We start from the raw sequence: 110,934 nt of genomic DNA, 5'->3' as shown, positions 1-110,934 counted from the left end.
AAGCCTTTCCTTGTTATGGCGTACCATATCATAGGAACAATTTAGTCGTGGCAATCGCAGGAACATCTCTAATGCATTCTGAGCACTGGATCATGTGATTAACCCACGCTGCTATGCTTTCTACTCACACGACCTCCCCCACATTCCTAGGACCCCCCTCTTATGTTGAGGACCTCCTCCTGCTCCCAAGTTCCACATATGAGAGAAGAAAAGTGACACATTTGAAGGACTGGCTTTTCCCATGTAGAGCGATCTTCTCCAGTGACAACCATGTTCTTGAGAGCCCCACAGTTTCATCCTTCTCTATGGCCGTCCTTCTGTAAGACTGTGGCACTCTTGCCCTTAATTCTGTTTCAGTGTTGTGTTGTCAGGCTGAATATGTAGAGCTATCATTGCAAGGATCCATGTGAGCATATTCTAACCATGAAGTATGGCCTGACTTATGTGAATTTGGTGAAAAGTATTAAGTAGTATTATTAAGCACTTTTACATCTGTGTTCATCATGGAAATAGCCTCTATTTTTCTTCATTTTGTTTTCCTTGTTTTGGCATCAATGAGTTTGGAACTGCTAAATACCTTTCTATTTTGTGGAGTATTGAGGAGCACTGGCATTTGTTTTCAAGAGATTGGAAGGATTCATCAGTAGTTTTGCCTGCTCCTGGGCTTGCCTATGCAGATTCTTTCCTCATAAATATTTCAATCTTGTTCTTTATCATATCTTCTTTGTTGAATTTATATCAAGAAGTTTCTCAATTCCATCCACATTTTCCAGTCCACGAGAAGGACTCTCAGGGTTTTCAAAAACAGATTTCATGGGGATGGGAGGGTTAGCCTGGAGAGACGGCCCAGCAGTTAGGAGCATGTACTCTTCGCGCAGAAGACCTAGGTCTGTCTCGCAGCAATCCCATTACATCTTAACTTCCTCAAGTGCCGCACCTAAAGGATAGTTGCCCTCTTACTTCCTTCCAGGTCATAGAAATAAAATTAATCAAAAAGACTTATATCACTATTTAAAATTATATATGGTACATGTGCGTGTACATGTAGGTGACCTCAAGTGTGTATGTGTGTGTGTGTGCTCGTGTGTGTGTGTGTCTGTGTTTGCCCATGCAATCATCCACGCATGTGTTTGGATGCCCTCGGAGGTCACAGGTATGGGATCTCCTAGAACTGGAGTCAGTGATCCACCTGACCTGTGTGCTGAGAACCAAACACAGGTCCTCTGCCGGAATAGCAAACCTTCTGATTTCCTGAGTCATCTCCCCACCAAGGCACTCTGGGTTTTGGGGGTTTCTGTTGTCTCATCAAATTCTCATTCATATGATTTTATTAGTATCTTCTCTCTCAATGAGCATTCAGCTCAAGTAAGAGGATGATTCTCCTTCCCAATCAGTGGCTCGTAGCTTCTGCGACCCTTTGTTTTATTCTCTCAGTTTCTGGGTACTTCCTTCCCTTCCTGAGCACTGAGGTAGCTGGTTAGGTGGCCTGAAGTATCTGTAACTCTTTTTCTCTTTGGAATGTAGGAATTCATAGTGATAAACATTCTCATTGGTGTGATTTAAACTGTTTAAAGTTCCCGTTTGTTTCAACGAGAACCTGGCGATGGAGCAGGGCAGAGAGACCTTCTACTGTGACGAGGACACATTTGGCAATGTCTATCAAATGATGACAACTCTGGGACGAGGAGCCTTTGCCACAGTCAAACTGGCCTTTCACGTGCCCACTGTCAGCTACGTGGCTGTGAAGATTCTGGCAAATGGGAAGGGGAACTGTGCCCGGAACAACAATGAGGTCGATATAATGAGATCCCTCGTTCATCCGCACATAATCAAGTTCTTTCAGGAGGTGCAGACACGGGAGATGACGTATCTCATAATGGATTACGCCTCAAAGGGGGACCTGTTGCGTCAGATTCGCAAACCGGGAGGCTTACAGGAGTGCGAGGCTCGAAGGCTGTTTGCACAGGTAGTACAGGCAGTGAAGTACTGCCACGACAACTGTATCGTCCACAGGGACATTAAGCCAAATAACATCTTGATCGACGCCTCTGGGAATGCCAAGCTCTGTGATTTTGGCCTGGCAGTCAGAGTTGTCCCTGGGACAAAACTAAAGCCTTTCTGCGGCACTCTGGCCTACTGTGCCCCGGAACTCTTCGGAGTGGAGCCATACGATGGCTATGCCAGCGATGTGTGGAACTTAGGCGTGCTCCTCTACTACATGGTGGCCAGGCACCTTCCATTCCAAGCCAGCTCTTCTAGGGGCTTGAAGCAGCAAATTTTGGCTGCAAACTTCAGCGTTCCTCATCATGTCCCACTTGATATTTTCAATGTCATCGTGGAAATCTTCATGATCAGCCCCAACAGGAGGCCCACCATCAGTCAGATCCTGAGGCGCCCCATGATCAGGGACAGCCAGGCACGGGCATCCATCCAGAGTCTCCCAGGCACCCCGAGCCCTAGCATTGTCGGCACCATGGCAGGCATGGGGTACCAACGTGAAGAAATGATTGAGTGTCCAGAAGACCAAAAATTTAATCAGGTGATGGCCACATACCTGAGTCTGCAACACCAGGCACCCAGGGGAGACTGCGGCCATCACCGGGTGAAACCCACAAAACCCATGGAGCCAGGCCTTGTCCTCAACCTGGCCGATCTTCACACCTTTTCTGGGACTCTGAGGAGAGCTGCTGAGCCTACTCCCCTAACCTTCATCATGCCATCTGAGCCCCAGGAGAAAGAAGATGAGAATTCCAGGCAGGGTGGCAGAAGGCATAGCGTGCCTGCCGCCCTGTGCTGCCAGCCTAGGAGGATCCACCTTGCCCACCTGTCCCACCTGCGCTGTCCTGTGGCTGATTTCCTCATGAGCAGTAGCCTGGACAGCAGCAAGAGTTTCTCGCAGTCAAAGATCGGGTTGTGTGGGAGCCTGAGGGCAAGTGCCCAGCCATCATGTTCTCTTTACCACCCTCTTGGGACAGACCACAATGAGGCTGCAAACGACACAGAGAAACTCTGGAGCTTGCTGGGGACGGCTCTGCGTGTAACCCCCAAAGGCTCCTCCCTTGGGTCACTGCAAGAAGAAGTGACCACCTTACAGGAAGAGGCCATCAGCCATGGTCAGCCCCAGGATGCCGGCACAGCTTCCTCCCGACACCAGAGGCGTCACCGCTGGAAGAGGCTCAAGAAAACCATTGTCAATGCTTTCCGACACCTATGTTGCTGCCTGCCTCCTGCAGAGAGAAATCATGCCTCCCATGGGAACCAGGCTCCACACTCAGCAGATTCTAGAGGCACCCACAGAACCAGGTGAGCACCTTTCTCACTTCATCTGATTTGTACTTTTCCTCCTGTCCTTTGTGATAAATGATGCCTGTGTCCACTCATAGCACACTGTGAGCGTAACAACCTGTCACTTCAGAAAGACCAGGTGTCCCCTGAAATGTGACCTCAGGCTTGTTGAGCAACAGGGGGAGAGAAGAGATGCTGAGCCAAGCAGGGATAGGTGGGTGCAAGGACAAAGGAGGCAAAGATTCCTTGGAGGACCAGTCGGGCACTTGGGCGCTGAGGGCAGTGCACTAAGTCTTGTGTGTTTTGAAGTCACTAAGAGTCTCCTTCCTGTGCCTTTCTCTTTGAAGCCCGGAAGAGGTCAAGCCCCAGCTCCGTGGCTTCTGAGCCACGGGTTGGGGATGGGTCTGGATGAGATTCAGACAGCCCCTTTGGGGACCCATGTTAGATGCCCAGGACACCATCTGGCCACAGGCCCCTCCTGCAGAGGAAGAGCTGTCCACCCCAGAGAACATCTATCTCTCCAGGTACAATCCCAGGCAGGAAGGGTAGGCTTCCCACAGGGTCTAGCTCAGTGTCTAGGGCTGAGGTGCAAAGGTGCCCTAGGCTGTCTTGTGGAACAATAGCGCCTTGCCCTCTCCCCCTGCCTGTGGAAACATCAGAAGTGGTGCTCTGGGTAGTGTCTGTCCTTTGCCCCCTGTTTCTTGGCAGAGAACACAGTCTTCTCCATGGGGTGAGACTTCTCTCCCCCAAGGAGAGTATTCCTAGTCAGCCTGCCCTAAGTTGGGTTGCCACGTTGAGAATGTGTCCTGCAAGCAGCCCAGTAGGACCGACTCCTCTAAAGGAAGGCTCCTGCAAGAACCTTTAGAGGGAATCCCCACAAGTCATCCCAGCAAGTTCCATTGCTTGAGTCCTCAGACCCAAAGCTTGGGAAAATCTGAGCTGGGGAGTGAGTGACCCCAGGGCAGCAGAGTCCCCCTCTCCACCAATTCTGCCTTCCAGCTACTCACCTCCTGCCTCTGCCTGCTTGCTCCTTCAAGGCCACCATTCTCACCAATGACCACTGGCTCCTGCATTTACACCATGTGCCACACCCTGAGGGACTGGTAGGTGTCAGCTTAGAGTGAACCCCGAAAACTTAATGAGGGGTCAGCAGCCTGCTGTGCCTCCTGCCTCCAGCCTGCCTGAGTCTGCCTGAGTCTTCACTGGCCAGTGAAATTCTTTAAGTAGGCTTCTGTTTTTCTCAGCCTTGTAAAGGTAAGCAGGCTTTTCCACTTCATTTGGAGGTTGGGGGGTGGGGGGTGTGCTTCCTGAAAGCTGCCTCATCCATGCCACAGTCACATTGGTAAAATCTCATCTGGTGTTTTTTCTGCCTAGACCTTGTCAACCTATGACAGCAAGAGACCCAGAGAAGACTGCGACTGGTGTGGTGGTCCATCACTCCAGCTGTCTTCCTAATTAGAACCATCCTGGGTATCTTCTATATTCCAGAATGTGTCCCGAGCATTCGGCGCAGGTGGTGGTGACGGCGGGTATCGCGGCCTGTGGTGCCACTCTGTTCTCCGGCCCCGAGTCCCCAATTTTATGGCGATGTCTCCAGACACGGATCCCCCCATTTCTCCTTGGAGGAGCTGCCATTTCCAGATACAGAAGTGGGGCTTATTCGAGCCCCTCCAGACCTTGCCCCACAGTGGTGAGTGGTCACTCCCACCCTTTCTGCTTGGAGTATCCCGCCCTCACACACACACACCCTGGAAACTGAACCCACCCCACACTGTGAACCTAGAACTGTAGACAGCCTTTTTTACATCCCGGAGAACCAGCCCCATTCTGTCTAGCCCAGGCTGGTTTCTTAAGTTCGAGCATCGTCTAGCCTCAGTTTCTTGTGTTCTGGAACTACAAGTCGGTTTCACATATTCTTTTGTTTTAGGGAATCTTTTTTTATTTGTTTGTATTTAAACTCAGATCTTTCTGCTTCTACCTCCCAAGTGCAGCTACCGAGCCCAATTTCATACAATGCTGGTGATCAAATCCAGGGCCCATTCATACTAGGCACCAGCTCCATATCTGAGCCTTGTCCCTTGCCTGCATGCCTTAAATTTTACTTAGCCATTAATGATGGGGATTAGATTTCATCTCAGCACTCAGGAGACTGAGGCAGGAAGATGATAGGCTTCGCGGCCAGCATGAGATAGGAAGTACCAAGCTAGCCTCACACACAGAGGGTCTGTCTCAAGAAACAGCAAGCAGCCGGGTGGAGCCGGGTCATGATGGTGCAGCACTTGGGAGGCAAAGGCTGGTGGATCTCTGAGTTCCCTGCCAGCCTGGTCTACAGAGTGAGTTCCAGGACAGCCAGGGCTACACAGAGAAACCCAGTCTCAAACACCAAAAATTTAAAAATGAAGCAAGCAATCCAGGAACGGTGGGACATGTCTGATTGAAGTAGCTGGGAGGTGATGCATGCTGATCAGGAGTTCTTGGCCTCACACAAACCCCACACAACATAAGTTAGTTAGTTGAAACAAAACTCAGGGCTTTAGCACCCTAGCCTAGAAAAGCTGCTTCTAGCCCCGGCCTCCCGCTTTGCAAAGGATCTAGCCAGCCTCTGCCTTCTCCCTTTCTTTCCTCAGCCTCAATGGGTGGCGTGTGCCTCTCTATGGCTCAAAGACTGTTAAGGGCAAACTGGATGGCAGGAGGTGACAATGCCGAGTTCTTACCGACAGCCCTCAGGCTGGAGAAGCCACATTGCTGGCATCGTCAACAGAGGTGGGAGGAAGACTCACTTGCCTTTTGTAGAGTTCTTCAACCCCGTCCTTGTCTCTTCCCTTTCAGTGCTGACTGTTTGTACCTTGTACTCATGGTCGTCTTTTTTCTTTGCGAAAGCATATGACTCTTAAACCCCACAGTGGCATATCTATTGGTTCCTTCTAATGAAGAATCCTTTCTTTATCTCTCCTCTTGTTTTGACTCCGGTTTACTGTATGTAGTCCCGGCTGCCAAGGACTGTCGATCCTCCTGCCCTCAGCCAACTGAGTGTAGGTAGTATAGGTATGTAACTTGTCTTAGGGGGTTTCTGAAGTTTTACTTTTAAAATCATCTATGTAGGGGTGGATATCCTTGATCTTTTAATCGTTCTGTCTCCGCGTACAAATGTAGGGATTACAGGAATTCCACACCAAGCCTGGTTTGTTTGGTTCTGGAAACCAAACCCAAGTTTCTGCATGGTGGGCAAGAGCTACCCCAACTGAGTCACACCTGGAGCTCAGGCAGGCTAGCTTCAGACTAGGTATTTCTCTCATTTAGTGAGAATACCTCATGATGGAACTGCAGATCTTACCCATTGACCCTGATTTTTCTCTTGCTTTCTTTCTCTCTCTCTCTTTTCTTTTAGCCTTTCTAGATGACCTGTTTTTCTGACTGAGAGGCTTTAGAAGTTGCACATACAAGGGGGGTAGCTGGACGCCACTCTTCTTCTGAAGCTAGTGAGCGGAGTTCTGGGTGGGAGGGAGGAAGAGGAGGCTGTCCCAGTCCCGTGTCATCTCAGAGTCCCCAGACTCTCCCCTGTGTATCCAGGCAGCGTTGAAGGTGTGTTCTGACCAGAAGCCCTCGAGACACCCACAGGTAACTCCCTAGGCACCTCCGTGCAACAAAATGCAAGTCACCAGCCCTAACCAGCCCATGTCCCAACCTCAGACTGATGAAACTAGGAAGATGGATCCTCACCCCCACTGCTTGAAGGTTTAGTCACCTCACCCCTTGGGGCAATCTCCTATCCCTTGCATTTAGACAGTTCTAGGGATTTTGTGGATTTGTCTTAAAACTAGATGCTAGAGTTAGGGTGAAGGTGTATGCCTATAATCCCAGCACTCTGAGGCTTAGACTAGAGACTAGCCATAAATTCAAGGCCAGCCAGGCCTCCATGAGGAACAGTAGTCTAGGCTCTGGTGGCTCTCTCTCTAAAATACAGAAAGTGAACGACAGGACTAATGCTCAGTGTGCCTAGCATCCACACTGGCTATGGGCCTGGCTTCTTTAGCATAAAATAAAACCAGGTGGAGCATGCCACGAATCCCCGTATTGGGGGGCAGACACAAGAGGATCAGAGAGTCAAGGCCATCTTCCAACACAGAAGGTTGGAGGCCAGTCTAGGAGGAATGCCACTCTATTTTAAAAACAAACCGCACCTATCCCCAAATCTTAATGCCCCAATCTGAGAAAACAGTGACATATCAGCCCATTCTAACCACATATTCCTCGTGAATCAAAAGATCTTTCTGACAGAGAGAAGAAAATCAAGCATCCAGATGTGCAGGGCTATATCAAGTGACTCACATCTGGAATTGGCCTGAGCCAATTGAGTTCATCCTTGTGCACAGCACTGAGGAGCTGTTGGGTAAGAACTCCCTGCTGGCCCTGTGGGAGGCACTGACAGGAAGGTTTGGGGACCATGGAGACCCCCACCTGTGCCAATAAGAAAGGCAGGAAGGCTGCTGGCCCTGCCACCCCTCAGAAACTCTGATGTTCTGCTGCCCCCTTGTGGCACTTCTGTACCAGTTTCGTGTTAGTGAGCCTGGTTTCCTGGGGTCCCTGCTTCAATTCCTGCCACAAACTAGGGTGACTTGGTGTCCTCAGAGATGGGGGAGGGAGGCTTCCACTGCTCTGTACCCATCTGACGTGATTTTATCCTTCTTTACTTCATTCCATTTCTACAGTATCCTAATAAAAGAAGAAAATAGCTTTCATAGATTTCTGCCCAGGTGATGTCCTTGAAGAAACTTCGTAAACCACATTGCTGGTTCTTCCTGGCCCCGCTGTCCATAATGAGAAACGATTGGCACTAAGCAAGAATGTGAAATCGATTCCCTGGGTGAGATTCAGAAGCACAAGAAGCCTGACAGTGACTATCTGTACTGTGTATAGTTACCATGTTTGGTATGGGTTCATGTGCAGAGTCCAAGGAGAAGGAACGGCAGGCTTGCTGAAGCTGGCCACCCCGGCACCTGGAGATGGAGACAGGTGAATCTCCGTTTTTGTTCTGTTGTTTTTTTTTTTTTTCTTTTGTAGACAGGGTTTCTCTGTTTGTCCCTTCCTCTCTAGACCAGGCTGGCCTTGAACTCACAGAGATCTGCCCGCTTCTGACTCCTGAATGCCAAGATTGTAGGTGTGTGCCACCTTTTGAGGCAGATGCATCTCCACCACAGTGGCCTTGAGAAAGCCTGTGTTAAAACACAAGGTGCCCAGCACCCATGAATTGACATTTGACACCGAACACCTGTGCTCCACACACATACCTTAAGCTGCAAGTGTGTGTGTACGGACACCGCTACACATACACAGTGTAAGCATAGTGTGTGAGTGCATCTGCACACACTTAAGTCAAAATAGTGTAAGGGAGCACAAGGCCAGCCTGGGGTGCTGTGGACCTTTAGTCCCAGCACTCGGGAGGCAGAGGCAGGCAGATCTCTGTGACGTCAGCTTGATCTACAACTGCAGAACTTGCTGTCCCAGGAATCCTGGGCTACCCACAGAAGCCGGTCTATAAAGAAACAAACAAGTAGAAGGGAAAAGAGGAAGCAGCACAGAGTTAGTTGAAGAAGCAGGTAGAAGACCTGACCTCCTCTGCAGGAGCATCCTGCCGGCCAGACCTAGGAGAATGAGACAGGATGCTGCTGCTGAGAACACTGGGTGGTCCTCTCTGGTGCTAGATGGTTGGCAGTGCCCAGCAAGCCAAGCCCCGAGGAATCTTCTTACTGTTAAGTAGAATTTAGTTGGTGGGCTGACAAGGTGATCCCAGCTTTGTTAGCACTGTGGGTCTAGATGTCTCAACTCTCTGCAGCACGGGACTACACGCCTCTCAGAAGCCAAGGCCCTGCACTAGGGAGAAAAGAAGGCCACCTTGATCGATTCTACTGGTGCTAACCCCTGATCTTCCCCAATCATGACAGTATATGTTTTCTTTTTTTTTTTTTGTTAGTTTTTTTATTTATTTTTTATTTTTATTTTATTTTTTATTTTTTTTTGGTTTTTCGAGACAGGGTTTCTCTGTGGTTTTGGAGCCTGTCCTGGAACTAGCTCTGTAGACCAGGCTGGTCTCGAACTCACAGAGATCCACCTGCCTCTGCCTCCCAAGTGCTGGGATTAAAGGCGTGCACCACCAACGCCCGGCGACAGTATATGTTTTCTATGTTGGAAATAAAATGTCATTGTTAAATGAGCTAGCTTTTGGTTGTTTTGATACAGAGCCTGTTGTCTGAGAAATCAGATCTCCATCACACACAGGAAGTAGAGAGGAGAGTTATCTGTAAGTAGAGAGGGCAAGGCTTTAAGTTCTCTAAGCCCACCCACAGTGACATACTTCCCCTAACAGGCTCCTGTGCTACAAGTTCCAGAATCTCCACAAACTGCACCACCAACTGGGGACCAAGCACTTACATTCATGAATTTAGAGAAGACATTTCTCTTTCAAACTACCATGCCCACTGAGCTAATTCACAGGCCCCAGGGTAATCTTTAGTTCTAAGACACCCTTCGCTACAAAATTAAGTCTCAAAAAAATATCCAAAAGGAGGGCGGGGCATTTGGTTGCATCCCTTTAATCCCAGCATTCAGGAGGCAGTAGCAGATAGCTCTATGTGAGTGCCAGGTCTACATAGTGAGACTCAGTCTCTAAATAAATAAATAAATAAATCTGACAGTTACCGTCTATAAATTGAAAAGAGAGAGATTTTTGCCAAGTGAGTTGGTGTGCGCTCTAGTCCTTGTACTTGGGAAGTGGAGGGAGGGAGATTTATTGGACGTTATCCTTGGCTAATTTGCAAGCTCAACAAGTCTAAAATTTGTGAGATTTTTCAGTCTCCACATAAAAGAAAGAGCCGGGTGGGGGTGATGCACATCTTTAATCCCAGCACTGGAGAGGCAGAGGCAGGTGGATCTCTGTGATTTGGAGAGGAGGTCTAGGAAGAAAGACCTTTTCATGCCTTTCCTGATGATCCCTTGGACTCTCAGAGCAACAGGAAAGCACTAGCCAGGTGTACGTGCCTATAACCCCAGCTCCGTGGAGCCCAAGCAGGAGGATCACAAACTCAATGGCAGCCTAAGAGCCCATCTCAAATCAAAAGCCGGAGGTGGAATTCAACAGCAGATTGCTTGTCTTGTTTGCCCTCAGGCCTGGGTTTGAGCCCCAGCAGAGCAGAAACTACGGATAATAGCGGCTTTTGGCCCATTGGGCTGATAAACTGCTCTGCAGACAATATTCCTGTCATGAAGAACCATGTCTATAATGTATATTTGAATGTTTCAGGGAATATAAAATAAGTGATTAGAAATGTAAATGTTTAGGGAAATGTAAATGACTTTTGTACATACAGGGTTCTCCTCCTCCTCCTTCTCCTCCTCCTCCCTCTTCTGCTACCCCTTCTCCTCCTCCTCCTCTTCCTCCTCTTCTTCTTCGGGGTATTTTAAGATAAGGTTTCTCTGTAGCTTTGGAGCCTGTCCTGGAACTAGCTGTTGTAGACCAGGCTGGTCTTGAACTCACAGAGATCCACCTGCTTCATCCTCCCGAGTGCTGGGAATAAAGACGTGCACCACCAACACCCGGCCATACAGGGCTTCTTTATTCTGCCTTTCAGTTTTTTTATTCCTTTATTTTTTTATTTTTTTTTCCTTTGGTTTTGGTTTTGTTTTCTGTTTTTTGGAATTTCATGTTGTCAAGGCTGGCCTTGAACTCACTATGGAATGAGGCTGGTCTTGATTTTCTTGCATGCATTTCCTCAGTATTTTGAGTTCAGACATGTGGCAGCAGCCTAGCTTGTGTGTATGTGTGTGTGCACGGGTGGTCATGCGTGTGTGAAAGTGAGGGAATCTTTTGGGTGTCTTCTTCTTCTCTCCCCAGCTTACATTTTGAGACAAGGACTCTCACTGAACCTGGAGTTCACAGACTGGCTAGGCTGCCAGCGAGGAGCTTCAAGGATCCGCCTGTCCCCACTGTCCCCAGCTTTTACATGGTGGAAGGAATCTGAACTCCAGTCTTCACGCTTACACAGCAGGCATTTTACTGACTGAGGCTTCTCCCTCGCCCCTCTTTCCAACCTTTGCAAAGTCTGAAGTTGCTTCTAAATAAGAAAGTGTTTTAAAACTGAACTGTTTAACTGGGCGGTGGTGGTACAAGGACTTGGGAGGCAGGCCGAGGCAGGCAGATTTCTGTGAGTTCAAGGCCAACCTGGTCTACAGAGTGAGTCCTAACTGCTTCCATCACTTCTTCGATACCATGTCTTAGAAAAGCAAAAATACGTAAATAGATAAAATAAAATTTAAAAAGCTCCAAATTTAGACCAACCTAGAGAGCGGCACACTGCCTCTTGAGTGGTAGGATTGCACACATGTGCTACCACATCCGGCTTTATACAGAAATTTTGAAGGGCTCAGTGGGGGAAGGCGCTTGCTACCAAGCCTGATGAGTTCAGTCCCCTAGACCTCCGATGTGGGGTGAGAACAGACTCCCTCGGGTTGTCCTCTGGCTTCCACATATGCTCCATGCCACGAATATTCACTCATAAATAAATAAGCACATAATAAAATGACGATAAAAGAAAACAGTACCAAGCTGGGCATGGCGACACATAGCTTTAATCCTGGCACTTAGACATGATCCTTACACTACTTAGACCTTGAACTTCTGATTCTTCTAAGTTGAAGGAGAAGGATCAGAACTCTCAGGTCAACCTTGGCTCAACATTTCCCAGTTGGAGGCTAGCCTGGGTTATAGGAGACATGGTCGTAAGTAATAAACAAGTGGACCTAGAACCCATGTGATGCCCTTATGCCTGTAGTCTCTCCAGCTGGGAGACGACAGAAGGATCATAAATTCAAAGCCAGCCCAAGTTCCAGGCCAGCCTGGACTGTATAGTAAGATTCTGAATCCACAAAACAAAACAACAAGGATTATTTGAATATGTCAGCACATGCCTTTAATCTCAGCACTCAGAAGCAAGAGATCTTTGTGCGTTCAAGATCAGTGTATATATGGAGTTTCAGGACTACAGAAAGACCCTGTCTCAAAGCAATGACAAAAAACAAAATCAAGGATTGATTGAGGGAAGAAAAGGGAGAAGGAGGTAAAGACATCACACACTAGTTGAGTACATGTTCACACACATGAACACACATGTACACACACATGACCACGCACTTACACAACATGACCACGCATGTACACACACATGACCACACATGTACACACATACATAAACACACACACACACAAGCTTGGGTGGTGGCACATGCCTATCCTTGATTTCTTCCCAAGGTCCTGCACATATGATCTCCCCACTGCAAAAATAAATAAAAAGTAAATAAAAGAAAAGATTTTAAGTAGGGACAGTTAAATGCACTATGGGATCCCCTACATTATGGAATAATATGTATCTGGAAAGATGAATCAAAATTTCTAAGCCAGGCTTGGTGGCACATGCCTGTAACTCCAACACTAGAGAGGCAGAGACAGGAAGATCAGAAGTTCAAGGTCATCCTCAGTTAAATATTGAATTTGAGGCCATTTTGGGCTTCAAGAAACCTTCTCTCAAAAACGAATAAAACCTTGCAGTAATAGCCCCAGTTATTAAGTAGACACACCTGGGAACACAGAACCTCAAAGAGTTTCCTCCACCAGATTGGCCTGCAGACATGACTACAGGGTGTGTTCTTAATTGTTAACTCCTGCAGGGGAGCCTAGTCTCATTATGGTGGAGAATGTGATCCTGGGACAGGTGGTTTTGTGGTACAAGGAAGGCAGAAAGGCAGAGAGACAAAGCCAGTAAGCAGACTTCATCCCTGGTCTCTGCCTCAGTTCCTGCCTCCAGCTTTGAACCTCAGCTTTCCTCATTGATGGATGGTGATGTGTAGTAGAAAACAAACCCCAGTCTCCCCGACTTGGTATCAGTCATGGCGTTTATCACAGCAGTGGAAACCTAACTAGGAAAGACCCAGAATGAGACTAGACCTCTCAGCCATTTCAGTCCCTTGAGGGAGCCTCCCATTGACTATCACAATAAAGACCAGGATTTCCTGAGGGTCTAATTCTCTACAGTGGTACAACCACCCGAGAAGATTCCAGACAGGGCTTGTTAAGATTAACCCCTTCTGGTCCTGACTGAGGCCACTCTACCTTGAGACCAAAGCAGGCTTGTTCCCAGCCATCCATCCCAGAAGGCTGTCCACGTCAGCCCTGACAGATGAGCAGGGTCAGAGCACTGACCAGAGTCAAAGGTCACCTCCTCGAGCAGATTTAGAGCTGGGAGTGGCTCTAACAGATGAGATAACTCAAATGGACTTAACAGACATCTAAAGAAAATTCCATCCAAACAGAAAAGAAAATACGTTCTTCTCAGCACCTCATGGAAGCTTCTCAAAAATTGAGCACATACTAGGTAACAAAGCAAACCTCAACAGATACAAAAAATTTGACATACCCCATGTATCTTATCGGATCTCCATGGCTTAAAATTAGAATTCAACAGCAATGCTAATTCTAGAGCCCACAAACACATGGAAATTAAACAATGCTCACCAGCCCCAGGACTCCTTGCCTGCCAAGTTACTGGATGAAAGCAGGCTATGTAGATTCAGGTAGGGGTTCAGGGAGATGCAGTAGTCCTTTGGGGGCTCCTCCAACAGTGACACCCCAGGGGTCGTTGGCAGGGACACATTGTCCTTCAGGAGGCCTCAGAGCCCCACAGAGACTGGGTGTATAGTGAGCTGGGTTGCTGGGGGATGCAGACTCATGGGCTCCCAGTAACCCCAGAAGGGCCCAGCAGTGGTGGTAGTAAGGGTTATGGCTTCCTTCCCTCAGCGGGTTGCAGTTCCAGAGCCAGCACCACCACCTGCAGACAGCTCCCCAAAAAGGGAATTGACAGGTTGGGCCCCATCCTGGAGGGTACCCAAAGGGGAGTATCCCAGGATCCCAGGTTTCTTCTGGATCTGGGGGTGCAGGGCTAACAGGAGCAGTGCAGTGGACAGGGCAGGTCTGTTCAGCCGTGGCATGGAGGAGGCGCACCCAAAAGGCTCTGCTGGCCACTGGCACTTCATGCATCAGAGGATTGAGCAGCAGCTAGAGGGAGGTAGATGGGCCCAGATTGTCCAACAGCTGCAGGATATTTGGCTCAGGCGGGAGTCCCTTGCCCCGATTGAGAGTCTTTGCCTGGGTAGCAATTTCTGCTGCCAGCATGCTGCGGGCAGGAGAACCTGGAGCAAGGACACATGAAGGTGACTGCCACCCAGGGCCAGGCCGTCTGCCCGCTGTTGTGCAGCCTCTGCTGTCTCTGCTGTCTCATCCTCCAGTACTGCAAAGCCCTTCAGCTGCCCACCCTGGCCACACGGCAGCTGACAGAAGGTGGACATATAGACCGCGGACAGTGCCTGGCGCAGGGCATCCACATCATTGAAGCCAGGTGGCAGGTGGTCCACACAGAGGCACCGGGAGTGCAACAAGGCAGGGGGCAGCTGCCCAGCATCTGTGCAATGCACGTACAGTGTGCGAGGGCCCCAGTGGCTTGCCCAGCAAATCAAACTTGGCCCTGGCAGCCGAGTCTTTATTCATGTACTCTGCAAAGCCATAGCCCTAAACGTGGCCTGTGCGCTCGCTGTACACTACGAAGCAGCGCTCCAGGCCGCCAAAGGGCCACACCAGCTCCTCACACTGCCTGGGTCAGGCTGGGCGACAGCTTGGCAACACAAAACAGAGCCTCTGCAGTCTGCAGCAGAACTGACAGCTCCCGATCTCTAAGACGGCTCTGGTGAAAGGCCTGTCCCCATTCAGCAGGGTCACGAAAGCTGTGCCTTTTGATTTGTCCACCAACAGTCCTTGAGTTCATAGTCGCTCAGAGATCGCGATCGCGTACCTCCTGGTTGGTCAAGAGCCCCGGAAAACCCGGATCAGTGTCATGGCGGCGGTTACAACAGAACCAGCACTCAGTAAGTTCCAGGCGCTTCCGGATCTCTTCCGGATTAAAGGACAGCAGCTCCTGTTCAGGTGCTCATCGATATGCGGTCCACAAAGTTTCCCCTTTGACCTTCGTCTCCAGGTTGAGTGGCAGCCAGTGAGTGAAGAACTTTAAATCTTTGAAGAAAGAAATTGAAAGCCGGGCGATGGTGGCGCATGCCTTTAATCCCAACATTCGGGAGGCAGAGGCAGGTGGATCTCTGTGAGTTTGAGACCAGCCTGGTCTACAGAGCTAGTTCCAGGACAGGCTCCAAAGCCACAGGGAAACCCTGTCTCGAAAAACCGAAGACACAAGAAGATGGAAAGATGTCCCATGATCTTGGGTAGACAGGTTAACGTACAAAAATGGCAATCGTACCAAAAGTAATCTACAGATTCAAAGCAATGTCTATCAAATTACCAGCAAAATTCTTCACAGACCTCAAAAGAACAATACTCAACCTCATATGGAAAAGTAAAAAATCCAGGATAACCAAAAGAATCCTGTACAATAAAGGAACTTCTGAAGGCCTCACAATCCCTGACTTCAAATTCTACTACAGAGCTACAATACTGAAAACAGCTTGGTATTGGCATAAGAACACACAGGAGGACCAATGGAAGTGAATCAAAGACATGGATATCAATCCACACACCTACAAACACCTGATTTTTGAAAAGAAATAAAATAGAAAATAGAAAAAAGAGAGCATATTCAACAAGTGGTGCTGGCAAAACTGAATATCAATATGTAGAGGAATGAAAATAGATATAACGTCTTACACCTGTCAGAATGGCCAAGATCCAAACACCGAATATTCTGGAGTGGGTATATGGTGGGGTAAAGGGAACACTCCTGCATTGCCGGTGGGAGTGCAAGCTGATACAGCCACTTTGAGCATCAGTATGGTGATTTCTCCAAAAATTAGGAAACAACCTTCCTCAAGAACCAGCAATACCACTTTTGGGATATATATATATCTCCAAAGGATGATCAATCATACCACAAGGGCATGTGCTTAACTATGTTCATAACAGTATTGTTTGCCATAGCCAGAACCTGGAAACAACCTAAATGACCCTCGACTGAAAAATGGATAAAGAAAATGTGGTACATTTACACAATGGAGTACTACACAGCAGAAAAAATATTGACATCTTGAAATTTGTAGGCAAAAGGATGAATGCAGAAAGCATCAAAACCCAGCTGATCATTCATAACCCTGAGAACCTAGACAACAGAGAGGACTCTAAGAGTGACACACATGGATCTAATGGACATGGCAAGTAGGAAAAGACAACTCCTGAGTAAATTGTGAGCATGGGGTCATGGGAGAGGGTAGAGGGAACGGGGAGGTTGGGAGGGGAGGGGAGAAAATTATATCTCACTTAAAACGATAAATGCTTTAAAAACGTAGAGCTGGGAGTGGATAGCTGATCTTGAGGTTCGGTCTTGGGTTCGACTGGCAGGACAAGCAGGCAGTGGAGACCTTTGGAGAAGTTGGGGTGTGACTCTGAGGGACTGGAGGTCAGACGGTGACAACAATGAGAGCCTTAGCCGTAGGAGATGGCTCAACGCAGTGGCAATGGCTGGTATTTCTGAGGCACAAGTTCTTAAAGGCCTGGATCTAGGACAGCACCAACTGTACCAGGTTTAGAATCCACACGGACAGAGACACAAACCAGAACTAAAATCATCTAAGGGGCCATGAGAGCTAAAGGAGTCTAAACACACTCAGAAAAGCTACTTGGGAGTTGCCCTAGCACCGAGGTCTGCTCTGAATTTTTCATTTGCATTCTCAACTACTTTGGTGTTTATTTGGTTTATTTTGAGAGGATTTTCCCTTCTACTTTCCCTAAAATGTTGGCCCAGAACATCAGGTTTCATTAAAGAAACCACATGTGCCTCCTCCTTCAGGGGTGCGGATTCCAGGACCACTGATGGAGTTTTTTCCTCTTATCACTTTGAACATATCAACCCACTGCCCACTGGGGGTCCTAGTTTTCATCTGATGTGGAATTGGATGAAGAGTTTATGGAGAAAATGTGACAAAATCTATTCCTCTCAGTCCCGTAGAAGTTAGTCACTTGCCCTGGTGTGTCCTGGGAAACAGAGCATTGCCACAGCATCCCAGAGTCAGTCAGAGGCTACCATGTTACTCTGATCAATCTGAGTCTACTAAAAAAGGAACTGCTTTGAGGATGGATGTGATGGGTTCCATGAGCCAAAAGTCATGACAGCATGTTAGGGTCTGTGAGAAGTGGACCATGCTCCCCATCCACTAATAGATGGGTGTCAGTGTGTGCCAGTTGGATTTTGTCAATTTGACACATGCTGGAGTAATCTGAGGAAGAAGGAACTTCACTATGTAATAGGTAAGTCTATGGGGAATTTCAATCAGTGACTGATGTCCCTGAGCTGGAGGTCATGGCTGTATATATAAAATAAGCTGACTTAGAGAGTCAAGGAGAACAAGTCAGTAAGTGGCTTTACTACATGGTTTCTGCTTTGGTTCCTGCCTCGAGGTTCTGGTCTTGACTTCCTGCCCTGACTTCTACTCATGGTAGCTTCTGATAGGAAAGTGAAAGGGAAGTAAACCTTCCTTCCTCAAGTTGTTTTTGGCCATGATGTTTCTTTAGAGGAGGAGAAAGCAAGTACATGTACCCGCCCAGCAGGTCCAGTTATTCCAGGGTCAGAAGAGGCGCTACCTGAAAGAACATGGGCAAGAGAGAGGAACGAGGCCAAGCAACATTCTCTTGTCAAAGCCTCTGTTTATTAGCGTAATGGCAGCGGCTTATATAGCCCCCAGATGTGGAACCTGGGTTGGGGTGGGGGCTTTGCCGGGGCCGCAAAGGTAAGCGGAAACATTCTTTTTGTAACTCCGCTTAACAACCAGTTGTCAAGGTAGTTGGGATGTGGGGGCTCTCTACAAACATTCTTAGGACAATGGTCCCTACTATCAGGATAGCTGGGATGTGAGGCAGGTTCCATTAGCAAACAGCTCTCAAGGTGGTGTGGCTTTCTGCAAACATTGTTAGGACAATGGTACCTGCTATCATCTTTGGAAAAATGGATCCTGAGAAATCCCTCTTCCTTGTATAAGGCAGGCAGCTATTAAGGGGAGGGCACCAGGTCAGAGTCTAACCACGTCATCAGACCTAAAGGACTGGGACAAGGAGAGACCCTCCTCTCGAGTGGTGGAGCATTTTTTCCTCTCCTGGGTACAGAGGGGTGTCTCATGGGTAGCATTAGTTCCTTGGAGCTCCTCAAATAAGCAGGTCTTTGACCACAGGGTCCCTGTCTTAGGCTATGTGGAGGGCAATCCTCGTTCACCTGACATCATGCCATGTTGAGCCGGCCTGTATGGCCTCTGTATAATGTGCTGTTCAGGGGAGGGCTCCACAATAATCCCATCGTTGGGCCTCTGCATGAATCATTAATGAACAGACTGCGAGATATCTCATATAGATTGAGTAAAGGTATAATTTGGACATCAATGACTCGATCTCCGGACCAGAAGAAAGGGCACCTTCCAAACCCAATACACACCTTTTAGTCTGGCCTATGGTATATACTCCTTCCTAAGTACCTACTCCAACATAAAATTACGAGTGCTGCCTGCCAAAAATTAGGGCAGTGTAAAGGGATCAAAATCTAAAATTCTTAACATATGCATTAAACCCAAACTTTTTACAGTGTGTGTCAAACATTTCCCAACATCTATAAGCAGTTACAAATATCATTAGGTCAATTCCAGTAGGAGCACAATGACAGACATTGTTGTTAAACACCACCAGTTCCAGTCTCTGAGCAACAGTTAAAACCCCAATCTTCCCCCTTCTACTTGAAGAGGGGTTAATATTTTAATCAAAATGAGTTCTGTGTCCCAAAGATTAAAACAGTCAGATGTTTAGTCTGCATCTTAGCTCCAAAAAAAACAGAATTTAAACTGCAGAAAATTGTAGTCTCCATGGTCAGGTCATCTCAGCAGGGCATCTGTGTCTGCTCCCAGGTTTGGAAGCAGCTCAGCATTTGTGCTTCAGGGCAGGTGGGGTTCCTGGGTGAGGGGAGCTGGATTCAGCTACCTGAAGCACATCTTGGCAATTATCTCAAGCTTTGTTTGGACTCTCTGGATGCAGAATGACACCCTGTAGAGAGGTGTAGTGGATCCTGTTATCAGGCACTCCTCTCCATGGGGGCAGGGAAGGACTGGATCAAGGATTCCCTTCCAACTCATATCTGGAACACCTTTATGGTGTGTTTGCAGCTACGACATCATCGGGGCCAGCTTTTATTTTCTTTCTGTGAAAAAAAGCCATAAACATATCCTCGACCCCAAATATATATAGGTCAGGTCTTTTCGAAATTCATTGCAGAGGCTTTTTTACCTTGCCTTAGTAAAGGTCAGCTTGGTGTCATCATGTCAGAACTGTTTGCATCAGGATCTGTTTGCAACTTATATATGTTGCTTTCAAGGAGCCTTGGTACGCTCCATAATTTCTTTTTATTATTAACCATATATGCAGTTCTTCCATTGGAAGAGCCATTTGTAAAATTTAGTATAAAATCTTTTAAGGGATTTGTAGCTACAACATTAGCAAAATACAGTTGTGTGAATTGTAGCAATGATCATCTGGGAAAAGATTATTGTTCTGGCCTTTAATTGAGCAAGCAAAATTGTCCAGGAATCCATCTTATAATTTTCAAGGAATTTATTGTTTAGTATAAGAAACATTGATCATAGTCAATATTCTTTCAAAGCATCTACCAGATTTTTCTCTGCCCTTTTGTGCCAGACAGGCTACTGTTCTAAATTAAGAGTTTAATATCTTAACTGGCAAAACTCGGAAGGTTGAGCCATAAAAAGCATTTTGCCTTTTCTTAAAATTGTTGTAGAATAAGTTTTACATTTACTACACACACTTGCCATAGGTGTAATATACTGTACTTGTTGATTATTGTATACTTTACCTGTGATTTATACTGTACTTGTTGAGTACCTGTTAGGCAGCATTTATAAGCTCTCTACTGGAAACAGGCTCATTGTTTTTTGTAAGAATTTTACCTAGTGGCTCAAGGTCTACCATAAAAATAATATAACCAGGGCTTTAACCATTGAATATCTAATTAAAAGTTTATAAGCTATCCTCCTCTTCAGTTGTAAGTCTGACTGCAGATAGGAAAATGGGAAATGGAAGCATTTTAACTAATGATTTGGGCCTCAATAGACATCAACATGTAGAAGAATAAAAATAGATCCACATCCATCTCCGTGTATAAAATTCAAGTTTAAATGAGTCAACGGCCTCAACATATAAAAGTTACATTGAACCTCACAGAGAAAAAATTAGAAGTACACTTTGCCACATCTCAAACACAGCCTCAGTGGCACAAACACCGAGAGAAATAATAAATTAGATCTCCTGAATTGAGAAACTTCTGTATAACAAGACTATAGAGTGGGAAAAGATCTTTACTTATCATAAACCCACTCCAAAAGCATATGAAGAACTCAGGAAATTACTTATCAAAAATTAATCCAATAAAAATGTATGTTTCAGACCTAAACTGAAAACTCTCAACAGACGAACTTAAAAATGACTGAGAGACACTGAAATAATGCTCAAACATAAAATCCTTTACCCATCAGAGAAATGCAAATCAAAACTCTGAGATTTCATCTGATCCTTGTAAAAATGACCAAGGTTAAAAATTACTACTAACAGTTTATACTTAAGAAAATGTGGGTAAAGAAAAAACTCCATTGCTGGAAGTGCAAATTGGCACAGCCACTTTTGGATCATACATAGTATTGAAAGACCTAGATAAATCCAGACCCCCGCCTCAGCAGGAAGAGAAGAATCAAAAATCCAGCACCAGCCAGCTCAGCGACTGTGTTTCAGGAACTAGCTGAAGACAAAGCCAGACCGCAATCCCTACAACAATCCCAAGAAACAGGGAATCTCCCCCTTGCGACCATCACCATACTGTTCTAGGAACTAGCTGATCAGGACCCTGGGAGTGGTCCTGAGAGGCAGGGAGTTGCCCCCTTGTGACCATCACTGGATTTTTGGAACTTTCCATGAATTCTCTAAATTACTGGGCCACGGCTTCTTCCCTCAAAAACTCCTTCTCCCGGTCACTCGGGGTCGAACTCCTCCCCTGCGTGGGCCATGAGACTGGGCCCCAGTGTACCGGCCCCCATCCCATCCCATCAACCAAAGCCCAGTGTGACCACAGCAAGGACGGTCTCCCATGAGTCATTGGGGGTCCTGCCATCCCGAGACCTGACTGAGAGTCTCCCCAGCACTGGGAGGCCCTCATTATGGCTATTTATTTTTAATAGGCCAATATCTACTTTAAAACGCAGCAATAATCCTTTTGGGCCTAAATACAAAAGTTGTTCAACCATACCATAAGGACATGTGCTCAGCTGTCGACCGCCTTGACGGGTTACTCTGTCTAGGGTCTGTAACCCGCCTGGCTGGTGAGTTATTCCAGGGTCACGGAGAGGTACCACCTGAAAGACATGGCCTGATAAGAGGAATGGGGCTAAGCATATTTGTCGAAGCCTCCGTTTATTAGAGTCATGGTTACAGCTTATATAGCCCCTGGATGAGGAGCTTGGGGGGCTAGGGCACAGGATCTTGCCACGTGGTCCACGCCAGTCACATAGGCCAAGCGGTTACGATCTGTCAGGTCACGATTCCTTGGTCAGGAAGTCACAAGTTGACCCACCTACTTCTCTAGATAGTTTGGAATGTGAGGTGGGTTCTGCTAACAAATAGCTCTCTATTAACAGTTAATTTGGGTGTGGGATAGGCTTTGTCAATAAGACTATTCTCAATACAATTGAGAAGTAGAGCTCTCTGCAAAACTCCTCACGTCGGTGCTTCCTATAATAATTTGGGGGGACATGGCTCCTGACACTCAGCTATGCTTACAGTAGAATTACTTTATCATAGCCAGAATCTGAAAACAACACAAATGTATCTCTTTCACACCAGGATAAATGAGACTTCGTCCTTCTAAATAGCCATGAATACGACAAAATATCTTGGAGTAACTCTAAGCAAGTAGGAGTGAAGCTTGGGTCCTGTTATCTCTGCTTGTGAAGGGGGAAATGTTTTTTATTTTTAACCATTGTCACTTGTTAGAGCATAACTCTGGCCCTCGATAAATTTAGTAAGAGGCCTGAGTCTCAGCAGTCCACCCTGAAGCAACACCTGGCAGCAGGAAAGGACCACAAGCTGAGAAACTCGACTCCCACCCAAGAGCGGACCATACAAATGGAAAATTTTGTATGATAAGAACTTCAGCTCTTTCAAGAAAAATAAATTTAGACTTTAGAAACTAAAAAGATCTCCTATTTTTTGGGGAAAGTAGAAGAAACACAGCAAAAATGACAATCTCACTGAAAGCAATCTACAGATTCAGTGTAAATGTCCATTAAAATTATAGCAACATTCCTCACAAAACTCACCTACAGATTTAATGTAAAAGTTCATTAAAATTATAGCAAAATTTCTCATAGAACTCAAAAGAACAATCCTCAACTTTATAAGAAATAAATAAAAACTCAGGATATCCTAAACAATGTTAAAATCCTCTGAATGTATTACAATCTTTGATTTGAAAACGTTCCTAAAGAACCACAGTACTGAAATTAATCTACCTTGGATATAAATTTATACGCCTACAAACTAAAGACTTTTGACCAAGAATCAAAATTATAAAATGGATAAGAAGCATATTTAACCTCCTTTTACTGTCCTGAAGCTGTAGTTTTCTGAGTCTAGTTCCCTTTATAGCAAACCAGCCTGGCAGCTTTTGCTCTCTATGGCAGGGGCTTAAGACATAGGCTCTCTAGGCCTGGCAACCAGCCTGCTTGGCAGATGTAGTTGTGTGGATTGTACCCTTACTTCTCACATCTCGAGGGACTCCTTTTTGAGTCCACAAGCAAACACATCCTGTTTACCGAATGCCTGCCCCATGTCTGGGGGTGAATTTCTGGCCCTGTCAACACCAACCAAGGGCATTTTTTATCAATAAAATAAAAAGTCGACTAAATCTTTCTTTTTAGCTCTTACTCCTCTCTCTCTGAGTGACTATTTAAATTCTTGTATGAATTTCTCTTCCTTTGAAATTGACTGTCCCATGTCTATTGGGCGACAGTGAACCTGCGCCTGCCTCGTCCTGCAGATCTGTCCAAGTCCTACAGCCGGCAGAACCTTCTTTTCTTTCTTGTTGTCGTCCAAGGACTGCGCTTCCGTCCAACAGTCGGCCGTTCTTCAGGTCCCTGTTCGGGCACCACTGTACCCGCGCCACAGGTCCAGTTATTCCAGGGTCTGAAGAGATGCTACCTGGAAGAACATGGGGGAGAGAGAGAGGAACGAGGCCAAGCAAAATTCTCTTGTCAAAGCCTCCGTTTATTAGAGTAATGGCAGTGGATTATATAGCCCCTGGATGAAGAACCTGGGTTGGGGTGGGGGTCTTTGCCGAAGTAGCAAAATTCACTATTCAGCACACCTGGTAAGTGGAAATATTCTTTTTGTGACTCCGCTTAATAACCAGCTCTCAAGGTAGTTGGGATGTGGCGGCTCTCTACATGTATTCTTAGGACAATTGTCCCTGCTATCAAGATATTTGGGATGTGAGGTAGGTTCTGTTAGCAAACAGCTCTCAAGGTAGTGGGGCTTTCTACAAATATTCTTAGGACAATGGTCCCTGATATCATCTTTGGGAAAATGGCTCCTGACAAGTATACAGTGTCCATACCCGGTGAAGGACAACATCCAGAGCCTATTATAATTCACATGATTCCACCTACTGTGATTATTAAAGTGGAAAGGGTTTCTATTAGGGTTTGGATGTGTAATCCCAAAGGAAGGGTCCTGTGTTTGGACTCTGATCCCTAGCATGTGGCCATGTTTCAAAGTTGGGGAAAACCAGGTAAATAAACTCTGAAGGAAAAGGTAGGTCATGGGGTGTTGTAGAATATTATTTTAAGGTGTGTGACTTCTGTTTAGGTTGTACTTGTTGAACTCTGTGAAGCTGTGATGCTGTGCCTGTCTAACACCTGGTGGGCTAATGAAAATTTTAATGGCCAAACACAAGGCAGGAGAAAGGATAGGTTGGTCAGTCACACAGAGAGTATAAATGGAAGGAGAAATCATAGAGAAAGGAACAGAGAAAGAGCAAGAGAACAAGGAGAGGAGGATGCTAGGGGAAGCGATCCAGTTATCCAGCCACTGAGAAAGAATCAAAGTAAGATACATAGAGATTAAAAAAAATGTACAAAGCCTAGAGCCAAAGTCAAAGGTAGACAGGATAATTCAAAGATAAGAAAAACCGGAAAGGAACAAGCCAACCTAAGGCTAGGCCTTGTAAGTAAGAAGCTACTGTGTATAATTTAATTGGGAGCTGGGTGACAGGTCCCCCAAAGAACAAAAGAATGAAAAGAACAGACAGACACAATGAACAAAAAAGGTAGATATAGTGAATGCTAACTGGGTGTAACCAGCCTCCTCAGGCCCCTACGTTCCAACTGACCAGGGCAGCCTTCCTGTACTTAGGGACAGAATGTGAAGAAAACCAGTGATCTAAGCCAAGCTGTCATTGGTCCATTTCTTGCTCTGACCTCACAATGACAGAACCCTGTTGCCTAACTGCTCTTGCTGAGGCTGCCTCCTCTCCTTACAGTTCAGAGGCTGATCTTCAGTTGAAACAGTGATTTAGATAGAAGTGAGCTGGTCGCACTTGGTGGATATTCATGAACTGTTGAATCTGAACACAGTGAGTTTCCGTCTAAGGTCACAGATTTGGGGTTTAGAGGTTTGGGTTTACAGGATTGAAAATAACCCTTTCTTCCTTTCTTTCTTCCTCGTCTGGGGTGTAATTTGTGGCAATTTTTATTATCTGCATCAATTAGATGTTTACTCTATTTTAATCTTTAGTTTTAATATTTTCTCTGGGTTCATTCCTTCGTTCACTTTGAACATATCAACCCACTGCCCACTGGGGGTCCTAGTTTTCTGTCTGGTGGGGAATTGGATGAAGAGTTTATGGAGAAAATGTGACAAAGTCTATTCCTCTCAGCCCGTAGATAGAAGTTAGTCACTTGCCCTGATGTGTCCTGGGAAACAGAGCATTGCCACAGCATCCCAGAGTCAGTCAGAGGCTACCATGTTACTCTGATCAATCTGAGTCTACTAAAAAAGGAACTGCTTTGAGGATGGATGTGATGGGCTCCATGAGCCGAAAGTCATGACAGCATGTTAGGGTCTGTGAGAAGTGGACCATGCTCCCCACCCATTAATAGATGGGTGTCAGTGTGTGCCAGTTGGATTTTGTCAATTTGACACACGCTGGAGTAATCTGAGGAAGAAGGAACTTAACTATGTAATAGGTAAGTCTATGGGGAATTTCAATCAGTGACTGATGTCCCTGGGCTGGAGGTCATGGCTGTATATATAAAATAAGCTGGCTTAGAGAGTCAAGGAGAGCAAGTCAGTAAGTGGCTTTACTACATGGTATCTGCTTTGGTTCCTGCCTCGAGGTTCTGGTCTTGACTTCCTGCCCTGACTTCTACTCATGGTAGCTTCTGATAGGAAAGTGAAAGGGAAGTAAACCTTCCTTCCTCAAGTTGTTTTTGGCCATGATGTTTCTTCACAGGAAGAGAAAGCAAGTACATGTACCCGCCCAGCAGGTCCAGTTATTCCAGGGTCTGACGAGGCGCTACCTGAAAGAACATGGGCGAGAGAGAGGAATGAGGCCAAGCAACATTCTCTTGTCAAAGTCTCCGTTTATTAGTGTAATGGCAGCGGATTATATAGCCACTGGATGAGGAACCTGGGTTCGTGTGGGGGCTTTTCTGGGGAAACAAAGGTCACTAGTCAGCACACATCTGGTAAGCAGAAACATTCTTATTGTGGGTCCGCTTAACAAACAGCTCTCAAGGTAGTTGGGATATGGAGCAGGTTCCGTTGGCAAACAGCTCTCAAGGTAGTGGGGCTTTCTGCAAACATTCTTAGGACAATGGTCCCTGCTATCATCTTTGGGAAAATGGCTCCTCACAAATCCCCCTTTCTTGTATTATGCAGGCAGCTATTAAGTGGAGGGCACCAGGTCAGAGTCTAACCACGTCATCAGACCTAAAGGACTGGGACAAGGAGAGACCCTCCTCTCGAGTGGTGGAGCATTTTTTCCTCTCCTGGGTACAGAGGGGTGTCTCATGGGTAGCATTAGTTCCTTGGAGCTCCTCAAATAAGCAGGTCTTTGACCGCAGGGTCCCTGTCTTAGGCTATGTGGAGGGCAATCCTCGTTCACCTGACATCATGCCATGTTGAGCCAGCCTGTACAGCCTCTGTATGATGTGATGTTCAGGGGAGGGCTCCACAATATTCCCGTTGGCCTCTGTATGTATCATTAATGAAAAACTGTGAGGAGCTCCTCAAATAAAAGGTATCTCGTATAGGTTGAGTAAAGGTATAATTTGGACACCAATGACTTGATCTTCGGACCAGAAGAAAGGCACTTTCCAAACCCAGTATACACCTTTTAGTCTGGCCTATGGTATATACTCCTTCCTAAGTACCTACTCCAACATAAAATTACGAGTGCTGCCTGCCAAAAATTAGGGCAGTGTAAAGGGATCAAAATCTAAAATTCTTAACATATGCATTAAACCCAAACTTTTTACAGTGTGTGTCAAACATTTCCCAACATCTATAAGCAGTTACAAATATTAGGTGACGGGCGGCGGAGACACCGGCGTGCAGGCAGGCACAGGCAGGCCCAGGCGGCAGAGACACCGGCGCGCAGATAGGCGCAGGCAGGCACAGGCGGCAGAGACACCGGCGTGCAGGCAGGCACAGGCAGTGGAGACAACAGCGCGGGGGGGAGGGGGGGAGGGGACACCAGCAAGCAGACCCGGCGGGGGTGGGATAGTCCAAGCATGAAATAGTGAAGCCCACGCTGAGAGCAGATCGCCCCACTACAATTAAATCAAACCCATTAGATAGCATCGATAGGAGGAGATGGGCAGATGCCAAAGCAAGAATTCACCCAACAATCTGAAAAACAACATGAAAACACCAGAACTCAATGATCTTACAACACAAGCACTTGAACACCCTAACACAGAAGAAGAGGAAAAAATAGACTTTATGAAAGCAATAGAGTCCCTTAAACAACATGTAAAAAACGTCCTCATAGAAATGGATGAAAAGTATAATAAAAAGTTTGAAGAAATGAGCAAATACGTAAATGATACCCTGGGAAACCAAGAAAAAACGATCAAACAGGTAATAGAAGCAGTTCAAGAATTGAAAACTGAAATGGAAGCAAGGAAGAAAACACAAACTGAGGACCAGCTGGATATGGAAAATCTAGGTCAACGAGCAGAGACTACAGAAACAAGCATAATCAATAGAATACAAGAGATAGAAGAAAGAATCTCAGATTCTGAAGACACCATAGAGAAAATAAATGCACTGATCAAAGAAAACAGCAAAACCAACAAATTCTCATCACAAAACATTCAGGAGATATGGGACACAATAAAAAGACCAAACATAAGAATAATGGGGATAGAAGAAGGAGAAGAGTCACAGCCCAAAGGCCCAGAAAATATTTTTAACAAAATTATGGAAGAAAACTTTCCCAACATAAAGAAAGATATTCCTTTGAATATCCAAGAAGCATACAGAACACCAAATAGACTGGATCAAAAAAAACCATTCCCTAGCCATATAATAATCAAAACACAAAATATACAGATTAAAGAAAGAATATTAAGAGCTGCAAAGGAAAAAGGCCAAGTAACCTATAAAGGTAAACCGATCAGACTTACACCTGACTTCTCTATGGAAACCATGAGAGCCAGAAGGTCCTGGATAGAGGTACTGCAGCAACTAAGAGACCATGGATGCAAACCCAAACTACTATACCCAGCCAAGCTATCGTTCATTATCAATGGAGAAAACAAGACACTCCAGGATAAGAACAAATTTAAACAATACGTAGCCACAAATCCAGCCCTACAGAAAGTAATAGAAGGAAAATCACAACCCAACGAATTCAACATTGCCAACACTGCCTACAATAACTCAGGCATCTAGCGACCCTTCAACAGCACAACTCAAAGAAGGGAGACACACAAACTCTACTACCAAAAGCAATAGGAATAACCGGAGTAAACAACCACTGGTCGTTAATATCACTTAATATTAATGGTCTCAATTCACCTATAAAAAGGCACAGGCTAAGAGATTGGATATGAAAACAGGATCCAACATTCTGCTGTTTGCAAGAAACACATCTCAACCATAAAGACAGGCATCTACTCAGAGTAAAGGGTTGGGAAAAGGTTTTTCAAGCAAATGGTCCTAAGAAAAAAGCAGGTGTGGCCATATTAATTTCTAACAAAACTAACTTCAAACTAAAATTAATCAGAAGAGATCGAGATGAATACTTTATATTCATAACAGGAACAATTCAACAGTTTGAAGTCTCAATCCTGATTATCTACACCCCTAATATAAAAGCACCCACTTATGAAAAAGAAATATTACTAAAACTCAAGGCAGACATCAGACCACACACACTAGTAGTAGGAGACTTCAACACACCTCTCTCACCAATGGACAGGTCAATCAGACAGAAACCTAATAGAGAATTAAGAGAATTGTTGGAGGTCATGAAGCAAATGGACTTAACAGACATCTATAGAACACTCCACCCAAATAGGAAAGAATACACCTTCTTCTCTGCAGCTCATGGAACCTTCTCGAAAATTGACCACATACTCGGAAACAAAGGAAACCTCCACAGATACAAAAAAATATCAGTGTCCACCTGTGTCTTATCAGATCACCATGGATTAAAGTTAGAAGGCAACAACAATGCTGCCCCCAGAAAGCTGACAAACTCATGGAAACTGAACAGTCAACTACTGAACCACACCTGGGTCAAGGAAGAAATTAAGAAAGAAATTAAAGTCTTCCATGATTTTAATGAAAACAAAGAGACAACATACTCAAACCTATGAGACACGATGAAAGCAGTGCTAAGAGGAAAGTTCATAGCACTAAGTGCCCACTTAAAGAAAATGGAGAAAGCATACATTGGGGACTTAACAGCACACCTGAGAGCCCTAGGAAAAAAAGAAGCAGACGCGCCCAGGAGGAGTAGAAGACTGGAAATAATCAAACTGAGGGCAGAAATCAACAAAATAGAAACACAGAAAACAGTCCAAAGAATCAATGAAACAAAAAGTTGGTTCTTGGAGAAAATCAACAAGATCGACAAACCCCTATTCAAACTAATTAAACAACAGAGAGAGAACACTCAAATAAATTAGATCAGAAATGAAAAGGGGGACATAACCACAGACACAGAGGAAATTCAGAGAATCATTAGATCTTACTACAAAAGCCTGTATGCCACAAAACTGGAAAATGCAAAAGAAATGGACATTTTTTTAGATAAGTACCATATACCAAAGCTAAACCAAGACCAGGTGAACGACCTAAATAGACCTGTTAGTTGCGAAGAATTAGAAACTGTTATCAAAAATCTCCCCTCCAAAAAAAGCCCAGGACTGATTTAAACAGAGAATTCTCAACAGAAGAAGTTCAAATGGCCAAAAGACACTTAAGGTCATGCTCAACTTCCTTAGCGGTCAGAGAAATGCAAATCAAAACAACTTTGAGATATCATCTTACACCTGTCAGAATGGCTAAAATAAAAAACACCAAGGATAGCCTTTGCTGGAGAGGTTGTGGAGAAAGGAGTACTCTCATCCATTGCTGGTGGGAATGCAAACTTGTGCAACCACTTTGGAAATCAGTGTGGTGGTTTCTCAGGAAATTTGGGATCAACCTACCCCTGGACCCAGCAATACCACTCTTGGGAATATACCCAAGAGATGCCCTATCATATGACAAAAGCATTTGTTCAACTATGTTCATAGCAGCATTATTTGTAATAGGCAGAACCTGGAAGCAACCTAGATGTCCTTCAATGGAAGAATGGATGAAGAAAGTGTGGGATATATATACATTAGAGTACTACTCTGCGGTAAAAAACAATGACTTCTCGAATTTTGCATGCAAATGGATGGAAATAGAAAATACTATCCTGAGTGAGGTAACCCAGACCCAAAAAGAAGATCATGGGATGTACTCACTCATAATTGGTTTCTAGCCGTGGATAGGGGCCACTGAGTCTATAATTTGTGATCCTAAAGAACCTAAATAAGAGGGTGAGCCCAAGGAAAAACATATAGTTATCCTCCTGGCTATGGGAAGTAGACAAGATTGCCGGGCAAAAAATTGGAATCTTGGGGGTGGGGTGGGATGGGGGTAAGGGGAGATGGGGAGAGAAAAGTGTGAAGGAGAGGATGTGGGGAACTTGGGGAAATGGGATGATTGGAGATAAAGGAAGGTTGGATAGGTGAGCAGGGAAGCACATATCTTAGTTAAGGGAGCCACCTAAGGGTTGGCAAGAGACTTGAACCTGGAGTGGCTAACTGGTGCCAGGGCAATGTCCCAAATTATTTCCTTGGGCAGCTGAGGATAGGGAACCTGAAATGACCCTATCCTATAGCCATACTGATGAATATCGTGCATATCACCATAGAACCTTCATCTAGTGATGGATGGAGATAGAGACAGAGGCCCACACTGGAGCACCGGACTGAGCTCCCAAGGTCCTAATGAGGAACAGAAAGAGGGAGAACATGAGCAAGGAAGGCAGGACCACGAGGGGTGCACCCACCCACTGAGACAGTGGGTCTGATCTATTGAGAGCTCACCAAGGCCAGCTGGACTGTGACTGAAAAAGCATGGGATAAAACCGGACTCTCTGAACACGGCGGACAATGAGAGCTGATGAGAGGCCAAGGACAATGGCATGGGGTTTTGATCCTACTTCATGTTCTGGCTTTATGGGAGCCTAGACAGTTTGGATGTTCACCTTTCTAGACCTGGATGGAGTGGGGAGGACCTTGGACTTTCCACAGGGCAGGGAACCCTGACTGCTCTTGGGTCTGGAGAGGGAGGAGAAGAGGAGTGGGGGGAGGGGGAGAGGGTGGGAGGAGGGGGAGGGAAATGGGAGGTGGGGAGGAGGCAGAAAATTTTTTTTCAATAAAAAAAAAAAGCCCAGGACCAGATGGTTTCAATGCAGAATTCTACCAGAACTTCCAAGAAGAGCTAATACCTATACTCCTTAATATATTCCACAATATAGAAACAGAAGAGTCATTGCCAAACTCCTTTTATGAAGCTACAGTTACCCTAATACCAAAACCACACAAAGACCCAACCAAGAAAGAGAATTACAGGCCTATATCACTCATGAACATCGATGCAAAAATTCTCAATAAAATACTGGCAAACCAAAACCAAAAACATATTAGAAAAATTATCCATTATGATCAAGTAGACTTCATCCCAGAGATGCAGGGCTGGTTCAACATACGCAAATCTATCAATGTAATCCATCATATAAATAAACTGAAAGAAAAAAACCATATGATCATTTCATTAGATGCTGAAAAAGCATTCGACAAAATTCAACACCCCTTTATGATAAAGGTCTTGGAGAGATTAGGGATACAAGGGTCATACCTAAATATAATAAAAGCTATTTACAGCAAGCCGATAGCTAACATTAAATTAAACGGAGAAAAACTCAAAGCCATCCCACTAAAATCAGGAACATGACAAGGCTGTCCACTCTCTCCATACCTCTTCAATATAGTGCTTGAAGTTCTAGCAATAGCAATAAGACAATATAAGGGGATCAAGTGGATTCGTATTGGAAAGGAAGAAGTTAAGCTTTTGTTATTTGCAGATGATATGATAGTACACATAAGTGACCCCAAAAACTCTACCAAAGAATTCCTACAGCTGATAAACACCTTTGGTAATGTGGCAGGATACAAGATCAACTCCAAAAAATCAGTTGCCTTCCTATACACTAAGGATAAGGAAGCAGAGAGGGAAATCAGAGAAGCATCACCTTTCACGATAGCCACAAATAGCATAAAATATCTTGGGGTAACTCTGACCAAGGAAGTGAAGGATCTATTTGACAAGAACTTTAAGTCTTTGAAGAAAGAAATTGAAGAGGATACCAGAAAATGGAAGGATCTCCCTTGCTCTTGGATTGGGAGGATCAACATAATAAAAATGGCAATTCTACGAAAAGCAATCTATAGATTCAATGCAATCCCCATCAAAATCCCATCAAAATTCTTCACAGATCTGGAGAAGACAATAATCAACTTTATATGGAAAAACAAAAAACCCAGGATAGCCAAAACAATCTTATACAATAAAGGATCTTCTGGAGGCATTACCATCCCTGACTTCAAACTCTATTACAGAGCTACAGTATTGAAAACAGCTTGGTATTGGCATAAAAACAGAGAAGTCAACCAGTGGAATTGATAGAAGACCCTGACTTTAGCCCACAAACCTATGAACACCTGATTTTCAATAAAGGAGCTAAAAGTATACAATGGAAAAAAGAGAGCATCTTCAACAAATTGTGCTGGCAAAACTGGATGTCAATCTGTGGAAGAATGAAAATAGATCCATATCTATCACCATGCATGAAACTCAAGTTCAAATGGATTAAAGACCTCAATATCAGTCCGAACACACTGAACCTGATAGAAGAGAAAGTGGGAAGTACTCTACAACACATGGGCACAGGAGACCATTTCCTACATATAACCCCAGCAGCACAGACACTAAGGGCATCATTGAATAAATGGGACCTCCTGAGACTGAGAAGCTTCTGTAAAGCAAAGGACACTGTCACTAAGACAGAAAGGCAACCCACTGACTGGGAGAAGATCTTCACCAACCCCGCAACTGACAAAGGTCTGATCTCCAAAATATATAAAGAACTCAAGAAACTAGACCGTAAAAGGCTAATCAATCCAATTATAAAATGGGGCACTGAGCTGAACAGAGAATTCTCAACAGAAGAAGTTCAAATGGCCAAAAGACACTTAAGATCATGCTCAACTTCCTTAGCGATCAGGGAAATGCAAATCAAGACAACATTAAGATACCATCTTACACCTGTCAGAATGGCTAAAATAAAAAACACCAATGATAGCCTCTGCTGGAGAGGTTGTGGAGAAAGGCGTACACTCTTCCATTGCTGGTGGGAATGCAAACATGTACAACCACTTTGGAAAGCAGTATGGGGGTTTCTCAGGAAATTCGGGATTAAGCTACCCCTGGACCCAGCAATACCACTCTTGGGAATATACCCAAGAGATGCCCTATCATACAACAAGAGTATATGCTCAACTATGTTCATAGCAGCATTGTTTGTAATAGTCAGAAACTGGAAACAACCTAGATGCCCTTCAATGGAAGAATGGATGAAGAAAGTATGGAATATATACATATTAGAGTACTACTCAGCAGTAAAAAACAATGACTTCTTGAATTTTGCATACAAATGGATGGAAATAGAAAACACTATCCTGAGTGAGGTAAGCCAAACCCAAAAAGAGGAACATGGGACGTACTCACTCATATTTGGTTTCTAGCCATAAATAAAGGACATTGAGCCTATAATTCGTGATCCTAGAAATACTAAATAAGAAGGTGAACCCAAAGAAAAACATATAAGCATCCTCCTGAATATTAACCTTCATCAGGTGATGAAAGGAGACAGAGACCCACATTGGAGCACCAGAATGAAATCTCAAGGTCCAAATCAGGAGCAGAAGGAGAGAGAGTACGAGCAAGGAACTCAGGACTGTGAGGGGTGCACCCACACACTGAGACAATGGGGATGTTCTATCAGGAACTCACCAAGGCCAGGTGGCCTGAGTCTGAATAAGCATGGGATAAAACCGGACTCGCGGAACATAGTGGATAATGAGGACTACTGAGCACTCAAGAACAATGGCAATGGGTTTTTGATCCCACTACACGTACTGGCTTTGTGGGAGATTAGGCAGTTTGGATGCTCACCTTACTAGACCTGGATGGAGGTCGGTGGTCCTTGACTTCTGACAGGACAGGGAACCCTGATTGCTCTTTGGGGTGATGAGGGAGGGAGACTTGATCCGGGGAGGGGGAAAGAAATGGGAGGCGGTGGCAGGGAAGAGGCAGAAATCTTTAAGAAATCAATCAATCAATAAATAAAATAAAATAAAAAAACACCAAATATCATTAGGTCAATTCCAGTAAGAGCACAATGACAGACATTGTTGTTAAACACCACCAGTTCCAGTCTCTGAGCAACAGTTAAAACCCCAATCTTCCCCCTTCTACTTGAAGAGGGGTTAATATTTTAATCCAAATGAGTTCTGTGTCTCAAAGATTAAAACAGTCAGATGTTTAGTCTGCATCTTAGCTCCAAAACAAACAGAATTTAAACTGCAGAAAATTGTAGTCTCCATGGTCAGGTCATCTCAGCAGGGCATCTGTGTCTGCTCCCAGGTTTGGAAGCAGCTCAGCATTTGTGCTTCAGGGCAGGTGGGGTTCCTGGGTGAGGGGAGCTGGATTCAGCTACCTGAAGCACATCTTGGCAATTATCTCAAGCTTTGTTTGGACTCTCTGGATGCAGAATGACACCCTGTAGAGAGGTGTAGTGGATCCTGTTATCAGGCACTCCTCTCCATTGAGGCAGGGAAGGACTGGATCAAGAAATCCCTTCCAACTCATTTCTGGAACTCTTTTATGGTGTGTTTGCAGCTACGACATCATCGGGGCCAGCTTTTATTTTCTTTCTGTGAAAAAAAAGCCATAAGCATATCCTCGACCCCAAATATATATATAGGTCAGGTCTTTTCAAAATTCATTGCAGAGGCTTTTTTACCTTGCCTTAGTAAAGGTCAGCTTGGCGTCATCATGTCAGACCTGTTTGCATCAGGATCTGTTTGCAACTTATATATGTTGCTTTCAAGGAGCCTTGGTACGCTCCATAATTTCTTTTTATTATTAACCATATATGCAGTTCTTCCATTGGAAGAGCCATTTGTAAAATTTAGTATAAAATCTTTTAAGGGATTTGTAGCTACAACATTAGCAAAATACAGTTGTGTGAATTGTAGCAATGATCATATGGGAAAAGATTATTGTTCTGGCCTTTAATTGAGCAAGCACAATTGTCCAGGAATCCATCTTAAAATTATCAATGAATTTATTGTTTAGTATAAGAAACATTGATCATAGTCAATATTCTTTCAAAGCATCTTCCAGATTTTTCTCTGCCCTTTTGTACCAGACAGGCTACTGTTCTAAATTAAGAGTATAATATCTTAACTCTCAAAACTGGGAAGGTTGAGCCATAAAAAGCATTTTGCCTTTTCATAAAACAGTTGTAGAATAAGTTTTACATTTAATACACACACTTGCCATAGCTGTAATATACTGTACTTGTTGATTATTGTATACTTTACCTGTGATTTATACTGTACTTGTTGAGTACCGGTTAGGCAGCTTTTATAAGCACTCTACTGGAAACAGGCTCATTGTTTTTTGTAAGAATTTTACCTCGTGGCTCAAGGTCTACCATAAAAATAATATAACCAGGGCTTTAACCATTGAATATCTAATTAAAAGTTTATAAGCTATCCTCCTCTTCAGTTGTAAGTCTGCCTGCAGATAGGAAAATGGGGAAAGGAAGCATTTTAACTAATGATTTGGGCCTCAATAGACATCAACATGTAGAAGAATAAAAATAGATCCACATCCATCTCCGTGTATAAAATTCAAGTTTAAATGAGTCAAAGGCCTCAACACATAAAAGTTACATTGAACCTCACAGAGAAAAAATTAGAAGTACACTTTGCCACATCTCAAACACAGCCTCAGTGGCACAAACACCGAGAGAAATAATAAATTAGATCTCCTGAATTGAGAAACTTCTGTATAACAAGACTATAGAGTGGGAAAAGATCTTTACTTATCATAAACCCACTCCAAAAGCATATGAAGAACTCAGGAAATTACTTATCAAAAATTAATCCAATAAAAATATATGTTACAGACCTAAACTGAAAACTCTCAACAGACGAACTTAAAAATGACTGAGAGACACTGAAAAAATGCTCAAACATAAAATCCTTTACCCATCAGAGAAATGCAAATCAAAACTCTGAGATTTCATCTGATCCTTGTAAAAATGACCAAGGTTAAAAATTACTACTAACAGTTTATACTTAAGAAAATGTGGGTAAAGAAAAAACTCCATTGCTGGAAGTGCAAATTGGCACAGCCACTTTTGGATCATTCATAGTATTGAAAGACCTAGATAAATCCAGACCCCCCCCCCCAGCAGGAAGAGAAGAATCAAAAATCCAGCACTAGCCAGCTCAACGACTGTGTTTCAGGAACTAGCTGAAGACAAAGCCAGACCGCAATCCCTAGAACAATCCCGAGAAACAGGGAGTCTCCCCCTTGTGAACATCACCATACTGTTCTAGGAACTAGCTGATCAGGACCCTGGGAGTGGTCCTGAGAGGCAGGGAGTTGCCCCCTTGTGACCATCACTGGATTTTTGGAACTTTCTATGACTTCTCTGGATTACCGGGCCGCGGCTTCTTCCCTCAAAAACTCCTTCTCCCAGTCACTCGGGGTCAAACTCCTCCCCTGCATGGGCCACGAGACTGGGCCCAAGTGTAGCGGCCCCCAACCATCCCATCAACCAAAGCCCAGTGTGACCACAGCAAGGATGGTCTCCCGTGAGTCACTGGGGGTCCTGCCATCCCGAGACCTGACTGAGAGTCTCCCCAGCACTGGGGGGCCCTCATTATGGCTATTTATTTTTAATAGGCCAATATCTACCTTAAAACTCAGCAATACCCCTTTTGGGCCTAAATACAAAAGTTGTTCAACCATACAATAAGGACATGTGCTCAGCTGTCGACCGCCTTGATGGGTTACTCTGTCTAGGGTCTGTAACCCGCCTGGCTGGACAGTTATTCCAGGGTCACGGAGAGGTACCACCTGAAAGACATGGCCTGATAAGAGGAATGGGGCTAAGCATATTTGTCGAAGCCTCCGTTTATTAGAGTCATGGTTACAGCTTATATAGCACCTGGATGAAGAGCTTGGGGGGCTAGGGCACAGGATCTTGCCACGTGGTCCACGCTGGTCTAGGACAAGAGGTTACGATCGGTCAGGTCATGATTCCTTGGTCAGGAAGTCACAAGTTGACCCACCTAGTTCTCTAGATAGTTTGGAATGTGAGGCGGGTTCCGCTAACAGATAGCTCTCTATTAACAGTTAATTTGGGTGTGGGATAGGCTTTGTCAATAAGACTATTCTCAATACAATTGACAAGTAGAGCTCTCTGCAAAACTCCTCACGTCGGTGCTTCCTATAATAATTTGGGGGGACATGGCTCCTGACACTCAGCTATGCTTACAGTAGAATTACTTTATCATAGCCAGAATCTGAAAATAACCCAAATCTATCTCTTTTACACCAGGATAAATGAGACATTGTCCTTCTAAATAGCCATGAATACGACAAAATATCTTGGAGTAACTCTAAGCAAGTAGGACTGAAGTTTGGGTCCTGTTATCTCTGCTTGTGATGGGGGAAATGATTTTGATTTTTAACCATTGTCACTTGTTAGAGCATAACTCTGGCCCTCGATAAATTTAGTAAGAGGCCTGAGTCTCAGCAGTCCACCCTGAAGCAACACCTGGCAGCAGGAAAGGACCACAAGCTGAGACAACTCGACTCCCACCCAAGAGTGGACCATACAAATGGAAAATTTTGTATGATAAGAACTTCAACTCTTTTAAGAAAAGGAAATTTAGACTTTAGAAACTAAAATGATCTCCTATTTTTTGGGGAAAGTAGAAGAAACACAGCAAAAATGACAATCTCACTGAAAGCAATCTACAGATTCAGTGTAAATGTCCATTAAAATTATAGCAACATTCTTCAAAGAACTCACCTACAGATTTAATGTAAAAGTTCATTAAAATTATAGCAAAATTTCTCATAGAACTCAAAAGAACAATCCTCAACTTTATAAGAAATAAATAAAAACTCAGGATATCCTAAACAATGTTAAAATCCTCTGAATGTATTACAATCTTTGATTTGAAAACGTTCCTAAAGAACCACAGTACTGAAATTAATCTACCTTGGATATAAATTTATACGCCTACAAACTAAAGACTTTTGACCAAGAAGCAAAATTATAAAATGGATAAGAAGCATATTTAACCTCCTTTACTGTCCTGAAGCTGTAGTTTTCTGAGTCTAGTTCCCTTTATAGCAAACCAGCCTGGGAGCTTTGGCTCTCTATGGCAGGGGCTTAAGACATAGGCTCTCTAGGCCTGGCAGCCAGCCTGCTTGGCAGACGTAGTTCTGTGGATTGTACCCTTACTTCTCACATCTCGAGGGACTCCTTTTTGAGTCCACAAGCAAACACATCCTGTTTACCGAATGCCTGCCCCATGTCTGGGGGTGAATTTCTGGCCCTGTCAACACCAACCAAGGGCATTTTTTATCAATAAAATAAAAAGAAGTCTACTAAATCTTTCTTTTTAGCTCTTACTCCTCTCTCTCTGAGTGACTATTTAAATTCTTGTATGAATTTCTCTTCCTTTGAAATTGACTGTCCCATGTCTATTGGGTGATGGTGAACCTGCGCCTGCCTCGTCCTGCAGATCTGTCCGAGTCCTGCAGCCGGCAGAACCTTCTTTTCTTTCTTGTTGTCGTCCCAGGACTGCGCTTCCGTCCAACAGTTGGCCGTTCTTCAGGTCCCTGTTCGGGCGCCACTGTACCCGCACCACAAGTCCAGTTATTCCAGGGTCTGAAGAGGTGCTACCTGAAAGAACATGGGGGAGAGAGAGAGAAACGACGCCAAGCAAAATTCTCTTGTCAAAGCCTCCGGTTATAAGTGTAATGGCAGTGGCTTATATAGCCCCTGGATGAGGAACCTGGGTTGGGGTGGGTGTCTTTGCCAAAGTAGCAAAATTCACTATTCAGCATACCTGGTAAGTGGAAATATTCTTTTTGTGACTCCGCTTAATAACCAGCTCTCAAGGTAGTTGGGATGTGGGGGCTCTCTACAAATATTCTTAGGACAATGGTCCCTGCTATCAAGATATTTGGGATGTGAGGCAGGTTCCATTAGCAAACAGCTCTCAAGGTAGTGGGGCTTTCTACAATTATTCTTAGGACAATGGTGCCTGATATCATCTTTGGGAAAATGGCTCCTGACAAGTATACAGTGTCCATACCCTGTGATGGACAACATCCAGAGCCTGTTATAATTCACATGATTCCATATACTGTGATTATTAAAGTGGAAAGGGTTTCTATTAGGGTTTGGAGGTGTAATCCCAAAGGAAGGATCCTGTGTTTGGACTCTGATCCCTAGCATGTGGCCATGTTTCAAAGTTGGGGAAAGCCTGGTAATTAAACCCAGAAGGAAAAGGTAGGTTGTTGTAATAGGAGCGGCAGGGCTGCGTCCCCGCCGCCACCCGGCCGCCTGCATGGCTAGCTTATGCCCCGAAATAATTACACGGAAACTGTATTCTTTTAAACACTGCCCGGCCCATTAGTTCCAGCCTCTTATTGGCTAGCTCTTACATATTGATCTAACCCATTTCTAATATTCTGTGTAGTACCACGAGCTGGCTTACCAGGAAAGATCTTAACCTGTGTCTGTCTGGAGTGGGAGAATCATGGCGACTCCTCACTCGGCTTCTTTCTCCCAGCATTCTGTTCTGTTTACTCCGCCTACCTAATTTTCTGTCCTATTAAAGGGCCAAGGCAGTCTCTTTATTTAACCAATGAAATCAACACAAAACAGAAGACTCTCCCACATCAGTAGGTCATGGGGTGTTGTAGAATATTATTTTAAGGTGTGTGACTTCTGTTTAGGTTGTACTTGTTGAACTCTGTGAAGCTGTGATGCTGTGCCTGTCTAACACCTGGTGAGCTAATGAAAATTTTAATGGCCAAAAATAAGGCAGGAGAAAGGATAGGTTGGTCAGTCACACAGAGAGTATAAATGGAAGGAGAAATCATAGAGAAAGGAACAGAGAAAGAGCAAGAGAACAAGGAGAGGAGGATGCTTGGGAAACTTATCCAGTTACCCAGCCACTGAGAAAGAATCAAAGTAAGATACATAGAGATTAAAAAAAATGTAAAAAGCCTAGAGCCAGAGTCAAAGGTGGACAGGACAATTCAAAGATAAGAAAAACTGGAAAGGAACAAGCCAAGCTAAGGCTAGGCATTGTAAGTAAGAAGCTACTGTGTATAATTTAATTGGGAGCTGGGTGACAGGTCCCCCAAAGAACAAAAGAATGAAAAGAACAGACACAATGAACAAAAAAGGTAGATATAGTGAATGCTAACTGGGTGTAACCAGCCTCCTCAGGCCCCTACGTTCCAACTGACCATGGCAGCCTTCCTGTACTTAGGGACAGAATGTGAAGAAAACCGGTGATCTAAGCCAAGCCGTTATTGGTCCATTTCTTGCTCTGACCTCACAATGACAGAACCCTGTTGCCTAACTGCTCTGGCTGAGGCTACCTCCTCTCCTTACAGTTCAGAGGCTGATCTTCAGTTGAAACAGTGATTTAGATAGAAGTGAGCTGGTCGCACTTGGTGGATATTCATGAACTGTTGAATCTGAACACAGTGAGTTTCATTCTAAGGTCACAGATTTGGGGTTTAGAGGTTGGGTTTCCATGTTTAAAAATAACCCTTTCTTTGTTTCTTTCTTTCTTTTTTTTCTTTCTTTCTTTCTTCCTTTCTTCCTCGGTCTGGGGTATAATTTGGGGCAACTTTTATTATCTGCATCAGTTAGATGTTTACTATATTTTAATCTTTAGTTTTAATATTTTCTCTGGGTTCATTCCTTTGTTCACCATTTTCAAACATCTGTTTACATTGACTCTACAACATGAGTATTCACACAGTGACATTTACCTACACGCATGGAAAGCTGTGACCACATTCCCCTGATCTCACTGCCTCCTGCCCACCCTTTCCAAGTCCCTTGGTGTTCTCACTTATTAACTCAGTCAGGTACTTTCCGAGTCCACGACAAGTCATGTGGACTCCTGTCCAGAGGACTGACAGGCACACTGGATGGTGTCCTAAGGAAGGGCACCAATGGATGTCTGCCTGTGCTCTAGCTTAAAGCTTCCTCCAAAGTGGTTATCTTAGGGTCTTACTGGCAGTTCAAAGTCAGGGATGGAGGGGGCCAGAGGTAAGAGGTAGATACCATTTTGTGATGCTAGTGATGGAACAGGGCAGCTGAAAAGGATTCAAGAACTGAAAAAGTGAAAGTATAAAAAGAAGCTGTTCTTTGAGGAAGAGAGGAAGTTTCCTTGGTGGGACATAGCACACCAGGTCCCTCCATCATCTTCTGTCCTTCTGTGTGCCTGAAACTGGCTCTTTGTGGGATGTTTTCATTTTATATCAGGGGGGAGGGCGATTGCAGTACTAAAGCTCGTGTGTTATCAGACACAGGGGTGGGGGCAAAAAGCATTTGGAAGCAAAGGATCAGTTCTGTTTGCCAGAGACCTCAAGGATCACATTCTAGAACAAAAATACCTAGTGATGGGATGTTCTGCCCAGCACTCCAGAGACCCACCCCAAATACCTGTCCTTTTGGAAGAAACAAGGGGACTTTTGTTGACAAGGACTGTCTTTATCTGATTATCACAAGCCAGGGCTAGAGGAAAGCTCTTTCATCTCATCTTTTATTTTTCCAGACAGGGATCCTCTCAGTGTGGCTCTTTCTGTTATGGAATTTGGTTTGTAGACCAGGCTGGCCTTGACCTCACAGAGAGCTGCTAGCCAGTAACTAAGTGTGTAATGTGTGCACATGCGATGCCTTAGGGGTGTTAACGTTCTATTGAGAGAACGAACATACTGCTTGAAATCTCGTTAACTTCCATTCAGTTTCTTTGGCTTATGCCCCATAGCTGGTTCTTGGCAGGTCCTGTGAGGTCCTTTTAAAGGGTAAATCTGTTGACTACTTAGGCGAGGTGAAGGCAGCATAGCTTCAAGAACACAAAAAGGCTGAGCGCTGCCCTCCGCCTCAGGTGTTGATGTCACACTCATGGACACACTTGTGTCCATGCTCTGTGTCTCACAGGCAAGGTTACTTTTGAAATACTGGGAACCTCATTCATGTGCAAGACAAAAGCAGTCCTTGCTCTTCTGTTTGTTTTTGCTTTTTGATTTGGTGAGAGAGGGTCTCTTGTAGCACAGGCTGGCCTCAAGACCACTGTGTAGCCAAAGATGACCTGAACTGCTGGTCCTCCTGCCTCAACTTTCCTAGCTTTAGTGGTGCATGCCTTTAATCTCATAAATCGGTAGGCAGAGGCAGCTGAACCTCTGTGACTTTGAGGCCAGCCTGGTCTACAGAGCGAGTTCCAGGACAGTCATGATTGTTTAAACAGGGAATCCCGTCCTGACAAACCAATAAAAAAAGCCAAGAGCTCACCTTTATGAGTCTTTTCTTGTTTTTCTGTCAGTTTCATGGCCTAACCTGAATCTACCTGTATTTTAATTACTATTTTTCCCCAGGACCCGACAGTCAACACCTTACCACACAGGCTAAGGCTTAGTGGGATTTCTGGTCCCACTGGTACCAGCTTGGCCACAGTCACCAAACGTAAGTTTTAACTAAGCCTCTTTAGTTCTATTTACCAATAAAGACTTGAGAGTCAGATGTTGGGGTGATAACCTGTTAGCTCAGCGAGGCCAAGAAGCAACCAATCTACTTTCCTATTTGGACAGAGACCCAGCAAGAGAAGCATCTCTTCACTCATCCCAAACTAAAAAGACCTCGAATTGCTAAGTGCCTTCCTACACCTTCCTGCATCCCTCTCTACCTACATTGCTGGCTACTTTGTTCTCCCTTCGCTAATTCTTATCAACTAGTTGCTCACTCCACTCCCTGAGTTTCTTTGTTTTTCTTTTCTTTTCTTATTTCAGCTTGTTGAGACAGATGGAAAGGCACGCCTTGCAGAGTGAGGTTGGATATTTATTTAGTGGTTATGGAGGGAAGGGGAATGAGGAGAAGAGCAGAGAGGCAGAGAGAGACAGAAACAGAAGGGGAAGAGGAGTAGTGGGGAGAATGGAGCAAGGCAGAAGCTGCCTCTTCGGGAGGAGAGATGGAAAAAGCCACATTCCCCTATCCTCACTGCCTCCTTCCCACCCCTTCCAAGTCCCTTCATGTTCTCATTTTTTCACTCAGCCTTCCTGTATTGGTGACAGAATGGGAAGAAAACCAGTGAGCTGTGAAAAGCCACCATTTGTCCTTTTCTTGCTCTGACCTCACAATGACAGACCCCTGTGCCCTCACAGCTCTGGCTGAGGCTGCCTCCTCTCCTTACAGTGCAAGCAGGTTCATGAGGTGGAAATGGTTGGAGCTCTGTGCTGGTGAAAGAGACTGCTTGGACTTTCAAGAGCTGCTGGACTCCAACATAGTGAGTTTCCCTCCAGCTTTGTTGCCTTTGATTGTTGTTGTTGTTTTCTATGTATTTATTCATTTTCTGACTTGATTTATGAGCTTACTTTTTCGTGGGTTTTTTTTTTGTTTTTTGGTTTTTTTTTTACTCTGTTTATTTTCTGGATGTATGGGAGGAGAATTCAAGACAGAAATTCTCTGTGTAGCTCTGGCTTTCCTGGAACTCATCTTTAGATATTGCTGCCCTCAAACTAAAAGATTACCTGCTTTGCCTTCTGAGTGTTGGGATTAAGGGCATGTGCCACCACAGCCCGGTAGATTTTATTTTTAAATTGTGCTTCTTGGGGCATAATTTTTAATATTATTATTTTATGTGTATGAGTATTTTGTTTTCATGTCTGTGTGTGTACCATGAGCCTCACACCTGTGGAGGTCACAAGAAGAAGACAGATTAGCTAGAACTCGAGTAACAATTCATTGTGAGCACCATGTGTGTTGGGCCTCGAACCAGGGTTCTCTGAAAGAGCAGGCAGTGCTGTGAAACACTAGCCCATCTCTCCAGAACCTCTGTCTTTAGTTTTCCTTCTTCATTACTTTTGTTATGTGTTCCTTGGTCCATCTCTCTTTTCTCATTTCAAGCCTTTCCTTGTTATGGCGTACCATATCATAGGAACAATTTAGTCCTGGCAATTGCAGGGACATCTCTAATGCATTCTAAGCACTGGATCATGTGATTAACCCACGCTGCTATGCCTTCTTCTCACACGACCTCCTCCACATTCCTAGGACCCCCTCTTATGTTGAGGACCTCCTCCTGCTCCCACGTTCCACATATGAGAGAAGAAAAGTGACACATTTGACGGACTGGCTTTTCCCATGTAGAGCGATCTTCTCCAGTGACAACCATGTTCTTGAGAGCCCCACAGTTTCATCCTTCTCTATGTCTATCCTTCTATATGACTGTGGCATTCTTGCCCTTAATTCTGTTTAAATATTGTGTTGTCAGGCTGAATACGTAGAGCTATCATTGTGATCCGTGTGAGCATATTTTAACCATGAAGTATGACCTGACTTATGTGAATTTGGTGAAAAGTATTAAGTATATTATTAAGCACTTTTACATCTGTGTTCATCATGGAAATAGCCTCTATTTTTCTTCATTGTGTTTTCCTGGTTTTGGGATGAATGAGTTTGGAACTGCTAAGTTTCTTTCTGTTTTGTGGAGTATTGAGGAGCACTGGCATTTGTTTTCAAGAGATTGGAAGGATTCACCAGTAGTTTTGCCTGCTCCTGGGCTTGCCTATGCGGATTCTTTCCTCATAAATATTTCAATCTTGTTCTTTATCATATCTTCTTTGTTGAATTTATATCAAGAAGTTTCTCAATTCCATCAACATTTTCCAGTCCATGAGAAGGACTCTCAGGGTTTTCAAAAACAGATTTCATGGGGATGGGTGGGTTAGCCTGGAGAGAAGGCCCAGCCATTAGGAGCATGTACTCTTCGTGCAGAAGACTAGGTCTGTCTCGCAGCAATCCCATGACATCATAACTTCCTCAAGTGCCGCACCTAGGGGATCTGTTGCCCTCTTATGTCCTTCTAGGTCATAGAAATAAAATTAATCAAAAATACTTATATCACTATTTAAAATTATATATGGTACATGTGAGTGTACATGTAGGTGACCTCAAGTGAGTGTGTGTCTGTGTGTCTGTGCGTGTGCTTGTGTGTCTGTGTGCGCCCTTGCGATCATCCACGCATGTGTTTGGATGCCCTCGGAGGTCACAGGTATGGGATCTCCTAGAACTGGAGTCAGTGATCCACCTGACCTGTGTCCTGAGAACCAAACACAGGTCCTCTGCCGGAATAGCAAACCTTCTGATCTCCTGAGTCATCTCCCCACAAGACACTCTGGGTTTTGGGGGTTTCTGTTGTCTCATCAACTTCTCATACTTAGGATTTTGTTAGTATCTTCTCTCTCAATGAGCGTTCAGTTCAAGTAAGAGCATGATTCTCCTTCCCAACCAGTGGCTTGTAGCATCTCGACCCTTTGTTTTATCTCTCAGTTTTTGGGTGAATCCGGCCTACCTGATCTGTGTTATGTTCTGCTGTCCATTGCTTTGGAAGGTACTTCCTTCCCTTCCTGAGCACTACTTAGCTGGCTAGGTTGCCTGAAGTATCTGTAACTCTTTTATCTTTGGAATGTAGGAATTCATAGTGATAAACATTCTCATTGGTGTGATTTAAACTGTTTGTTAAAAGGTCCCGTTGTGTTTCAACGAGAACCTGGCGATGGAGCAGGGCAGAGAGACCTTCTACTGTGACGAGGACACATTTGGCAATGTCTATCAAATGATGACAACTCTGGGACGAGGAGCCTTTGCCACAGTCAAACTGGCCTTTCACGTGCCCACTGTCAGCTACGTGGCTGTGAAGATTCTGGCAAATGGGAAGGGGAACTGTGCCCGGAACAACAATGAGGTCGATATAATGAGATCCCTCGTTCATCCGCACATAATCAAGTTCTTTCAGGAGGTGCAGACACGGGAGATGACGTATCTCATAATGGATTACGCCTCAAAGGGGGACCTGTTGCGTCAGATTCGCAAACCGGGAGGCTTACAGGAGTGCGAGGCTCGAAGGCTGTTTGCACAGGTAGTACAGGCAGTGAAGTACTGCCACGACAACTGTATCGTCCACAGGGACATTAAAGCGAATAACATCTTGATCGACGCCTCTGGGAATGCCAAGCTCTGTGATTTTGGCCTGGCAGTCAGAGTTGTCCCTGGGACAAAACTAAAGCCTTTCTGCGGCACTCTGGCCTACTGTGCCCCGGAACTCTTCGGAGTGGAGCCATAACGATGGCTATGCCAGCGATGTGTGAAACTTAGGCGTGCTCCTCTACTACATGGTGGCCAGGCACCTTCCATTCCAAGTGAGCTCTTTTAGGGGCTTGAAGCAGCAAATTTTGGCTGCAAATTTCAGCGTTCCTCATCATGTCCCACTTGATATTTTCAACGTCATCGTGGAAATCTTCATGATCAGCCCCAACAGGAGGCCCACCATCAGTCAGATCCTGAGGCGCCCCATGATCAGGGACAGCCAGGCACGGGCATCCATCCAGAGTCTCCCAGGCACCCCGAGCCCTAGCATTGTCGGCACCATGGCAGGCATGGGGTACCAACGTGAAGAAATGATTGAGTGTCCAGAAGACCAAAAATTTAATCAGGTGATGGCCACATTCCTGAGTCTGCAACACCAGGCACCCAGGGGAGACTGCTGCCATCACCGGGTGAAACCCACAAAACCCATGGAGCCAGGCCTTGTCCTCAGCCTGGCGGATCTTCACACCTTTTCTGGGACCCTCAGGAGAGCTGCTGAGCCTACTCCCCCAACCTTCATCGTGCCATCTGAGCCCCAGGAGAAAGAAGATGAGAATTCCAGGCAGGGTGGCAGAAAGCATAGCGTGCCCGCCACCCTGTGCTGACAGCCTAGGAGGATCCACCTTGTCCACCTTATCCACCTGTGCTGTCCTGTGGCTGATTCCCTCATGAGCAGCAGCCTGGACAGCAGCAAGAGTTTCTCACAGTCGAAGATCGGGTTGTGTGGTAGCCTGACAGCGAGTGCCAGCCATCCTGCTCTCTGTACCACCCTCTTGGAGCAGACCACAGTGAGGCTGCAAATAACGCAGAGAAACTCTGGAGCTCGCTGGGGACGGCTCTGCGTGTAACCCCCAAAGGCTCCTCCCTTGGGGAAACACTGCAGGAAGGACACACAAGATAGGAAGAGGCCATCAGCCATGGTCAGCCCCAGGATGCTGGGCCACCTTTCTCCCAAAACCAGAGCCGTCACCGCTGGAAAAGGGTCAAGAAAACCATTGTCAATTGCTTCCGACACCTATGTTGCTGCCTGCCTCCTGCAGAGAGAAACCATGGCTCCCATGAGAACCAGGCTCCACAGTCAGGGGATCCTAGAGCCACCCACAGAACCAGGTGAGCACCTTCTCACTTCATCTGATTTGTACTTTTCCTCCTGTTCTTTGTGACAAATGATGCCTGTGTCCACTCATAGCACACTGTGAGCGTAACAACCTGTCACTTCAGAAAGACCAGGGCTTCTTCCTCCTCCTCCTCCTCCTCCTCCTCCTCCTCCTCCTCCTCCTCCTCCTCCTCTTCGTCTTCTTCTTCTCCTTCTTCTTCTTCTTCTTCTTTTCTTCTTCTTCTTTGGTATTTTGAGAGAAGGTTTCTCTGTAGCTTTGGTGGCGGTCCTGGAACTAGCTCTTGTAGACCCTGCTGGTCTTGAACTCACAGAGATCTGCCTGCTTCTGCCTCCTGAATGCTGGGATTAATGGCGTGCGCCTCTAACACCAGACCATACAGGGCTTCTTTTTTCTGCCTTTCAGTTTTTTTATTCCTTTCTCTTTTTTTCTTTTTCTTTCTTTTTTTTTTTTGTTTGTTTTTTTGGTTTTGGTTTTGTTTTCTGGTTTTTGGATTTTCATGTTGTCAAGACTGGCCTTGAACTCACTATAGAATGAGGCTGGTCTTGGTTTTCTTGCATCCATTTCCTCAGTATTTTGAGTTCAGACATGTGGCAGCAGCCTAGCTTGTGTTTATGTGTGTGTGTACGGGTGGTCATGCATGTGTGAAAGTGAGGGAATCTTTGGGGTGTCTTCCTCTTCTCTCCCCAGCTTACATTTTGAGACAATGACTCTCACTGAACCTGGCGCTCACAGACTGGCTAGGCTGCCGGCGAGGAGCTTCAGGGATCCGCCTGTCCCCACTGTCCCCAGCTTTTACATGGTGGAAGGAATCTGAACTCCAGTCTTCATGCTTACACAGCAGGCATTTTACTGACTGAGGCTTCTCCCTCGCCCCTCTTTCCAGCCTTTGCAAAGTCTGAAGTTGCTTCTAAATAAGAAAGTGTTTTAAAACTGAACTGTATAACTGGGCGGTGGTGGTACAAGGACTTGGGAGGCAGGCCGAGGCAGGCAGATTTCTGTGAGTTCAAGGCCAGCCTGGTCTACAGAGTGAGTCCTAACTGCTTCCATCGCTACTTAGATACCATGTCTTTAAAAAGCAAAAATACGTAGATAGATAAAATAAAATAAAAAAGCTCCAAATTTAGACCACACTAGATAGTGGCCCACTGCCTCTTGAGTGGTAGGATTGCACGATTGTGCTACCACACCCGGCTTTATACAGAAACTTTGAAGGGCTCAGTGGGGGAAGGCGCTTGCTACCAAGCCTAATGAGTTCAGTCCCTTAGACCTCCATTGTGGGGGGTGAGAACAGACTCCCTCGGGTTGTCCTCTGGCTTCCACATATACTCCATGCCACGAATATTCACTCATAAATAAATAAGCACATAATAAAATGACGATAAAAGAAAACAGTACCAAGCTGGGCATGGCGACACATAGCTTTAATCCCGGCACTTAGACATGATCCTTACACTACTTAGACCTTGAACTTCTGATTCTTCTAAGTTGAAGGAGAAGGATCAGAACTCTCAGGTCAACCTTGGCTCAACATTTCCCAGTTGGAGGCTAGCCTGGGTTATAGGAGACATGGTCGTAAGTAATAAACAAGTGGACTTAGAACCCATGTGATGGTCTTATGCCTGTAGTCTCTCCAGCTGGGAGACGACAGAAGGATCATAAATGCAAAGCCAGCCCAAGTTCCAGGCCAGCCTGGACTCTATAGTAAGATCCTGGCTCTACAAAACAAAACAACAAGGATTAGTTGAATATGGCAGCACATGCCCTTAATCCCAGTACTCAGAAGCAAGACATCTTTGTGGGTTCAAGATCAGTGTATACATATGGAGTTTCAGGACTACAGAGAGACCCTGTCTTAAACAATGACAAAAAACAAAATCAAGGATTGATTGATGGAAGAAAAAGGAGAAGGAGGTAAAGACATCACACACTAGTTGAGTACATGTACACACACGACCACACATGTACACACACATGACCACACATGTACATACACACATACACACACACAAGCTGGGCTGGTGGCACATGCCTATCCTTGAGTTCTCCCCAAGGTACTTCACATATGATCTCCCCACTGCAAAAATAGATAAGTAAATAAAAGAGAAGATTTAAAGTAAGGACAGTTAAATGCACCATGGGATCCCCTACATTATGGAATAATATGTATCTGGAAAGATGAATAAAAATTTCTAAGCCAGGCTTGGTGGCACATGCCTGTAACTCCAACACTAGAGAGGCTGAGACAGGAAGATCAGAAGTTCAAGGTCACCCCCTCCCCGCTCCGGCCAAGATGTCTGACATGGAGGATGGTTTCATGTGCGATGAGGAGGAGGACTACGACCTAGAGTTCTCCGAAGATAGTAACTCTGAGCCCAATGTGGATTTGGAAAATCAGTACTATAATTCCAAAGCATTGAAGGAAGATGATCCAAAAGCAGCACTGAGCAGCTTTCAAAAGGTTTTGGGACTCAAAGATGGATTTACTGCAGGAATTTTATGAAGCAACACTGGAAGCTTTGAAAGATGCTAAGAATGATAGACTGTGGTTTAAGACAAACACAAAGCTTGGAAAATTATATTTAGAACGAGAAGAATATGGAAAGCTTCAGAAAATTTTACGCCAGTTACATCAGTCTTGTCAGACTGATGGTGGAGAAGATGACCTGAAAAAAGGTACCCAGTTATTAGAAATCTATGCTTTGGAGATTCAAATGTACACAGCACAGAAGAACAACAAAAAGCTACAAGCACTCTATGAGCAATCACTTCACATCAAGTCTGCTATCCCGCACCCACTCTTCATGGGTGTCATCAGAGAATGTGGTGGTAAAATGCACTTGAGAAAAGGTGAATTTGAAAAGGCGCACACTGATTTTTTTTGAAGCTTTCAAGAATTATGATGAATCAGGAAGCCCCAGACGAACCACTTGTTTAAAATATTTGGTCTTAGCGAATAAATCCATTTGACTCACAGGAGGCCAAACCATATAAAAATGATCCAGAAATTCTAGCAATGACAAATTTAGTAAGTGCCTATCAGAATAATGACATCACTGAATTTGAAAAGATTCTGAAAACAAATCACAGCAACATCATGGATGATCCATTCATAAGAGAACACATTGAAGATCTTTTACGAAACATCAGAACACAAGTGTTCATAAAGTTAATTAAGCCTTACACAAGAATACATATTCCTTTTATTTCTAAGGAGTTAAACATAGACGTCGCTGATGTGGAAAGCCTGCTGGCGCAGTGCATACTGGATAACACTATTCATGGCCGAATTGATCAAGTCAACCAGCTCCTTGAACTGGATCATCAGAAGAGGGGTGGTGCCCGATATACTGCACTAGATAAATGGACCAACCAACTAAATTCTCTGAACCAGGCTGTGGTCAGTAAACTGGCTTAACGGAGAGCAAGCTTTGCAGGCGTGCTTAAGGCATCAGTGCAGAGATGTGATCCTTAAGGACTGGAAAGGCAGAACTCCTGTGGGTTGGTGTGTCCTCAAAGTGGTTGGAGTTAAGGCAGAAGTGCTTTTTTGATCAACTGGTTTGTGTTTTGCTGCTGCATTTATCCCAAGAAAAACAGCTTTAATCTCCAAAAGAAAACCAAAACACCATGGGATTTATGCTGTTTTGACATCTTGCCCTAAACATACAACACCGTAGTAATCTGTCATGGGCAACATGACCAGAACGAAGATTTTTGTCATGATTTTAAACACACTGACACGCTACTGTTGGTTAAATTTAAACATGTTGTTCCTGCAGAAATTCTCTCACAAATAACCTGCAATAACTTGAAATTCATACCCTTTTGAACACTTCCTTTTCTCATGTATAAATGAAAACGTTTGCTGCATTTTGCAAAATGTCAATTCTCCAAAAACGTGTCCGTCTATTTCTGTCCTTGCAGCTCGTAACGGTTAGATGACCCGTCCTCGCTGTGGCAACACTGTCACATAGGGTTCAAGCAGCAGAATAAACAGTGCAGCTCAGAAAGTGGAGCTTGGTTCTTGATGTGTTTTTATTACATTTGGGGTTGCTCTTTTGTGTAGTACCTTAGAAATTTCAGATTATTTTATCTTCAGTTAAGATTTAAAAGCCTGAGAGCAAATAAGTTGTTTTCAAGTTTTTAGAAATAGTGTTTAAGGATAAAGTAAGAACTACTTTCTAACAGAGCCCTTGCATAGCACTTATTTTGACAGTGATACTTTAAAGGATTAAGATTTCTTTTTTTAAGAATGGTCTTCTTTTAAAAAGAGTACATAGTAACTCTCAGAATGTCACTTTAAACAAATGTGCCAGAACATAGACAGCGAAGTGAATGTTACCTGCATAGTGGCCATGCTAGAAGGTTATTTTCTAATGTCAGCCACCAACCATTGCATTTGCTCTTTGAGAATTGCAAAGTTAATTTAATGCGCTACTAACTTTTTGTTTGTACCTTGTTCGAAAGAGTATTAACAAACTTGTCTGTGTTCACCCTTATTTGGCACCAAATACCAGCAAAAAAAAAAAAATGTAAATTTAAATAATACAGAAAGTATGCAGATGGCTTTGAAAGCAATCCCAAAATAATTTTCAAGTATTGTGTGCAGTGGCAGTATAGTTAACAGTGAACTTTGGCCTTCCATTGTGGTAGAACTCGGCTCATTTGAATGTATACAGTTTGGGATGTACTTGTTCCTTTGCTTTTCTTTTTTCTTTTTAAGCTCACATCATATAGTGTCAAAAGAAGGAGCTAAGATTAACGCATTGTCCTTGGTTTTCCTACTGCTCATCACTATGTGAACAGTGAGTGGCAGTACAGAGGAAGGCTGTGTGACTGAAGAGTGGCAACCAAGAATTTTGATCATTAAATCAGATTTTATAAGCAGTTAGAAAAAGCATGGACTTAAAACAAGGCATGCTTATTTGGTTTTGTCAAAATTTTACGAAAATATGTGATATATATTTATACTAAAACTATATAATCCTTAGATTTAGGAAACCAGTCAGTTAATGTCTAGCAGAATAAAGCAGTATTAAATACAGATATAAGGTGGAAATTGTAGAAAACCTTGAAAGAAGACGAAAGACAACATGTCAATGGTAGGGAATAAAAAGTTAAAGATAAAAAAAAAAGAAGTTCAAGGTCATCCTCAGTTAAATATTGAATTTGAGGCCATTTTGAGCTTCAAGAAACCTTCTCTCAAAAACGAATAAAACCTTGCAGTAATAGCCCCAGTTATTTAGTAGACAAACCTGGGAACACAGAACCTCAAAGAGTTTCCTCCACCAGATTGGCCTGCAGACATGACTGCAGGGTGTGTTCTTAATTGTTAACTCCTGCAGGGGAGCCTAGTCTCATTATGGTGGAGAATGTGATCCTGGGACAGGTGGTTTTGTGGTACAAGGAAGGCAGAAAGGCAGAGAGACAAAGCCAGTAACCAGCCTTCATCCCTGGTCTCTGCCTCAGTTCCTGCATCCAGCTTTGAACCTCAGCTTTCCTCATTGATGGATGGTGATGTGTAGTAGAAAACAAACCCCAGTCTCCCCGAGTTGGTATCAGTCATGGCGTTTATCACAGCAGTGGAAACCTAACTAGGAAAGACCCAGAATGAGACTAGACCTCTCAGCCATTTCAGTCCCTTGGGGGAGCCTCCCATTGACTATCACAATAAAGACCAGGATTTCCTGAGGGTCTAATTCTCTACAGTGGTGCAACCACCCTAGAAGATTCCAGCCAGGGCTTGTTAAGATTAACCCCTTCTGGTCCTGACTGAGGTCACTCTACCTTGAGACCAAAGCAGGCTTGTTCCCAGCCATCCATCCCAGAAGGCTGTCCACGTCAGCCCTGACAGATGAGCAGGGTCAGAGCACTGACAAGAGTCAAAGGTCACCTCCTAGAGCAGATCTAGAGCTGGGAGTGACTCTAACAGACGAGATAACTCAAATGGACTTAACAGACATCTATAGAACATTCCATCCAAACAGAAAAGAAAATACCTTCTTCTCAGCACCTCATGGAACCTTCTCAAAAATTGAGCACAGCCGGGCGGTGGTGGCGCACGCCTTTAATCCCAGCACTCGGGAGGCAGAGGCAGGCGGATCTCTGTGAGTTCGAGACCAGCCTGGTCTACAAGAGCTAGTTCCAGGACAGGCTCCAAAACCACAGAGAAACCCTGTCTCGAAAAACCAAAAAAAAAAAAAAAAAAAAAAAAAAATTGAGCACATACTAGGTAACAAAGCAAACCTCAACAGATACAAAAAATTTGACATACCTCATGCATCTTATCAGATCTCCATGGCTTAAAATTAGAATTCAACAGCAATGCTAATTCCAGAAAGCCCACAAACACATAGAAATTAAACAATGCTCACCGAATCACCAATGGTTCGGGTTAAGAAATAAAGAAATAAAAGACTTCTTAAAATTCAATGAAATTGACCATATAACATACCCAAGTTTATGGTACACAATGAAAGCAATGTTAAGAGGAAAGTTCATAGCACTAAATGCCTACATAAAGTGTAGAACTCTAAAATAACTCTGAGGCCATTTCTGAGGCCTTAGTGCTTTCCCCCCTCCTCTGGGAGCCAGGAGTCTAACAATTACCCACACACATACTGACATGTTGGAAACTTTCCATCTCCCTGAGTCTTTGTGAATGTTCTCCATATAGACCTCAGTTACTGAAACTGGGGCAAGATAACCCTTAAGATGTTGACTCAGTTCCTGATATTTTGACTCAGTCCCTGGGAAGGGGTCAAAGTAACCCTCAAATGTTCCCTCTTACCTCACCTGATCTGGCAACTGCCCTCCAGCCCTGCCTCAGACCAATTATTGTTAATAGCCCTTTGAATAAGCCAATCCCAATAGTTGGAAAACAACCCCCAAGTTTCCCCCCTTGTTTCTGTGGCTTTTTGCTTTAAGAGTAGCCTGTACCAGACATTGGGGGTCCTTGGCTTGAATGCTGGAGGACCCTGTCGCGACAGAATTAAAATTCTCATGCTTTTACATCAACTGCAACTCTAAATCTTCCCCAGAGAATGAAAAGATAAAGGCAGTACAGAAAAAAAAATGAATTGACAGTTTATCAGTCAACATATTAATCTTTTTTGAGACAGGGTCTTCTAGACAGCCCTGGCTGTCCTGAAACTCACTCTGTAGACCAGGCTAGCCTCTGCTTCCCTTGTGCTGGTATTAAAGGCATGTGACAATGCCTGGCATCTCACCAGTTTATTAGTAATTTGATTTCTCCAGCATTTCCTCCCACTTAAACCAGTTTGGGTGATGGACTACAGTACTTGGGACTGGAGAGATGGCTCCATGGTAAAGAACACTTGCAGAGGACCTGGTTTGTTTCCTGGCATCCATGCGGAGGCTCACAACCATCCATGACTCCAGTTCCCCTGGGTCCAGTGCCCTCTTCTGACCTCCGCAGACACCGGGGATACAACGTGGTACACAGGTACAGCAAAACACTCGTGCACAAAGAATATTTTTTAAAAACACTAATACTTCATATTATGCCCTAGATCTTGTGTGTCGAATGCCATACTAGCACATACATGTATTCACAATTGCTATATTTCAATGAAAAGATAAAAAAGCATATTTAAGAAGAAAATAAAATGCTCCACTAATTAAAAAACCTGAATCTTGCCAGGTGATGGTGGTGCACACCTTTAACCCAGCACTCAGGAGGCAGAGGCAGGTGGATTTCTGTGAGTTCAAGGCCAGCCTGGTCTACAGAGTGAGTTCCAGGACAGGCTCCAAAGCTACAGAGAAATCCTGTCTCGAGAAACCAAAAAACAAAAATAAAAAACAAAAAACAAAACCTTGAATCTTTAGAAAACACTGTAGTGCATAACTCTCATGTTTTGATTCCTAAGCTGCACTTAAAAATTCTTTTTCTGGTAGGAAGACCAGCATCATTCCGCTCCTCAGATGTGCCTGAGGAGTGCGGCTGTTGCCAGAGTGATCCAGGAGCCGCCACAGGCTCAGCGCTAACACATCTACAGTTTACATGGTGCTCTTGGCACCAGCTCCTCTCTCTCCTCCTCCTCTAGTGCACTAGTGAGAGCCAACAATGGCATACAAGCCTTTAATCCCAGCACTCGGGAAGCGGAGGCAGGCAGATCTCTGAATTCAAGGCCAGCCTGGTCTACAAAGCAAGTTCCAGGACAACTAGGGCTACATAGAGAAACTCTGTCTTGAAAATAAACAAAATACCAGTAAGAGATAGCAACTGGATTTAGGTTCAAGTGTTGGTCCTCTCACCCCCTGCACCCACAAAGCTGGGTAAAGTGTTGAAGAATCTCTTGACAGTTGGCCCTAAATGCTGAGATAAGTAGCTTAGGTTCAATTTTATGGCAGATGGGTGGGTAGCTTCATAACCTGAGTGCAGGAGCAGTTAAGTAAAATTGTTCTGCGAGAGCCTTGGCAATGGTGCGTGTGTGCGAGCCAAATGACCTGCATCCCAGGCCCCACAAGGTGGCAGGACAGAGCCAGTTCTGGAGTGCTGTCCCCTGACCTCCACAAGCTCCGCAGCAGCTGTGGGCCCTGCATAGGCGCAGGAAAGTAAAAGCCATGGGTTTCAGGCCAGCCAGGGCGGCTTCAAAATGATAACAAAGGAAATAATTCAATGAAACTGTTCCCGGAACTGGCGTGTGGGGCACTGGTGTGAGCTGACCGAGCATTTTCAGGCTTAAGAGGCTGGCTTGGGTCAGAGACTGGGGTGACCACACTTGTTTGTATCCCAAGGGGCTGTTCTCCTTGCCTGTCGTAGGTAAAAACCGAATGTCTGCTGCCCCATGGCCTGCCCAGCTGTTCAATAGCAGTTGTTAAAATGGAGTCCACTTTAAATTATCAAGGAAAGCTTTACATAATCACTGGGTCTTTCCGCCCCGGGTCTGGTGTCATCTGATGCTTTGTTTTCCTCTCCTCTCTCACATGACCCCTCTAGGAGAGGCCAGCCCAGCAACCATACTGTCCCTGCAGAGCCCTGATCTGCCGCTCTCTGCAGTGGGGAGTGGGCAGGCTGCCGTGGCCACCTTTGCCCTCCCCCTTGGCTCCCAGCACACGGACATGTGTCATCTGCCTTCCAGTCACAGAGCAAATGGCCCCATGTTATATTTCACATGCCAGCTTTGGGGGATCCTGGCTTTAGCTCCTCTAGCAAATAATACAAATAGGCTGCTGTCAGGGCTCGGGCCAGGCAGCAGCTGGTCGTTTCTCGTCCTGGGCCAGGTGCTGCTGGATTCCTGCTTCTGCCTCTGTACAGGAGTGCACAGCTCACTGCATACTCCCCAAGGAGCTCTGCCGGCCCCATTGTCCTCCCACGGAGTGTCTGTGGGCTGAACTTATTGTCATGCTATGTTAGTATCTTCAGTTAGCATTTCTATTGCTACAACCAAAAACCACGACAGGAAGCAAGCTGGGGGGGGAAAGGGTTGATTTGCCTTATACTTTCACATTGCTGTTCGTCACCGAAGGAAGAGAGGGCAGGAACTCAAGCAAGGTAGGGACCAGGCCCTGGAAGAGAGCTGCTTACTGACCTGCTCCCCAGGGCTTGCTCAGCCTTCTTTCTTATAGAACCTAGAACCACCAACCCAGGGATGACACCACCCACATGGCTGGACCCTCCTCCATTGGTCACTAATTGAGAAAATGCCTAACAGCTGGATCTCAAGAAGGCATTTCCTCAACTGAGGCTCCTTCCTCTCTGACTCTAGATTGGGTCAAGTTGACACACGAAACTGGCCAGTACAATGTGTTTGTTGTGACTGGAGGTTTTAGGGCAAAAGTCCTGGGTCCAGGAACCCACCCGAACCTCCGAATTGGCCTATTTGAAGAGTGGTGAAGAACAGAAGGATGTCACTGTGTGCACATCACAAGTACAGATAAAGGGGTCCAGTGACCTCGGGTCCACTTTCCAGTGGACAGACATGATGTAAACAGAGGAGGAATGGGACTGGAGAGGTGGCTCAGTGTGCTGGGCGGTGGTGGCACACGCCTTTAATCTCAGCACTCAGGAGGCAGAAGCAGGCGGATCTTTGTAAGTTCGAGGCCAGCCTGGTCTATAAAGAGAATTCCAGGACAGCTAAGGCTGTTACAGAGAAACTTTGTCTCAAAAAAACTCAAAAATTAGCTGCTCTCCCAGAGGACCCAGGTTTGGTTCCCGGCACACATATGGTGTTCACAACCTTCTGTAACTTCAATTCCAGGGTCCTGGCACCATCTCCTGGGCTCCTTGGGAATCATACATGCTTAACGCCCATGCACATAAATTAATAAGAAAATAAAGAATAGGGGCAGGGAAGTAGAGGTGGTCAAGGTGAAGTTCAGTGGAGCCTTGTGTCTGATTCTGCATAGAGATAGTGCCTCTTACTGCCTGGGCAGCAGGGGTGCCCCTTACTGCCTTCGGTGGTGGTGGGGGTTTCTATGGGAGCTTACTCCTGCTCCAAGAAATAGCCTGACACCAGAGACAGTTGCTCTCCTCTGGCCCAAGAGGCTCTGCTGCTCCTGTCATCCAAGTTGACTGCAGGTCACGCGCGAGCTGAAGGTGTAGTGGTGTCTGGACCAGGGATGATGTAGAGAGGTCATGACATAGGCGGTTTCCAACTTAACAGCAGAATATGGGCTAAAGGGATAGAGTGGGACAGATATTTATGTGTGCCTTCAAGTCAGGGAAATCATGAAACTGTTAAAGTCGCTGTGTGGTATACAGAAAAGGCTTTTCAGTTCTCAGGAAGGAAAGAGTATTGATATGTATGTATCCCACACCAGCTTCAAAGCTGCCATTCTTCTGCCTCTGCTTCCTGAGCACTGCTGTGGTTATAAGCATGCTCCCAAGCCTGGCCACAGGCACCTTAAGATGGAAATCTCTATTGTTGACTGTTAGAGGCGTGGGATGAAGGGGTCTGTCCACAGAGGGGACAGACAACAGTGCCACATGCTTGAGGACTGGGAAGGTGCAGCCTTACAGACTTGTGGGGCTTTTGTTTGTTTTAGGCAGAGTCTTGCTCCCCACCCAGCCTAGCTTTAAATGTCTGCTGCAGCCTGAACTGGCCTCAGACTGGCCGTCACTCCTCGGCCTCCCGAGTTCTACCATCTCAGGACTGTGCCACCTTACTGGGTTGTTTTGTTGTTTACTTTGCTTCTAGGAATGCTGCATTTTTGACTAGTAATCTTTGGGGTTTATATGCACATCCCAGTATAATTCTTCATGTTCTCAAATATTTTCCTTTAGAAGAAAAATACTATTTTGCTTAGTCACTGTTGTTGTTATTTTTAAACTGATTGAGGAATGGGTGCAGTGACCTGCCTCGGTCTTGGCTCTTGGTCACCACGACCTCTGCCTGTTCTCTGGCACAGGGTGGAGAGAGTGCTCCACAGTTCATTAGGGAATTCCTATGATTCTTCAGTGCAGCCTGAGTGGGGTTTTAAAGGCTGAGTTGAAGTGAATAGGCCTCTCTTGCTGTTGTTGATATTAGCGTCCACGACACACTGCGCTGTCCGTTGCTCAAACTGACAAACAGGAGTTTAATTTCAGTTAAGTACTGTGCTTTTCAAAGCCACACTATGAGGAAGGGCTGGATCTGGGGCAAGAATACAAAAGGAACAGTTATACAATATTTGCTCCCCCTTTCAACTCGGAGGACACAGAACATTCGAGAACTGGGAATAAATATCAGACATTTGAATGTTTGCAGGGCTGTGAATCCAAAACTGCCCACCCTTCAGGCTCTGGCGCCTTGCCCAGCTCGACTGTTTTGTTTTGAGCCTCACTATGCAGCCCTAGCTGACCATATTGCTTCTGCCCGAGTGCTGGGATTACAGGTGGTGCCACTATACCGAGATGACCTCACTTTCTTAGTTCCCTATGTGTGGGCATGCATCTGTTGTGTAGAGGTCAGAGGACAACTTCTGGGAGTTGGCTCTTTCCTTCCACTACGGGCAAAGGGGACTGACTCTTGTCAGGCTCGGCAGCGAGTACCTTTGCCCACTGGGACTCCTTGCCTGGTTTACCTTCACTTTCTTGAGCATGAGTTTCTTCTGTCATTCAACTGTAGCCCACGCTTCACATGCCCCTGTTCTCTGGAATTCGGCTGAAGAATTCCTGCTCACCCCTGGGGAGATGGGATAGCATTCTCTGGCATCTGTATATTGTCTCATTCACTAGGCTTAGGGTTCAACACCAGCACCACAAGAAATAGCAAGGGGTATGTGCGTGGGCGTGAGTGCTGGGAAGGATGAGGTAGACCAGGGATCTCACACCCAGATGGTTACAGCAAGAAGATCAAGAGTTCTGGGCCAGCCTGTACTACATTGTAAGACCCTGTCTCAAACAAGACCTCAGCATGTATGAAATGTATCATTACTTCATTGTTTTGTTTTTGTTTTTCTTTCAAGAAAGGAAAACTTAATGTAGACTCGGCTGGCCTCAAATACAGAGATCTGCTTCCCAAGCGCTGGGATTAAATGTGTGCACCACCCACGTGGCCTTTTCTTTCTTTCTTTCTTTCTTTCTCTCTCTCTCTCTCTCTCTCTCTCTCTCTCTCTCTCTCTCTTTCTTTTTTTTTGGTTTTTTTTTTTTTTTTTTTTTTTTTTTGGTTTTTCGAGACAGGGTTTCTCTGTAGCTTTGGAACCTGTCCTGGAACTAGCTCTTACAGACCAGGCTGACCTTGAACTCACAGAGATCCGTCTGCCTCTGTCTCCTGAGTGCTGGGATTAAAGGCGTGCGCCATCACCTCCTGGCATCATTCTTTTTTTTAAATTTTTTATTACCTTATAAATAATACCAATCAAAATTAGCACTTCCCTCCAGAGTTTTTTCATTCTTTCGTTCTCTTTTTAATATTTGCTTCATGTTAATATTTTACATGGCCTGCAGTTCTGACAGGGTCTCCACAGATGTCCTTGAGGAGCACTGAACATTAAAACACTAGGTAAATACAATATAAATAGACCAAATAGAAGTGAATGCTGAAGCATATTTTCAAAATTTCCAACAATTTAAGAATGTATCAGAATTAATGACATGAAGAAAAAAATGTTTAAAATTTTTTTTTGTTTTTTTTTGTTTTTTTGGTTTTTCGAGACAGGGTTTCTCTGTGGCTTTGGAGCCTGTCCTGGAACTAGCTCTTGTAGACCAGGCTGGTCTCGAACTCACAGAGATCCGCCTGCCTCTGCCTCTGAAATTTTTTTTAAGTTAAAAACTTTCCTGGTGTTCTGAAGAGAGGGGACGACAAGGATGTCTCCAGGGCTCTGAGGAGAGGGGACGATGAGGTCACACCAGGGCTCTGAAAAGAGGAGATGTTGGACTCTAGCGTCCAAACACCGAGGAGGAGTCGCCCCCAGAGACTACCTCATACACCACAGCCGATGCAAAAGCATGAGGGTTTTATTAATTCTGTCATGACAGGGTCCCCCAGCATTCGGGAAGCTGAGGGACCTTGAATAGCTGGTACAGTCTACTTTTAAAGGGGCCACAGAAGCAAGGGGGGTTGTTCTTTGACTATTTTGATTGGTTTATTCTTAAGGGCTATTACCAATAATTGACTGGAGAGCTGTTGCAAGATCAGGTGAGGTAAGAGGTCATTTTGACCCCGTTTCCCAGGGGACCAAATCAAAACATACGTATACGGGTAATTGTTCAGGAACTGAGTACATGCGAGTGTAGCTGTTAGGTCCTTGGTTCCCAGGGGAGGAGGGGAAGCACTATGGCACAGAGGCTGAGAGGATTCAGAATTGTCAAAATGGCTTCAAGATTGTCTTAAAGTCTTACAGGGACAATGAGGTCACACCAGGGCTCTGAGGAGAGAAGATGCAGACATCTCCAGGGTCCGGAAGAGACAAGACAATGAGGACATCACCAAAGGAAATGTCTGGCCTGATCTTGCTGTCTGGTCTCCACATGGTGGCACCTGAATCTTGTTCTCCAGGACATGAAGTATCTTTCGCTGTGCTGGACCTGCTTTCAAGATATCTAAGAACATTACTTTATCAACATGTCAGGTCAACATTCAGGGCTCCATCAAATCTGAGGGAAGCAGTGATGGAGGACACAATCTGGCTAATAAGGTTAAGGTTGGTGTAGGTGGGGGGCTCAATGTCGAGGTTTCTACGACAGATGTCATAGATGGCCTCGTTGTCCACCATGAAGGCACAATCAGAGTGTTCCAGGGTGGTGTGGGTGGTGAGGATGGAGTTGTAGGGCTCAACCACAGCGGTGGAAACCTGGGGGGGGGGGGCTGGGTAGATGGAGAACTCCAGCTTGGACTTCTTTCCGTAATCAACAGAGAGCCTCTCCACCATCAGGGAGGTGAACCCAGAGTCAGTTCCCCCGCCTAAGCTGTGGAAGACCAAGAAGCCCTGAAGCCCTGTGCACTGGTCGGCCTGTAAGACAAAAGGAAAGATAATTGAATTGGCTGGCACACTCAACACCAAAACCCTCTCACTGCATCTTAAACGTATCCATCTATGGTATTTACCAGCTTGCGAATTCTGTCCAAGACAAGGTCGATGATCTCCTTGCCAATGGTGTAGTGGCCACGGGCATAGTTATTGGCAGCATCTTCCTTGCCTGTGATGAGCTGCTCAGGGTGGAAGAGCTGGCAGTAGGTACCAGTGCGAACTTCATCAATAACTGTGGGTTCCAGGTCTACGAACACTTCATAGATGACAGGATGCCCCTGGAAGGGAGACATCTTGATAACATACATGAGGTGTCTGAAGAAGTCGCTCCAGAAAACATCAGTACCAAAGCGAATTGATAGTAGGACTCTTCTTCAAGCAACACCATGCCAAGCCACCTGTGGAGTCTCCATGGTCTCTCACATAAAATGTGGCACAAGCTTCAAGGAAGAGTGCCCACAGAGGTGTCTCGCTGAAGATGGTATTGAAGGAGTCATCTCTTCCCCCAATGGTCTTGTCACTGGATGCCATGTTCTAGAATTCCCAGCAGGCATTGCCCATCTGGACACCAGCCTGGCCAATGTGGATGGAGATGCACTCATGCATGGTTGCTGCTTTTCGCTGCTTCCTGGAGGATGGTAGAGGCGAGGAGGAGGTGTTGCTTCTTACAGCACAATTCTTAGGTGGTTGATGTAAGAGAACCTGCAGTCCAATTTTCTTTTCAGAAGTTTGTTTTGGACCAGATTGTGTTGCTATGGAACAGTTCAGCTGGAGCACTGGGACCAACGGGACAGGGTCTCAGGAATAGGTGAATAAGGAGTCGCCGAATGCCAGACATAAGACTCAAAGGAATCGCATCTGAATGTATCTTTATTAGGCATGAGACTCATCCTTTATACAGAAAAGATGCTTAATAGCATGTGTTTTTTTCATGTGGTACAGATTATTCCTAGAATCATATCAGATACATGAGAATAGATTTCCATCAGACATATGTCCCCGGTATGAGTCTGCAGTTAGTTATGCTAGACATGGGTTGACATTAGTTTCGATATAAATCTTTAACTAGGCTATGAGTTCATGGCATTTTGAGCTTAGGGAAAGTGGTTGTGGTTAACAGTTACACAGTCTACAGTCTTATATATGAAGCTGAAGGCCCCGTCCGTTCACATACCCTGTCTGTTTTTCTCTGAGATGACTTCCTTTGAGCAGTGTTGTTTCTAATCATTTCAGTGCTTCAATCTTTCTGAAGCTGACTGACAAAAGGTGATAAAGTCATCTCTTCCAGATTCTAGTTTTTCACTGGAGGAGGTCAGTACAGGAATTTAAGCAGGGCAGGAACCAAGAGTCAGGAGCTGATACAGAAACCATGGAAGAGTGTTGCTAATGACTTGCTCCCTATACCTTGTTCAGCCTGCTTGCTTTCTTGTTTATCTATCTATCTATCTATCTATCTATCTATCTATCTATCTATCTATCTATCTATCTATCTATCTATATCTATCATCTATCTATCCATCCATCCACTCCAGTTCGCCCTCCCTTCTCTCCTGCTCTCCCCACCTGCCACCCACCTCACATCTGCTCTTCAGAGATGGTAAGGTCTCCCATGGGAAGTCAAATCTGTCCCATCACCTTTTTGAGGCAGGATCAAGGTTTTCCCCCTGTCTCTCACAGTGCCCAGGCTGAGCAAGGTATCTCTCCATAGAAAATGATATCCACAAAGTCAGTTCATACATTAGGGTTGGATCCTGTTTCTAATGCCAGTGGCCTCACTTACTTCCCATCTGTAAGGGGTTATAAGTTGTATAGGGTTAGGGTAGAATATAAAGTTTAGACTCAGGAATCTTTTTTTGGGAAAAAAGGGGGAATGGGTGGTATGGGATAATAGATTAATGTATCTACTTGTGAATTATTCATTATAGACAATTTACATTGGTATAGATTCTTTGTGTAGTGATACATATGTAAAATTATCTTTGTATTCCTGTCTCAGACCATTTGTATATTATATAAATTATTTACATTTGTAATAAATTAAATTATATTTGTAATATTGTATGTTACTTATATTTACATTTGTGTACATATTGTAAAGTTATTTTGTTATCCTGTGTGTTCCTACCTCTGGGGAGATGGGATAGCATTCTCTGGCATCTCTGTATTGTCTTAGAGGTGGCTTAGAGGTCCACAGCTTATTCAAGAGTAGAGCACACAGTAGGTACTCAGTATTCTTACTCAGTTAAGTAAGAAATAAGCCAGGAGTATAGCTCAATCAAGAGTGTTTGCCTCATTGACAAGCCTGGGTTCAACACCAGCACCACAAGAAATAGCAAGGGTGTGTGCTTAAGATATTTTGTATATTGGTGTGATTTAGGATATTTTTATCATATTGCACTATACATTTCTACATCTGATAAAGATATTTTTATATTGATACAATTTTGAGGTCATTGTCCTTTTGCTCACATCTGCTTAAAGACTGTTATATGAAGCTTTAGTCTTTCATATTTACATGTTAATAGTCACCCATGTTTGTTATACTAGTACTGTTAGGGTCTTGATGTATGAGATGTACTCTGCATAGACAGGTAATCTTCAAACACTTCAAAGACCTGTAGAACATGGCACTTAAATAACTCAGGATTGTGTTAATATTAGACATGGTTGCTCCTGGCAGCACAGATTTATTTTTGAGAATGTTGAACATCAAAGATACTCCACTTGGAGCTTATTTTCTATGCCACTTATTGGAAAAACTGGCCTTTGGGCAAAGAACTGCTCTTGCCTCAACTGCTGACAATATGTGCACTGTTCAAACTGGAAAAAACAGGATACAATGTTGTAAAAGGAGTGGCAGGCCACTTCCCACCCAGCTCCCTGCTGCCTGGCTAGCTTATACCTGAAATAATTACACAGAAACTGTATTCATTTAAACACTACCTAGCCCATTAGTTCTAACCTCTTATTGGCTAATTCTTACATATTAGTTTAACCCATCTCCATTAATGTGTATTGCCACTTGACTGTGGCTTACCAGCATGAGTCTAACCAGCATCCATCTTGGAGAGGAGAGCCATGGCATTTGCCACACTGCCTTCTTCCTCCCAGAATTCTGTTCTGTCTTCCCTGCCTACCTGAGTATGACCTATCAACTAGGCCAAGGCAGTCTCTTTATTTAACCAATGAAAGTAACACCTAGACAGAAGACCCCCCCTACACCAATACAAGCAAAAGCAACTGCTGAACTTTGCCAAGACAGGGTAGAACAGTCTTTCAAATCTTGCTGCTTTTAAGTATCTGTCAGATACTCTAGGCCTCAGTGAAAAGCTGGTTGCCCCAACATTGTAAATGAGACTTTGGGTGACTGCCCAGGCAGCCAGTCAGTTGTTTCTATCATTTTTTCTGGGCCTTTTGGAAGTTGCTTGCTTGTCTTTCCTGCTTACTCAGGTAACATTATTTTCCTCTTCGAGTCTTTGATGGGATTGAAAACTAGACAGTCATGGCTAATATCCTCTCATAACATAGCTAAGGCATTTTAGGTACAAGACTTAGACTCCAGGATACGACAACTATTGAAATCTGTTATTTGCTAATTACCTTAGATTGGACATTTAGCATGTGTTTCTTGCCTGATGTTTATGATGGTTGTAGTTCTATTTTTGTGTATGTTTTTGCCTTTTCTTTTTCCTGAATATTACTTGATCTTTGTTCTTATTGGATATAGTTTTTTTTTATTGAAAAAAAATTTTCCGCCTCCTCCCCACCTCCCATTTCCCTCCCCCTCCTCCCGCCCCTCTCCCCCTCCCCCCACTCCTCTTCTCCTCCCTCTCCAGTCCCAGGAACAGTCAGGGTTCCCTGCCCTGTGGAAAGTCCAAGGTCCTCCCCCCTCCATCCAGGTCTAGGAAGGTGAACATCCAAACTGTCTAGGCTCCCACAAAGCCAGAACATGAAGTAGGATCAACCTCTCGTCAGCTCTCATTGTCCGCCATGTTCAGAGAGTCCGGTTTTATCCCATGCTTTTTCAGTCACAGACCAGCTGGCCTTGGTGAGCTCCCAATAGATCGGCCCCACTGTCTCAGTGGGTTGGATATAGTTTTGTATTAGGTTTAGAACCCTCTTATTTAGACAAAAGGGGGAGGTGTTTGGGGAATTCATTCCACTAATATGTTTTGGGGTGCTGGCCCATTAGGGTGTTGCCTGAGGTACTACATGTAGACTGATAAGCCCAGTCAGGAAGCATGCTCACTCTCTTGTGTGGTAGTTGGAAATCTGATCACAGCTTCCTACATCCTTAGAGTAGAAGACCACGCTAGCTCTCTACCTTTATTGTGTGAGTGTTCCCAAATAAATATTTATCCTTTATTCCAGTCTATTGTGACTTCCTTACTTACACCTACAATAGGGGTTGAAAATTCTACCTTCATCATCCTACCGTCCCAGAGGAGGCTCAGAATTAAACTGAAGTGACACAGGAAAGTATAATTCAGGCTTTATTTGAAATGGAAGGAGCCTACATATATGTCGACCAGGGCTAGATGTGGCTCAGTGTGCAAGAGTGGGGAACCAAGTTTTCACTTCTAGCATCCGTGTAATGCATCAGGCATGGCTGTGGGCACATGTTAGCCACGGAACTGAGCGGAAGTATGGAAGCATCAGAGACTTGCAGCCTGGGTTCTATGTGGTTGTGAGTCACCCCATATGGGTTCTGGGACCTAAATGCAGGTCCTCTGTTAGAGCAGCCAGTGCCCTTAACTGCTGACCCATCTCTCCAGCCCTGTTCATAGTGGCTTTCAATGTGTTTTCTTCGATGAAGGAGAAAATCTGTAATATGCAGACATGGGTGTCAGGATTCTGCAGTCTGGGGGCTTCAGGAACCACCTCTGCCACAGCTGGCAGCTGCAATAAACTTCTGTGTTAATTTCTCTACCCTTAGCTTCTATAGCAGGAGTGGGGCTGTTGGCCATGCCATTCAGACAAGGACTTAGCTAGTCCTCTGCACTGGGTTGTTAACCTTCTGTGGTAGTTTGAACATAATTGGCCCCCATAATCTCATAGGGGGTGGAACTATTAGGTGTGGCTTTATTGGAATGGGTATGGCCTTGTGGGAGGAAGTGGGTCACTGTGGGATGTGGACTTCAAGGAGAATGTGGTAGTTTAAATGTAATTGCCCCTCGTACTCTCATAGGGAGCGACACTATTAGGTGTGACTTTGTTGAAGTGGGTATGGCCTTATTGGAAGAAGTGTGCCACTTGAGGCTTTGAGGTTTGCTATGCTTAGGATACTGCCCAGTATCTCAGTTGACTTCCTGTTGCCTGCAAGATATAGGACTCTCAGCTCCTTCTCCAGCACCCTGTCTGCTGCACACTGCCATGATCACTGTCATGATGATAATGGACTGAACCTCTGAAACTAAGCAAACCACTCCAATTAAATGTTTTCCTTATAAGAGTTGCCATGGTCACCATGTCTCTTCACAGCCCTGGAAACCCTGCGACACCTTCCAATGCGATGCAAGTACACCTGTGCCTTGGCAAACGTCCCAGAACTGAAGAGGGAGCTATCCAGGTCCTGACAACAATGCTGATTTATGTGGGAGAGGCGGAGCCATGAGCTGCCTTTCTTCGAGCTCTGCTTTCACAAATGGGATCCCTGCACTGAAGCTTTTCAAAACTCATCCAGGGTGGCTGTGGGGGCACATGGCTTTGATTGACACTCAGGCGGCAGAGGCAGATGGATCCTTGAGTCTGAGACCGGCCAGTGATCCATAGTGAGACCCTGTATTGAAACCCCCAACACACAATTCTTCTAGGACAGGGACCTGGTTCAATGGTATAGCCTTGTCTAGCATGCCCACAGCCCTTGGTTCAGTCCCTACTACGACACCACAACCAAAAACAAGCAACCACATGCCCACACCTGTTGTATGGAGCGGCGGGCTGCGTCCCGCCACCCGGCTAGCTTTACACCCGAAATAATTACACGGAAACTGTATTCTTTTAAACACTGCCTGGCCCATTAGTTCCAGCCTCTTATTGGCTAGTTTTTACATATTGATCTAACCCATTTCTAATATTCTATGTAGTACCACAAGTTGGCTTACCAGGAAAGATCTTAACCTGCGTCTGTCTGGAGTGGGAGAATCATGGAGACTCACTGACTCGCCTTCTTTCTCCCAGCATTCTGTTCTGTTTATTCCACCCACCTAAGGGTTGGCCTATCAAATGGGCCTAGGCAGTTTCTTTATTAATTAACCAATGAAAGCAACAGATTAGAAAAAAATCACTCCCACATCACACACCAAAATGGCTGAAGGCTAGCTGTGTGTGGTCATTTGAATGCTAAATGTCCCCACAGGCTCGTGGGCCTGAGCACTTGGTCCCCAGCCAGTGGGCTGCTTTGGAAGACTGTGAAACCTTTAGTAGCCTTGCTGAAGAAAGTGAATCACTTGAATTTTTATGGTCTGGTCCCAGTTCTCTCCACTCTCAGGTTCCTGACTGTGATACAATGCTGCCTATGCTCCTGCCTATGCTCCTGCCTATGCTCCTATGCTCCTGCCTATGCTGCCTATGCTCCTGCCAGGATGCCTTCCCCCTCCCAGAAGGACTAGGCCCCTCCCCCTCACCCCTCAGTCACCTCTGGGCTGATCTGACCCCAGCATCAAGGACCATCCCTTGTATGTTGTGCCTCATACCTGGATGCAGAAAAACACATCTGTGCGTTCAAATGCCTTCCTTGTCTAAGGTGACGTTTCCTTCTCAGACGCTAAGACACAAATGAAGACAAGTCAGCCAAGTATAGACTATTTCCATTTCTTAAAGGAATATGAATTTATTGATTTGATGTTCAAAATAGGACTTCTGCGTCTCAGAAAATATATTTGTTTACATACATACAAACTGTAGCCGAGACCCTCGAGTGGCCCACCCAGACTCATTCTCAGTGCATACACAATGATGTCTGTGCTTTCCTTCCAGGACCAGAGGGCTTTTTCCTCCACCCCCCCACCCCCAAGATTTTCTTGTGTCTCTCTGGCTGTCCTAGAACTCACTCTGTGGACCAGGCTGGCCCAGAGCTCAGAGATCTACTGAAATCTGCCTCTTAGGTGCTAGGATTAAAGGCGTGCACCACCTCACCCAGTTCAGTGCCAGGGGAATTTGGTCAGAAGAATTCCCCAGACCCTGCCCACTACATTTAGGGGTGGCATTTAGAGTCCCCCGCACAGTGTGCCCATTTTCCCTAATGCAGGGGCCACCCTTTCGCTGCCTAGAGTCTCTTATGTTCAACAAAACACGTACTGGATAATAAGCCCCAGAATGCCAGTGCCCGGGTGCAGTCCTGCGGTGACGCTGGAGCATCGGTGCGTTGCACGCATAAAAACCGTGTGGTGCAGCAGGATTTGGTGAAACACTGAACCAAAAGACAGAAAACTGCTGGCCTGAGCAGACAGGGCAGCAAAAGCCAGAGCAGAGACACCAGGGTAGCAAGTGGGTTCAGATTTCATTTTCTGGGGGGGAAGATTTTCTGTTAGTCAGACATGGATTTTCAGTTAGCTGGAGTTGACTTGTTTGGTTTGCCAGCTGTCGGTTGCCTTATTATCAAAGGCTTAGAGACCATTGGTGGCTTTTAAGGGGGTTCAAAGCTACTTTGATTTGTTTTTTTTTGTTTGTTTGTTTTTTTGTTTTGTTTTGTTTTTTTTGTTTTTGTTTTTGTTTTTTTGGTTTTTTCGAGGCAGGGTTTCTCTGTAGCTTTGGATCCTGTCCTGGAACTCCCTTTGTAGACCAGGCTGGCCTCGAACTCACAGAGTTGATTTGGTTTTGAGAGAGAATGTAGAAATGGTTAAACAGAATAAAGTGGACTTCGCCTCCCCCAGGTGGAAGTTTGCATCTAAACTGAAGCCTTGAGCCCTGGCAGTGATTCGGCCTTGTGCCCCTCCCACTATTTCACAGCGTACCCATAGATGTGGGGTCGCACCAAAACCCAGGACAGTGGAGCCTGGATGTGCTGCAGCTTGAGCTTCGAGAAGCTGGCCTGCTCCAGAGTCTTCCAGCTCTCTCTCGTTAGGTTGCATCCATCAAACAGAAGGAGCCAGGTAGGATCCAGAACCTGCTGCCAGAAGTAATTCCAGGTGGACCGCTCATCCGCCACGTGCTCCATGAAGTAGAAAGCACCTCCCTGAGAAAGAATACACACAGACACACACACACAGACACATACACACACACACATTTTAAAGATACTGGTTCTGGGAAAACAGCTTTACAAGATTTGTGAAGCATCAAATTTCAGTGCCTGAGGCCAACTTTGAAAATTCACAGGTAAATTATAATGGAGTTAGGTAATGGGTAATGTAGTTTGAATTTCAGTCACATTTTATACAGCACTAGCTGGACAAGATAGCCCATGCCTGGAGTCTCCACACAAGAGAGGCTAAGGCGGGATGATCTGAAGTGATAGGCCAGCCTAGCTGGCCCAGTCACAGTGGGACCACATCTTCAGGCCTGGAACAGGCAATTTTTCCCAACACTACGTCTGTACCACACGTTGTTTATAATCTTTATTTTACTTCGTATCTGTTAGGCTTTTCCCAGTTTTTCACTGTAACCAGCATTAATGTCTACCAATCTTGAGAGCACTTGTAATTTCCAAACAGCTACATTGTTTACAAGCGGGGCTGAGTCCATGGTGGGTGCCTTTTAAAACACCTTGGTAGAAGTTTTCAAATTGCCCTTTGGGAAAACTGACTCACCTTTACACAGGAGCTAGCATGCCCGTGAAGGGTGTGCCTTAGGGTTTCCACTGCTACAAAGACATCCCTGCCTGCTTCTCCCATCTCCCCTCAGCCTGGCACCGCACACAGGAAGGGGCCTCCTCCTGCAGCACCTAGAAGACACTGTTTGTACTGGCCGACCTTGATCATCCTGCCTCTGCGGGCCCTGGGGCTGGGGCTGTAGGTGTGAGTTATGGCATCTAGCTAATATCACTTTGTAATAAAGTGACGGCTCCTTAAGAGAAAAAAGCAGTTGTTTCCATGAGCAAGCAAGGATGGATATCAACAGGCAGACCTAAAAGGAACCCAAGTACACAAGCTTTCTAGTAAAAAGATTTTCTGTCTACTAAGAACCTTAAAGATAAGTGTATTTTTACATGAGTGTTCATGTGTTAGTGCTCATGTGTAGGGCTTTGTGTGGAGGTCAGAGGATAACTTCCGGTATATGGCTTCTCAGGGGCAGTCCCCACTTTTGACCCAGAATCTCACTGGCTGGATTTCACCACCTTGGCTAGGCTAACTGGCCAGTGGCCTCAGAGAGCTGCCAGTTTCTGACTCCCCTGTTCTAGAATTGGTGTGTGGGCTCATGAATGTGTGCATACACACGTGTGTGGACAACAACAGTCGTTAAACTCAGGCAGTCTTTCTCCAAAAGGAGAGTCTACACAAGGAAACTTGCCAGGCTTCTCTTATCTTTGTATCTGTCGTTGCCCTTTCACAATCTTGCGTTTTTACTGCTGTGCTTTGGAGCTCAGGGTTCTGACTGCTCTCTCATGTTTGCTACACAAATGCTTCATGAATGCATTAACACCAAGTCCCTCTTTTATTTTTTGGATTTTTCGAGACAGGGTTTCTCCGTAGCTTTTGGTTCCTGTCCTGGAACTAGCTCTTGTAGACCAGGCTGGCCTCGAACTCCCAGAGATCTGCCTGCCTCTGCCTCCCGAGTGCTGAGATTAAAGGCGTGCGCCACCACCTCCGGCTAAGTCCCTCTTTTTGTTTAAAATTTTCATTACATTAATTTAGTCTGAGTGTGAAAACACAAGTGCGTGTAAGTGTGTGCACACGTGTGTTCTCTCCTCCCACCACGTGGACCTCAGGGCAGCAGACTTGACCGCAGTGCCTTTGCTGGCTGCGCTCTCTTACTGGTCACCTCCCCCTCTTCTGTCTTTTTGTTGTTGTTATTCCTTGACTTTCGGAACAGCCTCACAGCATCACCCAGGTTGGTCTCGAGCTCACTCCACAGCAAACTCATTCTGGCACTAGCTGGTCTTGAACTCCCAGCCCTCCTGCCTTGAGCAGGCACTACAGGTGTGTTCCACCACATCTGACTTCTACTCCTATCCTTAAAAACAAAACAAAACAAAAAATCTTTCAATTCATTAGCAAAATGTTCCCAGGCACTGACTGTAAGTGCTGGAAACACAGGAGCTGCCGAAGGAGAGTAGGAGCCTACCTATAGGTGCTGTGTAGACTGGACTGCGTTATTCCATTCATAATGCAAACGACAGCCAGGGCGCGGCATTTCATCCTTGGGTTTTACTCAGCCAGGGATGGTAAGTGATATCGCCTTTAGGGGAGAAACTGCACTTAAAAACAAAACAAAACAAAAAATCTTTCAATTCATTAGCAAAATGTTCCCAGGCACTGACTGTAAGTGCTGGAAACACAGGAGCTGCCGAAGGAGAGTAGGAGCCTACCTACAGGTGCTGTGTAGACTGGACTGCGTTATTCCATTCATAATGCAAACGACAGCCAGGGCGCGGCATTTCATCCTTGGGTTTTACTCAGCCAGGGATGGTAAGTGATATCGCCTTTAGGGGAGAAACTGCACTTTGATTTTTCACCTGCAGCCCACGTAGGGCATGGACATGCTACCTAAGCAGCCCTGTGCGTTTCCGAGGGAGGAAAGAAACGCATCTCCCTTTTGCTGGCCTTTGTCAAGCTACTCTGGTCCTGGCCACCCAAAGGCAGAGTTCCAGATAGATTTCAGTTTAGAGATGTAGTTACCCCAAATTATACAGACAAGTTCAGGAGAAGCATATGTTTAAGAATAGAAAACCAAATTTCCTAGTAAAAATGAAAAACCAAATATGTCATTTCCTCAGGCTAAGGCAGGAGACAGGAAGGCAAAGCAGCGATGGGCTTTGCTATGTCTGTGAATAGTCCCGGAGCTTGGCAGGGCGGGGCGGAGCAAACTCTGCACGGGTGTTGAGATTTGGAAATCTGAGCAGGCATGCAGCTGAAAACACTCGGGACACATGAGACTATTGGGGAGGATATATATGTGGAAGGAGAACTGAGGGAGAGCCTCAGTGTGGACAGCAAAGGGGAAGAAATGCCGAAATCTGGAAGATGACAGTGATATTCTCACTGAAGAGCTGGACCTGGGCAGGGTGTAGTGGTGCATGTCTTTAATCCAGTACTTGGGAGGCAGAGCTCTGTGAGTTCACAGCCAGCCTGGTCTACTTACAGAGTTTCAGGCCAGCCTGGTCTAACTACAGAGTTTCAGGCCAGCCTGGTCTAACTACAGAGTTTCAGGCCAGCCTGGTCTAACTACAGAGTTTCAGGCCAGCCTGGTCTAACTACAGAGTTTCAGGCCAGCCTGGTCTAACTACAGAGTTTCAGGCCAGCCTGGTCTAACTACAGAGTTTCAGGCCAGCCTGGCACAGTCCAGTGAGAATGAGACCCGGATTCACAAGCATCGCTGTGTAACTTGGGTGCATTTCTTCAAGCTCTTTTCTGAAAGGATGAGCAGAAGTACCTGCTTCAGAGGGTTATCGTTAGGGTAAACTGAGGCTGTCATGATGATCTGGGCTCGATTAAGCAACCACAGACGCTAAGGAAGACAACCGAGGCTATGTCTGGTGTGTGTCAGGTGTGGTTACCTGCTAGTTTGATCGCTGCGCACCTGTCCTTGTGCCAGAGAGACTATGCTGAGCCCTCAGCCTCCCGGACACTGACTTTCGCCGGGTTTATGTGTGTGCCACCACACCCAGCCAACTTTTTAATAGCTACAGCGTTCCTGACTGTGTGACAATCTCCCATCCACAGACAGGTTTCCTCCCGTTTCCACTAATGCCAATGCTCCGTTAATGACTATCCTTGTGATGGACAGGTTTTGCACATGTGTATCTGTAGATAAATTTCTAGTAGATAAAACTGCTGTATGAGGGACCCTTCCCAGATTCACCCCAGTACCTAGACTATGTCTCAGACAGTGTCACGATTAAAAATGGCCTCTAGGTCTTTCTCATACAATGACTACTTTAATTTGTGTTCCTGATCTTGCCCAGTTGCTTATCTTGTTTGTTTTGTTTTTAACTCTGATCAGTTTTAAGAAACAAACCCATTGTCCTTAGTGACTTGCCAATTGTTGTTTGGTTTGGGGTTTTTGAGACGGAGTTTCAATGTATAGCCTTGGCTGGCCTGGGCTTCACTGTGTAGACCAGGCTGGCCTCAAACTCATACAGATCAGCCTGTCTCTGCCTCCTCAGTGTTGGCACTTGTAATGTTTTTTAATTGGGGGGCATGAACCCTTCAGCTGTTCTGGGAGCTGCTGTTACCGACATTTGAGCTGTCCTGCAGGTCGTTTTCCACCACTCTTTTTCTTAAAAAAAAAAAAATCCTTCCCTGATTTTTTTTTTAAGTGTACCTTTTAGATTAGAATACACCTGAAATTGACAGGACCACCCTTGGGGTTATGGTTAGGGTTAGTCCTCATCTGTCACTCACCGGCCTCAGCACTCGGCACACCTCGCGCAGAATCTTCTCCTGGTTCTTCACCGAGCATAGCACGAGGGTGCAGACCACCACGTCCATGGAGCCATCAGCCACCTGGCTCATGTTCTCCCCAGCGGCCACCACAAAGCGCTCGAACTGCAGCTGCCGGTTCTCTGAGACGCTCTTGAACAGGAACTTCTCGAAGCTTGGATTAGGGTCGACACAGGTCACCCTGCACCCGGGGGGATAGAACTTAAAGTTGGCCCCCGTGCCGCAGCCCACCTCCAGCAGCGACAGCTTCCCCGAGGGGCCCGCGAACTCCTGCAGGTTGCTGAAAAGCTCCTTCTTTTTGCCCGCCATCTGCTCGTTGTATGTCACCGTGAACCGCGACAGAAAGTAGGGAAACCACTTTTTGCATATCCAGTTCCACATGCCTAAAAGGTTCAGCAGATACATGGGAAACGCCAGGATGCCGACAACCAGCCGGAGGACGAGGATGGCGAGCGACATCGCGGCGAATGGAGGAGAAAGGGCCACAGCCCGGAGCAGTCCTCTGGAGGAGGAGCAGGGCGCAGGCTCCGGGCCGCGTTCCAGAGCCAACCAGGAAGGGAGGTGGCGCCGCCGAGCAGAAAAACAAAACCCAAGATTAACCTCCCCACCCCACCCAGGAGATGAGGCCAAAGTCGGCACAGCTGCGTGCGCAGCGGCCCAGGGCTGTCCCTCGTGGTTCCTCAGGAGAGTTGCAGCCAGAACTCCGATCTGGTCCTGCCTGGCCTTGCTTGGGTCTAGAGGCGGGGGCAAGGTTCCTGCTGCGGTTTGTTATAAGCAAGGCCCTTTCACCTCACCCACCCAGCCAGTCAGTAAATCCGTCCTGAGGAGAGTCTCCGCGTGGATTAGAGCCCCCACGGGATGTTTGACTGAGATCCCTCTATCATAATTTAGTCTCCTCCTTTCTCCTCTCCCCACTGCACCCCCACCCAGGTCCTTTTTTTTCTCTTTTTCTTTTAAATAAAGGAAGTGAAAGGGCTCTCCGCCTAGCCTCAGTCAACAATTTCCCAAGTTCCTTTCTCAACAGAGGCTTTCATAGGTTAATAATTAATCAGAGGGATTTCTGCTAAGTCACTGTTTGACCCGCCTATGGTTTAAAGTGCAATTGTCATTCTTCACCTTCATTACACTTGGCTATTATGTAAGAGCCTATGGGGTAAACTAGTGCTCAGGATAGTCACATCTATAAACCCACCAGTTTATAGCTGCAAGAATCTGTCTTGATGGGAGTGTTGTGAGGTTTTTGCCAAAAGCAGGGTCTCTCTCCTTAGACCAAGCTGGCCTTGAATTCTTGATCCTGCTTTGACCTCTCAAGTGTTGAGATCACAGACCTCAGTCACAAAAGCCTTGCTGCACGGACTTCTTGGATTATTTATTAAATCATTTGCTTCTGTTTCTTCTGAGTGCTCGAACAGGTCTTAATGGAATTAAGTGAATTATCAAAGCGATTCTAAGTGAAACACGGAGCTTTTGATGTGTGAATGGCAATAGAATCATAGGCACAACCGGAAGAATTGAGACACTAATATATTCACGCAGTTCTGCAAGTCTGATCAAGAAGTCACTCCACCGGTTTCCAGATGAAATGGAGTGAGACAGCCATAGCATCTGACAACTGGCAGGACAGTGTCGGCATCAGAGGAGGGAACAACGCACATTCTAAAGCACAAGAGTGCTGGGGACCAGCGGAGCTGTGTTCTCGTTTGGATCTTCCTTTAATTGATGGTGGAGGTGGACGGTACAAAGGGTTGAGCCCAGAGCCTCATGTATGACGGGCAACTACTCTATCACCGATCACTGATCCTAACCCAGGGAGGGGTGTGTGGGGGTGATTTAAAGTCCACTCACACTTATATACCCTACACTTACGCAATTATAGCAGCAGCACACACCTTAATCCCAGCAGTGAGGAAGCAAAGGCAGGCAGAGGTGAGACCAGCCTGACTTACACAGTGACACAGGAAACTCCCCCATCCCAACTGTAGAATAGAGGCCTGTCTCAAAAACAAAAAAGAATCAAACAAAAGTATCCTAACAACCATTCCATGAGTGTGTGTGTGAGCACATGTGTGTGCATATGTGTGTGCTAGAGCATATGCAGTTTTTTTTTTCATTTTAAAATTTTATTTATTTATTTGGTTTTTCAAGACAGGGTTTCTCTGTTTAGCTCTTTCTGTCTTGGAATTTACTCTATAGACCAGACTGGCCTGAAATTCAGAGATCCTCCTGCCTCTGCTCCCCGACCCCAAAAGTGCTGGGATTAAAGGCATATGCCACCCCCACTGCCCAGATTTTTATTTTAATTGTGTGTTCATGTGTGTGCACATGTCAATCAACCATGTAGAAGGACAAGTATCAACAGCGGGTTCCCATCCACCTTGCCGAGGGAGGGTCCCTCGTTTCTACAGCTGTGCTGAGCACCCCAGGCCAGGGCCTACTGGCTTCTAGTAATTCTGTCATTGCTTCTGGGCCACTGTAGGAGTGCTGGAATTGTGGGTGTGCAGCACCCATTTACCTGGCCACTGGGTGTACTGCTAGTGCTTTTATGAGCTGGCCAGGCACACTTTTTTTGCACTTTTTAAAAAACTATAGATAGTTGTGAGCCATGTGGCTGTTGGTAATTGAACTCAAGACCTATGGAAAAGCAGCCGGTGCTCTTAACCACTGAGCCATCTCTCCCCAGATGTTTTTGTTTCTGAAAGCAGGTGATGGATTCAGGGCCATTTTATTGCTTCCCTGTCATACCCTACATCAGTTTATCTCATCACTTGTTGGCATATGACTGGATTATTTCCAGTTTGGAACTATGAAAAATTAAGCTATTATGAGGCTGGGTCTGGTGGTGCTGCCTTTAATCCCAGCAGAGACAGAGGCAGGGGGATGGCCAGTCTGTTCTACACAGTGAGCCTCATGCCAGTCAAGGAAACACAGTGGGAGAGCCTGTCTAAAACAACAAAAACCCCTTTTCTACCATTGCATGTGTATGTTTGTGTGTGCGCGCATTTGTTGGGGGATGCGAACCCAGACCCTGAACTTCCTGTAAACAACTTGTTATGCTTGCAGCTGCTCTAAGCAAAACAACTTGTTTCCCTGTGTTTTCAGCTACTTTGAGCACAAGACCCTTAGGAGTTCCTGATGGCAAGGGAGTGGTTTCTGGTGGGTTTGGCTGGGGCGTGGCTATCAGTTAAGGGTCCATATATAAGCGGCTCTGGTACACAATAAAGGATGAGCCGTGACTCTGTCTGTGTGTCTTTGTGTGTTTAAATCTCCAGGTCCTTGCCCGGCTCATGAATGGTCTCATGGTGTAGGTGCCACACTGCAGGCATAGCACATATAGCACATGTCCTAGTACGGATGGTGCATGCGCTTGCTTTTGAGTGCACACCAACACACACCACAACTGTCTTAGTTTCTATTGTTGTGATAAACACCACGAGCAAAGCAACTTATGAAGAAAGCATTTAATTGGTTTTCAGTTCCAGAGGGGTAGAGTCCTTGGTGGCTGAATAGCAGCCTGGTGAGAATGAAAGTGTCATGGTGGCAGGAATAGCCGGGAACTCACATCTCAAACTGTGAGCAGGAGACAGAAAGACCCTTAAATGACATGCATGTTTTGAAACCTCAGGGCCCACCCCTAGTGACATACTTCCTTCAGTGAGACCACACCTCTCCCCCTAGTCTGGTCTCACTATGTAGCCCTGACTGTCTTGAAATTTAGTAGATCAGGCTGTTCTGGAACTTGCTGAGATCTGCCTACTTCTGCCTCCTGAGTGCTGGGATTAAAGGTGTAAGGCCACACCTTCTAACCCTCCCTAAACAGACAACCAGTGGGGACCAAGTATTCAAATACCCAAGACAGTGCATGTGTGAAGGACAGGGGACAACTTTTGGAAGTTAGGTCTCTGGCTCTCAGTTAGGACTGGCAGCAATGCCATCTTGCTGCCCCATCCCCAGTTGTGTTGATTCGGTTTTGAGACAGGGTCTCATGTAGCCTAGCTGATCTCCAGCCTCATTATGGAGCTAAGGTTGAGCTTGGACCCCTCCTGCCACCACCCCCTGAGTGCCAGGTTTGCACTCTGTCAAGGGACGACAGTGGGTGTCAAACCCAGGTGAGCTAAAGATTTTTAGATAGACTTTAGCAAGGGAGCGGATGTGGAGGGGAGCTGATTTGCAGAAAAAGGCTCAGGAAAAGAACAAGATAAGTCCAAGGAGAGCCAAATTTAAGCGCCTTAGTGATTCCCTTTTATGCAATTGGGGTAGACTGAGCACCACCTCTCAAGGGTTGCTAAGAAACTTGGTTGTTGTTTTCCTTCCTTTTCCTCTCTTTTGTAGTTGGCTCCAGAACTTTCATGGAAAGGATTGTAACTCGTCTTACTTTTTAGTACTGTGGTAAGACACTATGACCAGAAAGAATTTACAGTTCTGGAGGGTAAGTCCGTTATCATGGAATGACACTGGAGAAGCAGCTGAGATGGGTCCAGTCTCCACAAACACAAAGGGTGGGAGAGAGAGAGAGAGAGAGAGAGAGAGAGAGAGAGAGAGAGAGAGAGAGAGAATGCACCAGCTAACTGGTAATGGTGTGGAATTTTGAAACCTCAAAGCCCATCCACAGTGACACACCTCCTCCAACAAGGTCACATCTCCTAGTCTCTGGAGGCCATTCCGTTCTCAACTGGGTGGTGCTGAGACACACCTTTAATCCCAGCACTTGGGAGGCAGGCAGATCTCTGTGTGTTCAAGGCCAGCCTGGTCTACAAGGCTACACAGAGAAACCCTGTCTCAAAAAACCGCAGGAGGAGCTAGAGATGTTGGTTTTGTTTTTGCGTGTTTGTTTGTTTTTGAGAGGTGGGGTGGGAAAGAAGTCTAATGTTGTAGCCCCCTGGCTGTCCTGGAACTCACTTGGTCGAGCAGGCTGGCCTCAAACATACAGAGATCCACCACTGCCTCCCATTGCTGGGATCAAAGGTGTGTGCCACCACAACTGACTGGTAGCTAAATCTTAAAAAGCCAATGAGTAAATAAAACCATGAGTCACAAGAGCTATACAAAGGGCTTAAGGCAAAGGCTGTTTTTTTTTCTTTCTTTCTTTCTTTCTTTCTTTCTTTCTTTCTTTCTTTCTTTCTTTTTTTTCTTTCTGAAAATAAATTCTCCTGTGAGAGCCCTAAAAATTGCAGTTTGATAGCTGGGGAAGGGAAAGTCATCTATGCTCAGGACTTAGGCATGATTCATTGCTATTTTATACTATTCTTTTAATTTACATTTTTATTTCTATGTATGTATTTGTGTGACTGTTATATAATGCATATGTGTGTGCCCAAGGAATCCAGAAGAGGGTATCAGATCATCCCAGGCTGGAATGACAGGTGGCTGTGAGCCATCTAATGTGGAAGTTGGCACTCTCCTTCCACTGTGGGAAAGGGGACTGGACGGGGTTGTCCAGCAAGTACTGAGCCCACTGAGCCCTCCCACCAGCTCCTATCTCACTTTTTTTTTTTTTTTTTTTTTTTTTTGATTTTTCAAGACAAGGTTTCTGTATAGCCTTGGCTGCCCTGGAACTAGCTCTGTAGACCAGGATGGACTTGAACTCGACCAGGATGGACTTGAACTCACAGAGATCCACCTACCTCTGCCTCCCAAGTGCTGGGATTGAAGGTGTGCGTTACCATTACCCGGCTCCCACCTTACTTTCTGAGACAGGGTTTCTCACTAGCCTTGGCCATATAGGCCAGGATTGTGGCTGGTGAAGACCAAGGACCTGTCTGTGTCCACCTCTTGAGTGTTGGGGTTTGCAAGTACATCTATAGCCAGTTTTCTTCTTTTAATGTGGTTTTGGGGGATTAAACTCAGGTCCTCCTGTGTCAAGGCAAGCACCTTCCCATCTGAGCTATCTTGCTAGCCCCTGTCTCCAGATAGCTTTCTCTTTTTTTTTTTTTTTTTTTTTTTTTTTTTTGGAGACAGGGTTTCTCTGTAGCTTTGGTGCCTGTCCTGGAACTAGCTCTTGTAGACCAGGCTGGCCTCGAACTCACAGAGATCCACCTGCCTCTGCCTCCCGAGTGCTGGGATTAAAGGCGTGCGCCACCACCGCCCGGCTCAGATAGCTTTCTCTTAAGTTCACAGGGAGGCCAAAGGGGGATTAGCGCCTCCACGTGTGTACATGTTCCCAGGGAGGCCAGAGAAGGCATTGGATCCTCCACATGTGTGCATGTTCCCATGGAGGTCAGAGGGGCGTTAGATCCTCCATCAGCTGAGCTGTCTCCATAGCTCCTCTCAATACTTTTTTTAAGTTCTTGTTTTGAAGTTTTTTTATACTTGTGTATGTGCATGCCCATGGAGACAGAAGGAGGTGTTGGGTCTCTAGGATTGGAGTTGCAGGCAACTGTGAGCTGCCTGGTGTGGGTGCTTGGATTAAACTACACTTTCTTGAGGGCTGAGCCATCTCTCCTGCTCTTCAAGATCTTAGTCAGGGTTTCTATTGCTGTGAAGAGACACCATGACCACAGCAGCTCTTACAAAGGAACACGTTTAACTGGGGCTGCTTACAGTTCAGAGGCTTAGTGCACTATCTTCATGGAGGTGCAGGCAGACATGGGGCTGGAGAAGGAGCAGAGACCTCTACATTTATATCCACAGGTAGTAGGAAGTGAACTCTGTCCCGCATTGGGTGTATCTTGAGCATATACGAGACCTCAAAGCCACCCCCACAGTGACACACACCCTCCAACAAAGCCACACCTCCTAATAGTGACAGTCAGTCCACATGGGAGCAATCTTCTTTCAAACCACAGTTGGCTCACGAATATGTCACTTAATCTCCAGATCTGGGGGAAGTATCTGGGTTTCTTTCCAGTGCTGTATTCTGGTTCAGTTATTGTAGGAAATCTGCTTGACATTCATCTTCATGATGCTGTAGATTTGTGTGTGATATACCATGTAGTAGGGGCCCTATGGAGTTGGAAAAAAAAAAAAACCTGTGTGTCTGTTATATGTATATCACTTCCTTTTACTTTGTGGTGCTCTTCAGGTTCCCTGCTCACCTTTGAGCTGTGCCATATCCATTGTTAAGACTGAGATGTTTAAGTCCTTATTCTAGGGCTTAAATTCTAGGAGGTGTAGTGACAGGGCACTCGCCTGGGTCTTTAGCACTGCCCACAAAAGTAATAACAGCAGAAACAACCCCTCGCCTTCCAGCTGTTAGCATGTGCTTTGGCTAGTCGATTCTAGGAGCATAAATGCTTATATTTCTTTATCATTAAATAAGGACTATGTCACCTGTGACAGGTTTTTACTTCTGTGAAGAGATGCCATAACCAGGGCAACTCTGATAAAAGAAAGTATTTAATTGGGGCAGGTTTACAGTTGAGAGGTTTAGTCTGTTGGCATCATGCATGGTGGCATGAAGGCAGACATGGAGCTGGAGGAGCCTAGAGTCTATGTTTGGAACAGCAGGCAGCAAGAAGAGAGAGAACCAATGGGCCTGACTTGAACATCTGAAACCTCAAAGCCCACCCCCAAGTGACACACTTCCTCCAATAAGGCCACACCTACTCTAACAAGGCCATACATCCTAATCCTTTGAAATAACACCACTCCCTGTGAGCCTATGGGGACGTTTTCATTCAAACTGCCACAGTTAGTTATTGTTGCTTTATAATGTTTAAGATTTATTTTTAATTGTAGTGTGTGTGTGTGTGTGTGTGTGTGTGTGTGTGCACATGAGTAAAGCTGCCCGAGAGGCGAGAGGTACCAGATCCACGTGGAGCTGGAATTGCAGGTGGTTGTGAGCCACCTAACAGGAGTGTTGGGAACGTGATTTGGGTCCTGTGCAAGAGCGGTCTGTGCTCTTTACCATGTAACCATCTTTCCAGCCCACTGCTGCCCTTCTGTGGGCTGTTTTCTGTCTTCCTGAGTGATTTGACATACTCACTCTGGCAGGAGACTCTCTGGAAAGGTGTGTGCCCCTCTCTCTAGCTGTTCAAACAATGGGCCCCACGGAGTTGCAGTTTCTCGTGTTAGACAGGGCAAGGTTGAAACTGTGGTGCCATCAGGGGACGATCTTATCTCCCACAGAGACTGCACGCAGTGCTGTCAACTGCGTGGCCATTGGTGGCAGGGCCACATCTTGATAGAGACTACTAAGTTACATATGCCTCTTGCTGTTTATTTAAACTCAGACCTGACATCAGGACCCTAAAGATGGATTTAGGTATCTTGGACATTTTGTTTGTTTGTTTTCTTGGTTTTTCAAGATAGGTTTTTTTCTGTAGTTTTTGGGGCCTTCCCTGGAACTCACTCTGTAGACCAGGCTGGCCTTGGACTCACAGAGATCTGCCTGCCTCTGCCTCCCAAGTACAGGGATTAAGGGCATGCCCTGCCACCACCCCCCGGCTGTAAGATTACATTTCATTTGGGGTGTGTGTATGGGCACGAATGTCAGGGTGTGTGGGTAGAGGTCAGAGGTCAACTGTGGGAGTCTGTAGTCTCCTTCCCCTTGTGGGTCCCAGGGACTATAGTCAAGTTGTCACAGTCTTAGCAGCAAGCACATTTACCTGCTGGGCCATCTCACTGACTCTCTGCTATAAGATTTTTGTTAGTAAAACCATGATGTGCAGCTAGGTGGTGGTGGCACACGCCTTTAATCCCAGCACTTGGGAGGTAGAGGCAGGTGGATCTCTGTGAGTTCGAGGTTAGCCTGGTCTACAGTGTTAGGTTCAGTACAACCAGACCTACACAGAGAAACCCTGTCTCAAAAAATTAACCAACCAACCAAACAAACAAACAAGAACCCTATGGTGTACTCATGAAGCATTTTATAGCTATAAATTGTAACAACACTTTTGTATACAAAAATCACTATATTTTTAATCCTGTCCTCTACTCATATGTTAGGGCATTAATATGATGATTTTTATCTTTAAGAAATGCCTGGTGTAATGGCTCATGCCCAGTGATCCCAGGAAGGCTGAGCAGGAGGATCAGTCCAAGGCCAGCCTGGGCTATATAAGGCCCTGTCTCAACAATGACAACACATTGTAATGCATTATTGTAGGTAATTAGCCCTAGTTGTTTGCTTAAGATAGATTTGTCTTATATTCCCAATCCTCCTGCCTCAGCCTCTCAAGTGCTGGGATTATAGACATGGGCCGCCATGGCCAACTGCAGTAATTTTATAGCAATTGAAATTGGTTCATATGTGACCGCTGTGAAATTACATGATCCTGAATGTGTCTATGTACTTACCTTTTCCAGTGGGTTTATGTTGGGAGCCGTGCAGCCTAGTCTTGGATCAGCAATGGGCTTCCATGGGCTCCCATGGAATCGGAGTCTCTCTTGGCAAGGACCAAAATTCGTGCAGCTTGCATGCTCTTTTCTCCCTCATTGTATTTGTGATTCTTTGGACAGTTCTTAGTTTTACTCTGTCAGTCACATGTGCAATAGCTGTAATTTTCCCTGGATGTTCTGTTCTTTCTCGAAAATTTTTCCCATAAGATTCAAGAGGGCGCTAATGTTTCTCAAATCTCTTATCTGGAATCACTAACTACAACTCCCAATCCTGGGAACTTTTCTGACTCAGTGGAGATCATCAGGAGCCGTGAGAAAACACTTGGAACACTGGCCTTGTCCCACAGGTCTGCAAAGGAGAGCAAGGACACAGACACATAGAGGGGAAAGGCCTCAGGAATACACAGTGCCAACTGTAGAGAGGAATTTCCCTGGGCACCCAACATAGAATTGTTGGTAGGGTCTGATACGCTCCAAGATGAAAAACTACAATGCAAAATGTGGGCTACATAGGCCCATCTGTACCACACGCAGGAGCTTGCAGTGTGGGGCGGGGAAAGCGTGCCTTACCAAAGTCTGCCTTTTACAGAAAGATGCACACATGGGACCCTCTTGTAGAAAAGGGAGCCATATAAAAGCATAACTTGCAGACATGAAAGAATTGTCTGCGTTTGAATATTGCTGTCCTTAAAGCATTGTGATCATGTCTATATTACCTTTTTAGCTTCATAACCACAAGTAGCTGCCAGCTGACATAAAGTGTTGCGGGAGCAGGATGTGTCCGGCTCGATATTTAGTTAAGCCTGAAAAAATGCTGAACTCCATGTCTAGAATAAGGTTATGCAGGGGTGGGAAGGTGTATTTGAGGAAGCAGAAAGGGGAACAATGGGGCTTTTCATAATGATCATTGTGTATTCCTTAAATTACGATGTATCCCCTAAAATCAAAAATAGAAGCCAATAATAAAACTGTTCTTGTTACCCTGGTTAAAAAACAAAACAAAACTCTGCTTAAGTATAAATAAAGATGCCCGGAGCTATTTGGGGTCACTTGAGTTTTCCTTGCGCGGCTGCCCCTTCCCTGCCTCAGTACCTGAACCCCAGCCAAGGCTGGAGCCCGGCAAGTTTATCATCCATGTAATTTGTATAACAGTCACTCTTTCCTAAGCTTGACTGCTTAGAGCGTGTCTCTAAGGCAAGGACAGCCGTGAACTCAGCTTGTGTTCATTCAGAAAGGTCCACATTTTGTCTTGGTTTCTTTTTTTTTTTTTCTCTTCTCCTTTCCCCCCACCTTTCCTCTCCCCTCCCCTCCTCCTCTTGGGTTCTCTCCCCCCACCCTACCCTCCCTCTCCCCTCCCCTCCCAGGGCCACACATGCTGAGTAAGCAGTTCCCACTGACCAGCTCTCCAGCCCTGTTGTTCTGAAGCTCAGCTTTGCAGGGTCTAGGGATCTTGTTTCTGTTGCTGTTATGGCTTAGTTTTCTTTTTTCAAGATTTTTAAAACGCTCCATTCTTTCCTTCCCTTCAAGATGGCTGCTGAGGAACATGCTGATAGTCGAACAGAGACTTTTTCCCCTTGTAGCTCTTGGAACTTTTTCTTTGACTTCAGACAAATTATGTCTTGGTGTCCTTTGGGTTCAACTTTTTGGGGACCTATGGGCTTCATGAACTGGACAGCCATTTTACTTCCCAAGTTTGGGAAGTGCTTAGTTATTTGTTTAATAGCCTATTTACAGGCGCGTGCGCGCAAATGGCCGCATGTGCATGTAGAAGGGGAGTCTAAGAACATGATGTTAGAATGAGGGAATAAAAGTAAAGTTTGGATGGATAATTGTGGTACTATTTTTTATACCTATTGTATAATTGGAAGCTTTCAGAATAGCTGGCATAGGCCGGGCGGTGGTGGCGCATGCCTTTAATCCCAGCATTCGGGAGGCAGAGGCAGGCCTCTGTGAGTTCGAGGCCAGCCTGGTCTACAAGAGCTAGTTCCAGGACAGGCACCAAAGCTACAGAGAAACCCTGTCTCAAAAGACCAAAAAAAAAAAAAAAAAGAATAGAATAGCTGGCATAAAAATTAAATGAAAAGATAGGATTTCGTGGTAGCCATCTTAGGACTATAGAAGTTTTTCTTTCTATTGTTATGTACTTTACAAATACTTAGCTACACACAGTGGCTCACACCTATAATCCTTGCACTCAGGAGGCTGAGGCAGGAGAATCTCAAATTTGAGGCTAGCCTGGGCTACATAGTGAAGCCTCATCTCAAAATACATACAGAAATGATTTTAAGATGTTTGCACCTCGTGACTACATAGCCTTAGCCTGTCTGCTTCTGGTTGTCATGACCGAGCTACTTGACTTAACCTGCCTCTCATCGTCACTGCCTCAGCCCAGGCCCAGAAACAGCAGAGCCAAGTGACTGCCATGAACTCCCTGCCACCACACCCAAACTGAAAAGGAAGTCAAATAAAATTTAACTTAAAATGCGTTTTGATTAGTTTAACAAAAGATTTTTCAGTTGTGTTATGAACTGTTTATTGGCATTTATACACATAAAGTACATAGTGAACTGAATAATTTATACAAACTCTAAGAGAGTATTCCAAATACAGAATTACGATTAAACAACAAAACAATCAGGCTCTAAGGAGGCACGTGATTTGGTGCCAAAATTCACAACTGTGTATCTGTCACAGTCCTTTGTGGCACTGCTCAAGAAACAATGCTGACGTGAGAACACTACAGTGAGCACGGAAGAACAACTCCTTGTGTAGAACACAGCAGGGACAGACTGACAGTCTGCAGTGTTTCTTTATGTCACTCCTAGAAGGATGACAGGGCCTAAAGCCACGAGGATCTGGCCCAGCCCCACGTCTGCCTGGAACACTCGCATAGTACTGCCCCGTGAGAAATGCTCTGTGAGCCACTGCTGGAAGAAGACGGGGCCACTGTAGACCCCGGGGAAATGTCTCCGGCCACAGCCATGGCCATAACTGGTGATGCCCATCACAAAGTATCTCCTGTATTCCGGTAAATAGCACATGAGTGGGCCACCGCTGTCACCCTGTAGAAATCCAAGGTGGTTTTGTCATTTCTTATGCTGAGACAACTCAGTTACACTACACTTGTTTCTGTGAATATCCTGCTCATTACACTCCGGGATAGCATGGGGTTTCGGGGTTTCTCGTTTTCTTTCGGGCAGTAGCTCGCTACACTTCATACAATAATGAAGGGCAGGGAGCCGGTGCTTTGCTGAGACAGCCCCAGGGCACACACATCTCTAAGGTGCCCCTCACATATTAACACAATGCTCTAATGTTCAACTTACACAAGAGGGGTGCCTCACTGGAGGATCAAGTCATCTGCATGGTTGTGGATGAAATTGTTTGGATTTTAAAGCATAGTTCTCAGGAGAAATATAATTTAGAAAGTATACAAAAGACTGAAAAAACCACTGTCTTTAGAATGTTTACTTTGCTTTACCATTGTGTGGGAAAGGCCCCTTTTCAAAAGTGAGACACTTGTGTGCTGTTAGCTACCTAGAGAAGCACACACTGTTGTCCACAGGGATGGCATGTCCTCAAGAGCTGAGATCGGCTACTGCAAGATGGGAGTCAGTGTTGCTGTGACCAACCAGACCTTCAGTGTTTAGACAAAACCACCAGGGGACCCAAAAGTGCTTGTGGTAACTGCTAGTCCTCAAAGCAGGGAGGATGCGGAGGTCAGTATTTCAGCGCCTACAGGGGAAGGACTGGTTCTGAGTGTTGACAGTTCTTTATACTCGCAGGCATTGAGTGATTATTGAAATCATTGTTTTTGATGATTTGTTAGGGAATGCAATTCATTTAAACCAACTGTTTCATTGTTTCATTCACAGAGATTTTTAAGGAAAAGAACAGAGGAAACAGGAAGCTGAGACGACTGAACTGGGACTGGATAAGAGAATGTGAGAGCGGAACATCGCTGTGCACAGCCAGGGCTGGTGGCGCGGCAGCAGTAACGAGCATAAGAAGCCAAGCACGTGTCTCTCGGGGCACAGTGTGCACTCAGCACTTGAGAGGTTCAGTTTCCAAGACGAAAAGAGAAAAGATCGGGAAAGAAAAGATAAGAAGGAAATCAGATTTTGTAAAAATTGGAAACTTATGCTTCAAATAATATCCTTCACAGACACAAATAGCTGGGTGTAGGGGTTGCACGCCTCTAACCCCAGCACTCAGAAGGCAGAAGCAGACAGATCTGTATGAGTTCTAGGCCAGCCAAAGCTACACAGTGGAATCCTCCTTAATAAAACAAGACAGTAACAACAAACGAGAAATATAGATCAGGGGTAGAACAGGGTTTAACATCCCCAGTGTAAAATAACAATGACCAGACATATGTACGGAGGTCAGAGGTCAATGTCAGGGGTGTTCTTCAAATATCATTGCAAGTGTGTAGATGTCAGAGGGCAACCTCAGCTCAGTCTTCCCTCCCCCTGGCCTAAGGCAGGGTCTCTTGTTGTACTACTGTTTACAAGGCCTGCAGGCTTCTGGGGACTCCCCTGTCTGTTTCCCATCTCCTTGAAGGAGCACTGGGTTTACATGCCTGTAACATGTCCTGCTATTTTTGTGGGTTCTGAGACCCTGACCTCGCATCTTTCTGCTCTCACAGCAAGCACTTCGCTGAGCCGTGTCTCCAGCCCGACACACGGTTCTTCAGTGACACGGAAAGTCCCAGAGCTGAACCTGAGGGGACGCTCACCTCTAAAATCCCACTCACTCATATACTGTAAATGGCCATGTGGGTGCTTCTGGGTGACAATAAAAAAGCAAGAAAAAGAAGGCTGGGAGAGGAGGCTCAGTGGTCAAGAGCACTGGCTGCTCTTACAGAGGAACAGGGTTCAATTCCCAGCACCCCTATGGCAGCTCACAACTGTCTGTAACTCCAGTTCCAGGGAATCTGATGCTATCTTCTGGCCTCCTCAGGCTCTAGGCACTACAAACACAAACAGAAAACTTCAGGCAAGACACTGAAACACATAAAATAAGACAAGAGTTTAAACCAGGGAGGAGAAGAGGAGCAGGAGGAGGGCGGAGTCAAGGGGGTGTGGCCTGCACTTGAAACTGATAGAAATAAGAACCAGGAAATCCCATCCAAGGTTTGGATTGTTGGAGGAGGGAGAAAAGAGAGGAATTTTTCCATTAGCCTAAAGGTTAAGAGCTCTGTTCAGGTCCCCCTGGCTTTAGAAGAGCCCTCAGAGGGTATCTGGTCTTACCCTGCATGTGTCAAAGGTCCCATTCTCATGACCAGCACAGAACGAGGTGCTAGGGATCACTCCTCCGTAGCTCCTCTCAGAATTACAGACCTCTCGAGAAATGAAGTGCACTTTCGCTTCTTGTAGGATGTTTGTACCATTGCCTGCCAGCAGAAGAATGAGCAGAACTCTTTATGTCTTAATAATTGCAGGCATTTTTACTGTGATTCAAATGTCCAAGGGTGGTAACTCACACGCGTAATTTTTGCACTCTGGAGACTGAGGCAGGAAGCTTGCTACTGGGTCAAGGTTAGCCTGGGCCACAGAGTGAGACACAGACTCAAACACTAAGAATGAACAGCAGCCAGTGGTGTGTAGCTCACTTGGTGGAGAGCTTGCCAAGCCCGCATAGGGCCCTGGGTTTGGTTCCCAGCACTGCATAAGCCATGAGTGGTGGTGATACACGCCTGCGATTCCAGCACAAAGGAGGGAGAAGCAGGATCATAAGTTCAAGGCCATCCTCAGCTAGTGAGTTTTAGGCTTGCCTGGGCTACATGAGATTTTGTCTTAAAAAAACAAGACGTGTGAAAAATTGAAGTACGAGTGTTTAATGAGGCCTTACTGGTTTCCTTAGTAAAGGAACGGATTGAATGGCCACATTAAATGCTATCTTTGTATTATCGAATCAAGGTCTGTTTTCCCTAATAACCCGGGTGCTCATAATCACTCGCTCGTCTGCTTTGTTTATGGTTTGCCCATTCGAAGCCTTTCACTATATAAGTGGAGCTGTAGACTATACTGCATTTTCTGTCTGGCTTATTTCATTTAGAATAATGTTGACTTATGTGCCAGGATTCTATCCCTTTGTGTAGTTTAATAACTCTACATTACTTGAAATTACTGAAAAATAAGAAGTTTGGAGAGATGGCTCAGGGTTAAGAGCACTTACTGCTCTCTCAGAGGCCCCAAGTTTTATTCCCACACCCATCTTAGGTGGCTCCCAATCTCCTGTAATGCCAGCTCCAGGGGATTTGAGACTTTCTTTTGTTCTCCTGGGGCACTGCTAACACACACACACACACACACAATTAAAATAATAAAACAAATAGATTCTGGGCACAGTGGTACATACTTTAATCCTGGTACTTAGAAGGCAGAGGCAGGCAGACCTCTGTAAGTTCCAAGCTAACCTGGTCTACGTGGTAGGTTCCAGAACACTAGGGCTATGTAGAGAGACCCTGTCTCCAAACAAAATAAAAATAAAAATAACAAAAAGCTGGGCATGGTGGTGCATGCCCTTTAAAAAAAGTAAATAACATACTTTAATCCCAGCATTTGGGAGGCAGAGGCAGGCAGATCTGAGTTCAAGGCCAGTCTGATTTACAGACTATATTGTGAGACTATCTCAAAACCAAAATAAAATCAATGACTGTCCTGTGTTTGGTTTACTCAGTCATGAGCTGGTAAGCCTCTGTGGTGTCTCCCATCTTCCTGCTATTCTGAAATCACTATGTTTACCGACAGGTTCTTGTGTGGGCATGCACATTCATTTTTAGGGTACATCTTGAAGTTGGATCACTTTTTGAGGAACTCCCAAACTGTATTCCAAAGCAACCTCCCCATTTTCTAGTCCCAGCGGGAATGCAGCAGGACTCCGATTGCTTCCGCTCCTCTCTGGTGCGTATTTTCCAACATTTCCCTATCAATCCATGTGTGTCATTGAATTCACTTTTGCTTACATTTTTTGTAGTGCTAGGGAGCTAGGCCAGGCCTGACTCATACTAAGGACAGGCCCTCTCACTGAGATACATTCCCAGCTCCCAAGTTTTAAAATTGAATTCTCTTCATTTTTGCGAGTACTGAAACATATTTTGTGTGTATATACATACATACATACATATATATATATATACATATATACATACATACATACATACATATATATATCTTATACCTGGTCATTTCATTAAACTCTGTTGATTCCAAAGGTTTTATTTTTATGTGTACGGATTTTTGTTTGCACGTATATATGTATACCATGTGTATGCACTACCTAAGGAGGCCAGAAGAGAATTATAGTTACAGTTGTGGGCCACCATGTGGACACTGGGAACCAAATCCAGGCCCTCTGGAAGGACAGCCAGTGATCTTAAACACTGAGCCATCTCTCCAGCACTGTTTTTTTATTTCATCAAAAGCATGCTCAAGGAGAATTTTACTAGCATTTAAGAGGAAAATCATAAGCCGGGCGGTGGTGGCACACGCCTTTAATCCCAGCACTCGGGAGGCAGAGGCAGGCGGATCTCTGTGAGTTCGAGACCAGCCTGGTCTACAAGAGCTAGTTCCAGGACAGGCTCCAAAACTACAGAGAAACCCTGTCTCGAAAAAAAAAAAAAATTTATTTCTTATGTATACAATATTCTGTCTGCGTGTATGTCTGCAGGCCAGAAGAGGGCACCAGACCTCATTACAGATGGTTGTGAGCCACCACGTGGTTGCTGAGAATTGAACTCAGGACTTCTGGAAGAGCATGCAATGCTCTTAACTGCTGAGCCATCTCTCCACTCCAAGTTCAATCTTATATAGCTGAGGATGACCTGGAACTTCTGATCCTCTTGCCTCCAATCACATGGGCTCTGGGATCACACATGTTGGCTGCTGTCTCCATGAAGTCTCAGTTCTTGACACCCGTGCTCTCTGTGCTGGGTTTATCAATGTGACACACACCTGACCCACCTGGGAAGAGCTCCCAGTTAAAGAGCTCCCTGTAGCAGGCTGGCCTGTGGCAAGACTGGATGTTTTCTTGATTAGTGATTGATGTGGGAGGGCCTGCCCACTGTGGATGGTGCCACCTTTTGGCACTGGCCCTGAGTGGAATAAGAAAGCAAACTGAAGTAGATATGGTGGCACACACCTTTAATCTCAGCATTTAGGAGGCAGATGCAGGTGGATTTCTGTGAGTTCAAAGCCAGCCTGACCTACATAGAGAGCTCCAGGACAACCAGAGCTCTGTAGAAAGACTCTGCCTCAAACAAACAAACAAAGAAAAAAAAAAATCAAGCAAACAAGAAAGCAGGTTCGGGAAGCCAAGGGCACAAGTCAGCGTGCAGTCTTCCTTCATGGTTGCCGCCTGCCTGACTTCAGCTCATAGCAGACTGTGATGAGGATATGTAAACCAAATAAGCCCTTCCCTGTCCCCACACTGCTTTGATCGTGGGGCTTAGCACAGCATTGGAAACTGAACTAGGACAACCTTAAACTACCGGCCTGTCAAACAGAATGGTGGAAGCAGGACATGAGGGAGCAGGAGCCTGAGACACATACGTGCTGTGTCTCCACAAGCATGCTGCTTTAACAAAGACAGGACTTTCCTGTTCTCCGCCAAGGAGAAGAGTTGGTGACTCCATGGGTGAGACGACCCCATGCAGCCTCCTGCTTAATCCTGCACAGGGCATTAAGTGAAAAGGGAACTATCAGTCCCAGGGAGTCCTGATGGAGGAAGGTCATTGGTTAAATAATAAAGAAACTGCCTAAGCCCATTTGATAGGCAACCCTTAGGTGGGTGGAGTAAACAGAGAGAATGCTGGGAGAAAGAAGCCGAGTAAGGAGTCGCCATGATTCTCCCACTCCAAACAGACGCAGGTTAAGATCTTTCCTGGTAAGCCAGCTCGTGGTACTACACAGAATATTAGAAATGGGTTAGATCAATATGTAAGAGCTAGCCAATAAGAGGCCGGAACTAATGGGCCAGGCAGTGATTAAAAGAATACAGTTTCCGTGTAATTATTTCGGGTAAAGCTAGCCGGGTGGCGGTGGGAAGCAGCCCCGCCGCTCCTATTACAACAGAGTGGCACCCAACGTGCTAATGAACTCCACGTAAAACCTGAGAGGGCTTAAAAAGGACACAGAGAGAATTTAAGACAGCTTTTTGCTGTTTGTGGGTTGCTTGCTGCAAAGAAATTGTCCTGACTCAGCAACAGGAAAAAACTGGCTGTTTTAAAATGCCGGCTTTCTGGGCTGTGCCGCCATTGCGATCTCTGTCTGGCTCCTGCGGGAGACAGAGCTTTTGAATGGAACATTTGGAGTAAAGTGCTACGATTTGTTTGATGGCAACTAGACTCACTATGTGCCTAAAAGGAAGTCATTTTGTGCTGTGGCTCAGAGGCACAAACAGCTCCACCACGCTACTGGTGCAATGTGCAAGGATCAGAGGCACGAGCGGCTCCGCCATGTTGGACTGGGCGGGGCAAGCAGGCAGTACCTGTTTTTGACCTAGGAATGTCACAGCTTAGATTCTTAAGTGCTTAGCGATTTAAAAGCACAAAACAAAGTGCTCCTGGATAGTAAAAAAATTACAGATTCACAATAGAACTGATTCAGACACTGTTAGATGAATGTATGTAGGCTTGAGAGAGAGAAAAAAATATATATAAAGAATAGAGTTAATGTCTTAAAAAAAAGGGTAAAGTCTTTAAAGAGACAGAGTACAGATAGTTATAGATTAAAAGAAATAAAGAAAAATAAGCCACGTAAAAATGGAAAATTCACAGAGAGTCTGGATTCTTTGTATTATTGTGTTTTCTTTAAAATTTTTGACTGTAAAGGAGCTAAGTACAGAGAGACATTTCATTATATGGGCTGCCAAGCTAAACCAGAATGGATACAAGGGTATTATGATTTCAGAATATGGGTCTAAGGATATGATGCTTTGGAGAGGGTCTTCTTTTGTTTTCACAGAGGATGCGACTCTGTGGATTGCATCTATCCCAATGTGGTATGATAGACCACGCCCTCCTGAAAGGTTGCTGTGAACACCTTCAGAAAATTACTTCACTCAACTGCCGACTGAGATGACCCTGACACACAGGTTACACCATGAGAGATCTGAATACAGCGCCCCCATTCAGCAGGAAGCAGTTTGGAGAGAAAAAACTGCGCCCATGTTCCCAAATATGGTTTATAAATGTTCTTTTACATTTAAAGGGGGATATGATATAGATATGAATAATTTGCATTGGTGTGGATTTTAAGGTCAATTTTGTTATATGTATATGCATATTTCTAATCTTGATTAAGGTATTGTGATTGTATAGTTCATTTAAAAATGTAATGTATATAGGTTGTTAATGGATAATCATCGATAATTGTCAAGCTTTTAGTCATGTTAGTTAGATTTTCTAGATGTGCATAGATATATTTCAGCTAGATAGGCATTCTTCATATCTTTCAAAGACTGCAGAATATGGCATTTAAATGTTTTAATAACTTAGGGCTTTTCATGACAATGAGACACGTCTGCTCCTGGCAGCACCAATCTACTTCAAGAGGAAGATGGGCATTGAAGAGGCTCCTTATGGAGTTTGATAGCCATTTGGGCATGAAACTGCTCATGCCTGGACTGTTGCATAAACTGGACACAAAGAACCCGCACAAAGAGGACTGCTGAACTTGCGTAAAGGTGAGATGGTCTTTTGGGGTTCCTGACTCATGAAAGAGTCTGCGAGACATTCTGCAGGACACAGCAAAAAGTGACTGAACTGTCTTTGGAATTTCCTGCTTGATGAAAATGTCTGCTGGATACTATGGGCCTGTAGGCCGAAGATGGATGCCCCAACGGTACAAAAGAACTTTGGGTGACTGTCCAGGCAGCAAGATGTCTCTGTCATTTCTAGAGTTTGAAGTTTCTTATTTCTTGTTTACTTAGGTAGTATTATATCCTTCTGGAGTCTTTGATGGAGTTGAAGAATGGTTAGTTATAGTTATAGTTTTCCTTAGTTATAAGATAAAATAGATATAAGTATTGTAACTGTAATTCTTGCTTTATAACTGTTTTGTTATATGTAATTTTACTATGTTAAAGTGAAAGCCTTTTTTGTTTAAACAGAAAAAAGGGGAAATGATGGAGGAAGGTCATTGGTTAAATAATAAAGAAACTGCCTAAGCCCATTTGATAGGCAACCCTTAGGTGGGTGGAGTAAACAGAGAGAATGCTGGGAGAAAGAAGCCGAGTAAGGAGTCGCCATGATTCTCCCACTCCAAACAGACGCAGGTTAAGATCTTTCCTGGTAAGCCAGCTCGTGGTACTACACAGAATATTAGAAATGGGTTAGATCAATATGTAAGAGCTAGCCAATAAGAGGCCGGAACTAATGGGCCAGGCAGTGATTAAAAGAATACAGTTTCCGTGTAATTATTTCGGGGCATAAGCTAGCCATGTGGGCGGCCGGGTGCCGGGGACGCAGCCCAGCCGTTCCTATTACAACAGAGTCCCAGTTTCGGATTCAGGGGAGCATTTCTGTCATAGTTCTCTCATCAACTCTGAGTCCTGGGCTGCAGAAACGCCGACTCTCACCCTAACGTCTGCAATTAGTTCAAGTATCTTTGGTGTTTATGACCAGGCTCCTCTATATTTCTATTTATGCAGGAAATTTCTCTCTCCATAAGGAATAAAAAAGTGAAAATTTTCTTTTTCATGGATTATAAAACTCAGTTTTTTAGCTTTTGGGTAAAAAGGTAAAAATAAAGGAATAAACACATAAAATGGGGCAAGAATAAAACTTAATGCTGGACTGCTTCCTAAGTGCGTGCAAAGCACTAAATTTGATCCCTAGCACAGTCAACTACTCAATCACCTGAAAGAAATATACAAACGGATATCAATACATAAGCGGATTCCCTCCCTCTGCCAATAACCAGGAAAGTGTGTATGTATCAACCGAGTTCAGACTATAATTACCTTCTTCTTTGGTTCTTCCCCAGCCACTTATAAAACACTCTGTGTTTTGGTCCAGTTTTTGGAAAACACCAAAAGGTAGGCAAATAGGCCGAATATAGTCATTATACCTCACAGCTTTCCTTAGACGGAACAGCGCGATATCATTTACAAAAGTTTCCAGAATGAAGTCTGGTCGGATGATGATTGCTACTACTTGAATATTCTTGATGTGGGAGCGGCGCCGGGAGAGGTCATTGGTTCCAATCACTGCTCTCCACTTGAGAGGGTCACTGAAAGAAAGCAGATGTTCTTATTACGGACAGGCTCACTGCAACTCTTTCCCTTGATTTTCCACTAGATTGGGGTTCTTTATATTGGCCTGATAACTAAGTTTTAAGTGTTTTTCCATGTGACTTAAGTATAAAATAAAAGCACAAATGTCACAATGCAACACAGGGGAGAAAGCTGAGCGGGATCAGAACACAAGAACTCCGTGGCTGACCAGGGAGGGCAGTGTCTCTTACTAGCAGACAGATGCCTGGATTACTCAACATACGGTTTTGAGACAGCAAGCTGTTTGGAAAGAAAACAAAATCCCTGAAACAGCACAAACCACCAAAGTAAACTCTAAATGGATTAAAAACTTAAAACTCTATTAAGTCAAGAGTTGCTGTCAAAAAAAAAAAAAAAGAAGAATTGCTGTCTTCACAGGCAGGTGACAGAGCTGGGATTTGCCTTCAAATAACTGTACAGCAAGGCGAGGAGTTCAGCTCTGCAGAGTTCAGGCTCAGTACACATAAGGTACAGGTGGGAGGGGCACGAGAGGGCACAGGAGTGAATACATGATATATATGTATGAAAATATCATTAAGTTATGTATAATTAATACATGCATGCCAATAAAAATCATTAAAAGGTAAGTTTAAAACATAAACTGTGGGGGCTGGAGAGATGGCTCAGTGGTTAAGAGCACTGGCTGCTCTTCCAGAGGCCCCGAGTTCAATTCCCAGCAACCACATGGTGGCTCACAACCATCTGTAATGAGACCTGGTGCCTTCCTTGCCAGCAGTACATTGGATGCTTAATAAATAAATAAATCTTTAAAAAAAAAAAACTTGAACTGTGTGATAAGCACATGGAAAAAAACATTTCCTCTGCTTTTATACTTTCTTAAAGATTTATTTTTATTTTATGTGTTATGGGTGTTTTGCCTGTATATATGTTTGTACACCACATATGTGCCCAATGCCCAAGAATGCCAGAAGAAGCTGGGCAGTGGCAGTGCACGCCTTCAATCCCAGCCCTTGGGAGGCAGAGGCAGGCAGATCTCTGAGTTCAAGGGCAGCACGGGTCTACAGAGGGAGTTCCAGGACAGCCAGGGCTACCCAGGCGGCAGAGGCACCTGAGCGCAGGCGGGCCCAGGCGGCAGAGGCACCGGCAGGCAGGCAGGCCCAGGCGGATGCGGGATAGTACAAGCATGAAACAGTGAAGCCCACACTGAGAGCAGATCGCCCCACTACAATTAAATCAAACCCATTAGATAGCATCGATAAGAGGAGATGGGCAGATGCCAAGGCAAGAATTCACCCAACAATCTGAAAAACAACATGAAAACACCAGAACCCAATGATCTTACAAGGACTTGAACACCCTAACACAGAAGAAGAAGAAAAAACTGACTTTATGAAAGCAATAGAGTCCCTTAAACAACATGTAAAAAACGCCCTCATAGAGATGGATGAGAAGTATAACAAAAAGTTTGAAGAAATTAGTAAATCAGTGAATGATACCCTGGGAAACCAAGAAAAAACGATCAAACAGGTAATGGAAACAGTCCAAGAATTGAAAAATGAAATAGAAGCAAGGAAGAAAACACAAACTGAGGACCAGCTGGATATGGAAAATCTAGGTCAACGAGCAGAGACTACAGAAACAAGCATAATCAATACAATACAAGAGATAGAAGAAAGAATCTCAGATTCTGAAGACACCATAGAGAAAATAAACGGACTGATCAAAGAAAACAGCAAAACCAACAAATTCTCATCACAAAACATTCAGGAAATATGGGACACAATAAAAAGACCAAACCTAAGAATAATAGGGATAGAAGAAGGAGAAGAGGCACAGCTCAAAGATCCAGAAAATATTTTTAACAAAATTATGGAAGAAAACTTTCCCAACATAAAGAAAGATATTCCTTTGAATATTCAAGAAGCATACAGAACACCAAACAGACTGGATAAAAAAAAAAACATCCCCTCGCCATATAATAATCAAAACACAAAATATACAGATTAAAGAAAGAATATTAAGAGCTGCAAAGGAAAAAGGCCAAGTAACTTATAAAGGTAAACCAATCAGACTTACACCTGACTACTCTATGGAAACCATGAGAGCCAGAAGGTCCTGGATAGAGGTACTACAGAAACTAAGAGACCATGGATGTAAACCCAAACTACTATACCCAGCCAAGCTATCGTTCACTATCAATGGAGAAAACAAGACATTCCAGGATAAGAAACAATTTAAACTATGCGTAGCCACAAATCCAGCCCTACAGAAAGTAATAGAAGGAAAATCACAACCCAAGGAATCCGACATTGCCAACATTGCCTACAATAACTCAGGCATCTAGCGACCCTTCAACAGCACAACTCAAAGAAGGGAGACACACTCTTCTACCAAAAGCAATAAGAATAGCCAGAGTAAACAACCACTGGTCATTAATATCACTTAATATTAATGGTCTCAATTCACCTATAAAAAGTAACAGGCTAAGAGATTGGATACGAAAACAGGATCCAACATTCTGCTGTTTGCAAGAAACACATCTCAACCACAAAGACAGGCATCTACTCAGAGTAAAGGGTTGGGAAAAGGTTTTTCAAGCAAATGGTCCTAAGAAAAAAGCAGGTGTGGCCATACTAATTTCTAACAAAACTGACTTCAAACTAAAATCAATCAGAAGAGATCGAGATGGACACTTTATACTCATAACAGGAACAATTCAGCAGGATGAAGTCTCAATCCTGAATATCTACGCCCCTAATATAAAAGCACCCACTTATGTAAAAGAAATATTGCTAAAACTCAAGGCAGACATCAAATCACACACACTAGTAGTAGGAGACTTCAACACACCTCTCTCACCAATGGACAGGTCAATCAGACAGAAAACTAATAGAGAATTAAGAGAATTGTTGGAGGTAATGAAGCAAATGGACTTAACAGACATCTATAGAACACTCCACCCAAATAGGAAAGAATACACCTTCTTCTCTGGAGCTCATGGAACCTTCTTGAAAATTGACCACATACTCAGAAACAAAGGAAACCTCCACAGATACAAAAAAAAAATCAGTGTCCACCTGTGTCTTATCAGATCACCATGGATTAAAGTTAGAAGGCACCAACAATGCTACCCCCAGAAAGCCGACAAACTCATGGAAACTGAACAGTCAACTACTGAACCACACCTGGGTCAAGGAAGAAATTAAGAAAGAAATTAAAGTCTTCCTTGAATTTAATGAAAATAAAGAGACAACATACTCAAACCTATGGGACACGATGAAAGCAGTGCTAAGAGGAAAGATCATAGCACTAAGTGCCCACTTAAAGAAAATGGAGAAAGCGTACATTGGGGACTTAACAGCACACCTGAAAGCTCTAGAAAAAAAAGAAGCAGACGCGCCCAGGAGGAGTAGAAGACTGGAAATAATCAAACTGAGGGCAGAAATCAACAAAATAGAAACACAGAAAACAGTCCAAAGAATCAATGAAACAAAAAGTTGGTTCTTGGAGAAAATCAACAAGATCGACAAACCCCTATTCAAACGAATTAAACAACAGAGAGAGAACACGCAAATAAATAAGATCAGAAATGAAAAGGGGGACATAACCACAGATACAGAGGAAATTCAGAGAATCATTAGCTCTTACTACAAAAGTCTCTATGCCACAAAACTGGAAAATGCAAAAGAAATGGACACTCTTTTAGATAAGTACCATATACCAAACCTAAACCAAGACCAGGTGAACGATCTAAATAGACCTGTTAGTTGCGAAGAATTAGAAACAATTATCAAAAATCTCCCTTCCAAAAAAAAGCCCAGGACCAGATGGTTTCAATGCAGAATTCTACCAGAACTTCCAAGAAGAGCTAATACCTATATTCCTTAATGTATTTCACAATATAGAAACAGAAGAGTCATTGCCAAATTCCTTTTATGAAGCTACAGTTACCCTGATACCAAAACCACACAAAGACCCAACCAAGAAAGAGAATTACAGGCCTATATCACTCATGAACATCGACGCAAAAATTCTCAATAAAATACTGGCAAACCGAATCCAAGAACACATTAGAAAAATTATCCATTATGATCAAGTAGGCTTCATCCCAGAGATGCAGGGCTGGTTCAACATACGCAAATCTATCAATGTAATCCACCATATAAATAAACTGAAAGAAAAAAACCATATGATCATTTCATTAGATGCTGAAAAAGCATTCGACAAAATTCAACACCCCTTTATGATAAAGGTCTTGGAGAGATTAGGGATACAAGGGTCATACCTAAATATAATAAAAGCTATTTACAGCAAGCCGACAGCTAACATTAAATTAAACGGAGAAAAACTCAAAGTCATCCCACTAAAATCAGGAACACGACATACCTCTTCAATATAGTGCTTGAAGTTCTAGCAATAGCAATAAGACAACATAAGGGGATCAAGGGGATTCATATTGGAAAGGAAGAAGTTAAGCTTTCGTTATTTGCAGATGATATGATAGTATACATAAGCGACCCCAAAAACTCTACCAAAGAACTCCTACAGCTGATAAACACCTTTGGTAATGTGCCAGGTTACAAAATCAACTCCAAAAAATCAGTTGCCTTCCTATACACTAAGGATAAGGAAGCAGAGAGGGAAATCAGAGAAGCATCACCTTTCACGATAGCCACAAATAGCATAAAATATCTTGGGGTAACTCTGACCAAGGAAGTGAAAGATCTATTTGACAAGAACTTTAAGTCTTTGAAGAAAGAAATTGAAGAGGACACCAGAAAATGGAAGGATCTCCCTTGCTCTCGGATTGGGAGGATCAACATAGTAAAAATGGCAATTCTACCAAAAGCAATCTATAGATTCAATGCAATCCCCATCAAAATCCCATCAAAATTCTTCACAGATCTGGAGAAGACAATAGTCAACTTTATATGGAAAAACAAAAAACCCAGGATAGCCAAAACAATCTTATACAATAAAGGATCGTCTGGAGGCATTACCATCCCTGACTTCAAACTCTATTACAGAGCTACAGTATTGAAAACAGCTTGGTATTGGCATAAAAACAGAGAAGTCAACCAATGGAATCGAATAGAAGACCCTGACTTTAGCCCACAAACCTACGAACACCTGATTTTCGATAAAGGAGCTAAAAGTATACAATGGAAAAAAGAGAGCAACTTCAACAAATTGTGCTGGCAAAACTGGATGTCAATCTGTAGAAGAATGAAAGTAGATCCATATCTATCAGCATGCACAAAACTCAAGTCCAAATGGATTAAAGACCTCAATATCAGTCTGAACACACTGAACCTGATAGAAGAGAAAGTGGGAAGTACTCTACAACACATGGGCACAGGAGACCACTTCCTACATATAACCCCAGCAGCACAGACACTAAGGGCATCATTGAATAAATGGGACCTCCTGAGACTGAGACGCTTCTGTAAAGCAAAGGACACTGCCACTAAGACAGAAAGGCAACCCACTGACTGGGAAAAGATCTTCACCAACCCCGCAACTGACAAAGGTCTGATCTCCAAAATATATAAAAAACTCAAGAAACTAGACCGTAAAAGGTTAATCAATCCAATTATAAAATGGGGCACTGAGCTGAACAGAGAATTCTCAACAGAAGTAGTTCAAATGGCCAAAAGACACTTAAGATCATGCTCAACTTCCTTAGCGATCAGGGAAATGCAAATCAAGACAACATTAAGATACCATCTTACACCTGTCAGAATGGCTAAAATAAAAAACACCAATGATAGCCTCTGCTGGAGAGGTTGTGGAGAAAGGGGTACACTCATCCATTGCTGGTGGGAATGCAAACTTGTGCAACCACTTTGGAAAGCAGTGTGGCGGTTTCTCAGGAAAGTCGGGATCAACCTACCCCTGGACCCAGCAATACCACTCTTGGGAATATACCCAAGAGATGCCCTATCATACAACAAAAGTATATGCTCAACTATGTTCATAGCAGCATTGTTTGTAATAGCCAGAACCTGGAAACAACCTAGATACCCTTCAATGGAAGAATGGATGAAAAAAGTATGGAATATATACATATTAGAGTACTACTCAGCAGTAAAAAACAATGACTTCTTGAATTTTGCATACAAATGGACGGAAATTGAAAACACTATCCTGAGTAAGTTAAGCCAGACCCAAAAGAGGAACATGGGATGTACTCACTCATATTTGGTTTCTAGCCATAAATAAAGGACATTGAGACTATAATTCGTGATCCTAGAGAAGCTAAATAAGAAGGTGAACTCAAAGAAAAACATATAAGCATCCTCCTGAATATTAACCTTCATCAGGCGATGAAAGAAGACAGAGACAGAGACCCACATTGGAGCACTGGACTGAAGTCTCACAATCCAAAGGAGGAGCAGAAGGAGAGAGAGCATGAGCAAGGAACTCAGGACTGCGAGGGGTGCACCCACACACTGAGACAATGGGGATGATCTATCGGGAACTCACCAAGGCCAGCTGGCCGGGGTCTGAAAAAGCATGGGACAAAACCGGACTCGCTGAACATAGCGGACAATGAGGACTACTGAGAACTCATGAACAATGGCAATGGGTTTTTGATCCTATTGCACGTACTGGCTTTGTGGGAGCCTAGGTAGTTTGGATGCTCACCTTACTAGACCTGGATGGAGGTGGGTGGTCCTTGGACCTCCCACAGGGCAGGGAACCCTGATTGCTCTTTGGGCTGACGAGGGAGGAAGACTTGATTGGGGGAGGGGGAGGGAAATGGGAGGCGGTGGCGGGGAAGAGGCAGAAATCTTTAAGAAATAAATAAATTAATAAATTAATTAATTTTTTAAAAAAGCCAAAAGAGGAAATAAGATTCCCTGAATGGGGAATTAGAGTGGTTGTAGGTTGTATTGTTGTTAGGGGCCGGGTGGGCGCTAGGAAAGAGCAGACAATGATTTTAACCACCGAGCCATTTCTTGAACCCCTAATTTTTAAAAATATACCAATACTAGAATAAAGCATTTGGATTTTAGCATTAGAATTGAGAAAATTAAACCAAAAAGAAAACAGGTGAATACACAGCACTGCCATAAGAAAAGTTTTGTTTATTAGTTAATTGTCTCACTACAGGGATAAAATACTCCAATTAAAGCAGCATAGTGGAGAAGGCTTGCCCCTGCTCACAGTCCTAGGGTACAGTCCATCATGGCAGGACGGCAGGGAGGCGGGGCTTCAGGTAGCCACACACTGTATCAGGAAGCAGAGGGCGATAAACACTAGTGCCTAGCTCCTCTTCTCCTTTTGATTCAGTCTAAGAAAGGAATGGTGCCTCCTTCAGTTAGGGAGGGTACCACCTAAACTAATCTATTGTGGATAATTTCTGACACGAATGCCCAGAGGCTAAGTATAAAAGAAAATAATTAGATAAATGAGAAATGAGAGAAAAGAAAACTAAATCCTAATGGTCTGATGTGGAATAATCCTCTGTACACTGTAAATATATATTACTCTCATTAGTTAATAAAGAAGCTAATTGGCCTATAGCAAGGCAGGATAAAGTTAGGCAGGACAATCAACCTGAGGGTACTGGAATGAAGAGGGGTGGAGAGAGGGAGTCGCCGCCGGGAGATGCAGAGAGAGCAAGATGGGCATGCCACACTGAGAAAGGTACCAAGCCACGTGATAAAGATGGGCATGTCACACTGAGAAAGGGTACCAGGCCACATGATAAAGCATAGATAAGAAATACGGGTTGATTTAAGAATTAGCTAGTAACAAATCTGAGCTATTGGCTGAGCATTTGTAATTAATATTGAGTCGCCGTGTTGGTTATTTGAGAAACAGCCGCAGCACAAGATAACTCTGCCTACAATGGTCATTTCTGCCAGGGTGAAAGCTGACATCACAGGAAAAGCTGTGGTTCTGCCCTGTGATAGACACCGAAGCCATCCAACCACACATGGCTGGAGACTGTGGCTCAGAACTGGAACACTCACCTGGCATGTGTAAGCCTTAGATTCAGCCCCAGTATCAGAAAACAGCGACCCTCTGCCTTCTGCTAGAAGTACCCATCTATTTGCTTGTACAAGGAAACGTGATTTACCCACTTTGTCCTCCAGGGGTCCTGATCCAATGCATGACCCAAACCCCTTATCCACAGTTCTGTCTGACAAAGGACAGCTCACTAAACCCGAGTGTTGGCCTCCTTTTGTACAGCAACTGCAACTCCACCGCCAGCAGAGGCCAGGCCAGAGCCGCAGCCCGAGGAAATAAATTTTGTTCCCACAGGCATCGACTCTTTCAAAGCTACTAAGAGCATTTATCTAAATCTCCGTCCTGCTAAAGAACTCACAATTCAAAGGTTGAGGTAGAATTCTGCTTCCCAAAGAGGCTGAAGAGCAAGCAGCTGACCTAGCTCACTGTGTCCTTGCCTCTCCAAGGTTCTTATCCCTCCTTATAAACCCCTCTCCACCTGGTTCCTCCCTACAACTTCCTGTCAGCTAGTTGCTGACCCAGCCTCCGGACTGCAGGTATATTTTATTTAATCAACTCATCTTTGCATCATTAAACAAATGTTCCAGAGCATAAACAAAAGTAGCACACCTTCAAATAACATTCTGCAACACTGGGGAGTATTGCTTCATCTAAAACGAAGAGCTAGGCAGTGCCAATCAGATAATTCATTATACAAGTTGATAAGAAAGCTACCTAGCAATAGGAACTAAAACTGAAAGATTAGTACGTAGAATGAAGGGTTCTAAAGGATCATGGAAAGCTGGTTTTATGAGGAATTTAGCAGAAAGAGGAAAAGGGCAGAAAAAAATAAAACAGCAGCACTGTTGTCCACACACACACACACACACACGCACGCACACGCACGCACGCGCGCGCACACACACACACACACACCTGCCAGCTCACTAGTGTCTTGGAAGAGATGCTGCTGAGCTAGGGAGATGGCTCAGGGGCTAAGAGCTAGGGAGATGGCTCAGGGGCTAAGAGCTCTTGCAGGGGACCCGGGATCTGCTTCCAGCATCCTCATGCTGGCTCACAACCGTCTATAATCCCAGTTCCAGGGGAACTCATGCCCTCTCTGGCCTCCTTGGGCACCAGGGACACACAGTACAAAAAAGTACATATACACAAAACATTCATAGGCATAAAAATAGTTTTAGGAAAAGAAAAGAGGCACTTTCACGGAAAGTCTGTCATAATTGTCCTATTCCAGAGGGTCACTGGATTGGGCATGGAATTAGCCTTTAAACTATGTTTGGGTCACAGAAATCATAGGAAAACAGAATTTTATGACTTGGTGCAAATGAGGCCCAAGAATCTCTTGCAGAGTTCAAATAATAAAAGGTTAAGTCTGACCTGTCTTGTTTCTATGCAAGTCATGAACAGAGTATGCTTTACAGATACACATATATAATTGTATGTATGGTTTTACAGGACCACAGCAACAGTCATTTAATTGTGTATTTTCCATTTACATATGGTTACTTTCATGCTAAGTAATGTAACAAACTATATGGCCTGCAAACCCTATGAGGTACCCATGGAAAAAGTTGCCAGTGTGTGACTTAGTCATTTCTTATGAGTTCGAGGCCAGCCTGGTCTACAGAGCCAGACAGACTCCAAAGCTACACAGAGAAACCCTGTCTCGAAAAGCAAAAAACAAACAGCAACAACGAAAAGAATTCATCTCAGCAAATGTACTGTCATCTATATAATTCTATATAACTACGGGTAGACATGATAGTCCACCATTTCAGACTGTCCCTAGGAGAGAACGGGAGTGGTGTTCGGGATACATACCTAGCCTCTTTAGTGCAGTGGGCGGCTGTGAGGACCCACCTTTCTCTCACCAAGGCACCACCACATATATGCACAAGAAAATCGCCGTCCTGAACCTGCAGGCTGACTAACCACGGCCAGGCGCCAGTAGTAGCTCGTGTACCTCCTATGATCCGAGACCCTTCCAGTGCACCCCTAAGTGGTGCTATTCCACAACCTAAAAACAAAGCAATACATTAATTGGAGTAAACACCCACATTTTGTGTTATTTCCTAACGTGAATACATTAACACAATCCTTTTTCTCTTTAGACACTGATAAAGCAAGCCAACTCCGAGGCAAGCTAAACTTTCCAATGGCAAATGCATTAAGACAAGCACACCATACTTGACTACTTTAGTAACACAGACAAGTTTCTCTGGCCCAGCTCTTTCCTTTGTGGGACAGTGACTGAGAGAGCGCCTCAGATCCCTCAGCACTGCAGCGTTGCCTTGGTTTCTCTGTGTAGCCCTGGTGGTCTTGGAACCTTGTAGAGCAGTGGTGGTACACGCTTGTGATCCCGTTCAATAGGATCAGACAGGAAAAAACCTGTCTCAACAGTGAGCGTGTGTGTGTGTGTGTGTGTGTATGTATGTATGTGTGAGTACGTGAAGCTTCAGGCTTAGTGGCTGGGGATGCGTAGCTCAGTGGTAAGCGTGTGTAGGTCGCACGTCTATAAATAAGTCCCTGGCTCAATCTCTGACATAAAACAAAAGTTGTGATTGATTAAGAGACACAAGCTATGCATTTCTTGCCATTTAACCGGTTGAACAATTCTCAGCTGCGTTCTGAACAGGCCACCCAACAGCCCTTTGGGCCAGGAACACGCAGACATTTGTTTCCGCGCTGGCAACACCACCGAGGGTCTGGGAGCAGCTGAGCTCTGGCTCTGGGGTGAGGCGGTGAGGACCGTGGGCGAGCCTCCGCCCGTGACCAGATACTGCCCTTCGTGAAGGGCTCTTCCTCTTCCGGGGCCCCGGCCTCCGGCCCTGGCTTGCTGGCCTCTTCCTGCGCCGGGGTGGGGCCATCCCTGTCGGGCGTGTGGAGCTTGGAGAGCACGAGGACGCCGCCCAGGCACAGCAGCGCGGCCCTCAGCGCCCACGGCCCCATGGCGCCCGCAGGCCCCAAGATGGCGGCGGCGCCCGACGCCCGCGCGCGCGGTGCCTGCCGGTCATTGCCCCACACGGGCTAGGCCGCCCGGGCCCTGCCGCCAACCGGAGGACGTCGTGGACTTCCGGAGTGCTGCCGGCGCCTGAAGGAAGCTGGCGAAGGAGCCGCCGAGCAGAGCATGTGGGGTTGACTCGGAGACGGTAAAGCCCGGGGCGGGTGCGCAGCCATCGCGGCTTGGAAGCAGTTTGCCGCCAGCACCTCAGCAGAGGCCGGCAGAGGCGCGGGAGGAAGGGAGGCCTCCCCACGGTGAAGTCCCTCCGCCGCGGCCCAGACCACAGCTGTGGCGGACACCGCGGGGGTGGCTGGGCGGCCGAAGGCCCTGGCAGGTCCACCAGACCTGGAAGACAGACAAGCGGTCTTCCTCAGCACAGCCACTCGCACTCCACGGCCCGGAGCACTCCCACTCACGGCCTGTGGAGCACTCCCACTCACGGCCGGAGCACTCCCACTCACGGCCGGAGCACTCCCACTCACGCCCTGTGGAGCACTCCCACTCATGCCCAGGAGAACTCACGCTCCATGGGGCCTACACATGGTCACACGCTTCATACAGCCACAGATGCCCACAATAAGTCGAAAAAAACTTTGATGTGAAGATTGCCTACATATAAATAATATTCGAATATTTAAAATAAAAACATTAAAATGGCAGTGAATCATGCTTACAGCCTAAGCATATATGACCTTTTTGTGTTTCCCAACTACAAACCTAGAAGTTCCTAGGAATCTCAAAAAGAAACCCATTTACAGTAAAAGACATGTCTTAACCCTATTGTGCAGTCCTTGTGGTCAATGGTTTATGTTTTTTTTTTTTTTAAGATTTATTCATTTTCATTTTGTGTGTATATATAAGTAGACCTGGACTTATGGATGGCCATGAGCCACCATGTGGGTGCTGGGAACTGAACCTAGATCTTCCAGAGAGCAGTCAGTGACCTGAGCCATCTCTCCAGCCCCATGCTTATCTTTAAAAAAAGAAAGAAAATGACTTTTTATTTTGTGTGTGCATGAGTGAACATGTGCATGTCTCTGTACATGTGTGAAGGCCAGAGGATAGCTGTCAGGCATTGGCTCTCTCTCCACCATATGGGTCCTGGAGACTAAACTCAGTCAGGTCTGGTACCAAGCGCCTTCTCTCACTGAACCATGCTGGGGACAGCTGTTGTGGAATATTACTTTGACTGGGCAAATACGTGTTATTTTTTTTTTATTATTTTTTTATTTTATTTTATAATTTTTTTTTTTTTTTTGGTTTTTCGAGACAGGGTTTCTCTGTGGTTTTGGAGCCTGTCCTGGAACTAGCTCTTGTAGACCAGGCTGGTCTCGAACTCACAGAGATCCGCCTGCCTCTGCCTCCCGAGTGCTGGTATTAAAGGCGTGCGCCACCACCGCCCGGCCTACGTGTTATATTTGTTTATGCTACATTTATGTAAAGATGGGCTGCTGTTTCACCTGGCCTGCCTAAGGCACCTGATGGGTCTAATAAAAAGCTGAACCACCAGTAGATGGGTGGGGCTGGCGGGCAGAGAGAATAAATAAGAGGGAGAGAAGAGAAAGGGTGGAAGAGAGGGAGACACTTGAAGCCAACCAGCCAAGCCACCAGCCAGACTTGGAAGAAGCAGGAAAAGTAGGGCATACTGAATGAAAGAAAAGTAAAAAGCCTCAAGGCAAAACATGAAGAGAAACAGGTTAATTTAAGTTATAAGAGCTAGTGAGACAAGTATAAGGCCGAGCATCCATAATTAACATTAAGTTCTGTGTTATGATTTGGGGGCTGGGAGTTCAAGAAAGCCTGCTACACCCAGCCACAGTTCTATCATCCTAACCAAGGTACCTTTGGAGCACGCTATAACTTATCATTAAAGGGAGGAGGAGTTTCTTGGCGACCCTTTGAGATGTGGTGAGAGTGGAATTACCCACCGCCGTGGCGCTCACAGGGCTCTCTTTGGAAAGCCCGTGCCGTCTTCCCCGAGTGTCTCTTTCTACCTCCTGTGGCTTAATTTTGTTTTTTCTTTTTTTCAAGACATGGTTTCTCTGTGTAGTCCTAACTGTCCTGGAACTCCCTCTGTAGACCAGGCTGGCCTTGAACTCGTAGAGATCTGTCTGCCGCTGCCTCCCAAGTGCTGGGATTAATGGCGTGCACCACCACACCTGGCAATTTAGTTTTCTATATATGTATGTGTGATGTGCTTGTCTGTGTATGCGCCAGGTTCATGTGGTGACCATAGAAGCCTTAAGAAGGTGCCAGACTCCCTGGATTAAGAGAAGTGCTCTTCATCACAGAACCATTGAATTTATTTTAGAAATCTCTTTTTACTTGATTTTACTGAGACATAGTCTCACTATGTCTTAAGGTTGGCCTTGAACTTGGCGTGTGTAGATCAGGAGGGCCTTGATGCACCTGCTTCCCAAGTGCGTGCACCCAGCAGAAATCTCTCTCTCTCTTTCTCTCTCTCTCTCTCTCTTTTTTTTTTTTTTTTTTTTTTTTTTTTTTTTTTTTTTGGTTTTTTGAGACAGGGTTTCTCTGTAGCTTTGGAGCCTGTCCTGGAACTCCCTTTGTAGACCAGGCTGGCCTCGAACTCACAGAGATCCGCCTGCCTCTGCCTCCTGAGGGCTGGGATTAAAGGCGTGCGCCACCACCGCCCGGCCAGAAATCTCTTTTTAATAAATTCCAGTCCTCCTTGATACTGGCTGATCCCAAAGTTCTTGCCTGGGGCAAATTCAAGGAAGCAGCTTTCTACTGACTAGCAGAGGCCCCTGAAGGATGGTGATCTCAGTCGGCCAGCTGCATGCTGGGCTGTGTCCCCTGAAGGATAAGGACCTCAGCTGGCCCACTCATACTGAGTCTTTGTCTCCTTCTGTATTGCTGGTGAGAAGGCTGAAGTTATAGAATCACGTTTAAGGGCCTCTCTCCCCACAAACCAGCTAGATTCCTTGCCTCTCTGAGAGGCTTTGGACACATTCCTTGACATTCCAGTTGCCTTAAGGAAGGCCTTTAAATAGCCCTGGCTAACCCACTGAACAAGTTAGTACTACCTTATGCAATATAAGCGGGCTTTCTTTTCTTTTCCTTCCTTCCCTCTTTCTTTCTCTTCCTTCTTTTTTTTGTTAAAACAGAGTCTCATGTGCCCACCAAACTGGCTTTGAGTTCCTCAACCAATTTAGGCATGAGCTACTCTGGTGATGCAGCCCAGCTTTGCACGTACAAGGGAAGCCAGTGCTATGCCAACTGAGTCACAGCCCCAGGACCCAAGCACCTAGCTTAGTTCTTAAATTTTTGTTTTATTTCATGTGCACAGATATTTCACCTGCATGTGTATCTATGTACTGCTTTCAAGTCTATGGCCCATGGAGGCCAGAAGAGGGCGTCAGATCCCAAGGAACTGGGAATAGACAGTTGTGAGCTACCATGTAGATGCTGGGAATCGAACCCAGGTCCTCTGGAAGTGCCGCCATTGCTTTTAACTGCTGAGATACCTCTCCAGTCTCATGCTTCTAACGTAACTTGAGTGGGGGCTAAGAAGATAGTTCAGTGGTCAAGAGCACTGGCTGCTCTTTCAGAGGACTTGGGTTCAATTCCCAGCACCCACATGGCAGCTCACTACTGTCTGTAACTCCAGTTCTAGGGGATCTGACACCTCCACACTAATGCACATAAAACAGAGTTAAATTTTTTTAAAAAATTGGTTTAATTTGCAGGCAAATGGATGGCTCTAGGAAAAAAAAAAACATTAAGTGAAGTAACCGAGACCCAGAAAGACAAATATAATATGTACT

General features: G+C 45.0%; 3 protein-coding genes and 4 pseudogenes across 3 annotated transcripts; 3 read left to right on the top strand and 4 right to left on the bottom strand.

Moving 5' to 3' along the window:
• Positions 1 to 1,603: 1,603 nt before the first annotated feature.
• On the top strand, positions 1,604 to 3,307 carry LOC130888424 (sperm motility kinase X-like). Its single transcript, XM_057791318.1, has one exon. It carries the CDS (start codon positions 1,604 to 1,606, stop codon positions 3,305 to 3,307), a length of 1,704 nt encoding a protein of 567 aa, XP_057647301.1.
• Positions 3,308 to 13,842: 10,535 nt separating this feature from the next.
• On the bottom strand, positions 13,843 to 42,768 carry LOC130888423 (ribonucleoprotein PTB-binding 1-like; annotated as a pseudogene).
• A 3,222-nt stretch (positions 42,769 to 45,990) lies between these two features.
• LOC130888422 (sperm motility kinase-like) lies at positions 45,991 to 47,185 on the top strand (annotated as a pseudogene).
• A 2,803-nt stretch (positions 47,186 to 49,988) lies between these two features.
• On the top strand, positions 49,989 to 51,620 carry LOC130888915 (COP9 signalosome complex subunit 2-like; annotated as a pseudogene).
• Positions 51,621 to 61,477: 9,857 nt separating this feature from the next.
• Positions 61,478 to 62,716, bottom strand: LOC130888420 (tubulin alpha-1C chain-like; annotated as a pseudogene).
• Positions 62,717 to 68,915: 6,199 nt separating this feature from the next.
• Positions 68,916 to 75,272, bottom strand: Tmt1a (thiol methyltransferase 1A). Its single transcript, XM_057792421.1, has 2 exons — positions 74,614 to 75,272; positions 68,916 to 70,286 (listed from the first exon to the last, which is right to left on the bottom strand). The coding sequence occupies exons 1-2, from the start codon at positions 75,109 to 75,111 to the stop codon at positions 70,050 to 70,052; spliced, it is 735 nt and encodes a 244-aa protein (XP_057648404.1). The 5' UTR covers positions 75,112 to 75,272; the 3' UTR covers positions 68,916 to 70,049.
• Positions 75,273 to 86,738: 11,466 nt separating this feature from the next.
• Positions 86,739 to 107,097, bottom strand: Tmprss12 (transmembrane serine protease 12). Its single transcript, XM_057792683.1, has 5 exons — positions 106,932 to 107,097; positions 105,970 to 106,165; positions 95,896 to 96,164; positions 89,181 to 89,323; positions 86,739 to 86,990 (listed from the first exon to the last, which is right to left on the bottom strand). The coding sequence occupies exons 1-5, from the start codon at positions 107,095 to 107,097 to the stop codon at positions 86,739 to 86,741; spliced, it is 1,026 nt and encodes a 341-aa protein (XP_057648666.1).
• Between the last annotated feature and the right edge of the window lie 3,837 nt (positions 107,098 to 110,934).

The sequence above is a fragment of the Chionomys nivalis genome, chromosome 17 (genome assembly GCF_950005125.1).
Source record: "Chionomys nivalis chromosome 17, mChiNiv1.1, whole genome shotgun sequence".
Classification (NCBI taxonomy): domain Eukaryota; kingdom Metazoa; phylum Chordata; class Mammalia; order Rodentia; family Cricetidae; genus Chionomys; species Chionomys nivalis.
The sequence above is the reverse complement of the archived record's forward strand: the minus strand, read 5'-3'. Positions and strand labels throughout refer to the sequence as shown.

Bases quoted from the DNA above. Each gene is read 5' to 3' on its own strand.
- Tmt1a (XM_057792421.1), bottom strand. From the start codon at position 75,111: ATGTCGCTCGCCATCCTCGTCCTCCGGCTGGTTGTCGGCATCCTGGCG. The intron at 70,287-74,613 runs GTGAGTGACAGA...ATTCTTTCTCAG, and splicing joins TGTGCCGAGTGCTGAGGCCG to GGAGGTGCTTTCTACTTCAT.
- Tmprss12 (XM_057792683.1), bottom strand. From the start codon at position 107,097: ATGGGGCCGTGGGCGCTGAGGGCCGCGCTGCTGTGCCTGGGCGGCGTC. The intron at 106,166-106,931 runs GCAGTATCTGGT...CTTTGTTTTTAG, and splicing joins GGAAGAGCCCTTCACGAAGG to GTTGTGGAATAGCACCACTT. The intron at 89,324-95,895 runs GTAATTATAGTC...TTCTGCTGGCAG, and splicing joins GGGAAGAACCAAAGAAGAAG to GCAATGGTACAAACATCCTA.
- LOC130888424 (XM_057791318.1), top strand. From the start codon at position 1,604: ATGGAGCAGGGCAGAGAGACCTTCTACTGTGACGAGGACACATTTGGC.